Source organism: Mobula birostris, chromosome 2, assembly GCF_030028105.1.
Source record: "Mobula birostris isolate sMobBir1 chromosome 2, sMobBir1.hap1, whole genome shotgun sequence".
NCBI classification, from domain to species: domain Eukaryota; kingdom Metazoa; phylum Chordata; class Chondrichthyes; order Myliobatiformes; family Myliobatidae; genus Mobula; species Mobula birostris.
Window position 1 is genome coordinate 170,651,516 of NC_092371.1, and position 101,456 is coordinate 170,752,971.

Below are 101,456 nucleotides of genomic sequence, written 5' to 3' on the forward strand. Positions count from 1 at the left end.
AAGACTCCCGGAAGGTTAATTTACAGGTTGAGTCTGTGGTAAAGAAGGCAAATGCAATGTTGGTATTTATTTCAAAGGGAATAGGATATAAAAGCAAGGAGATAATGCCGAGGCTTTATAAGACACTAGTCAGGCCACACTTGGAGTATCGTCAACAGTTTTGGCCCCTATATCTCAGAAAGAACCGAGGGGCCTCTGCCCCTTCCCCCTACAGTCCTGACGAAGGGTTCCGGCCCGAAACGTCGACACATCGTTTCCACGGATGCTGCCCGACCTGCTGAGTTCCTCCAGCGTGTTGTGAATGTTGCTTTGACCCCAGCATCTGCAGGTTATTTTGTGTTTTTGTGAGGCCAGTGATGTTGTGGGGATGGAACTGGACTCTCTCACAGTGGTGTCTGAAAAGAGGATGCTGTATAAGTTGCATGCCATCTTGGTCAATGACTCCCATCCACTACATAATGTACTGGGTGGGCACAGGAGTACATTCAGTCAGAGACTCATTCCACTGAGATGCAGCACAGAGCGTCATAGGAAGTCATTCCTGCCTGTAGCCATCAAACTTTACAACTCCTCCCTTGGAGGGTCAGACACCCTGAGCCAATAGGCTGGTCCTGGACTTATTTCATAATTTACTGGCGTAACTTACATATTACTATTTAACTATTTATGGTTCTATTACTATTTATTATTTGTGGTGCAACTGTAACGAAAACCAGTTTCCCCTGGGATCAATAAAGTATGACTATGACTATGACTATGACTACTATGCTTCCCGTTCGATGATCCTTTCCCTTCTCCAGCTCTTAGATCCACCCCTCCCCTCCTGTCTTCTCCTATCATTTCGGATCTTCCCCTCCCCCTCCCACTTTCAAATCTCTTACTATCTCTTCTTTCAGTTAGTCCTGACGAAGGGTCCCGGCCCGAAACGTCCACTGTATCTCTTCCTATAGATACTGCTTGACATGCTGCGTTCACCAGCATTTTTTGTGTGTGTGGCCTACAATTTCCTTCCTTTTGCCTTCCTCCCTTCTGAAGGAGTGGAGGGACACTGCAATCTTCCAGTCATCCGGGACTATGCCAGAATCAAGTGATTCTGAAAGATCATGACCAATGCACCCAATATCTCTTTAGCAACCTATCTCAGGACTCTGGGATGTAGTCCATCTGGTCCAGGTGACTTATCCACCTCAAGACCTTTGAGTTTGCATAGCATTTTTTCCCTTGGTAATAGCAATTGCACTCACTCCCGCTCCCTGACACTCACGGACCTCTGGCACACTGCTAGTGACTTTCACATTGAAGACTGAAGCAAAGTACTTATCAAGTTCATTTGCCATTTTTTTATCCCCCATTACTACCTCACCAGTATCATTTTCCAGTGGTCCAACATCAACTCTCTCCTTCCCATTACTCTATATAACTGAAAAAACAAACTCATATATACAGTAAGATGCTTTATATTATTGGCTAGTTTGCCCTCATATTTCATCTTTTCCCTTCTTATAACTTTTTTAGTTGCCTTTTGTTGGATTTTAGAAACTTCCCACTCACTTTTGCTTCCTTATATGTCCTTCCCTTGGCTTTTATGTAGTCTTTAACTTCCCTTGTCAGCCACGGTTGCCTACCCCTGCCATTTGAGAACATCTTCAGTGGGATATATCTATCCTGCGCCTTGTGAACTATTTCCAGAAATTTCAGCCACCTCTAATCTGCCGTCATCCCACCAGTATCCTCTTCCAGTCCACCTGGTGAGGCTCCTTTCTAATGCCTCTATAATTCCCTTTATTCCATTGTGATACTGATACATCTGACTTATGCTTTTCCCTCTCAAATTCAATCACTGCCTTCTAAGGTTCATTTACATTAGACTCCTTAATACGATCTGGGTTATTACACAACCCCCAGTCTAAGATAGCCTTTCCCTGAGTAGGCTGAAGCACAAGCTGCTCTAAAAAGCCATCTCATAGGCATTCAACAAATTCCCTCTCTTGCGATTGGACACCAACCTGATTTTCCCAATCCCATTGCATGTTGAGGTTCCGCATTACAATTGTGACATCACCCTTATTACATGCCTTTTCCTGCTCCCTTTGCAAACTCAACCGCACATCTTGGCTACTATTTGGAGGCCTATATGTGATACCCATAATACTTTTTTTACCCTTGCAGTTTCTTAACTCCACCCACAAAGATTCGACTTTCTCTGACTGTGTGTCACCTCTTTTTAATTATGTAATTCCATCTCTTACCAATAGACCCACACCACCATCTATGCCTTCCTGCCTGTCCTTTCAATACAAAGAATATCTTTTGATATTAAGCTCCCGGCTGTGGACTTCTTCCAGCCACAACTCAATCATGCCCACAATGTCATACTGACCAATCTCTAAATGCACCATGAGTTTGTCCATCTTATTCCGAATGCTATGCTCATTTAAATACAGCATCTTCAGTCCTGCATTCTTTGCCCTTTTGAATTTTGCCTCTGTGGTACAATTTAACTCTTTGCTCTGTCTGCATTTGTACCCAATCATTTGTTTGTCATTATTTACATTCATGTTTCATCCATCATCTACTTTTAAACCTGCTGGCTCATTCTCAGCACTATCATACGGTTCCCATTGCCCTGCCATACTAGTTTAAACCACTTCCAACAGTTCTAGTAAACCTGCCTGCAAGAATATTGGTCCTCCTCAGATTCAAGTGCAACCCATCCCTTTTGTACAGGTCCCACCTGCCCCAAAAGAAGTCTGAATGATCCCGAAATCTGAATCCCTACTCCTACTTCAATTCTTAAAGCCATGCATTTATCTGATACCTCATTCTATTCCTATCCCCACTGTTGCATGGCACAAGCAGCAATCCTGGGATTACTACCCTTGAGGTCCTGCCTCTCAGCTTCCTTCCTAACTCCCTGTATTATGTTTTTGGCACCTCCTCCCTTTTTCTGCCTGTGCCTTTGGTACCAATATGTACCACAACTTCTGCTAAGTCACCCTCCTTGACTTTGACTTCTCTTGTCAGTCATGGTTGCATTATCCCGCCTCTAGAATACTTCTTCCTTGGGATGTACATATCTTGCACCATCTGAATTGCTCCTAGAAATTCCAGCCATTGCTAAAATTTCTAGATAGTGACCTTTTCCAATCAGCATTGGCCATTTCCTCTCTCATGCCTCTGTAATTCCCTTTATTCCACTGTAACATGCATACATCTGAATTTAACTTTTCTCTCTCAAATTTCAGGGTGAATTTTATCATATTATGATCACTACTCCCTAAGGGTCCCTTTATCTTAAGCCAGGGGTTCCCAAACCTTTGTTGTACCATGGACCAATACTATTAAGTTAGGGGTGTGGGAACCCCTACCTTAAGCTCTCTAATCAATTCTGGTTCATTGCACAACACCCAATCCAGAATAGCTGACTCCCTAGTGGGCCGAACCACGAGCTGCTCTAAAATGCCAGCTTGTAGGCATTCTATAATCTCTCCCCTAGGGGTCCACAATCAACCTGAACCTCCCAGTCTACCTGTGTATTGAAATCTCTCATGACTGTCATGATCTTGCCCTTGTGACATGCCTTTTCTATCTCTTGTTGTAATTTGTAGCCCACATACTTGGCTACTGTTTGGTCATCTGTATTAACTCCCATCTGGGTCTTTTTACCCTTGCAGTTTCTTAGTTCTATGCACAAGGATACTATATCTTCCAATCCAATGTCACCTCTTTCTAAGGATTTGATTTCTTTTTTTAACCAATAGAGCTTCCTCATCCACTCCACCTACCCGCCCTATCCTTTTGATACAATGTGTATCCTTGGATGTTAAACAGCCGGCTATAATTTTCTTTCAGCTACAACTCATTGATGTCCAAAACATAATACCTGGCAATCTCTAACTGTGCTGCAAGATCATCCACCTTATTCCATATACTGTATGCATTCAAGTATAATACCTTCAGTCCTGTATTCAGCGCCCTTTTTGATTTTGTCTATAGGTTCTGGGACTAGCTCAGAGTTGAGATGAGTGAAGCTATCGACACTGGTTCAGGAGTCTGATGGCTGAAAATTCATAACTGTTTCTGAACCCGGTGACATCGGACCCAAGGCTCCTGCACCTCCTGTCCGATGGTAGTAGCAAGAAGAGAGCATGGCCTAGATGGTAGGGGTTCTTAATGAAGAACACTGCTTTCTTGTGGTTGCACTCGTTATAATTGTTTATTTATTTAGCGATTCCAGCACAGAGTAGGTCTTTATAGCAACACCACTCTCAATGGCGAGGAGGGCTTTGCCTTTGATGGACTGGACTGCATTGCATCCACCACTATTTCTCATGAGTGCAACCTCGTGGTCACCATGGAAACCATGAAAGCAACCTCATGGCTCACTTTTCCAATTAACCTAGTTCCTTCAAAGAATTTAGTGGATTACACTCCATTGAACATATCGCACTCCATCTTTTCACTCATGCCCATAATTTGGTTTGTCACCTTCAGTGCAGCCGATACAGACTCCTTTTGCATGATACTAACAACAGTCTGTCAATCTGATGATGAACCTTTTATTCCCATTCTTTATTACGTACTGCTCCTCACCCCATCAACCCCTATGTTATATAAAAATGTTTTTTTCTGGAATCTTAGAAAATGATCATTGAAAATCCAGGCACACAGTATGCACCGTGTTTTCCTCATTACCCACCCTGCTGCTTACAACCATAAACTTTTATATTTGTCAGTCATGATTTCCCTTCTTAAACTAAAATTGCCTCCAGCTAATATTACAATTTTCTAAGTACATTGTTAACACTTTTTGATGACAAAGTTGTCAAGCTGTGATCTGTAATTCTGTGATCTCTTCTTAAATTGCAGTGGAGAATAGAAATGAGAGAAGGGATTACTTTTTAAATTGCAGTACTTCTTGCCAGTCTATTGATACTGTTCTTGAATTCATGGAATTTTGTGAGATTGTTACTAATGCAGGAAAGCAGCATCCATCATCAAGGACACCCAACACCCAGGCCATGCTCTCTTCTTGCTACTGCCATTGGGAAGGAGATACAGGAGCCTCAGGTCCTACAACACCAGGTTCAGGAACAATTATTATCCCTCAACCACCAGGCTCTTGAACCAGAAAGGATAACTTCATTCATTGCCAACACTGAACTGATTTCACAATCTATGGACTCATTGTTAAGGATTATAAAACTCATACTCATGATATTTTTTGTTTATTTATTTACAGTATTACTTTTTTTCTCTTTTTTTGAATTTGAAGTTTGTTGTCTTTTACACATTGGTTGTTAGTCCATATTTATTGTGCGTGTTTTCATTGATTCTATTGTGCTTCTTTGTATTTACTGTGAATGCCTGCAAGAAAATAAATCTCAGGTTAATATATAGTGATATATACTTACTTTGATAACAAATTTTATTTTGAACTTTGAACTGACTTTTAGAAACCAGTGATCCAGGCTCTCGGGGTCCAGGAGAATTGGCTGTTTTGGTCCTATAAATTTCTCCAGTACTCACTTTCTCTGTAGTCATATTTGTTGGTTGATGATCCTTACCTACATCAGACCCTTGGCTCCCCTTCAGTTTCAAGACTCAAAATTGTTTAATGTCATTTCCACTACACTTAAAAATAATTGTTACTCTAGATTTGATGCAGCATAAAAAAGAACCATAGATATGACAATAAGATAGAGAACACAATAATAAAAACACAACAAATATAAATACATAAGATAGTTTATATACATAGATTGACTGTATGTCCATAAAGTGACTCCTAGGCACAGGAGTGTCTGTACACAAGGTGACTGCCACGAAATGATAAAGTAGTGGCGTGGGGGGGGCGTGGAGCATGGAGGGGTGGGTTAGTGGTTGGAGGTGTTGATCAGCTTTACTGTTTGGAGAAAGGAACTGGTTTTGAATCTGGTGTCCTGGCGTGGATGCTACATAGCCTCCTCCTTGAAGGCAGTGGGACGAGAAGTCCATGAACAGGGAGGGATCCCTCATGATGTTAATGTCACTTTTCCAGCACCTTTCTGTAGGTTTGTCCTTGGTATCAGGTAGACTGGAGCTGATGATGCGTTGGGTAGTTTTGACTACCCATTGTAGACCCTTCCTGTTCACTGCAGTGCAGTTTCTGTACCGTGCAGTGATGCAGCTTGTTAGGATGCTCTCCATTGCGCATCTGAAGAAAGTTTGAGTATCGATGTGCATAGCACAGCTCTATTCAGCCTCCTCAGAAAGTAGAGGCGTGCCATTATCTGCAGTAGACGCAAATGCAAAATATTTGATGACCTTCTTAGCCTTCTTTACACTGCACTGTAATTTCCCTAATCATTGTCCCTTTTGTTCTACATCCTTTTACATTTTGTTACCTTTTCGTAGAAAGATTACATCCTTTGCCTTTATTGATAAATACCTTAGACTGTGCTAAGGGATTACAGGAAATGTATCACTGTTGACTATGTGCGTCTCTTTCGAGTAAGAAATCTTTGAGGGGTCTCTGCAAATGATCTGGTGAAATGTATCAATTGTGTTAACAACCAACACACTGGAGGATGTGCTGAGGGATGCCCGCAGATGTCACCACACATTCTGGCAGCAACATTATATGCCTACAATTCTCAGCAGACAACACAGAACGTACCAAGGGACAAAGCAACAACAGCAAAATAAGCCCCCTTCCTAGACACACGGGCACATACACAGTCCTCTAGCCCCAACACAGGCTGTCTTCAGCCTCCAAACTCAAACGGACTGTGGATTCACAGAAAATGGGCCTTTAACTTCTCTAGCAGATGTGCAGAGACTCACAGACATGAGGCTTTGGCCAATGGACCTTGACTTCTGGACTTCCGATCAGTCTTTGGGTTTGTTGGGTGCATCACTGAATTTTCTTAGGATATCAGCATTCCAGGGATGTGTCAGCATTTATCAGCTCTTTGGTTATCATCATTGGCTAGAGCGAGGCATGTAATGTTAACCAGGTTCATGGGTCCAGCAAGTGAGGCAGGAAATGCACTGTTATATTAACTATTTGTTTACAAACAATAAAAATTCGACCAAACATTTGTATTTCCAAGTCACAGACACCACAAATCTGAATAATCAATAAACATACCTAGTTAAAAGTGTGCACGGAGCATACCTTCCCAATTGTCGTGCCTTAAACAAAGGAGGAAGAGAGCAAGTTCCTTCCACGTGCTATTTTATACCCAGGATACTGTATTTGAAACTGGACATCAGGCAGCTAACCAACGGGAAAAGCAGCTGCAGTTTCTAAGCTAACTAATCACAACTGAAGCAACTTTCGACAATCAGAAAAGGCGCGCCCCACAGGATAGGGTACTGGCACTGTGCCAATACTTATGTTGTGGTAGGTGGCAATATTTTATAAAAATTGTAGTGTGTGTGTCTGCTTGTAAGGAGATTACAAGAAATATAAAAATATTGAATGTATTAGCATTTTCAGAAATCTCTGGAGAAACTTCTGGGAGTATTCTATTACTCATTGGTGCATTCGGGAGTATTTTACCATGGTTACCTGGGTGGAGGTAATTTCTGACAGGAAATACCAGGCAGGCCCAGACTGGAAATCTGGTAGTTCTGGTAATTGTCAGAGGGCTAAATCACTCAACAGCTAGTCCTTGTGGGGGAAATAAAGTTAATTAAGATGCTAATGGTAATGAAACCCCACATATACACATCAGCTACTCCTCCACAAAGCCCTTCAGCACTCTTCTTACCCCATGCACTGATAACTTTATAGTTACATTCCATACCTCATTCCTACACTACAGTCATTCTCTTACTGTGTTTTCATATGCCCTGCTGCTACGAGAAGAGTTCCTCTTGCTAAGAGACACTTTAGCATTTCCTGTCAGTCACTCTATGTCAGATACTCCTGTACCTAGTGGCACTTTATGCACACACGACCCGTTTATGTATATACAGCCACACTCAAACAGTTGCTTGAATGTAGTGTTTTATAGATTCCTTTTGTATTTATAGTGTATTTTTGTTTGTTTTTTTTATTGTGCTCTTTATGATTACTGCATCTGGAGTAACAATGATGTACTGAACTTACCCATTTACATCAGCCCATCACCTTTACTGAGGCATAGGCTGCCAACAGCAGTTCGCCAAAGTCTTCTGCCCTGGGCTGGTCTGACAGTTATCCCCAGGTGTAGCCCATCTTCAAAGATGCTCTCTCTCCCAGGGATGAGGTCTTTGGCGCTTCTGTAGCACTGGGCTTTTCCGGGATGGAGTTACTAGCCCATGCTCAACCCTCCTCCTTCTACAGCTGGGCTTGGGAACATCCAGTGGTGGAGTTCGAATACTGAAGAATGCTGCTGAATCTTGATCATTACGAGCTCTCTATCTGCTCTACGTTTTTACTTTCATTTGCCTTAATTGTTGTGTTTTATTTACCAAATCCATGTCTTTCAAGGAGACTTCTTCTGTGATTTCCCCTAAATACCTTAAAATTATTTCTTGGAAAAGTTAGTTAAACTAGTGTCGAAGAAGCAAATCTTATGTCTATAGGATGGAAGAATGACACAGGAGTGGGTTGGGTCCTGGATCAAGGTGTAAGGTTGTCAATCCCTTTATACCTCCAGTGGAGATTAGGATGGTCAGGGGTAACTCTGACCATCACCCCTACTGGGGCATTGGCCGCTGACAGCAGCTCTGCCACAGTCCTTTATTCTGGGCCAAAGTTTAAAGTTGTCTCTAGGTGCAGCCCATATTTGAAAAGCCTTCCTCTCCTAGTGATGAGGTCTTTGGAGCTTCTGTCAGTGTTACTGTGGCACTGGGCTTTTATGAGCTGGGATTGCTAGCCCCATGTACAAATCTCCTCTTTCACAGCTGGGCTTGTGACCATCTATGTTGAAAGGCCTGTACTGTGCTGTAATTTTCTACAATAAGTTCATACAGATGCCCTCAAACTTGTATTGTAATTTTTGTATAATTTTGAATGATCTAATTATAACTTCACATTCACTTTCTGTGTTAACCCTTTATCCCTTTGCTTGTTAAGAAATTATCAACCTATCTCTCCCTTTAAAGACCAGTACTCCCACAGACATTTTAGAGAGAGATTTGCAAAGACACACTGCCCTTTGAAAAGTAGAAGGCTAGCTCCATACTCAGAGTTCTTCCTTTCACACCAGGCTAGGGACCATCCATGCCAGAGTACGGTCAGAGGTGCCCCCCAGATTTACCTGGTGTAAAGATGCATTTCCATGCATTTTTGATACTGGCTCACTTGCTTTCTCTCGCTGGGAAGTGGAGGATGCTGTTAACCTGTTTTCCTGCTCTGATTTCATAACTCCCACAGTACATTGTTTGTGTTATTTTGTCCATTTGTTCACTTTCATTTATTTCCATTCACCAATTTAGCAGGTAAACATAAGACCAGACACAGGAGCAGAACTAGGGTCATCGCTCCATTGAATCTGCTCCACCAATCCCTCTGAACTCCATTCTTCTGCCTTATCCCTGTTACCTTTACCAACCTGACTAATCACAAACCTATAACTTTCCTATTTAAGTATACCCAATATGGTCTCCACAGCCATCTGTGGCAATGAATTCCACAGATTCACTACCATCTGGCTAAAGACATTCCTCATTGTCTGTGTCCTAAATGGATCTCTGCAGCGGCATGGTAGTATAGTAGTTAGCACAACACTTTACAGTACCAGCGACCTGTCGAAAGACGTGCTGGTTGATAGGTTAATTGGTTATTGCAAGTTATCCCATAATTAGACTAGGATTAAATCATGTGATTGCTTGGCTCTCAGATACCCCCAAAAGCCCTACAGATGGTTAATAATGAAAGTCAATAATGTGAATTAAATTAAAGTCACTTCCACAACTTAGCAAAGTTTTAAAATGAAAACTAATCAACCTCCAAAAACAGTAGTGAAGCCTGCATTTGATTTCTTTCAAACTTACATGCTTTATATTGTTATAGAATGTGTTCAACTGTTTCATAATGACAACAAAACCTACACACCCCAGAGTGATGTTTTCCAACAAGGAATAATAATATGTTCCCTCTTGTTTTACCCCTTCTCCCATCAACCCAGAGGTTTTATGTGTTCTGTAAATGTGTCCCCGCATGTGCATTATCCCACAGGTCTTGTCCCACCAAACCCTCAGCTTCTGATTTGCTAAGTGGAAGGTCTATATCCATTTTTAACAGCGTTTTTGGCCAAACAATCATCCTGCTCATTTCCCTCGACTCCTCTACGTGCAGGGACCCATAAAGAGCAATCATGTAAACCACTACTTTGAATATGAAGTAAACTATGAAGAGCTTCCAGCACTCAACCTGATCTATTGTTTTAAGACCAGTCAAAACGGAGAAAGAATCTGAACAAACTACAACTTTGCAAGGACAAATTTCCTCCACCAACTGTAAGCCCAAAATAATGGCAACCATTTCTGCTGTATATACTGATAAATGGTAAGGAAGACACTTCTTTATTGTTACCTGCAATTCAGGCACAAAAACAGCCACACCAACATTGCCAGTTAAATTATCTTTTGATCCATCAGTAAAAAATGGTTAACATATCACAATACCTTTCCTTAATGTACTGATGAACCAACAGGCTCTCAGGCATATCAGGACCTTGAACTTCATAAAATTATGTAACCTAAAATCAATTAAAGTGATTGGAAAAAACCATGGTGAGGTTACCAAGACAAATTACGTAATCCAGCAAACCCATGTCCTAGCGTGATAAGCACCCAGCCACTCAAAACTAAAAACATTCTTCTTGCAATGTTACCAACAGTCTTCCAGCACATCTTTAACAGGAAGATCATTTCTTTGCCCCCTCAGATTAATCCTGTATGTTAACATCAACCTCATCCTCCACAACTGTAAGGGTAATTGTCCCATTTCAACCAGTAAAGCTGAAACAGCAGATGGCCTTACTGCAGCCCAACACAGTCTTTAAACTTGTGCTTAAATCACATACAAACATTTTTCAATTTGAAGATGAAGCTGATCCATAAGCCACACGACCATAATCAAGAACAGATCTAATTAAACAAATATAAATGGTTAACAGAGATTTTCATGTAGCACCCCAAGAATACCCACATAGATACCTGAGGATATTTAATGCTCCTTTACATTTATCAATTATTTTACTGATACAGTGCTTCCATATCAGCTTATTATCCAGTTACATGCCAAGAATTCTGATACTTCAAGAGTTTGACCACATAATTTCATATCAAGTGCAGGTCTATTGATCCCCTTGGTAAAACACACAATGAGTTTTAGCTACTGAAAGCTTAAAACCCCATCTATATGCGCCCACTGTTCGACCTTATTAATCATTAATTGCATCCTATATACAATTAAATTTAAACTTCTACCTCTAGTCCATGAAGCTCCATCATCTGCAAAAAGTGATTTACCCACCCCAGTACCTATCTCAGAGAAAATAGCTTTAATCATAAAGGGCTACAAATACTGCCTTGTGAGGTCCCATTCTCTATCTCATAGAAGCCTAAATACACCTTACCTGCCCTTACCTGCAAGACCGTCCAAATAAGAATCTAAGAAAAAAATTATATGGCCTTCATCTCACTCCTAATTACCCTGCCTTAATCAAAAGACCTTCCCTCCATAACATATCATATTTTTTAATATAAAAATACTGCTTTTACAGCTTCTTTATTTAGCTATGCTTTCCTAATATCATATTCTAAATTTAAAACATGAATCCAAAGTCATTCTACCCTTCTGAAATCCGCTCTGATAAAACACTATATCATCTCTCTTTTCCAAAATATAATTCAACCACTCTGTTACCAGACGTTCCACAAGTTTTCACAAATGGTACGTTGATGATATTGGTCGATAACCAGAAGGAACCGACGGGGGTTTCCCAGGTACCTGCTAGGTATTTCCAGTAAGTTTTGATCTTATTCTTACGTGAGAAAGCCCGGGGGGGGGCGGTGGCGGCGGAGTTTACAGCATGAAATGGGCGGGTCGGGTATTGTTAAGCGCAGGAAGCTCACAAACGACACTTTGCATTTGAGGCAGCGGGGATAATGTTTGGGCTCGGGTCTTGGAGCTGGGGATGAGCAAGCCGGTGGCCCTGATAGTATGGCGCCGGTAAGGGGAGCACGGACACCCGCAGACCCACTGCTGATGGGGACATTATTCCCAGGAAGATTGCTCGTGGCACAGAAGACTTGCCTGTCCCAGGCACGTGTCGGCAGCGACGGATCTGGGGGCTGAGCAAACTGCTGAAGACTGTGCTCGAGTATCTGCGGATTAGATCGGATGAGCGATCTCAAGCATCGAGAATGGTGAACGGGGTGATGGATAATTTATTGCCTTACATTGGAAGCGGTTTCAACATCGGGTCCATTAATGAGTTGCGAAGTGGTAGTTAGTAAGTGTGACTGGCCGTCTGAGAGATGGAAGTCACGTTTTTAGTGTGTTTTTCATGCTGGATAGCTTTAATTTTCCCGCCCTCGGGTTGGTTTACAGTAATTGGTACGTTGGAGAATGAGGGGAGATTTGATAAAGGTCTACAAAATTGAGGGATATAAATAGGGTGTAGGCACGTATGCTTTTTCCGCTGAGGGGTGAAAGATAAGATATTTAGGGTGCAGTATTTAAGGGGAAACTTAAACGTTTAAGGGGTGTCAGCTTTGCTTGCTCACACTACTCAGCAAAACAACTTTGAGCAACAGAAACGAAACAATAGCCAAACAAGCCTCTTTCCTACCCTTCTTCCCCCCTTCATTTTTAGCCCTGGTGAAGGTTCTGGGCCCAAACCGTTGACTGTTCGTTTCCATCCACAGATGCTGCCTGACTCGCTGAGTTTGCCCCAGTGTTTTGTGTGTCTCATTTTAAAAACAGCAAGTATGAATCCTGTAAGGGGATTTCTTCTGGGGAGTTTTGGAAAATTAAATTAAAAATTTTGGTAGTACAGAAGTAATTCATTTCAATAGCGGTAAGCAGGAAACTAATCAAATAGACATCAAAAGCTATCTGGTTCACCACTGACTTTTCAGGAGAGAAGTTGGGAGTCAGTTTCACCTCGTCTGGCCTACTGGTGGGCCTTTGGCTCTTAATAATTTTCATAGTTTGATGTTATTGATTAGAAATAGGTGTTGGCTTTCCCTGCGATATCCACATGCCCAAAATGAATAAATAAAAAAGTATAGAAGTAGAAAAGCCAATGGCAGGATAGATCTTAAGCGTGATTTATACTTGTACGTACGGGCTATGCCGTAGGCCTGATTTATACTTTTGCGTACCCCTACGCCATAGCGAGCATGCGTAGTTCTGCGTCGCTCTCTGCAATTCACTGCCAAAACGCTAGTTGGTGGTGGGATTGCTATGTGTTGAGTTTCTTTGTGAGAGACATGGACGAGGAAATGCATTTCAAATATTTTCGGATGTTGGCAGGTAGATTTGATGATTTGGTTCATCGTCTCCAACCATTTATTTTGCATCAGTGTACAGACCTGGCGGAGAAAAGCAACCGGAAATGTGTAGGAGGAAATGCGATGCTACCAAGCAGACCAATCACAATTGTTGCGGTCCGCGTCGCCACGACATGTGAGTACTTTTTTGGGGAGGTGCACGTCACTGTACGGCGTAGGGTACGTGGTGCCTACGGCGTACATTTGACGCAGAAGTATAAATTGGGCTTTAGCTTGTCCAACATGTCGTTCAGTTACTTGTTGCAAGCTGCACCATTGTACTGTGTAATAGGGAGGGTTGCTCCCACTTCAAGCCAATTAAAAACTCGGTGGGGCTTAGATGCATGATGACGAAAAGATAATAAGACATAAGAGAATTAGGCCATTCGGCCCATCAAGTCTTCTCCAGCATTCATTCATGGCTGTTTTATTATTCCTCTCAACCTCTTTTTCCTGCCTTCTTACTACAACCTTTGATGCCTTTACTAATCAAGAAACTATCAACCTTCGTTTTAAATATACACAATGACTTGGCCTCCACAGCTGTCTGTGGCAATGATTCCCATACATTCACCACCCTCTGGCTAAAGAATTTCCTTCTCAGCTCTGTTCTAAATGGACATCTTTCTATTCTGAGGCTGTGCCTTCTGGTCCTAGACTCCTCCACTATAGGAAACATTCACTACCTAGACCTTTCAATATTCAATAGGTTTCAGAGATCCCCCTTCATTCTTCTAAACTCCAGCAGGCACAGGTCCAGAGCCATCAAACGCTCCTCATACATTAACCCTTTCATTCCCAGGATCATTCTCGTGAACCTCCTCTGGACCCTTTCCAAAGCCAGCACAACCTTTTTCAGATAAGGGGCCCGAAACTGCTCAGAATAGTCCAAGTGCAGGCCTTAAATAGCCTCAGCATTACATCATTACTATTTTACTCATCTCAAAATGAATACTAACATTGCATTGGCCTTCCTCACTACTGAGTCAACCTGTAAATTAATCTTTAGGGAATCCTGCATGAGGACTCCCAAGTCCCTTTGCACCTCTGAATTTTGAATTTTCTCTCCATTTAAAAGATAGTCTACACATTTATTCCTTCTATCAAAGTGAATGTCAGTACACCTCCCTACACTATGTTCCATCTGCCAATTGTTTGCCCATTCTCCTAATCTGTTTGAGGCCTCTGGCAGCCCCCCTGCTTCCTCAGTGTTATCTTCCCCTGCACCTATCTTCATGTCTGAAAATTTGGCCACAAAACCATCAGTTCTGTCACCTCAGTCATTGACATATAACATGAGAAGAAGTAGTCCATTATGGAAACCACTAGTCACTGGCAGGCAACCAGAAAAGGCCCCTTTATTTACATTCATTGCCTCTTGACAGTCTATACATGCTAGTACCTTTCCTGTAATACCATGGGTTCTTATCTTGATTAGCAACCTCTTGTGTGGCACCTTGTCAAAGGCCTTCCGACAATCCTAGTTAAGACCATAAGACATAGGAGCAGAATTAGGCCATTTGGCCCATTGAGACTGCTCTACCATTCGATCATGGCTGATCCTTTTTTCCCTACTCATCAATCTCCACCTTAAATACAACCAACAACCTAGCCTCCACATCTGCCCGTGGTAACAAATTTCATAAATTCATCAATCTCTAGCTAAAGAAATTTCACTGCATCTCTGTTTTAAACTCTTGTCCTTGAGTTCCCCACCATAAGAAATATCCTTTTCACACCTAGTCTGTCTAGGCCTTTCAACATTCGAAAGGTTTCAATGAGATTCCCACACCCCCATTCTTCTAAATTCCAGTGAGTACAGGCCCAGAGCCATCAAACATTCCTCATATGATAACCATTTCATTCCTGGAATCATCTGTGTGAATCTTCGCTGAACCCTCTCTAATACCAGCACATCTTTTCTTAGATGAGGAGACCAAAACTGTTCACAATACTCATGGTGAGATCTCACCAGTGCCTTACAAAGCCTCACATCCCTGCCCTGCAATTCTCGACCTCTTGAAATGAATTCTAACATTGCATTTGCCTTCCTCACCACCAACTCAACCTGCAAGTCAACCTTTAGGGTGATCTGCACAAGGACTCCCAAATCCCTTTGCATCTCAGATTTTTGGATTTTCTCCCCATTTAGAAAATAGTCTGAACATTTATTTCTACTACTAACGTGCATGACCATGCATTTTCCAACATTGTATTTCATCTGCTACTTTCTTGCCCATTCTCCTAATCAGTCTAAGTCCTTCTGCAGCTTTCCTGTTTCACCAAGACTACCTGCTCTTCCACCAATCTTTGTATCATCTGCAAACTTGGCAACAAAGCCATCCATTCCATCATCTAAATCATTTATGTACAGCATAAAAAGAAGTGGTCCCAACACCTACCATTGCGGAACACCACTAGTCACTGGCAGCTAACCAGAAGAGGATCCTTTTATTCCCACTCGCTGCCTCCTACCAATCAGCCAATGCTCTAACCATGCTAGTAACTTTCCTGTAATACCATGAGCTCTTAACTTGGTAAGCAGCCTCATGTGTGACAAACGGGAAAATCTGGAGATGCTGGAAATCCGAGCAATACACACAAAATGGTGGAGGAACTCAGCAGGCCAGGCAGCATCTATGGAAAAAAGTACAGTCAACATTACTCGAAGTGTTATATCTCAATGCACAGAGTATCAGAAATAAGTTGGGTGATCTTGTTGCCCTTTTACAGATTGTTGGGTATGATGTTGTGGCCATCACTGAATTGTGGCTGAAGGATGGTTGTAGTTGGGAGCTAAATGTCCAAGGTTACACGTTGTATCAGAGGGATAGGAAGGTCGGCAAAGACGGTGGTGTGGCTCTGCTGCCTGGCCTGCTGAGTTCCTCCAGCATTCTGTGTGTGTTACTCAAGTGTGGCACCTTGTCAAAGGCCTTCTGAAAATCCAAATATACAACATCCAATACATCCCCTTTATCTATCCTACTTGTAATCTCTTCAAAGAATTCCAAGAGGTTTGTCAGGCAAGATTTTTCCTTAAGGAAACCATACTGACTTTGTCCTACCTTGTCCTGTGTCACCAAGTTCTCCTTAACCTCATCCTTAACAATTGAATCCAACATCTTCCTAATCACTGAGGTCAGGCTAACTGGTCTATAATTTCTTTTCTGCTGCCTCCCTCCCCTCCTTTCTTAAAGAGTGGAAATTATATATCTGCCAACTAACCTTTAAAAGATTTTGCTGTCTGTTTTATGAATTTCTCGAGATCTTTTTTAATGAGGTCCCTGAGATGAAGCATTTTTTCAGCTGAAAGTACTCCATTGTTAAAAACAAATGAATCAAGAGGACTGGAACTTATTGGTCCCTGAAATGCAACTTGGTAGAAAGCACCTTTGGAATCTGCCTGTGTACAGCTGATTCCTTCAACAGGGACTGTGATCATTATATCAAATTCATTTGGTACCGAAATCTACAGAGGTCAGAAATTTAAAGTTAAAATGAAGCTCATCTTACAAGTCAATTTTCACCCTGAAAAACTTCCTTCTCACAAGCTGTTGCCTTCAACAAATCATCCAGTTCCTTCAACCCCTATCTGATCTTAGCAAACACATCTACCACTCTCCTTAGCATTTTCTGAAGGTCAAGTTCCCTCTTCAAACCAATGGTCCATTGTTCCCTTTTTCCTCAAAAGAGAATGAAAATCAAAGTAAATTTATTATCAAACTACATAAATGTGACCATATATTACCTTGAGATTCATTTTATTGCAGGCATTTACAGGAAAATTTTAAAAAACAGAATTTATGAAAAACTATGCATATGCAACTGGCTGCATCATCTCTGGTATTGGAAAGGGGCTACTGCACAGGATCAAAAGTTGCAGAAGTTGCGAACTCAGTCAGCTCTATCAGAAGCACTAGCTATCTATATATACTATCTATTCCTATATCTAGTATATTGTCCACTGATAGCTCTGTTGGCAGAAGGGTAGAAGCTGTTTCTAAAATGTTGAGTAAGTGTCTTCAGGCTCCTGTACGTCCTCTCTGATGGGAGCAAGGAGAACAGGGCATGTTTTGTGTGACTGAGGTCCTTAATGATGGCTGCCACCTTTTTGAGGCATTGCCTTTTGAAGATGACCTCAAAGCGGAGGGCAGTAGCAATAAGGGATTCCATAGTTAGAGGAACAGACAGGAGATTCTATAGACGTGAGACACCCGGATGGTGTGTTGCCTCCCAGGTGCCAGGGTCAGGAATGTCTTGGATCAGGCCCAAAGGGAGAGGGTGTACAACTGAAGTCATGGTATGTATTGGTACCGATGACATAGGTAAGAAAAGGAATGAGGTCCTGAAGAGAGCATATAGGGAGTTAGGTAGAAAGCTGAAAAGCAGAACCTCAAGGGTAATAACCTCTGGATTGCTGCCTGTGCCATGCACCAGGGAGGGCAAGAATAGGATGATTTGGCAGATGAATTGGTTCAGGGGACAGAGTTTCAGATTTCTGGATCATTGGGATCTTTTCAGGGAAGGTATGACCTCTACCAAAAGGACAGATTACACCTGAACTCCAGGGTAACCAATATCCTTGTGGGCAAATTTGCTAGAGCTGTTTGGGAGGCTTTAAACTCATTTGGCAGGGGAATGAGAACCGAATGGATGGGGCTGCAGATGGGGCAGTTGGTATGCAAGTAGATACAATGTATAGTGAAACTGTGAGGAAGGGTAGTCAGATGATAGGGCAAAATTGCAGTCAGGGGGATGAGTTGAAATTTAATATGGGGTAAAATCTAAAAGGGTGATGAATACAGGACTGAAGGTGCTATATTTGAATGCAAACAATATATGAAAAAGGTAGATGATCTTGCAGCGCAGTTAAAAATTGGCAGGTATAATGTGTGGCATCATTGAGTCATGGCTGAAAGAAGATCATATTTGGGAGCTTAATATCCAAGGAAACATATATATATCAAAAGATCATCAAGGGCATGAAGTGGCTTTGTTGGTAAAAAAAAAAATCAAATCCTTTGAAAGAAATAAGATACACAAGTTCAGAGCATCTATGTCCATAGAGCAAAGAAACCACAAGGGTAAAAAAAACCTTCATGGGAGTTACTGTATATACAGTCATTCAAACTATAGCCAGGATGTGGGATATAAATTACAACAGGAGATAGAAAAGTCATGTATAAAGGGCAATGCTATGAATGTCATGGGGAAATTCCATTGTGCAGATGGACTGGGACCCATCATCAGGTTGGTGTTGAATCCCAGGGAAGGAATTTGTAGAATGCCTATGATATGGTTTCTTAGAGAAGCTTGTGGTTGATCCCAGTAGGGGAAAGGCAATTCAGGATTGGGTGTTATCTAATGTACCATATTTGATTCGGGTGTTTACAGTAAAGGAACCTTTATGAAACAGTGGTCATAATATGATATAACTTACCCTACAGCTTGAGAGGAAGAAGCTAAAATCATATGTATCAGTTTTCCAGTGGAGAAAAGGAAATTACAGAGGCATGAGGGAGGAGCTGGCCAAAGTTGATTGGAAGGGGACACTAGCAGGGATGACAGCAGAACAGCAATGGCTAGTGTTTCTGGGAGCAATTCAGAAGGCACAGGATATATTTATCGTAAAGAAGGAGGAAGGGAAGGAACAAGGGAAGTCAGGGACAGTATAAAAACCACAGAGAGGTAATATAATACAGCAAATACTGGAGAGAAGTGAAAGAATAGGGAAGCTTTTACAAACAAACAAGAGGCAACAAAAAAGCCATAGGCAAAAATCACATGAAATATGAAAGTAAGCTCACCAATAATATAAAAGAGGATACCAAAAGTTGTTTTTTTTCCCAGATATACAGTCCTGTGCAAAAGTTTTAGGCACATATATATAGCTAGTGAGTAGAAAGTGAGTTTGTAAATCTGGTGGGAACAAAAGATTTACAAACAATAGTGAGGACAGAGTGCTGCAGGAGGAGTGTGGGACAAATGACAGGAGTGCAGACACATCCAGCTCTGAGACACCTCTGTGCCAGGGTTAAGGATGTCTTGGATCACAGCCACAGCATTTTGGAGGGGGACGGAGAGCAGCCAGACATCCTGGGAAATATTGGTACCAATGACATAGGCAGGAAAAGCATGAGGTCCTGAAGAGAAAATTTAGAGATCTCAGTGGAAAGCTGAGAAGCAGAACGTCCAGGGTAGTAATTCCTGGATTGCTATCTGTGCCACACGTAAGTGAGGGTAGAAAAAGGATGTTTTGGCAGATAAATGTGTGGCTGAGAAGTTGGTGCAAGGGGCAGGGATTCAGGTCTTGGATCACTGGGATCTCACCTGGGGGAGGAATGACCTGTTTGAAAGGGACAGGTTGCACCTGAACCCGAGGGAGACCAATATTCTCATGGGCAGGTTTGTTAGAGCTGTCAGAGAGGGTTTTAATTAATTTGGCAGGGGGATGTGAACCAGAGTGAAGGAACTCAGGATAGGACAGATGATAGAACAAAATTACAGCCAGCAGGGTGAGTATCAATGCATTAGGGATGCAAAATCAAAAAAGGGTAGCAAATCCAGTACTCAAAGTGTTATATCAATTCACGGAGTAAAAGAAATAAGGTGGATGATCTTGTTGCACTTTTACAGATTGTTGGGTATGAGATTGTGGCCATCACTATATCATGGCTGAAGGATGGTTGTAGTTGAGAGCTGAATGGCCAAGATTACACATTGTATCAGAGGGATAAGAAAATTGGCAGAGGGTGTGGCTCTGCTGGTAAAGAATGGCATCAAATCAGTAGAAAGATGTGACATAGGATCAGAAATTGAATCCTTGTGGGTTGAGTTAAGAAACTGCAAGGGTTAAAGGACCCTAATGGCAGTAGCTGGGATGTGAACCATAGATTACAACAGGAAATAGAAAAGGCATGTCAAAATGGCAACGTTATGATAGTCATGGGAGATTTCAACATGCAGGTCGATTGGGAAAATCAGGTTGGCAATGGATTCCAAGAGAGTGAGTTTGTTGAATGCCTATGAGATAACTTTTTAGAGCAGCTTGTCATTGAGCTTACTAGGGATCAACTTTACTGGATTGGGTATTATGTAATGAACAAGAGGCAATTAGGGAGCTTAAGGTAAAGGAACCCTGAGGAGGCAGTGATCTCAATATGATTGAGTTCGACATGAAATGTGATAGGGAGAAAGTAAAGTCTGATGTAGCAGTATTTTAGTGGTGCAAAGGAAATTACAATGGTATGAGAGAGAAGTTGGCCAAAGTAAATTGGAAGAAGATGCTGGCAGGGATGACAACAAGGCAGCAATAGCTTGAGTCTCTGGGAAAAATGAGGAAGGCACAGGATAGATGTACTCCAAAAACAAAAATACTCAAATGGCAAAATAGTACAACCTCAAGGGTTATATAGCAAGACAACTTCTATATGGTAGAGTGCATCATTTTGTTTCTGGATCATGGTTTGTTCTGATGGTTTCCTGTAAAGACTGGCTCCTGGGACTTTATCCAAGAGTTTATAAGTTTCATGTTAAAGGTTTGTGACATTTCTTCGTCCGTACCTGGAGGGAGCTATGGAATTCTTGGTTGGTGGTTAAAAAATCTGAGACTCAATTCGAATGGTCTTGTTTACTTGAGATTGTGGAGGAAAAGTGGGTTAATGGTCTAGGCTCGAAATGTCGACTGTTTATTCATTTCCATAGGTGCTGCCTGTTGAGTTCCTCCAGCATTTTGTGTGTGTTGCTTTGACCATAAGATATAGGAGCAGAATTATGCCATTCAGCCCATTGAGTCTGCTCCACCGTTCCATCAGTGGCTGATCCTGGATCCCACTCAACCACATACACCTGCCTTCTCACCATATCCTTTGATGCCCTGACCAATCAGGAAACTATCAATTTCCGCCTTAAATATACCCACGGACTTGGTCTTCACCTCAGTCTGTGACAGAGTATTCCACAGATTGACTATCCTCTGGCTAAAAAAAATCCTCCTTACCTCTGTTCTGAAAGGTAGTCACTCAGTTTTGAGGCTGTGCCCTCTAGTTCTGGATATCCCCACCAGAGGAAATATCCTCTCCACATCCACCCTGTCTAGTCCTTTCAACATCCGGTAGGTTTCAATGAGATCCCCCTGCATTCTTGTATATTCCAATGGGTACAGACCCAAAGCTGCTAAACGCTTCTCATATGTTAACCCCTTCATTCCTGGAATAATCCTTGTGAACCTCCTCTGGATTCTCTCCAATGACAACACATTGTTTCTGAGATATGGGGCACCAAAACTGTCGACAATACTCCAAGTGTGGTCTGACTAGTGTCTTATAAAGGCTCAGCATTACTTCCTTGCTTTTATATTCTATTCCCTTTGAAATGAATGCCAACATTGCACTTGCCTGCTTTACCACAGACTTGACCTGTAAATTAACCATCTGAATGTCTTGCACGAGGACTCCTAAATTCCTCTGCACCTCTGATGTTTGAACCGTCTCCCCATTTAGAAAGTAGTCTGCACTATTGTGCCTCTTACCAAAATACATTATCATATATTTCCCAACACTGTATTCTATCTGCCACTTTTTTGCCCATTTTTCCAATTTGTCTAAGTCCTTCTGCAATCATATTGGTTCCTCAGCACTACCTACCTCTCCACCTATCTTCGTATCATCTGCAAATTTTGCCACAAAACCATCATTTCTATTATCCAAATCATTGACAAACAACATGAAAAGTAGTGGTCTCAATACTGACCCCTGAGGAAAACCACTAGTCACTGCCAGCCAACCAGAAAAAGCCCTCTTTATTCCCACTCGCTGCCTCCTGCCTGTCAGTCATTCCTCTAACCATGCCAGTATCTTTCCTAGAAAGAACACTACAGGATTTTATCCTGTTAAGTAGCCTCGTGTGGCACCTTATCAAATGCCTTCTGATAATCCAAGTAAATGACATCCATTGCCTCTTCTTTGTCCACTCTGCTTGCTACTTCCTTGAAGACCTCTAACAAATTTGTCAGGCAAGATTTCCCTTTACAGAAACCATGCTGGCTTTGACTTATTTTGTCATTAGTCTCCAAGTACCCCAAAACCTCACCCTTAATAGTAGACTCCAACAATTTCCCAACCACTGAGGTTAGGCTAACTGGCCTATAATTTCCTTTCTTTTGCCTTCTTCCCTTTTTAAGGAGTGGAGTGACATTTGCAATCTACCAGTCCTCCAGGACCATGCCAGAATCAAGTGATTCTTGTAAGATGATGACCAATGCATCTGTTCTGTCTCAGGACTCTAGGAAGTAGTTCATCTGGTCCAGGTGACTTATCCATCTTAAGACCTTTGAGTTTGCCTAGCATCTTTTCCTTTGTAATAGCAATGGCACTTCTATTCCCTGACACTCACAGACCTCTGGCACACTGCTAGTCTCTTCCACAGTGAAGACTGATGCGTACTACCCATTAAGTTCATCTGCCATTTCTTTGTCCCCCATTACTACCTCACTGGCATCATTTTCCAGTGGTCAACTCTCACCTCCCTTTTACTCTTTATATAACTGAACAAACTTAGTATCCAGCTTTATATTATTGACTAGTTTGCCCTCACATTTCATCTTTTCCATTCTTGTAACTTTTTTAGTTGCCCTTTGTTGGATCTTAAAAGCTTCCCTTTCCTTGGCTTTTATGCAGTCCTCAACTTTCCTTATCAGCCTTGGTTGCCTACCCCTGCCATTTAAGAAAACTTCTTCTTTGGGACATATCTATCCTGCGCCTTGTGAACTATTCCCAGAAATTTCAGCCATCTCTGCTCTGTTGTCATCCCTGCCAGTATCCTCCTCCAATCCATCTGGGCAAGCTCCTCTCTCATGCCTCTGTAATTCACTTTATTCCATTGTGATATTGATACATCTGGCTTGTGCTTCTCCCTCTCAAACTGCTGTATGAATTCAATTGTATTATGATCACTGCATCCTAAAGTTTCCTTTATGTTTAACTCCCTAATAAGATCTAGGCTCAAGCATAAACTGCTCTAAACAAAGCCATCTCGTAGGCACTCAACAAATTCCCTCTCTAGCGATCTGACACCTACTTGATTTCCCAATCCCTTTGCCTATTGAAGTCCCCCATTACAATTGTGACATTATCATTATTACGTGCCTTTTCTAGCTCCCTTTGCAATCTCAACCCCATATCTTGGCTACTATTTGGAGGCCTGTATATGATTCACATTATGGTTTTTTTTTTACCTTTGCAGGTTCTTAACTCCACTCACAAAGATTCAACTGTTTCTGACCTTATGTCACCTCTTTCTAAAGATGTAATTCTATCTCTTACCAACAGAGCCACACCACTGCCTATGCCTTCCTGCCTGTCCTTTTGATACAAAGTGTATCCTCTGATGTTAAGCTCTCAAGTACGGCCTTCTCTCTGCCACAACTCAGTGATCCCACAACGTCATACTGATAATCTTTAATTGCACCACAAGTTTGTCCACCTTTGGATTTCCTGCATCTGTAGACTTTCTCATATTTATTGAGAATTAAGTAACTGTGGTCCTGTAGATAGTGAAGGGACACTGGAGATGAATTACCCCATCCTAGTCTATTATGGACCCATAGAGAGGAACATGCCATTTGGCCCATCTTGCCTGCATTGACCATTGCCATTGTTTAGACTAACCGTAGGCTAATCCCATTTTAGACTTCTCACATTCCCATGAACTCCCAATCCACCTGTCCCATGTAAGATTTTACCACTCACTTACATAATGAGGGTAAGTTATGATAGTCTTTTCATCCGCACTTTCTCTCAAGTGTTGGTAGAAACCCACTTCATTAGTATGTGCAAACTTGACACAGATCACAACTGAAGTCAGGATTGAACCCAAGTCTCTGCTGCAGTGAAGGAGGAGCTGTGCTCACTGCACCATCATGCTGCCCTACCCCCAGGGTCTGGTGACAAGGATCTGACCACTGGTCACTTCACCATGCCTTCGCTTCTTCCAAGTGTCCTCAGTAGCAGAATCCTAAAACTGAGTAAAGTCATTTCATGTCTGGATCCCCTCTTCCTGGGTCATGTTGTAGTAATCAAAGCTTAGAGAAGTTTACTCATTTCAGTGTCGTTGTTCACAGTATTCAATATAAAAAATGTAAAGGGAGAAAATGGGAAGCCCAGCTGTGACAGTCGACATTGAGGGAAATGATCAGCTGATCTCGCTGGCATAGTATTAGCTCTGGAAGTGAAGTCACAGAGCTGGCCACAAAACACCAATGACGGTCTGAAAATTGAAAACTGGTTGGGAAACAAGGTCAGGAGTGAATTCAGATGGGAGCCATTTTATCTGGTGCTGAAACAACAGCCACTTGTGAATGTGGAAGGAGTCCAAACTGAAAAGCAAATGTGCCATATCCGCAGTGGGATGTATGTTCCTGTTCTAGAGTAGTAAATTGATGTATCATAGTCAGCAATGCCACTGTTGGCTTTTGATGCTTTGTTCCAAGTCTCTTTCGGAAGTCAAGAATAAGGCATAAAATTTGTTGTTTCACAATCATTTTATTAAGTGCTAATAGAACAAAGATTTGGAAATGGACAGTACGTGAAGGGAAGGAAGTAGTAAAGAAAGACTAAAGGTGGAAGGCTGACGTGTTCAGCTCTTCTTGCCATAGATAAGAGACATTCCATTCAAATTTGTAAATAAGAATTAACCAATCAATAGTCCCAATTTAAATAATGCTACACCAGAGAAGCTTCCAGAATAATACTTAGAGCTGTAACCATTAGGGGACCTACTGAACAATTGAATATACCTACTGTGACCACTAGGCAACATACTGAAAAATTACATGTGTATATAGGTAGGTATATAAATACAAGCAGGTATGAATTGTTAAACTGTAAAGAAAATAACAATTATATAGTCTTAATTCAACACCACACTTTGTGGTTGTGACAATGGTAACTACCTTGTCTTTCAATAGTATCTGTGATTTCTGAAATAGTTTATCTACTCCATTCCTTCATGACCATCCATGTCATTACAGTATCCAGTCATAGATTCTTTTTTAAGTTTTTCATCCCTGCTGGGCCATAAGCCACCGATTGCGGCTCTCCAGTTGGGCCAGTCTCCCGTTATCCCCAGGTGTAGCCCATCTTCAAAGATCCTTTCTCTCCCATCGATAAGGTCCTTGGAGCATCTATTGACGTTTCTGTAGTTCTGGGTTTTTCTTATGGGATGGGGTTGCTAGCCTCACGCACAAATCTCACAGCCAGGTTTGGGACCGTCCTAGGCAGAGTTCAGACATAGCTAGAGAATCCATAATACAAAACCAGAATTCAGTGGATGCTCATTTAGGGGAAGGAAAACTCTGATCCCAAACCTCCATTGCCTCGTGTCTATACCCACTCATAGGGAAGGCTTCCAGAGTAAACCTCGAGGGGAAAAATCTGGAGCTGGTGTCCCGAAGGCAGTCCTACGTTGAGTTCAACACTGACTGGAAACTTCTACAATGTCGCTGCTGCCAAGGTGTATTAGTCTCTGTTATTCCTTTGGATTCATCAGCTGCATGGAGAGGGGGCACCTGCTGCATGGGTAACAGCTAGCTCTCCATAGGGTACTGCCTTGGCTTGCATATGACAGCTAGGACGCAGCACCTACGGGTGCCCCCAACTAACAGAGGCCACCTTACTTCCAGCAGACATTGTTAATACTGTAACTACTATTACAAATAATTTAAGCTACTATCAATTCACAGGTCTCAAGCTAAGCATAAATGATTGTTCATGTGCCTTGCATTGTGCACTGCAGTAGACATGTTACCAGCTCCTGATTGGTGACCATGTTCCAGTTCTGTGGTCTTCTGATTGCTTATATATTGTGCCTACCTTCTGTTTTCATTGTCAAGTTCTGGATTGTTAGCTCCCTGGAAAGACCTGTCTACAATAACTTCTTGAAGCCTCAATTTGTTATGCAAGAGCATATGGCAACAAAACTGTAATCTTCATAGCGTAAGACATAGGAGCCGAATGAGGCAATTTGGCCCATTGACCGTTCAATTGTGGCTGAATTAGTTTCCGTCTCAACCCCACTAGTCTGCCTTCTGCCCATAACCTTTGATGCTCTGAGTAACCAAGAGCCTATCAACTTCCACTTTAAATAGACCCAATCACTTGGCCTCCACAGCTATCTATGGCAATGACTTCCACAGATTCATCTCCCTCTGGCCAAAGAAATTCCTCCTCATCTCGTCTTTCTATTCTGAGGCTGTGCCCTCTCATCCTAGACCCTCCCATTATTGGAAACATACTCTGCCTGTCCACACTATCTAGTCCTTTCAATATTTGATAGTTCAATTTTTTTTACAATACTGCATATGGAAGGTTAGAGTATTGCATTTAGAAAGGCACATGTCTTCATGAGGATGATCTCCAACTCTGGAGATCTCCCATCCACTGCTACCAAACACGTGGTTCCCTTACTCCGCACTGTTAACTTCTACTTCCTACCCAAGATCCACAAACCTGACTGTCTGGACAGGCCCTTTGTGTCTGCCTGCTCCGCTGATCTCACGTCCGCAGATCTCGACTTCATTTTATCCCCCTTGGTCCGGTCCCTCCCCACGCACATCCAAGACATTTCACATGCTCTTGGTCTCTTCAACAGCTTCTAGTTCACTGGTCCAAATTGCCTCATTTTCACCGTGGATATCCAGTCTCTATACGTTTCTATCTTTCATCAGAAAGGCCTTAAATCTCCCCACTTATTTCACAAAAATAGGCCCAACAAGTTTCCCTCCACCATCTGGTGGAACTGGTCCTCGCACTCAACAACTTCTCTTGCGGCTCCTCCCACTTTCTGCAAACTCAAGTTGTAGCCAGCTATGTCTGCCTTTTCGATGGCTATGTGGAACATAATTCCGCATACTTGAAAAGGTTGTACTGAGTCTCAGACCAATGAGTTTGTTTGGAATTATGATATTGAAAGCAAAGCTGTAGTCAATAAATAGGAATCTTTAGTAGGTGTCTTTTATTCAAATCCTCCAGAGATGAAAGTAGGACCAGGGAGATGGCATCCACCATGGACCTGTTTCGGTGGTATTGCAAAGTTTGTTAGATTACACTTCTATGAAAATGCTTTAGGACAGTTAGCTGTATTAAAGTAACTTCAAATAGAATTTCTTGTTGTTATACACAATGGGCAAACCATCCTCCCCCCCCCCCCCCCCACCATCTACAGATTGAAATGTTCTCCATGTTCATGTGCACAAAATTTTATTTGAGTTTTGTGGGCATGGGGCAGTGGAATTGCTGGTGGAATTTCTTCAGTTCTTCTGTTTTCTCCTATAATGTCAGCAGAAAGCCAGGCGTGCTTGAAAAAGTAGATTCTGTTGCATCTTTGCAAACGTTACGACAGCATGAAAAGAAAGCCCAGTGGAAGGTAGCCACACAGATATCTTCCTTTGAAACACAGGATCTATTGATTGGTCAGGGCATGAAGGGATACAGGGAGAAGGCAGGAGATTGGCACTGGGAGTAAAATCGGATTAGTCACGATGAAATGGCAGAGCAGACTTGATGGGCCAAATGGCCCAATGCTGCTCCTATATTTTATGGTCTTACGTTGATTTAACAATGGCTTTTATGGGAATAGTATGCATGTGGGTCTGTTCATCTAATAGTCATTACACAGTCTTGTACCCGAATCCAAAGTGGAGTGGTTGGTGGTGCAGGGGGGGCTGCCAAACAGTATGGTTAATAACATTTGTTGGGATTTCAACTTTTGTTTTAATCCTTGCAGAAATGTGGCTAATATCATTCTTGCACATTGAGAAGAAGATGCTGAAGAACCATAGCAGCTAGGAGATTTGCTGTGGGGAAAACTCACTCAAATGTTGTAGGTTTGCTGCATTGCTTTTACTACAGTACGTAATGCTGTGTTTGCTCCCATTTCCATAATTTTCTTCCTGTCTACCAAGAAGTACAAGATAGTGATATTGTTCTGCACCTCTGCATGTTACTCCCCTGTCCTCTGTTTATGGTGGCTGGAGGAAGTGACTGATCAAAACCCATGAGGTGTGAATCCAGAAGCTTCCGTTATGCCTCTCATGAGGTAGGGAGACATATGGTCACACGGAGACTGAAGAGTTACTACGTGACCATTCACTGTGTGCAAGTTGCAGCAAGGAAAAGGTTAAAATAGTGTGGTAATAGAGCATAGGCACTTTGTACAGCCTTTTCTATGTGTTCAGTAAGACAAAAGCAGGATGATTAGCTGACAGAGACAGTGTTTAGACATAATGAAGTCACCCAGGCTGACCACGGCCTGTGAAAGGCCAACTCTTGTACAGCTTTTCTGTTTGAGCCTTGGAACCAGGGTCACCGAACAGACCAAGTAAAGATGCAGATGGAGGATTCTAGGGCGATACTGGCTACTGGACAGTTATTTGACTAATACTCAAGTATTATTGCCCTTTAACACATAGATTTAATTGGTTATTAACACCTGAAATATGTATTATGCTCGGTACTTAACTATGCAAATAATGGGATTCACAAGTGTACAAGACAGAATCAGGTTTAATATCACTGGCACATGATGTGAAATATGTTGTTATGCAGCAGCAGTACATTGCAATACATAATGAAAACTGAATTACAGTAAGAATATATATATATATATATATTAGTTTTAAAAAAGATCCAGTGCTTTCCCACTGTATGTGATGAATAAATTCTTCTCGGGCTTCCAGTCGAGTACAGGTATCAATTATAACTGATTTTTTTACTCCAAAAATATACTTTAGTCATAAATATTACAAAATAAAATTATTTACAAAAACCATTCATTGACTCTGAGTCCTTATTCAAAAAATAAACTTATTTACAATAAATCATTTGTTGACTCTCAATCCTTAGTCAAGAATAAAAAAATATAACTGATGTTACAATGCCAAACTCCGCCATCTTCATCAGGGATGATGCCTGGGCATGTCTAGTCCAGTGGTATTCATACCCTGTGGTCCGTCCCTCCTGATTGGCTAGTACTCATCCAATCAGGTTTCCACTCTCCCACCTTGTTTACAATCAAATTCCAGTGCTGAGAATGAATCCTTTGTGTTTGTTTTCTTGGTTGGTTCTTGATCCTCCAAAATATTCCACATGGAATTTAAACTGGAGGTGGCGGAGGGTGGGCTTAAGGTGGAGATTTTTGAAGAAGAAAAGCTGCCTTAAATTTAATTGGGTTTGGTTGTGTGACTGTGGTAGGATGAAGATTATTCCATGCTTTAATTGTGTGGGGGAAAAATAAATTGCTGTATACATCTGACTTGGTAGTTAGTATTTCAAATTGAGTTGAGTGCCCTCGTCTGCTCCTAACAGGCTTGGGTTTGATGTGGGATTGGTAGACTATGTCGAGCTGACCATTTAACATTTTGTAAAAACAGGTCAGGCGGTGTGCTTCATGTCTATCTTTAAATTTACTTCAATGAATTTAAAAGTTGAGTAACACTTGTTTCTCTCTCATAGGTATTTGTGACAAATCCGGCTGCCTGTCTTTGGACTCGCTCGATGGAAGTAGTGTTTTTGTTTGTGTATGGGTCCCATGCAGCAACTGCATATTCCAAATGTGGCCTAACAATGGTAAGGTACAATTTCTTCTTAACTGAAGCTGAACAATGATGAAAATTGCGTCTCAAAAAATTTAGGACTCCTGTTGCATGATGCGTCTGACTATTTCAGCGTAGATCATTCTGGATTTTAATACCAAGATACTTGATATGTTTGGTTTCTTCAAGGGGGACACCTAGAATTTTATATGATGTTTTACCTGGTTTTCTCTTCCTGGTGACACGCATGGTTTCACATTTGGAAGGATTGAATTGCATGCCCCGTTGTTGAGACCACTCAACCATACTATCAAGATCGTTTTGGAGAGCATCTTCATCATCAGTTGACTTAATTGGCTGGTATATCAAACAACCATCAGCTAAAAGTCTGATGGTGCTTGTGACTTTTTTGTGGATGTCATTAATGTAAAGTAAAAACAAATGTGGGCCCAGCACTGTACCCTGGGGTGTACCACTTAACACTGGACGCCATTTAGAACTTTTTCCATTCACACACACATGTTGAAGACGTTTTGCCAAGAAACTAGAAATCTACCTTTCAGTATCGGAGCGAACACCGTAGAAGTCGAGCTTCCTAAGTAATCTTTGGTGGGGAATAACATCAAATGCTTTGGAGAAGTCGAGCACTTCTAAATCATTGATGACATTGTTATCAAAATTCTTGGCCAGGTCATTTATTGTCAGGATAAGCTGAGACTCGCATGATGTATGCTTCCTAAAAGCATGCTGGTTGTCAGCAAGAATATTGCGTCTGCCAAGGTACCTCATCAGATTGCTGTCAATTATATGCTCCAAGAGTTTACAGCAAGTGCTTGTTAAAGAAATAGGACGATAATTTGCTGGGTTGGTGGTTGGACCCTTCTTAAAGAGAGGAGTGATGTTTGCCTTTCTTCAATCCAGGGGAAGATCACCTGAGTCAAGCGACTGCTGGAAAATAAAATGCAGGACAGGAGCTAGTTCTTCAGCTGCGATCTTAAGGGCTTGATTCTGAATCTGGTCTGGCCCAATAGCTTTTGTCGTATTGATGTTGAGCAGTAACTTTTTGACACCTTCAACCTCAATTTCGATTGAAGGCATATCAGTATACAGGCTGGGCGGTAGATCAGGAAAAGATGAAGGTTCCGCATCTTCCCAGGTAAAAACATTTTGGAATTGGTTTTCAAGAGCTTCTGCTTTCTCCTGGTCCTCAGTGATCACAGTTGTTCACCTTTAGTATCTGGGCACCAGTGTTGTCTGTCCGTCTGGATTTCACATATCTCCAAAAATCCTTAGGATGCTCTCCCTCAAGAATTGAGGAAACATGTTGTTTATGAGCACTCCTAATGATACAGTCAACTTGCTTCCGCACTCTGGTGAACTTGTCCCAGTCCAGTCTTGTACCACTTTTTTTGGCACGGATGTAAAGTTTCTCTTTCTTACTACAAAGATAATTTCGCTGAAAACCAAGGAGAACGCATACGGCCCTTAATAAATTTACCAGGAACATGATTCATAACAATATCATTTAGTGAGTCTCTCAGCCACACCCAGTTGTCTTCAACAGATCTTTTGTCTTGCTGTAAGTTAAAGAAGTCTCTCCCAAGTTGTTTTGCTAAGTCCTTGAATTCCTCACTGTTCACCTTTCTCCAAAGCGGAATTTTACGAGGTGGTTTAGCGGGAACTTTAATCTTCGTGTGCAGTTTTGCTTGGATAATAAAATGACCACTGATTCCAGCACTGGGTGAAACCTCCGAAATTAAATCTGGATGTGAAGTCAGCAATAAATCTAAGGTGTTTTTGGCACCACATGTATCATCATGTCTGGTAGGAAAAGTACCTTTCTGAGACAGATGATTTTTCAGAAACAAGTCAGCCAGAGCTTCCTGAAGAGCACCTTTTGGTTCACTGTGTGTGCCGTCAGTCCAATCTACACCTGGACACTAAAATTACCCCCCAGGATAATAAACGGAGAGCGCGACGAGGCATTTATTTTGGAAATGCTTGATTCAAGATCTAAAAGAGGCCCGGACGTAGCATCAGGTGGAGGGTAAAAACTCCCGATCTGCACCATTTGTCCCTGAAGTGTAGCTTGACACCAAATTTGCTCAGAGTCTCTGCCTAAGTCAGTTCTTTCAAAGCAAGGAACAGTATTGTACACACTGATAAAAACACCACCTCCTTGAGAGGTTCTGTCCTTTCTAAAAATTTGAAAATGAGAAGGGAATATCTCAGATTTAATTAAAGGATCAAGCCAAGATTCAGTCCCAATTAAAATGTCAGTATTTTCGGTTTCAATAAATGAATTAATCACAGACGATTTTCCTTTTATACTGCGGCAATTAATGATAGCAATTTTAATCCCATTATTTTTACTAATATCTTTGCGAGCACTGTCTCTTTTAGTATTTTGAGTTTTATTGCAAGCATTGCGTGCATTTCTTTGTCCGTCAACATATTTACAGTTAGTGCTAGCGGAAGGGGAGGGCTGGGGATTGTCATCAATGGGGGTGTTGCTGTTACCATCTTTCCCAACAATGGTCCAGCCATCTTTTGTCTTCACACATTTCAGTGGAGGAGGGTTTGGGTGTCATTACACGAGTCCACCCAGAAGCAGTTTTTTTCAGGATTATTTTGGGTAAATGACCAGCACAATTTGGGCTGGATGATCTTAAAATTGCATGGTTCCATTCATCACAATCAGAGTTTTCTTTCAAGGATGCAAGGCTTTCAAAGCAGTTACTCAAGTTGAGCATACTTGCAAGGTCGTTTGGTGAATCAAAAATGAACTTGCGAAGTTAATGACATCACACACTGGGCATAGCCAAATGGCACTTAAGTTTTTGAAGTGAAAATTAACAGTATCATTGGACACATTAGAACAATGAAAATGAAACCAATTTGTACACATCGAGCACTGAATGCCATAATCTTTAACAGCATACGAGCACAAACCACACAGGTATTTTGGTTTACGTCCATGGTGCTGAGATTTTGGGCCTGGGTTAAGGTTAATGTCTCCTTCCTTCTTTCTCCTCTCTCACTCTCTAGTTTCTTGGTCCTTTCTCCCTCACTTTCTTGTTCACAAATTTTCTTGATTCTTTGCTGCTTCACAATTCCTCACAAATATATGATGAGCTGAACACACTTTGCCTTTTTCTTGTTGGATGCTTAGTACCAACCCTTCATAGCTTTTTTCCTCTCAGACCACATGTCAGTTTTTTTTCCTCTCTGTTGGACTGCTTGTCCCTTTATTTTTTTTTCAGGATCTGGTGTGTTTGTGTTTTTAAACTAAGGAACTATTTTATTTTTCCCTTTTCATCAAAAGCAAGCTATTTTAGGGTTTTCTTCGGCCCTTTCCAAAATGAAATGTTTTTTTTCCATTTTCAAGATGAGACTTCGTGAAACTGCACCCTAAAAATTGTTCAAATCAGATGAGAGAGACAAAGATTAGTTTCTAAAATGCAAAATGCTAACATTAACGGTTATTGCCAAGCAGTGGCTTGATGTGAACAAAAACTGATTTGCATTTACCAGTTAAAATTCTTTTCCTCTAGTTTTATTTCAATAGCTTCCTTTATCAGGCAGTCCCAAAAGACAGGATCCTGAAGAAATACCAGATTGTTAAGGTACAAGTCCACAAGTGGGTTTCCGATAGACGCTTTTTATTATAGTAAATTAAATAAGTAGTGCAAAAAAATAGCGAGGTAGTGGACATGGTTCTTGGTTCTTGATCCTCCAAAATATTCCACATGGAATTTAAACAGGAGGTGGTGGAGGGTGGGCTTAAGAAGGAGATTTTTGAAGAAGAAAAGCTGCCTTAAATTTAATTGGTTTGGTTGAATGACTGTGGTAGGATGAAGATTATTCCATGCTTTAATTGTCTGGGGGAAAAATGAATTGCTATAATGGGTTCAATGTCCATTCAGAAATTTGATGGCAGAGGGGAAGAAGCTGTTCCTGAATCATTGAGTGTGTGCTTTCGGGCTCTTGTACCTCCTTCCTGATTGTGGCGATGACATCAGGGCATGTCCTGGGTGAGGGGAGTCCTTAATGATGGATGCTGCCTTTTTGAGGCATCGCTCCTTGAAAATGGCCTGGTGGCTATGGAGGCTAGTACCCATGATGGAGCTGCCTGAGCTCACAACTTTCTGCAACTTCTTTCAATCTTGTGCAGTAGCCCCCCGCCACCCACCAGACAGTGATGCAGTCAGTTGGAATACTCTCCATGATAAGTCTGTAGAAATTTGCAAGTGTCTGGTGTCATACCAAATCTCCTCAAATTCCTGATGAAATCTACCGCTGTCATCCCTTCTTTGTCACTGTGTTGATCTGTTGGGCCCAGGATAGATCCTCAGAGATGTTGACACCCAGGAACTTGAAATGGATCACTCTTCCCACCTCTGATCCCTCTGTGAAGACTGGTGTGTGTTCCCTCAGCCTACCCTTTTTGAAGTCCTCAATCAATTCTTTGGTCATACTGATATTGAGTGCAAGATTGTTTATGCGACACCACTCAACTAGCTGGTATATCTTGCTCCTGTATGCCCTCTCATCACCATCTAAAATTCTGCCAAGAATAATTGTGTCATTCACAAATTTATTGATGGCATTTCAGCTGTGCCTAACCACACAGTCATGGGTGTGGAAAGAGCAGAGCAGTGGGCTAAGCACATATCCTTGTAGTGTGCCGGTGTTGATTGTCAGAGAGATGGAGATGTTATTTCCAGTCCACCCAGACTGTGGTCTTCTGGTGAGGAAGTAGAGGATCCAGTTGCAGAAAGAGTTACAGGGGGCTAGGTTCTGGATCTTTTCAGTCAGGACTGTATGAATGATTGTGTTAAATGCTGAGTTGTAGTCAATAAACTGCACCCAATGTAAGTATTTGTATTGTCCAGGTGATCCAAAGCCACGTGAAGAGCCAATGGGATCGCATCTGCTGTAGACCTATTATGGCAATATGTAAATTGAAGTGGGCCCAGCTTCTTACTGAAACAGGAGTTGATTCTAGCCATAACCAACTTGGCCTTTTCTCCTTGGAGCGACGGAGGATGAGAGATGACCTGATAGAGGTGTACAAGATAATGAGAGGCATTGATTGTGCGGATAGTCAGAGGCTTTTTCCCAGGGCTGAAATAGCTAGCATGAGAGGGCACAGTTTTAAGGTGCTTGGAAGTAGGTACAGAGGAGATGTCAGGGGTAAGTTTTTTATGCAAAGCGGTGAGTGCATGGAATGGGCTGCCGACGACGATGGTGGAGGCGGACACGATAAGGTCTTTTAAGAGACTCCTGGACAGGTACATGGAGCTCAGAAAAACAGAGGGCTATGGGAAACCCTAGGTAATTCCTAAGGTAAAGACTTGTTTGGCACAGCTTTGTGGGCCGAAGGGCCTGTATTGTGCTGTAGGTTTTCTATGTAACTTCTCAAAGCACTTAAACAGTCGACTTTTCAGGCTAAGAGTTCTTCAGGAACTAATAACATGTCTTGATGAAGGGTCTCAGCCTGAAACATCAACTGTTTATAAAATGGTACTTTTACCGCTGTACCATTGAGAGCATACTGAGTAATTTTTAATATTTACTAATTTTAACTTTTTAATATTTAATATTTGTAATCCAGGGAGTGTAAAGCGCAGAATCAAATATCACTGTGATGATTGTACATTCTAGTACCAATTGTTTGGCGACAATAAAGTAAAAAGTATAAAGTAAAGTATACTCACCAACTGCATCTCAGTGTGGTATGGCAATTGTCCTGTATCGGACTGCAAAGCACTCCAGCATGTGGTGAAAACTGCCCAGCGGATTATCGGCACCCAATTGCCCACCATTGAGAACATCTACCATAAACACTGCCTGGGCAGGGCGAAAAGCATTATCAGGGATGCATCTCACCCTAACCATGGACTTTTTACTCTCCTCCCATCCAGTAGACGCTACAGGAGCCTCCGCTCCTGCACCAGCAGGCACAGGAACAGCTTCTTCCCTGAGGCTGTGACCCTGCTGAACCTCACATCACAGCGCTAAGCAGTATTGCACCCATATTGTACCGTCTCAGTACTTTTATATCTGTGTGCTGTAGCACTTTTTTTATTCGCGGTTATTTTGTAAATAACACTATTCTTTGCATTTCTGGTCAGATGCTAAATGCATTTCATTGGCTTTGTATCTGTACTTGGCACAATGACAATAAAGTTGAATCTAATCTAATCTAATCTTCTGTATAGATGCTGCTTCACCTGATGAGTCCCTCCAGCATTTTCTGTGTGGTGCTCAGTATTTCCAGCTTCTGTAGAGTCTCTGGTGTTTGTGATCTGTGACAGAGTGTTAAACAAGGGTATTATGATAAGCAACACTCACAACACGCTGGAGGAACTCAGCAGGTCGGGCAGCATCTGTGGAAAAGATCGGTTGACGTTTCGGGCGGGAACCCTTCATCAGGACTGTAGGGGGAAGGGGCAGAGGCCCTATAAAGAAGGTGGGGGGGAGGGTGGGAAGTAGAAGGCTGGTAGGCTCCAGGTGAAAAACCAGTAAGGGGAAAGATAAAGGGGTGGGGGAGGGGAAGCAGGGAGGGGATAGGCAGGAAAGGTGAAGAAAGAATAGGAGAAAACACAATGGGTAGTAGAAGGAGGTGGAACCATGAGGGAGGTGATAGGCAGCTGGGGGAGGGGGCAGAGTGACATAGGGTAGGGGAAGGGAGGGGGAGGGAATTACTGGAAGGTGGAGAATTCTATGTTCATACCAAGGGGCTGGAGACTACCTAGATGGTATATGAGGTGTCGCTCCTCCAACCTGAGTTTAGCCTCATCATGGCAGTAGAGGAGGCCATGTATGGACATACCTGAATGGGAGTGGGAAGCAGAGTTGAAGTGGGTGGCTACTGGGAGATCCTGTCTGTTTTGGCGGACGGAGCAGAGGTGCTCGACGAAGTAGTTCCCCAATCTGCGTCGGGGTTCACCGATGTAGAAGAGGCTGCACCAGGAGCACCGGATGCAATAGATGACCCCAACAGACTCACAAATGAAGTGTTGCCTCACTTGGAAGTACTGTTTGGGGCCCTGAATGGTGGCAAGAGGTATTATGATAATAATTATCTTTACAACTGGCAGTTGGACACAAGAGTGAAAGAAACACATTGAAACAGAGGTACAGACACATCAACTGAGAAGAGTAAAGGTGGTTATGGAAGCAGTTCTTGAGTAAAGCTTTTACAAGCTTTTAAATATTTTGCCTGATGGAAGGGGGTCAGATGAGAGAATGACTTGGGTGGGAGACCTGTACTGTGGTGCAGGTTTACTGCATTCTGTGGAGGCACACAGGTGCACTAAAACTGCACCACAGTACAAGCCAATGAGGGAGACTTTGGCTGATCAGGTCTAATCTCAGCCCCTTTAACTGCAAACTCTTTGCACAGAAGTTGTGATTTATAAACAAAATGGGAGCTCAGTGGTATTCCTCCCCCAGGGTTACGTGCCTGCTGTGATCAACAGGTGTAGGCTAGCCTGTGAGACACACTGGCAAACTGAACATGGTCTCTCTGCTAGCTAAAATAGCAAGTCTCATGAACCAACAGCTGCCATTCCGGATTTTTGATTTCTCTGAATTAGTTGATGGTTGTCAGGCTACTCAAACTGGGTTCTGTGCCTTGTGCTGTTGTAGAATAAAGGGGCCTGGAATGCCATCTTGAGTTGTGTTATATTCCTGCTGTCAGGTCATGATGTGGACTTTGTGTGATGTACCTTTGACCCTTTCTACAACTGGGTGGTCAATTGTAGGCAGGGTCAATACTTGCTCCATAGGTTGATTTTTTAAAAGTAATATTTGTTGAATGATTGAACAAAAGGTTGCAATTTCTTCCAGTTTATGATCTGAGAAAAACAGACAAAAAAAAATTTGGAACATTGTACTGAAACTGTTTTCATATTGTAGAAAACCCTGTTTGAAGCTTTTGAAAAACCTCATCCAGGCACTGAAGAAAAAGTACTCTTCTGACTGGGCCCATGTCTGCTCAAACCACACAAAGACAACTCTGCTTCATGCATGTGCCAAGAGGCCCAATGATGACATGTGCCGTCTTGAATACCTTGCTGTCTGCTTTCTGAAGCTGTTAGACGATTTCACTGAACATCTGAAAAGTGCAAACCTTCCTCACTTCCTCATCCCCACCTACAATATCTATAGCCCTCAAAGATTTGATTCAAAATGTAGAATTTGCCTGCTAGAATTCATTGAGAAAGAAAGAACAGAAAACTTACCCATCTTTATGAAAAATCGGCAGTCACAGTAATTTGGCTTGGGATTTTAATGAGTGGCAATACAAGTTGCTAAAAATCAGTATCCAAACTCATGAGAATTATTAGAATAGGAGTACAGAGCAGTGTTGTGGACCCTTTTTAAAAATCCTGGTGAGGTGTTGAAATATCATATTGAATTTCAGGAGGCAAGTCATGGGCTATTAATCTTAAGCTGCTTGATGCAAATTTATTCCAAACACATGCTATCTTTCATCAGTTGCGTTTTCTGGTCTCTCTAACTCTCAATTTAATTTTATGTTGTTTCTGAATACTGCTTCTTCTGAAATGAATGATTTGCACAAGTGTGTACCAAGGGAACATTAAAGTTAAACCAATATTCCTTAAACATTAATTGCTGTTAGTATTTTATAATGGTAGTGTAGTGGTTAGCACAGCACTATTACAGCTTGGGGTGTTGGGAGTACAGAGTTCAATTCTAATGGCCTCAATAAGAAATTTGTACATTGCTCCCTGAGAATGTGTGGGTTTCCTCTGGGTGCTCTGGTTTCCTCCCACAGTCCAAAGACATACAGGTTGGTAGGTTAATTGGTCATAGTAAGATTTTCCTGTGATTAGGGTAGGGTTGAGTAGTTGTGTTGCTGGGTGGTGCAGCTCATTGAGCCAGAAGGATCTGTTCCATGCCGTATCTCTAAATAAATATATAAATATGTACAAAGATAATTGAGAAACTTAGAATAAGATGCGATGAAATGCAATAATGCTTCAAGAACATCATAGTTTAAATTACTTTCTTATTTGGGTTTTGGAATGTGATTCCTCACTGTGTATAAAAGATGCATTAAGGGAAGAGACCATTAGTGATTCTTCCCAGTGCCAATTATATAAGCGCTAATAAAGTTCTATATACTCTTGAAACACCTTGGTTTCCTTGGCTGCATAAGTCTAGGGAAGACATTCTCGAGTCCCGCCAAACTTGTGAGATTGAGACGGCTTGTCCCACCCCAAACCCCGGTTTGTGTAGATGCCGTGTAATTTGCTACCCTGTTACAAATTAGTGCCACGAAATGACAGATAGTACACTGCATACAATTAAAGGAATTATATTTATGAATCGTAACTTAAAGGGTTAGTAAAGAATAACAAAAAGAAAAGGTCCCATTCTAATTAAACAGTCAAATGTGTACAAATTGGAGCTCATCTTGAACTTCTCTGTCACTCACGTGCTGGGCCCTCGGTCAGTGTGAACCCCTACACCACCTTCCGAACGTCACTCACAATCCATCTCGAACAAATGGGTTTCCCACCGGTTCTCCCCAACATCTTCTCTCTTCATGTCCCGACGAACAAAAGCCCAAGACCAACCTTATTGTCCCTCACCAAGTAAACCTCCTCCTATTTGGAAAGCACATACTCCACATTATCCCTTATCTTCAACAATAACCCAAACAGGGTGAAAGCAGAACAGACTGCTAAGTGAAATACCTACAGCATAACAGTACAGATGTGAACCAGGGCATTACACTCTCTTTGGTTGTCTTAGTAATTGTTCTCCCTTAACACTAGTAACTAGGTGATTCGAATTTGAGTTAACTGGCAAAAGTACCCCGGTGAAGCATACCTTGGTAGTCATGATAAAGGCTCATGGCCCGAAACATCAGCCATAAGATATAGGAGCAGAATTAGACCACTTGGCCCAATGAGTCTGCTCCGCTATTCCTTCATGGCTGATCCGTGTCCCTCTCAGCCCCAGTCTCCTGCTCTTCACCCCATATCCCTTCATGCCCTGACTAATCAAGAACCTATCAACTTCTGCCTTAAATATACCCAATGTCTTGGCCTCCACAGCCACCTGTAGCGACGAATTCCATAGATTCACCCCTCTCCGGCTAAAGAAATTCTTCTTCATCTCCATTCTAAAAGGACATCCATCTATTCTGAGCCTGCGTCCTCTGGTCTTAGACTCCACCACCATTCTCTCCACATCCACTCTATTGAGGTCTTTCAACATTTGATAGGTTTCAATTAGGTTGCCCCTCATTCTCCTGGATCCAGTGAGTAGAGGCCCAGAACCATCAAATGCTCCTCATATGACAAGCTGTTCAATACCGGAATCAATTTTTCTGCATGAGAACTCTCAAGTCCCTTTGCACCTTGGATTTTTGAATTTTCTCTCCATTTAAAGAATAGACTATGCTTTTATTTCGTCTACCAAAGTGCATGATCATACACTCCTGACACTATCTGCAATTTCTTTACCCATTTTCCTAATTTGTCTGAGTCCTGCAGTCTCTGCTTCCTCAAGACTACCTGCTCCTCCACCTACCTTTGTGTTGTCAGCAAATTTTGCAACGAAGTCATCAATTCCATTGCCTGAATCATTGACACACAACATAAAAAGAAGCAATTCCAACACAGATCCATGTAGAACACCACTAGTCACCGGCAGCCAACAAGAAAAGGCTCCCTTTATTCTCACTCTTTGCCTCCTGCCAATCAGCTAATTCTCTATCCACCCTAGTATCTTTCTTGTGATACAATGGGTTCTTGTTAAGCAGCCTCATGTGTGGCATCTTGTCAAAGGCTTTCTGAAAATCCATTTCTTCTTTGTCTAAGACGCACAATATGCTGGAGGAATTCAGCAAGCCAAGCAGCATCTAGGAAAAGAGTACAGTCGATATTTCGGGCCAAGACCCTTTGGCAGGACTGGAGAAAAAAGCTGAGGAATAGATTTAAAAGGTGGGCGGGGGTAGAGAAACACAGATGACAAGCTGGCGGCGAAGACATATTTCCAGAAAGGATACATGGCTATAGTAGTGGGTCTGGGTAAGCACGCAGAGAGCAGCAGGGATCACAGCGGGGGAGCAGCGAGAGAGGGTTTCACTGATCTCCCATCAAAGGGAAGATTTGAACTTCTTCAGGGTAGGCATCCCTGGAAGAGACTTCGCAGAGAAGTAATCCAATCACAAACAAGAGAAAATCTGCAGATGCTGGAAATCTGAGCAACACACACAAAATGCTGGAGGAACTTAGCAGGCCAGGCAGCATCTGGGAAAAGAGTATGTTGACATTACGGGCCAAAACCCTTTGGCAGGATTGGAGAAGTCTATCCTGTTTGTTATTTCTTCAAAGAATTCCAACAGATTTGTAAGGTAAGATTTTCCCTTAAGGAAACAATGCTGCCTCCAAGTACCCCAAAACCTCATCCTCAGCAATTGACTCCAACATCTTTCCAACCACTGAGGTTAGGCTAAATGGCCTATAATTTCTTTTGCCTTTTTTTCTCCCTCAAAGAGCAGAGCGACAATTGCAATTTTACAGTCCTCTAGAACAATACCAGAATCTGTTAACTCTTGAAAGATTAATAATAATGCCTCCACAATCCCTTCAGCCACCTCTTTCAGAACCATGAGGTGTAAACCACTGGTCCAGGTGACTTACTTACCTTTGGACCTTTCAGCTTCTCAAGCACCTTCTCCCTAGTAATGGTAACTTTACGGACCTCTGCCCTTGACACACTCAAACTTCTGGCATATTGCTAATGTCTTCCACAATGAAGACTGAATCAAAGTACATATTCAGTTCGTCCGTCATTTCCTTGTCCACCATTACTACCTCTCCAGCATTGTTTCAAGCGGTCTGATAATCTACTCTTGCCTCCCTTTTACACTTTATATATCTGAAGAAGTTCTTTCTAATGATTTGATTTCATTTTTTTTACCAACAGAACCACCCCTCCTGCTCTGTCTACTTGCCTGTCCTTTCAATACAAAATGTATCCTTGGAGGTTAAGCTCCAGCTATAATCTTTCAGCCACAATTCTGTGAAATTCACAATGTCATACAAGCCAAACTGTAACTTTGCTACAAGTTTATCTACCTTATTCCATATACTGTGCACATTTAAACATTAACACCTTCAGTCCTTTATTCACACTTTTTGATTTTGTCTGCCTGTTACATTGCAACTCATCTTTTTATTGGAATTTTGCCCTATCATCATCCTCTCTTTGCTAGCACTCTCACTACATTCTGCCTCTGTTTGTAAACCAACTACGTTATCCTCATCATGATCACTTGAGTATCCATCCCCCTGCAAAATTACTTTAAACCCTCCCAAACAGCTCTAGCAAACTTCCCTGCTAGGATATTGGTCCCCTTTGTGTTCAGGTGTAACCCATCCCTTTTGTACAGGTCGCACCTTCCCCCGAAGAGATCCCAATGATCCATAAATCTGAACCCCTGCCTCCTGCACCAGTTCCTCAGCCATGAATACTGTGTATCTGTCAATGATCCTATCATTATCTTCACTGGTGTATGGCACAGGCAGACCTCCAGAGATGTTTGTCCTGGAAGTCCTGTTCTTCAGCTTTCTACCAAGCTCCCTAAAATCTCTCTTCAGAATGTCCTTCATCACTTTTCCTACCTATGCCTTTGGTTCCAATATGTACCAAGACTTCTGGCTGCTCCTCTCCCTCCCTTAAAATGCTGTGAACCCAATCTGAGACATCGCTGACCCTGTAACCTGGCGGGAGGACAACATACCACCTGGGTGTCTCTATCATGCCCAAAGAATCTCGTCTCTGTGAAATCTCCTATTGCCACTCTTGACTGTTTATTCATTTCCATAGATGCTGCCTAGCCTGTGGAATTCCTCCAGCATTTTGTGTGCGATGCTCTGGTGAGGCATAGTTCTGTGTACAGGTGATAGGAGTTGAAATATACTGTCCAAAAGGATAGCGGGAACAGACTTCTGGGATCAAAATGTGAGCAAAGATTGAACAGCAACTTGTGCTTATTAAAGGCATCCGTTAGTCTTGCGAGACCATGGATCTGCGCCTGGAAAGTCTTCACTCTCCAGGGCGCAGGCCTGGGCAAGGTTGTATGGAAGACCAGCAGTTACCCATGCTGCAAGTCTCCCCTCTCCACAACAGCAATGTTGTCCAAGGGAAGGGCATTAGGACCCATACAGCTTGGCACCAGTGTTGTCACAGGGCAATGTGTGATTAAGTGCCTTGCTCAAGGACACAACACGTTGCGTCGGCTGGGGCTCGAACTCACGACCTTCAGGTCGCTAGTCCAATGCCTTAACCACTTGGCCACATGCCCACACACTTGTGCTTATATAGCATATTAAAAAAAACCTCTGTAACATCCTTGTAAAATATAATTCAAAGTGCATGTAATGCACAGCACAGATAAACAGTAAACAGTACAGCAAGCAGCTCTACTGTCCTAGTGACGCAACCTCAGTGATGGCAGGGTATTAATTAGTCTCACAGCTTGAGGGAAGAAGCTGTTACTCAGTCTGGAAGTCCTATTCCTGAGGCTTCTGTACCTCCTTCCTGAAAATAGTGGGTCAAAGAGATTGTGGGATGGGTGGTAGGGATCCTCAACAATGCTTCGGGACTTTTGTATGCAACATCCCCAGCAAAAATGTCACAAATAAGGGGGAAGGAGACCCCAGTGATCCTTTCAGCAGTTTTTATTATCCTCCATAGTGTCTTGTAGTCCAATACCTTGCAGTTTCTGTTACACAAGATTGATCTTAAAAAGGGCAGCAGAACATTATGGGCTGAAGGGCCTTTACTGGGTTGTACCATTCAACATTCTATGTTCTTATTAATTAATTGCAAACGATTCTCTGAAAGAGCTGGTACAGACACCATTCTTTGAAGTACCTTTGCTGCCCTGCCCTTCATTTTCAGTTGTACTCTTGTTAGATTCGGCAAAATGTATGTAACCCAAGTCTGGTGGCTACTGAGAGATGGATATTGACAAGCGCGACTTAAATCCTGAGATGAAGAGAAAACATTTCACATTCCCGACAGTGTCATCTGCATGGAGTTTGCACATTCTCCCCATGGATTTCTCTGGTGCTCTAGCATTCTCCTCCCCCTCCTTCCCGTTCTCCCACAGTCGACTCTCCTCTCCAAACAGGTTCTTCTACCTAACATCTCCCTGTTATTTTAATTCACCCTGCTTCAGATTTTGGGCGGACGTTTGACGAAAGCGAGTGTCAGAATGGTTCGATTTTGGGCGGGAATTTGACGGAAGGTAAAACAGTACTTACTGGGGACCGGATAATCTGGAGGGAGACTCTGCTCGGCGTCTTTTTTTTGCGCTGCAGTAAAATCGTTGCGCTGAAGCCGTCTCTGTGAAGGTGCTGGAGTTGAGTCAGTAGGAAGCAGACACCGAGGGAGGCCGGGTACTCGGGGGCTGGCACGGCTCCGGCCAAGCCCAAAGGCTACCGAGGGGGAGACCCGGAGCGGCGCCGGGACCTAGCGGCGTCGCCAGTGGTGAAGCCAACAACAATCCTGCAGATCCCGGCGCCAAGAACAGTGGCAGAGGTGGAAGAATCACCGACTCCTGCAAATCTGCTGCCGTAAAGGGAAAGGGCGGCAGCAGAGCCGCGAGTGACCGGGGAGATGCCGAGGACGGGATCCGATAGTTAGGAGGGCTCAGCGCACTGTCGCCAGCGGAAGGAGCCGGAGACCTGAGCAAACTGCCGAAAATGGTGTTCTGGGATCTGCGGATTAGATCGGATGAGCGAGGTGGTGGACCATCGGGAACGATCCCAAATTTGCATCAATTAAGACATTGACAATTGGGAGTTATTAAACATAAAGGTGAGCTTTCATCTGAGCGAAAGAAATAACTTTTCAGCGCTTTTATCCTGTCCTTCCGCTGAGTGTTTTTTTATGTGAATTCCCTGGCGTAAGGGCAGATCCACATCCACCTAGCTATCCAGCGTGGAACAGGAAACCCACCGATTTAAACCTAGCGTAATAACATGACAGTTTGCAGTAACCAATTAATCTACTAACCGGTACGTCTTTGGACTGTAGGAGGAAACCGGAGTACTCAGAGGAAACCCATGCGGCTCACGGGGGAGAACCTACGAATTCCTTGCAGATGGCACCTGCATTGAACTCCGGAAGCGCCCGAGCTGTACTGAAGTCGCGCTAACATCTACGCTACCGTGGCGCCCATTTAGTTTAATATTTAGGCTTTCCGTCAGATAAGGGAATATTTTGTCACATATTTCCTCTAAGTGAAACCTTTGGGTTTTGGTTGACCCCCATCCAAACGGTTGAGGGGTATTTACCAACTATTTTATACCAATCCTCTCTGCTTGCTTCCGAACACCTGTTACCACCTAGTACACACAATGACGGCGCCAGTAGCAGTATACATTGTATGTTTAAGTACTGTATACGCTGTATATGCAATTTATGTCACCTTATATAACTACAGACTATTTTAATATTATTATGTTAATATTATTTTATATGATGTATGTGATATATGTTTTGTATGTTTTGCACCGTAATCCAAAAGAACATTGATTTGTTTAGTTGTATACATGTGTACGGTTGAATAACCATAAACTTGAGCTTTTAATTATCTTTTAGATAACTTTACCATAATATCAGCTCAAAAATACAAGTCAAGCTTGTTAGTCTTTTAATTAACAAATTATGGCACTACATGAAAATTATAACTGCACCTTCCTTGCTTTCACTGATGCAAATTGGTCTATGATGTGATCAAAGTCAGTTTTTTCAGTTTCTTCTCTACACTCAGCAGAACAAGATCACAGAGTCTGCCTTGACCCATGGAGGCTCTCAAATACAAAAGTATTAAGTATTGCTGAATGATCTCTCATAGCTGGCGATGGAAACTGCAACGATTAGCATTATCTGAATAGCACCGTGAAGATTGGGGAAGACACTGTCATCTCCATAGTGAACAATAAATCCAAGAAGCTCTTCAGGCCTTGATATTTTCATGTTGACCCACCTTGATAACAACATTCTGCAATCCAAAATTTCTTCATATAGCTGCTGTCCATCAACATCAGAGCTGTACAATTCGCCCAAATTTTCACACTTCTTCTTTAGGCGCCATAACACAGTCCCTCGACATCGAGGAGGAACCCAAACTTGGCATCAGTGTTGTGCAAACAAGCGAACCTTTCATCCATTTCTCTGTGAAGATGGTTGAGTGTTCCCTTCATGACTCTTTCCATTTCCTCCTTAGCTGTTAACCCAGCATCTCTCGAGTTCTCATCAGCCATTCATTTCTTTAGTCTCTGATGTCTTTCAACTTCAATATTCCATTCTTGACAGAGACCGACTCCTTCTTCGAGTGACTCACTGACCAACACTTCTTTTTCATCATAAAAATGATCTTGGAGGGCTTTCAAATCCAGGGCAGCATCATGGAAGTTCATGCTAAGATCCTGCAGCCTCTTTTGAATACGGTCAATGCGAATGAGTACTTTGTTCCAAAATCCTAGCAAAATCAGAAAATCGTAACTCAACATGCGGTTGTACAGCTGCCTTGCGTCACTTCTTGTTTCACTGGTCTCGTTTTCATTGTCTATCACATCCTGGAGAACTTGAAGTATCTCCTCAGGGTACTTGTTGACAGGCTTCACTGCTTCTGTCCTGCACTCCACCTGGTTTTGGACTCCGACTTAACGACCACAGGCACGGTGTTTTTGAGTTTTTCCCAGTGCTGTTTTGAATGAGAGAAAAATACGTAGAGGTTCCAAAAAATGTGACCATCATTGTATCATGCTTGGCTGCACGTACACCCACCAAGTTGAGTGAGTGATTGTCGCAATTCACAAACACTGCCAGGTTGTTTTTCTCACTAATTCTTTGATGAACACCACTTCTGTGTCCAGCCATCACAGCAGCGTTATCATAGCTCTGTGACCGACAATCTTGTAGCTCTATTTTGTCCTTCTCTAGCTGTTTTAAGATGTCGTCAACCAAGCTCTCAGCATCCTTCTGGCTTATCTGGATAAAACCAAGGAAGGGCTCTCTAACATGGACTGTTTTCCTCTCAAAATCAACTTCCACATACCTCACTACTTCTGACATCTGCTCACGGTGTGCCTGATCAGGAGTCGAGACGAACAGGAGACCATAGTACTTAGCTTTACGAATTCTTCTCAGTAAACTCTGGTGAACAGTGAATGCCATCATGTGGATGAATTCGTTCTGGACACCTGGTGAAAGGTAAGACGTGGATCCAGGATGACTTTCCAAATGAGTGAGGCCTTCTTGTATGACAGGGTCAAAGATGGCCAGTAGTTTCAGTAAGCCAAGGAAATTTCCCACATTGGAGTCATCGTCTAGCTGAAGTGACTCCCTGTGTCCTCGCAAAGTCAGGTTCTGAGTCGCAAGGAAGTTTATGCAGTGAAGGATTCTCATCAAGATATCACACCACTTCTGCTTTTCCTTCTCAACCTGTGTCAGTAACCCCTCTGTTTCCAGCTAAATTTCTTTCCATTTCTTTCCACTGTGTGAAGCAATCCCAATGATTCTTGGCATTTTCATGAACGCTAATCCTTTCAGGTGCTGCTCCAATGAGGATTGATGGTCTGACCGAGAATAGAGAAGACAACAGATACAAAATGCAGACTTTTTAGAAGGGGAATAGACCAGCCATGAGTGAGTCTCTTCCTCACCACGACCATTTCCCAATTTCCTTTTGAACCAAGTTTTGTTCATTGAGTGGTTATTTGTTGGTAGGAAAGGCCCCTCACTGTTCTGGAAATACTTCGAACCCAGCTTTATTATTTCTGTTCTCAATGCATCAGGTCAGGCAGAATTGCTTTTCCAGTATCCTTGTCGAACTTCAGAAGTCCAATGTCATGCTGTTCAATCACTTCTCGTATGACATTTCGAGGCTCTTTGACACCATCCAGTTCACTCGGTTTAGTGTCATCAGGTTCAACCTCGTCAGGTAACATCTCGTCAATAAACTCAACATCACCACCACCACCACCATCGTCTTCCCCTCCTGTCATGTCCACGTTCTCAGTGGCAGCCTCACTCTTAATCTCATCATACTTGGATTTATCTGACTTGACTTCCTCCTTGGCTTGTGATGCATTTGTACTTGATCCACCTTCGGATTCTAACATACTTGTAGCAGGTGCAGGCGACTCGATGGAATGTGTCGAACCACTTGTTCCGGGCTTTTCAAAGAAGAGCTTGAAAAACTTGCTTGACTTCTTGGCTTCCTCAGCCTCCAACTTTTGTCTCTTCCGTCCTTCAGCTCCACTTACCTTCTCCTTCGTGAAGAAACGTTTCATGGTCTTCTTACACAATGCTCTGAAATAAGGCCATCCTAGTGCAACTTACAGTGGCCAATTAGACTTTAAGCCTGCTGTCTTTAGAATGTGAGAAGCCCACATCACAGGGAGAACATGCAAGCTCCCCACGGACAGCACCTGAGGTCAGGAATGAACCAGGATCTTTGGTGCTGTTAGGAAGTGGCCCTACTCACTGCACCACTGTGCTGCCCTATTCCCAGATCTCCCAAAAGATCTGACCAGGGCGGTTAATGGTTGATTCACCATGACTTTGCTTCTTCCCGGTGACCACCGTAGAGAAATCTTGGAACTGAGTAAGGCTATTTCATGTCTAGATCCTTTCTTCTTAGATCACATTATTGTTGCAGTTAATGCCGTATTCAAAGGTTAGAGAAATCTACTATTTTCAGTGTCATTTTTTTTGACAGGACCCCATATAAAAATAAAAACGAAGAAGCCAGCAAGCTCAGCTGTGACACTCATGACTGAGGGAGAATATGGGCTGGTCTCGCTGGACATTGTGTTAGCTTCGGAAGTGAAGCCACAGAGCTGGTCACAAAGCACCACCAACGGATTGAAGATTGAAAATTGGTTGGGACGGAAGGTGAGGAGTGCATTCAGACGGGAGCCATTTTTACCTGGTGCTGAAACAAAAGCCACTTGCGAATGCACAAGGAGCCCAAACCGAATCACAGAAAGGTATGTTACAGCATTCATGTTTAAAAAAATCATTAGCCATAAATATGCCATGTCCACAATAAATAAATATTGTTGTGAGCATACACTCAGATCAAGTTCAAGTTTATTGTCATTCAACCATGCACATGTACACAATTAAGCAACACATCATGCCTCCGGGACCAAGGTGCAATACATAGAAGATATAGTCACACACAGCATATATAGTTTCAATTCAGCACATAATGCCTATAAAAAAGTATTCACCCCCTTGGAAGTTTTCATGTTTTATTGTTTTACAACATTGAATCACGGTAGGTTTAATTTGGCTTTTTTGACACTGACCAACAGAAAAAGAGTTTTTCATATCAAAGTGAAAACAGATCTCTACAAAGTGATCTAAATTAACTACAAATATAAAACACAAAATAACTAATTGCACAAGTATTTACCCCCTTCAAGTCAGTATTTAGCAGATACACCTTTGGCAGCAATTACAGCCTTGAGTCTGTGTGGGTAGGTCTCTATCAGCTTTGCACATCTGGACACTGCAATTTTTCCCCATTCCTTACAAAACTGCTCAAGCTCTGTCAGATTGCATGGGAATTATGAGTAAACAGCCCTTTTCAAGTCCAGCCACAAATTTTCAATTGGATTGAGGTCTGGACTCTGACTTGGCCACTCCAGGACATTAACATTGTTGATTTTAAGCCATTTCTGTGTTGCTTTGGCTTTATGCTTGGGGTCATTGTCCTGCTGCAAAACATATCTTCTCCCAAGACAGAGTTCTCTTGCAGACTGCATCAGGTCTCCCTCTAGGATTTCCCCGTATATACTGCATTCATTTTACCATCGATCTTCACAAAGTCTTCCAGGGCGTGAAGCCGAGAAGCATCCCTATAGCATGATGCAACCACCACCATGCTTCACAGTAGGGATAGTCCATTTTTCATGATGTGCATAGCATTTAGTCTGATGGCCAAAAAGCTCAATTTTGGTTTCATCAAACCATAGAGTCATCTTCCAGCTGACTCAGAGTCTCTCAAACGCTTCAGGCAAATTCTAGCTGAGAATTCATGTGAGTTTTTTTTCAATAGTGCTGTTCTCTTTGCCATTCTCCCATAAAGCTGCGATTGGTGAAGCACCCAGGCAACAGTTGTGGTATGCGTAGTCTCTCATATCTCAGCCACTGAAGCTTGTAACTCCTCCAGAGTTGTCATAGGTCTCTTGGTACCTCCCTCACTAGTCCCCTCTTGCATGGTCACTCAGTTTTTGAGGACGGCCTGCTCTAGGCAGATTTACAGCTGTGCCATATGCTTTACATTTCTTACTGATTGACTTAACTATACTCCAAGGGATATTCAGTGACTTGGAAATTTTCTTGTATTTACCTCCTGACTTGTGCTTTCAATAACCTTTTTGCAGAGTTGCTTGGTGTAGTTTTTGCCAGGATACTGACTCACCAGCAGTTGAACCTTCAGATATAGGTGTACTTTTGCTGCAATCCATTGAAACACCTTGACAGGTCTCCAAAAACAGACCTCCATTTAACTAATTATATTGACTTCTAAAACCAACTGGCTGCACAGTGATGATTTTGTGTGTCATATTAAAGGGACAATCAATTATTTTGTGTTTTATATTTGTAATTACTTTAGATCACTTTGTAGAGATCTGTTTTCACATTGACACGAAAGAGTCTTTTTCTGTTGATGAATGCTCAGTAGTTAATTGAAACACCTCCTCTATCTATTACAGTGGTAGTTTTTCTCAATGTCTCTTATTAGATTAGCAAAATGTGATGGAGCAACATTTGCCCATTCCTCCTTACAAAATTGCTCAAGCTGTCCCAGGTTAGTTGGGGAGTGGCAGTTGACAGTACTCTTGAGATCTTGCCAGACTTGTTGGATCAGGTTGATAGAATGAGGTGGCAGATAAATGCATAGCTGAAGAATTGGAAGGGGGGGGACAGGGATTCAGATTTTTTGATAATTAAGACCTCTACTGGGGTGGGTGGGACCTGTACAATAGGGACGAGTTGCACCTGAATCCAAGGGGGAACAATATTCTCATGGGCAGGTTTACCAGAGCTGTTGGGAGTGGTTTAAACTAATATGGTAGGGGGATGGAAACCACTATGACAGAGCTGAGGATAAGCTAGCAGGCTTACAAGTAGATGATGTAACATCCAATGATTGGGTCCAAATGCAGACAGAGCAAAGAATTAAGATGTACCACAGAAGCAAAATTCAAAAGGGTGAAGAATGCAGGACTAAAGGTGCTGTATTTAAATGTGTGTACCATTTGGACAAACTCATTGCCCAAAGCTGCCAAACAGTCCTCATATATTAACCCCTTCATTCCCGGAATCATCCTCGTGAGCTCCCTGAACTCTCCCCAATGACAACACATCCTTTCTGAGGTATGGGATCCAAACCTGTTGACAATACTCCAAGCGCAGCCTGACTAGTGTCTTGTAAAGGCTCAGCATTATCTCCTTGTGCTTATATTCCATTCCCCTCGAAATAAATGGAAACATTACATTTGCCTTCTTTACCACAGACTCAACCTATAAGTTTACCTTCTGAGAATTTTGCATGGGGACTCCCAAGTCCCTTTTCACCTCTGATGTTTGAACCTGCTCCCCATTAAGATAACAGTCTGCACTATTGTTGCTTTTACCTAAAATCCATTATCATACATTTCCCAACAGTATTCCATCTGCCACTTTTTGCCCATTCTTCCAATTTGTCTAAGTCCTGCGGCAATTGCATTGCTTCCTCAGCACTACCTACCCCTCCACCTATCTTTGTATCACCTGCAGACTTTGCTTCAAAGACATCAATTCCATGATCCAAATCTTTGAGAAACAATGTGAAAAGTAGCGGTCCCAATACTGACCCCTGAGGAACATCACTAGTCACTGGCAGCCAACCACAAAAGGCCCTCTTTATTCCCACCCACTGCTTCCTGCCTGCTAGCTATTTGTCTATCCATGCCAGTATCTTTCCTGTAACACCATAGGATTTTATCTTCTAAGCAGTCTCATGTGTGGCTGCTTTCAAATGCTTTCCAAAAATCCAAGTAAATGACATCTACTGCCTCTCCTTTGTCCACCCTGCTTGTTACTTGCTCGAAGAACTCTTAACAGATTTGTCAGGCAAGATTTCCCTTTATAGAAACCTTGCTGACTTTGACTTATTTTGTCATTAGTCTACGTGTACCCCACGGCCTGAAACGTTGACTGTACTTTTTTCCATAGGTGCTGCCTGGCCTGCTGAGTTGCTCCAGCATTTTGTGTGTGTAGCTCGGATTTCCAACATCTGCAGAATTTCTCTTATTTATGACTGTCTACTAAGGGTTCCCTTACATTAAGCTCCCTAAAAATACCTGGGTTATTACACATCACCCAATCTAAGATAGCCTTTCCCTGAGAAGGCGCAAGCACAAGCTGCTCTCAAAATCCATCTCGTAGGCATTCAACAAATTCCCTCTCTTGCAATCCGACACCAACCTGATTTTCCCAATCCTCTTTCATATTGAAGTTCCCCTTCACAATTGTGTCATTACTCTTATCGCATGCCTTTTACAGCTCCCTTTACAATCTCAACCCCATATCTTGGCTACTATTTGGAGGCCTATATATGACTCCCATAATAGTTTTTCTACCCTTGCAGTTTCTTAACTCCACCCACAAAGATTCAACATTCTCTGATCCTATGTCACCTCTTTCTAAAGATGTAATTCCATCTCTTACCAACAGACCCACACCACCATCTATGCCTTTTTGATACAAAGTATATCAACTATGGTATAACATAGCTCCCAACTATGGCCTTCTTTCTGCCATGACTCAGTGATGCCCACAATGTCGCACGATGAGTTTGTCCACCTTGTTCCAAATGCTACGTGCATTTAAATACAGTACCTTCAGTCCTGCATTCTTCACCCTTTTGAAGGTATAATTTAACTCTTTGCTCTGTCTGCCTTTGTACCCAATCATTGGCTTGTCCTTCCTTACATTCATGTTACATCCAGCTGGCTCATCCTTAGCTCTATCATAGTGGTTCCCATCCCCCTGCCATATCAGCTTTGACCGCTCCCAACAGCTCCAGTAAACCTGTCCACAAAAACATTGTTCCCCTTCAGATTCAAGTGCAACTTACCCCTTTTGTACAGGTCCCACCTTCCCCAGAAGAGGTCCCAGTTATCCAGAAGTCTTAATCCCTGCCCCCAATCCAATTTTTCAGCCACACGTTTATCAGTCATTCTATTCCTATCCTCACTGTCACATGGCACAGAAAACAATCACAAGATTACTACCTTTGGACTAGGACAAGGGAGATTTTGTTGGCCTCTACCCGGAAGGCTGAAATGAAAGAGAAGACAGGGACCAGCTTTGCAGCCTGGGTAACAGGTCTAGCTGGCTAATCAGGATTTGCCTCTCTGGGTGGAGTCTAGGAAATTGGTGCCCAAGTTCACTGGACTCTTCAAGGATCTCAAGCAAGTAAATCCAGTGGCCTAACCCCCTCCCCCCCCCCCCCCCCGCCGCCGCAGCTCCCCAGGACCCTCAAGATCAATCCCACTTTCCACATTTCCAAATTAAAACCTGTAAGCACCAGTTCTTTAGCCCCACCACCACATAGATTTGTCGATGAGAACATGTCTTCACCATAAAAAGAATTCTGGTTTCATGAACTGTTTGGGGTGTTCGACAGTTCCTCATGGACTGTGAAGGATTCGGACCCAAGAAATGGTGCTGGGTTCCTGAAAGAGACATCTTGGATCTGGCTACCATCATCGACTCTCTGAGCAACCAGGGCCATCAGAAGTCAGCCATGGGGGAAGGGGTCCCAGTACGATATGCATCCGTCAGCTTCTGGAGTTGAGGTGCTCTGACTCTCTGGAACATGGAGAGCAGGTGAGGCCCTTTAAGGATTCAGGCCTGCCTTGCTAATTGGCAGCCATGTCTTGGTGCCAGCAATTTAATATTTGAAGAACATCTGAACTGAGGTTCAGTGCTTAATTGTTAGCTCTCCTTCGGATTCTTGCCTAGCCTTTCCCTTAGAACTCTCTCCTCTTTTCGACTCGTATTGTGTCTCATTTCTAGTCTCAGATAGTCCAACACTTGTGCCCTAACCCATCCTTGTCACAGTCACCTTCACTATGTTTTACACTGGGGATGATGTTACCTGGCTGATGCGCAGTATCAGATTTAGGCCACACATAACACCTATTGTTGAGGCCAAAAAGTTTGACTTTAGTCTCATCCAACCTCAAGACCTTCTTCCACATCTTTACAATATTTCTAACTGATGCTTTGCAAGGTCTTGAGGGCATATGCTCTTCTTTTTTAGCCGAGGCTTTTTTTCTACCCACTCTTCATTAAATACTCTTTTGTGCAAGGCCTTAGAGATTCTGGAGCCATCAACTTCATCTTGCAGCCACTGACCACAGTATGGTGTACATACTTTGATAACAAATTTACTCTGTAATGAATTGCTTAGTATTAATGGTACACAAGACAAGTTTTTCACTGTAAGTGTGACAATAATATTTTTTTACCAATTTAGATGAGGTGCAGGGGCCGTGACAAGATGGAGTGGAGGTTCAATTGTTTGTTCTTGTTGTAGAAGAGCTCTGTTCTAGAGTAATATAACAGTGGGATAGAAGCTGTTCTTGAGCTTGCTGGTATGTTGTTTTCAACCTTTTTTTAATCTGTGATGGAAGGGGGAGAAAAGAGACTATCCAGGGCGGGAGACTTGTAGTGTGGTACTGTTTCAGTATATCCTGTAAGGACACGTGGAAGGAGAATCAGTGAGGGAGTCTTTAAATGGTCAGGTCTGATCCTCCGTTTAACCGCAAACTCTGTGCACGGAGATCGTGACGAGAAGTGGTAAGTCAGGGTGATTTTATTTCTCAAGGGTCCCACGCCTGCTGAGAGGCACTAACTGGGAGCAGGTCTGCCTGTGAGACACAGTGCACACTGAAAATCGTCACAATGCCAGCGAAAGTACCAAGTTGCATGGACTGACAGGTGCTACTCTGGGTTTTTGATTTCTCAGAATGGATGGTTACTGGGCTACACAAGCAGACTTTGTGCCTGGTGCTGTTGTAGAGTAAAGGAGCTAGGAATGCCTCCTTGGGTTATAATCCCATACTCCTGCCTCTGTGTTATCATGATGTGTGCATTGTGGGTATGTTTTTGTCCCTTCCCACTGTAGGATAGCTTGTTGATACTGTTCACATTGATTCTTGATATTTAAAAACGTGCAGTGTGACTTCTGAGGTTGTGATTTCAATGGCTTACAATTCGGGGAAGATGGGCAAAAATTGGCATGTTGCACTGAAACTGCTTCCCCTTTTATAGGAGATCTTGTTTGAAGCTTTTGAAAAACCTCATTGAGAAACTGAAGGAGAAGCATCCTCATATATTGGCACACGTCTGCTCATACCACGCAAAGACAACTCTGCTCCACGCATGCGTCAAAAGACCCAGCGACGACATGTGGCGTCTTGAAGACCTTGCTGACTGCTTCCTGCAGCTGTTAGATGACTTCACTGAACATCTGAAAAGTGCAAACCTTCCTCACTTCTTCATCCCCACATGCAATCTCTACGGCCCTCAGAAATTTAATTCAAAAAGTAGAATTCGCCCACTAGAATTCATTGAGAAAGAACAAATAACTTTCCTATCTTCAGGGTAAGTCAGGGTGATTCGGACTGAGATTTTAATAAGTGGCAACATAAGTTGCTTAAATATCAGTATCAAATCTCATATCTCATGAGTATTATTAGAATAGGAGTACCCAACAATGATGGGAACCTGGATAAACTTCAGGTGAGGTACAAAGTACAAAGTAAATTCATTACCTAACTACATGTATGTCAGCAGACACCACCTTCAGAGTAATTTTCTTTCAAGTATTCAGATTAGACCAAAGAAATACAATAGAATCAATGAAAAACTATACCTGTATACAAAGACTGACAAACAGATAATGTGCAAAATAAAATAAATTGGTAAAATACAAAAACAGATCAAAAAATAATACATTAAGAATATGAGTTGTAGAGTCCTTGAGTAGGGGCATTGGTGTCTCGATATCAGGCCGTGATGTAGCCAGTCAGGATACTCTCCACATTGTTCCTCTGGTTTATGGTTGGAAATGAAGCAAAGTGCAGCTCTCCAGTTAGTAACTGAAATACTACATTGATCTACCAATGAATACACTGGTTCACCAGTATGTGTTTGTTGTTTTATGTTGTAAAAAAGCAATGTGGTAGCCAGAGACCGCATATAAGACCCAGTGCAAAGGGCCTATCACGCAGCAACTCCCTCACCAACCCCCTCCCCCCAAACACCACTCCGACATCCAATACATATAACAGGTTTCTACTTATCGATTACTTATCAGTTTTCAATACCATCATCCCTTAAGTGCTTATCAACAAGCTTCAAAACCTGGGCCTCTGTACCTCCTTCTGCAACTGTATCCTTGACTACCTTATCAGGAGACAACAATCAAAGCAGATTACCAAGAACAACTATCTACACAGGCACACATCAGGGAAGAGTGCTTAGTCCACTACTCTACCCTCTCTACATTCATGACAGTATGGCTAGGCACTGTTCAAATGCCACCGATAAGTTTGACACAACCTTGTTGGTAGAATGTCAGATGGTGACGAGGTGAACAGTGCTGGATAGATCAGCTGGTTGAATAGTGTTGCAATAGTGACCTCAAATTCAACATCAGCAAGACCAAGGAATTGATTGTGGACAGTAGGAAGAGGAAATCAAGAGAACACACACCAAATCTTATTGAAAGAAAGGGTGAACAACTTCAAGTTCCTGGGCATTAACATCTCAGAGAATGTATCCTGGGCCCAACATACTGATGTAATTATGATGAAAGTATGCCAGCATTTATACTTTATCAGGAGTTTGAGGAGATTTGGTATACTATCCAAGCCTTATCAAGTTTCTACAGATATGCAGAGGGCAGTATTCTGACTCGTTGCATCACAGTGTGGTATGGAATCTCCAATGTGCAGGATCAAAACAGGCTGCAGAGAGTTGAAAACTCACACAGCACCACCTTGGGTACAACCTTCCCCACCGTCTAGGACAGTGTCAAAAGGCAGTGTCTCAAACCATCTGGACCCTTGCCATCTGGTCCAGCCTTCTTCTCATTGATACTTGGGGAGGAATTACAGCAGCCCGAAAACCCACACTCAAATTTCAGGAACAGCTTCCACCCCTCTGCCAACAGATTTCTGAATGGTCCATGAATCCATCAACATTACTTCCTTATTCCACATTGATTTATTGTAACTTCAATGTCTTGCCATAAAGTAAACAGAAATTTTACAAAAAAGGTCAGGAACTGATTCTGACTGTTCAAAGAATATATCGGATTTTGTTCATTTTTGTCAAATGTATTGAGATACAGTGAGATGCTTTTGTTTGTTTGTCAATACAACTGTGGCATAGAGTTGTTCATGATAAAATAATGCAGTGTATAGTACTGCAGTCAGAGAGAGAGTGCAGGGGCCAAAATGAGTAGGACTGACAGATCAGAGTTCTAGAGTTCATCTTTTAACATGTGAAAGGTTCATTCAAAAGTCGAATTACAGCAGGATAGAATCTGTTTTTGAATCTGGTATTATGTACTTTCATGACTGAGAGGAAGAGTCAAGAGAGAATGACAAGGGTGGAGAGCGGTCTTTGATTATGTTGTCTGCTTTCCCGAGGCAGCAGGGAGTGTACATGGAGTCAGTGGTGGGGAGACTGGTTTAAGCGATGCACTATGCTGCATTTATAATTTCTTGCAGTCTTGCACAGAGCAGTTGTCATACCCAGGTGTGATGCCTCTGCATAGGATTCCTTTGGTGTAAAAATTGGGATCATGTCAGGGAGAAACCAGATATTTGAAACTTCTAGATCCCGTATCCAACAACTGCCCTGATGGTCATGAACTGACAGGTAGCCCAAGGTGTGGCGTTGGTGAGCAAGGGTCTTTAATCATGTAACACCAGGGTACATTCCTCACTGCAACAATGAAATAGATTACAGAATAACAAGTGTATCACCATGTAACATGGTTAGAATAACAATCAGTACAAATTTCTTGTTAACTTTAAAAAGTGATAGTACTGACACTGATAATTTGAATTACCTTCACTACCCCAATCTTCATCCTTTACTCTTGTTAGAGATGGCAAAGAGTATGTAACCAAAGTCCGGTGGCTATTGAGGGGTATGGAGATATGGAGGAATGTGACTTTAATTCTGAAAGTAAGAAAGAAAATATCACAATCCTGACCTCGGTGCTGCCTGAACGATGTTTGCAATTCTCCCTGTGGGTTTCTCTGGTTTCTCTGGCTTCCCCCGTGCCAAAGATGTGCAAAATTTAGATTGGGTAATCACTCTGCAACACCTACATTCAGGACACAGCAGTAACTCAAAACCTCCCCCTCGACCTGGTCTCACCCGTCACCTGCCAGCTCATACTCTTCCTCCTGCCCCCTCCCCAACCTTTTCTAGCATCTGCCCCCTTCCTTTCCAGTCTTGATGAAGATTCTTGACCTGAAACATCAACTGTTTATTTCCCTTCATAGATGCTGCCTGGTCTGCCAAGTTTCTCCAGCATGTTTTGTGTTTCCCATTGCCTGGCACATTAATACTTTAGCAGTGTTTACAAAATGCTGAAGGAACTCAGCAGGTCAGGCAGCATCAGTGGAGGGAAAGGTACAGTTGACATTTTGGACTGAGATGATGCAGGGTCTTGGAGATGGCCTGGAGAAAATGGATCCTTCAGTCCTGATGAAGGGTCTTAGCTTGAAATGTCGACTGTTCATTTCTCTCCACAGATGCTGCATGACCTGTTGAGTTCCTTCAGCATTTTGTGTGTGTTACTTAAAATTTCCAGCATCTGCAGAAGCCCTTGTGATTTCAATTCATCATCTGACTCCCGCTCTGACCATCTCATCCTTGGCCCTCAGCAGTGTTACAATGAAGTTCTACAGGAGCTTGGGGAATACTCTGTCTGGGCATGTACCAGCATTCTGGACTAAATATTGAAATCTACAAATTCAGTTAACTCAATTCCTGTCTATGTCTGCCATCCATCTATGATATTGGCTCAGCAATTTTTGCTGTTTTTGCTGGAATGGGACCACCTGCTTAGCCCTGATCTGTTGTGCACGTCTGATTACTGTTCTGCATTTCCAAACTCACGGTATATTGTTTATGTGCTCACTTTGATTTATTCCCATTTATTCCCTTAAATCTATGTCCACTTGTGGCAACCATTTCAGCCCTGGGAAAAAGCCTCTGAATGAGCAGAGCACCCCTGTGGCCATTCCCACCAATAATAAGTACATCGTTTTGGATACTGTTGATGGGGACGACCTGTCAGGGACAAGTTGCAGTGGTTGTGTCTCTGGCACCGAGACTGAACCCTCAGCTCAGAGGGGAAGGAGGGAAAAGAGAAGAGCAGTAGTGATAGGGGATTCGATAGTTAGGGGGACAGATAAGAGGTTCTGTGGAAGAGATCGAGAATCTTGGATGGTCTGTTGCTTCCCTGATGCCAAGGTCCGTGATATCTCGATCAAGTTCTCAGTATTCTCAAGAGGGAGGGTGAGCCGTCGAATGTCGTGATCCATGTGGGGACCAATGACGTGGGTAGAAGAGTGAGGAGGTCCTGAAAGGTGAGTTTAGGGAGTTAGGCGCCAAGTTAAAGGATAGGACCTCCAGGATAGCAATCTCAGGTTTGCTACCAGTGCCACGTGCAGGCGGGTTTAGAAATAGTAAGATAGAGCAGATCAACACATGGCTGAAGACATGGTGCAGGAGGGAGGGCTTCAGACTCATAGATAATTGGACAGTTTTCCAGGGAAGGTGGGAACTGTTCCCTATCTAAAATCCTCATAATTTTGCATACCTCTCGCAAATTGATCCTCATTTTTCTACGATCCAAGGAGTTTAGTCCTAACCTATTCATTCTTTCCTTACAAGTCTGGTTCTTCAGTCCCAGCAACATCCTTGTACCTTTTCAACCTTATTTACGTCTTTCCTGTTGTAAGTGAGCAAAACTGCAAACATCACTCCAAATTAGGCATTGCCAACGTCTTATGCAATTTCAACATAGCATTCCATCTCCTGTACTCATACTTTGATTTATGAAGGCAAATGGTACCACTCTGTCTACCTGTGATGCCTCTTTCAATGAATTATGGACCTGTATTCCCAGTTACCTTTGTTTTACCACACTCCTCAGTGCCCTACCATTCACTGTGTAAGACCTATCCTGGTTGGTCCGATCAAAGTGCAAACATTTGCACTTGTCTGCATTGCATTACATTCCATCTGCCATTTTTTCAGCCCATTTTTTCCAGCTGGTCTAGATCCCACTGCAAGCTCTGTTAATCTTCCTCGCCATCCACTACACCCCCAATCTTGGTTTCATCTGAAAATTTGCTTATCCAGTTAAACACATTATCATCCAGATCCAGAACGTTAGTATAGATGGCAAACAACAAAGGGCCCAGCACTGATCCTTGTGGCACTCCACTAGTCACAGGCCTCCGGTCAGAGAGGCAACTATCTACGATCACTCTCTGGCTTCTCCCACAAGGCCAGTGTCTAATCCAATTTACCACCTCATCTTGAATGTCAAGTAACTGTGCCTTCCTGACCAACCTCCCATGCGAGACCTTGTCAAATGCCTTGCTAAAGTCAATGTAGACAACATCCACTGCCTTGCCTTCATCAACTTTCCTGGTAATATCCTCAAAAAATGTTATAAATTGGTTAGACATGAGTCATGCTGACTGTCCTTGATCAGTAACCATCTATCCAAATAATCATGTATCCAGTACTTTAGAATACCTTCCCTCACCTGCAGGTAAGGATGATGTAAATATATTGCTGCTGGGGCTCCTGCACTTGCCTCCTACAGGGTCCAAGAGAACACCTTGTCAGGCCCTGGGAATTAATCCACCCTAATTTGCCTCAAGACAGTGAACACCATCTCCTCCGTAATCTGTATAGGGTCCATCAACTTGTTGCTACTTTGCCTCACTTCTATAGACTCTGTGACCATCTCCTGAGTAAATACAGGTGCAAAATATCTACTTCAGGTCTCCCCCCATTTCTTTTGGCAACATGCTAGAATGATCTTCCAGAGCACCAATTTTTGCTCTTGACGTATCTGTAGAATCCCTCAGGATTCCTCTTCACCTTGTCTGCTAGGGCAACCTCTTTCCTTCAATTAGCCTCCCTGATTTCTGACCTAAGTGTTCTCTTGCTTTTTTATACTCTCCACAAGCACCTCATTTGTCCCTACCTGCTTATATCTGCTATGCTCTTTTTTTCCTTAACCAGGGTCTCAGTATCTCTTGAAACCCAAGGTTCCCTAAATCTGTTATCTTTACCTTTTATTCTGCCAGGCACATACAAGTTTTGTACTCTGAAAATTTCACTTTTGAAGGCCTTCCACTGACTAAGTATACATTTGCCAGAACCAGCTCATCCAAATCCACACTTGCCAAATCCTTTTCCCACACCATCAAAAATGGTCTTTTTCCAATTTAGAATCTCAACCCACAGACCAGACCTGTCTTTTTGCATACTTACTTTGAAACTGATGGCATTTCTGATCACTAGATGCAAAGTGTTCCCCTATACAAGTCTGTCACCTACCCTGTCCTCTTTTTTTCTTATAAAGTTAAATAGCGATGGGCAGATCAACATAAAGTACAACACCGACAAATTTGGCGTCTCTCATAGATGCGGCTTTCGAAGAGAGGTGTGGCTTGCGTGAGGACGTTGACGGGGATTTGGCTTGGGACGGTAGAAGGATGGAGGCGGGGTTTGTCGACTGGGGGTTCCTGGAATGGGAGACTGACGGCAGGATTTGTGTTGAGATGGGGATTGGGTGAGGATTGACGGGGTCGGAGCTTGGGATAGGAAACCTGATGAAGATCCTCGGCCCGAAACGTCAACTCTTCATTACTCTCCAAAGATGCTCGCTTACCTGCAGAGGTTGACAGGACGGGTTCCACAGAAAATGTACTGGCAGGGGCGGGGCTTGGGACCGGAAACTGACGTGGGGCGGGGCCCGAGACCGTGAGAGTCGGGGTGGGGAGGGTGGTTCAGAACGCGCAGTCTGCGAGAAGAAAACAGCGGTCGAGCAGCGTCTGTGAGGGGAGTGAATTGTCGAGGCCCCGCATTAGGAGCCCGTTACACTGGAGCCGCCTTGTTGAAGGAGCTGGAGATGAGCCAGAATAAGGCACCGAGAGGAGCCGGTCACTTAGAGATCGGCACCGCTCCGGATAAGCCCGCCAGATGTGGCAAGGCTACCGGCACCAAGCCCAAGGGCCACCGAGGAGAAAACCCAGAGAGGCGGCCGGGCCACAGCAAAGGTGCTGGCGCTGAAAACAACAGCCCCGCAGATCTCGGTGGCAAGAAGAGAGTCGGAAGTGAAAAGTATGCCGGCAACGGCAGATCTGTTGCTGACAATGGTGTCACCACCATTCCCAGCAAGGCTTCTGGAGGCAATAGAAATATTCCCGGCAGGGCTGCTGTTCAGAAGGAAAAAAATCCTAGTAGGGATGCTGGTGACAAGGGAATAATTCCCGGCAGGGCTACTGTTCAGAAGGAAAAAAATCCGAGTACGGTTGCTGGTGACAAGGGAATAATCCCTGGCAGGACTGCTGGACACAAGAAAAACATTCCTGTCAAAGTTGCAGATGACAAGGGAATAATTCCCGACAGGGTTGCTGCTTCCGGCAGGACTGCTGTTGACAAGGGAAACATTGCTGACAGGGCTGGGAGAGCCGAAGTCATCAGGACTCCGCGCACTGTCGGCAGCGACGGATCTGGGGACCTGAGCAAGCTGCTGAAGACTGTGCTCGAATATCTGCGGATTAGATCGGATGAGCGATCCAAAGCAGCGAGAATGGTGAACGAGGTGGTGGACCATTTGTTGCGTTCCATTAAAAAATATCCTGGATTTGCGTCCATCGCTAAATTGCCAAGTGGTAGTTACTATGAAAAAGTGAAGGTAAGTGTGGCTGGCCTTCTGAGCCAGTGGTGAACCATTTGTCTTCCCAAGGGGCCATCCCGATTTCCGTACGGGCCACAAGTAAAAATAAACACAAGAAACTGGGGAATTTCTGAATGAGCCATATGTTTACAGTTTTAATGAAATATTACTAAAATATATAAAGAAAGAAAAGTAAACGAACATATGTGATTTGATTGGAATCCTCAATGAAATGAATGGGAAAATGTGCCTGATGCAAATGAGGCAATATAGCCTGTGTGTGTCAGTGCGGGGGTGGCGGCATGTCAACCGTTATCATGTTTCCTGCTTGGCCATGCAGGAATCATTTCAAATCCTGCAGGGCGGCCCGCGGAGCCCCGCTCCACATCCACGCTCAAATCACCAAATGCAGATTTGGCGGGACTGCCTGCAACAAGCCAATCAGCGATTCTGTTTGCCTTGCACTGACTTCTCTAATGACGCAAAGGCAGCAGTTACAGCTGTAGTGTTTGCTGGAAACGGCCCAACTGCGGAAGGGAGAACATGCGAAGCCAACAACTGCATCACTATCTAGCACTTCAACTTCCATTAAATCCATGATACTTATCATAATCTGAAAGGAAGCTTAATTTGCTTTTCTTGAAAGTATTATAACATTTCTAGGTGATGAGGACCTTGGCACCAGATTGTCACTTCTATGACACATATTTTACCTGCCAAATATATGAAAAACTGAATTTATTAAACAAATCGTTACTAGGGAAAAAAAACTGCAATCTCTTATCATGCAAAGAGGCTATTACCTCTTTACTTGGAAAACTCAAACTTTTCAGCAACAATATTGGACGCTGAGTTTATGCAATTTCCTTCACTTTCCACTCTTAATATAGAATTGCAAGATGCTGATCTGATTGTATAGAATAAGAATCAGGTTTATTATCACTGGCTTGTGATATGAAATTTGTTAACTTGGCAGCCGCAGTTCAATGCAATGCATAATAAAGAAGAGAAAAAAATAAATAAAATAATAATAAGTAAATCAATTACAGTATACGTATATTGAATAGAATTAAAAAAGTGAAAAACAAACAGAAATACTGTATATTGAAAAAAAGGGTGAAGTAGTGTCCAAGGGTTCAATGTCCATTTAGGGATCGGTTGACAGAGAGGAAGAAGCTGTTCCTGAATTGCTAAGTGTGTGCCTTCAGGCTTCTGTACCTCCTACCTGATGGTAGCAGTGAGAAAAGGGCACACCCTGGGTGCTGGAGGTCCTTAATAATGGATGCTGCCTTTCTGAGACACCACTCCCTGAAGATGTCCTGGGTATTTTGTAGGCTAGTACCCAGGATGGAGCTGACTAGATTTACAACCTTCTTCAGCTTCTTTCGGTCCTGTGCAGTATCCCCTCCATACCAGACAGTGATGCAGCCTGTCAGAATGCTCTCCATGGTACAACTATAGAGGTTTTTGAGTGTATTTGTTGACATGCCAAATCTCCTCAAACTCCTAATGAAGTGTAGCTGCTGTCTTGCCTTCTTTATAACTACATCGATATGTTGGAACCAGATTAGATCCTCAGAGATCTTGACACCCAGGAACTTGAAACTGCTCACTCTCTCCACTTGTGATCCCTCTATGAGGATTGGTATGTGTTCCTTTGTCTTACCCTTCCTGAAGTCCACAATTAGCTCTTTCATCTTACTGACATTGACTGCCAGGTTGATGCTGCAGCACCATTCCACGAGATGGCATATCTCACTCCTGTACGCCCTCTCATCACCACGTGAGATTCTACCAGCAATGGCTGTATCATCAGCAAATTTATAGATGGTATTTGAGCCATGCCTAGCCACACAGTCATGTGTATCTAGAGAGTAAAGCAGTGGGGTAAGCACGCACCCCTGAGGTGCGTCAGTGTTGTTCGTCAGCAAGGTGGACATGTTATCACCAATCTGCACAGATTGTGGTCTCCTGGCTAGGAAGTTGAGGATCCAATTGCAGAGGGAGGCACAGAGACCCAGGTTCAGCAACTTTTCAATCAAGATTGTGGGAATAATGGTATTAAATGCTGAGCTATAGTCGATGAACGACATCCCGACACAGGTGTATAACTGCACATTGATAAGGAATTTTGGTTCAGAGTCTGCCTGGAGATGCATATTCCAGATTGGGTGGTGGATCCATTTGGGGTGAATGTGAATGATGTTGACACCACATTGCAAGAATGTCTTTCTGACCTGCAGAATAGCTCAAACAAAATTCAAAGACAGCCGTCGGCGGGAAGATGGCGGCGCGATGCAGCTCACAGCGGCCACTCCGGTGGTGATGTCTGTTATTTATCAAGTAGGGTGCCGTGCACAATCCTGATTTGATGGAGACAGACGTGAGAGCACGGAGGAACATCTGGTGAAACTTCTGAAATGCCTGCTTCACTGCTGCTGCTACTGTGTGATCCAGAATCTCCGGAGGGGAAGGCCCCGAGTCCTCGGCTTTGCTTGTTGCTTGGCGGCTGTGGCGGGGTCAACGTGCTCCGCAGAGGATGGTGCTCGGAGAGGCTGTGTCAGAGGGGCTGGTTGGAGGCTCGAAGTTTTCGGACGGACTCAGAGTCCGCTGCAGTCGGATGCTTCCAGTGGTGCTGCATCGGTGGGTTGGCGACACTTGGAGGTTCATGGCAGGGAGAGTTCCTCCCTTCTGCCGCCTGCATGGGATGATGAGTCTATCAGGACTTTGACACTTTTTTTTACCGTGCCCATGGTCTGCTCTTTATCAAATTGTGATATCGCTTTGCACTGTTGTAACTATATGTTATAATTATGTGGTTTTGTCAGTTTTCGTCTTGGTTTGTCCTGTGTTTTCTTGTGTAATCATTCTGGAGGAACGTTGTATCATTTTTTTTAATGCATGCATTTCTAAATGACAATAAACGAAAACTGAAATACAATTTCTGGATAACTAGTGATATTCAAAAATAAGTTTACTCAGCTCCGGGAGAAAGCAAAGTTGTTTGTAATTGGATTTACCACCACTTATCTAGTTAAATGTGGTTTTAGTTGAGCTTTTCACCTGCTTTCAAAAGCTCTAAACAGTCCTGATATTGTGAAAAAAAGGTGATCTTCAATTATCTTTAACCAAGTTGAAACTGGATATTCAAAAACTTAAACACGAGGAAATCTGCAGATGCTGGAATTTCAAGCAACACACGTAAAAGTTGCTGGTGAATGCAGCAGGCCAGGCAGCATCTCTAGGAAGAGGTACAGTCAATGTTTCGGGCCGAGACCCTTCGTCAGGGCTAACTGAAGGAAGACCTAGTAAGAGATTTGAATGTGGGAGGGGGAGGGGGAGATCCAAAATGATAGGAGAAGACAGGAGGGGGAGGGATGGAGCCAAGAGCTGGACAGTTGATTGGCAAAAGGGATATGAGAGGGTCATCGGACAGGAGACCTAGGAAGAAAGAAAAGTGGGGGGGGAACTAGAGGATGGGCAAGGGGTATAGTGAGGGGGACAGAAGGAGAAGAAGGAGAGAGAGAAAAAGAATGTGTGTGTATAAATAAATAACGGATGGGGCACGAGGGGGAAGGTGGGGCATTAGCGGAAGTTTGAGAAGTCAACATTCATGCAATCAGGTTGGAGGCTACCCAGACAGAATACAAGGTGTTGTTCCTCCAACCTGAGTGTGGCTTCATCTTTACAGTAGAGGAGGCCGTGGATAGACATATCAGAATGGGAATGGGACGTGGAATTAAAATGTGTGGCCACTGGGAGATCCTGCTTTCTCTGGCGGGCAGAATGTAGGTGTTCAGCGAAATGATCTCCCAGTCAGGTCTCGCCAATATATAGAAAGTCACATTGGGAGCACCGGACGCAGTATATCACCCCAGCCGACTCACAGGTGAAGTGTCGCCTCACCTGGAAGGACTGTCCGGGGCCCTGAATGGTAGTGACGGAGGAAGTGTAAGGGCATGTGTGGCACTTGTTCCGCTTACAAGGATAAGTGCCAGGAGGGAGATCAGTCGGGGGGACGAATGGACAAGGGAGTTGCGTAGGGAGCGTTCCCTGCGGAAAGCGGGGGGGGGGGGGCGGGAGGGAAAGATGTGCTTAGTGGTGGGATCCCATTGGAGGTGGTGGAAGTTACGGAGAATTATATGTTGGACCCGGAGGCTGGTGGGGTGGTAGGTGAGGACAAAGGGAACCGTATTCCTAGTGGGGTGGCAGGAGGATGGAGTGAGAGCAGATGTGCGTGAAATGGGGGAGATGCGTTTGAGAGCAGAGTTGATGGTGGAGGAAGGAAAGCCCCTTTCTTTAAAAAAGGGGGACATCTCCTTCGTCCTGGAATGAAAAGCCTCATCCTGAGAGCAGATGTGATGGAGACGGAGGAATTGCGAGAAGGGGATGGCATTTTTGCAAGAGACAGGGTGAGAAGAGGAATAGTTCAGATAGCTGTGAGAGTCAGTAGGCTTATAGTAGACATCAGTAGATAAGCTGCCTCCAGAGATAGAGACAGAATGATCTAGAAAGGGGAGGGAGGTGTCAGAAATGGACCAGGTAAACTTGAGGGCAAGGTGAAAGTTGGAGGCAAAGTTAATGAAGTCAACAAGTTCAGCATGCGTGCAGGAAGCCGTGCCAATGTTCAAAGCTCTCTGCTTCTTTCTGGATTCCAGACCTAACCAGTTCCCTTCTACCACCACTCTGCTCCGTCTAGCGGAATTATTCCTTACTCTTAATAATTTCTCCTTTGGCTCCTCCCACTTCCTCCAAACTAGAGATGTAGCCATGGGCACCCGTATGGGTCCTAGCTATGCCTGCCTTTTTGTTGGCTTTGTAGAACAATCTATGTTCCAAACCTATTCTGGTAGCTGTCCCCCACTTTTCCTTCGCTACATTGACAACTGCATTGGCGCTGCTTCCTGCACGCATGCTGAACTTGTTGACTTCATTAACTTTGCCTCCAACTTTCACCCTGCCCTCAAGTTTACCTGGTCCATTTCTGACACCTCCCTCCCCTTTCTGGATCTTTCTGTCTCTATCTCTGGAGACAGCTTATCTACTGATGTCTACTATAAGCCTACCGACTCTCACAGCTTTCTGGACTATTCTTCCTCTCACCCTGTCTCTTGCAAAAATGCCATCCCATTCTCGCAATTCCTCCATCTCCTCCGCATCTGCTCTCAGGATGAGGCTTTTCATTCCAGGACGAAGGAGATGTCATCCTTTTTTAAAGAAAGGGGCTTTCCTTCCTCCACCATCAACTCTGCTCTCAAACGCATCTCCCCCATTTCACGCACATCTGCTCTCACTCCATCCTCCTGCCACCCCACTAGGAATACGGTTCCCTTTGTCCTCACCTACCACCCCACCAGCCTCCGGGTCCAACATATAATTCTCCGTAACTTCCACCACCTCCAATGGGATCCCACCACTAAGCACATCTTTCCCTCCCCACCTCTCTGCTTTCCGCAGGGAATGCTCCCTACGCAACTCCCTTGTCCATTCGTCCCCCCCACTGATTTCCCTCCTGGCACTTATCCTTGTAAGCGGAACAAGTGCTACACATGCCCTTACACTTCCTCCCTCACTACCATTCAGGGCCCCAGACAGTCCTTCCAGGTGAGGCGACACTTCACCTGTGAGTCAGCTGGGGTGATATACTGCGTCCAGTGCTCCCGATGTGGCCTTCTATATATTGGCGAGACCCGATGCAGACTGGGAGATCGTTTCGCTGAACACCTATGCTCTGTCCACCAGAGAAAGCAGGACTCCCAGTGGCCACACATTTTAATTCCACATCCCATTCCCATTCTGATATGTCTTTCCACGGCCTCCTCTACTGTAAAGATGAAGCCACACTCAGGTTGGAGAAACAACACCTTATATTCCGTCTGGGTAGCCTCCAACCTGACGGCATGAACATCGACTTCTCTAACTTCCGCTAATGCCTCACCTCCCCCTCGTACCCCATCCATTATTTATTTATATACACACATTCTTTTTCTCTCTCTCCTTTTTCTCCCTCTGTCCCTCTCACTATACTCCTTGCCCATCCTCTGGGTTTCCCCCCTCCCCCTTTTCTTTCTCCCTGGGCCTCCTGTCCCATGATCCTCTCATAACCCTTTTGCCAATCAACTGTCCAGCTCTTGGCTTCATCCCTCCCCCTCCTGTCTTCTCCTATCATTTTGGATCTGCCCCTCCCCCTCCCACTTTCAAATCTCTTACTAGCTCTTCTTTCAGTTAGTCCTGACGAAGGGTCTCGGCCCAAAACGTTGACCGTACCTCTTCCTAGAGATGCTGCCTGGCCTGCTGCGTTCACCAGTAACTTTTATGTGTGTTATTCAAAAACTTGCTGGTTTGCATCAGTCACAAGGATGTCATTTAATACCCAAAGTAATGATATGAAGTGCTTTTTGTTGTTGCTGGTTGAAAAATATTATATATATTATCAATAGTGTATCGTATTCAGAGCTTTGAAGTAGTTTTATTTTTCATATACACCTGTAAGAATATATTTAACATTTAATAGTACTTGTAAGCTGAAACATAAATATTGAATATATTAGAATAACTAGTACAATTGACTGAATAAAACTTTAACAACTACTGGAGGCTGGGGCCACAGAAGTAAATAAAAGTGACAAGTGAGCCATGAGCAGAAAAAGATTGAGAACCACTGGTGTGAGTGACAGAGATCAGCTTTTTAAAAGTGTGTTTGTGTTTTCCTTCCACTGGTGCCTTTATGGGTTTATTTTCCAGCAGTTTACATTAGCCATCCTAATGAAGGGTCTCGGCTGGAAACATTTACTTCCCTTCATAGATGCTGCCTGACCTGCTGAGTTCCTCCAGCATTTAGTGTGTGTTGCTCTGAATTTCCAGCATCTGCAGAATCTCGTGTGTTAACATTGACTGTTCAGCCTCTCCGTCAGGTGAAGGATCGTTTGCGTTTCAGACTTTTGAAATTGTAAAGTTTGGGCTTTGCATTGACTTCCATGCAATGATCCCGTCCAGGCAGTGTGATGGTATTGTGTTTGCTGTCTGTGAAGGCAGGAGGAGGGAGAGGGGAGAAATTCCCAGAAGTCAGAATGTTCATGCTATCAGGTTGGAGCTATCCAGACAGAATATGAAGTGTTGTTCTTTGAACCCAAGTATGGCCTCATCGTGGCCATAGAGGAGGCCATAGACTGACATGTCAGAATGGGAATGGGGAAACCAAACTGAAATAGGTGGCCACTGGGAAACGCTGCCTTTTGTGGTGGATGATGCAAAGGTGCTCAATGCGAAATAGTCTCTCAGTCTATGTCGTGTCTCACCGATATTGAGGAGGCCACACTGTACAGCATTCTTGTACAGTAGATTCATGCAGTATTTTGCTGCATGCTACATCATTGTACTGTGTAATGCTGGGAGAGAAAAAGTCCAGGTGGGAGAAGTCACACTTCATGTCAGTCAAAGGCTGGGGGCCATTTGATGCTTGATAAAGTATGATTAACTGCACAGTTTATCTCACACTAAGGTATTGGGGAAAGTGGGCATTAGAGGCAAATGAACAATGGATTGGAGTTTTGCAGATGGAAATTGCCCTTCATAAAGTACTGAGGAAGGTTTTTGGGATGAAAGTTGACTTGAAAGATGAGCTTAATTTTAATTCTAAATCTCTGACCTCTACAGATTTCAGAACCAAACGAATTTGATGTAATGATCACAGTCCCCGTTGAAAGAATCGAGTATGAAGAGATAGATTCTGAAGGTGCTTTCTACCAAGTTGCATTTAAGAGATGTGCTCATAGGAACCCTCTCGCTTCATTTGTTTCTGATGACGGAATGCTTTCAGCTGAAAAGATGCTTTCTTGCCTCAGGAAACTCATAATGGACGCAGTAAAGTCATTGACAGGTTAGTTGGCAGATGCATAATTTACACCTTACTACACTGTCAGACAACTTGCATATGGTACAGTGGATTCTGGATTGTGCTTTGCTGCAAGGACATCTGGTGATGACTGTCCTCCTCGGGACTTCATCCAAGAGCTTAGAAGTTGTAGAGAAACACACACAAAATTTCTGAAGAACTCAGCAGGTCAGGCAGCACCTATAGGGTAGAATAAATGTCAATTCTTTATTTGTACTCCAGAGATGCTGCCTGATTTGCTGAATTCTGCAGCAGTTTGTGTGTGTTACTCTGGATTTCCAGCATCTGCAGAATCTCTTGGGGTTTAACAGTTGCATGTTGAAGGGTTGGTGGCAATTGTGCCAATGCGATCCACAACTGGAAGGGGTTCGGTGAGCTGTGGTATTGATTTATGTTTGACGGTCAATTCAGATGGTCATATCCGAGATTGTGGAGGAAGAGCAGGCTAACATAGTTGAGGACTAAATCAGCTGTGGCCATGTAGGTAGTGAAGGGACACTAGAGATGAATTACTTCTTCCTGGTCTAATAGAGACCCATAGAAAGATATAGCACAGGAGCAGGCCATTTGGCCCATCTTGTTTGTCCTGAACATCACCGCCCATTAACACGAATCCAGACATCCCACCCTACAAAAACTCATTTCAGGGAGGTCGCACCATCAATCTGCGGGAGACTCCGGAACTTCCGGGAAAGTTGGGATGTCTGCAATAGAGTAGCTTCTTAGCAGCTAGCCAGCTAGTTTATATAATGTTAGCTATGCTAATAGTCATAGTCATAGTCATACTTTATTGATCCTGGGGGAAGTTGGTTAATGAATGAATGACAACTGTTAAACTCACCTCAACATGTCTTTCACAGTCTTAACCCACCATGGGCAATAGAAAAGTCACCGTTGCAAACAGTGCAGCAAGCAACACTGTCATTATTGTTGACCCCTATTAGGCAGGGGTACACTTTAGGGTAGTCTGGGGTGACGTACGTTTTATATTTTCTTTTTTTGGAACACTGCCATGGCGCACTCTCGCGCTTTCTCTCTCTCTCTCGCACTCGCTCTCTCTCTCTCTCTCTCACGCGTGCGCTCGCTCTCTCTCATGCACTCTCTCGCTCACTTTCTCTTTCAAAAAAATTGATTTCCGGGACATTTTATATAACTTGCGGGCATCAGGGAGCCACTATTAATATGCGGGAGACTCCCGGAACTTCTGGGAGAGGTGGGATGTCTGCTAATCCTACATAAATTCTGTTCTCCTTATGTTCCCACTAACCCTCCCCCCTCCCCACAAGCTTCTACTTATCACATTGCACTCAAGGCTGATTTATACTTCTGCGTCAACGCGTCGCCGTAAGGTCTGCATTGCCGCAAAGCCGACGTGGAGCCCTACGCGAGAGCTTGCGTTGCTGCAACGCGCACCTCTCTCAAAATGTAACTGCGCATCGCGGCAACGCAAAACACAACAACTGTGATTGGTCTGCTTGGTAGCATAGCATGTCGTCCTACGCTGCAGTAGCTTCCCATTGGGCGACTGAAAGTCAGGGAAGGAACTCTGGCTACAATGTTTTCCATAAAGCTTTACAGACCTCCCAAATTATGGAGGACACATTTCGCACAAGAAAAGACGCTCGCGTCTTGTTACCCCGAGACTACCATGACCATGAAGCCTTGTGCGGGCAGGTGAGTGCGCATGCGTGACTTGCGCGAATTGCCGTGTGATGCAGACACACCAACGCACAGGTATAAATGCTCCCAACGCGCGTAGGCTACTTGCGTAGGTTACGGCGTCCAGTTACGCAGAAGTATAAATCAGGCTTTACAGCAATTTGCAGTGGCTGATTAGCCTGACAACCTGCCCATGTTTGGAATGTGGTAAGAAACAATAGTTACAGGGAGAACCTGCAAATCCCACACATTCAGTGACTGAGGCTACGTCGACACTACGCCGGATAATTTTGAAATCGCCGGTTTCGAGTAAAAACAATAGGCGTCCACACTAAGTTTTTTTCAAAATATTTCTGTCCATATTAGACGGATATTTGGACGAATCTCCTCCTACTAGGCATGCGCAGGACACACAGAAAACAAGCAAAGAGGGAATGATATACTTGGTGCGCGTTTGTCCAGTTACAGAATAGAAAAACTTAAAAGGAATTGCCATTGGCTCTCGTGCAGGAGGACTTAAAACTAAAAAAAAACAAATACTGGAGCGTATGGAGGCAACCGACAGGGAGTTCACGGACAGTATGACCCGGCTGACGACAAACATTGAAAAACTGACTAACTCTGTTGCATTAATAAAGCACCTTGTTAAATGTATAAAACGTCTGCGTCAGTGTTATCCTGTATTTCCATACAATGTTACATTAGGCTGTTACACATCTATTGTCAGAGAAGAACTTGCATAAATAGGTAAACCACCTTCATACAAGCAAGGACAGAAAACAGGGCAAAGTGAGTATACTTATTTATTCAGTAAGCTATGGGTCAAAGTATTTGGTGAGTACATTTCTAACCCTTCTGGCTTCAGTCTCATTGCCGTCTGTTCTGAAATTGTTAGGTTCTGCGAAGCGCAGAATCAAATATCGCTGTGATGATTGTACACTCTAGTATCAATTGTTTGGCGATAATAAAGTAGTAATAATAATAATAAGAAGAAAACAATGAAATGCCGCACTGCCGCCATCTGTTGTGGTACGTCATGACAGCGGTTTTAAAAAGCTCTGGTTACCCCGTACACACTGCAACGGATATTAGGCGTTTTCAGATTTATTCACTCTGGAGACCGTTTCTGAAAATCTCCATTTTCGGGGGCTGAAAACGCCGTTTCAGTGTGGACGGAAGGTCAAAACGAAGAGAAAAGGCTTTGTTTTCAAAATTATCCGGCGTAGTGTGGACGTAGCCTGAGGTCTTTGGTGCTGCCCAATCTCCAGGATCTTCCAAACAGGATAAGGATCAGACCACTGGTCACTTCAGCATGGCTTTGCTTCTTCTCAGTGACTACAGTAGAGGAATCTCTAGTGAGTTAAGTTATTTAATGTCATAGAGCACCACAGCACAGAAACAGGCCCTTTGGTCCATCCAATACTTGCTGAACTATTATTCTGCCTAGTTCTATTGACCCATAGTCCTCCATGCACTCCCCAGCCATGTACTTATCCAAACTTCTCTACACCCTCAGGTTCCCCTGAAATATTTCACCTTTCACCCTTAACCAAACAGTTCTAGTTCTAGTCTTGCCCAAGTTCAGTGGAAAAAGCCTGCTTGCAATTACCCTATCTATACACCTCAAAATTTTGTATACCTCTATCAAATATCCCTTTATTCTTCTAACTTATTTAATCTTTCCCTGTAACTCAAGTCCTGGCAACATTCTGTAAATTTTCTTTGTACTCTTTCAATCTTATTGATACTTTTGCTGTCGGTAGGTGACCAGAGCTGCACACAATGTTCCAAATTAGGTCTTATAACATCCCATCTCCTGTATACAGTACTTTGGTTTATGAAGGCCAATGTGTCAAAAACTCTCTTTATGACCCTATCTACATGTTGACACCACTTTCAAGGAATTATGGATCTGTATTGCCAGATACCCCTGTTGTACTGCGCTCCTCATACCCCAGCTTTTATTGTGTAAGTTCTACCCTAGATCGTCCTCCCAAAGTGCAACACTTCATACTTGTTTACATTGAGTTCCATCTACCATGTCTGGATATTTTGTTCATGGATCATGTTGTAGTTACCTATTGTAATCAAAGCTAGTTAGCCCATCACCTCTACTGGGGTATAGGCCAACAACAGCTCGCAACAACAGAGTCCTCTGTCCTTGGCCAGTCTTTCAAGATGTCTCCAGGTATAGCCCATCATATGTCTTCCAGGCAAAGGCCCATTCTGACCCAGGGAGGAGGCCTTTGGAGCTATTCTGTAGTTCTGGGTTTCTATGGGATGAGGTCGCTAGCCCAATGTCCCTTTTGCAGCCAGGCTTGGGGCCATCCATGCCAGAGTTCTACTGTAATCAAAGCTCAAGAGAGGTTTACTCATTTCTGTGTCACTGTTTACAGGATACAATATAAAGATGGAAAGGAAGAAATCGGGAAGCCCAGCTGTGACACTCGCGATTGAGGGAGACAGCGGATGGATCTCGCTGGACATGGTGTTAGCTCTGGAAGTGACGTCACAGAGCTGGCCACAAAGCACGACTGAAGGTCTGAAAATTGAAAACTGGTTGGGAAACAAGGTCAGGAGTGAATTCAGACGAAAGCCATTTTATCTGGTGCCAAAACAACAGCCACTTGAGAATACAGAAGGAGTCCAAATTGAATCACAGAAAGGTGTGCTACCACAGACGTTTCTAAAAAATTGCATTAGCAGAAAATGAAGGCAAATATGTCATGACCATAGTGTTTCAATTATCTTAGTAAATATACATTCAGTGGGTACTTTGTTAAGTACACTGTACACTTGCTTGTTAATACAAATATCTAATCAGCCTGTCATGTGACAGCAACTCAATGCATAAAAGAATGCAGACGTGGTCAAGAGGTTCAGTTGTTGTTCAGACCAAACATCCGAATGGGGAAGAAATGTGATCTAAGTGACTTTGACTGTGGAATGAATGTTGGTGCCAGGCGGGGTGAACATGGAACATAGAAATCTACAGCACATAACAGGCCCTTTGGCCCACAGTGTTGTGCCAACCATGAAATCTACTCTAGAAACTGCCTAGAATTTCCCTATTGCATAGCCTTCTATTTTTCTAAGCTCTGTATACCTATCTAAGAGTCTCTTAAAAAATTCTATTGTATCTGCCTCCACCTCTATCGCTGGCAGTGCATTCCATGCACCCACTACTCCCTGTGTGAAAATTTGATCCCTGACATCCCCTCTGTACCTACTTCCAAGCACCTTAAAACTGTGCCCCCTCATGTTGGCTATTTCAACCCTGGGGAAAAGCCTCCGGCTTTCCACTCGCTCAATGCCTCTCACCATCTATTACACCTCTATCAGGTCACCTCTCATCCTCCGTCACTCCAAGAAGAAAAGGCCAAGTTCACTCAACCTATTCTCATAAGGCACCCTCTCTAAGCTAAGGGGTGGTTTGAGTATCTCAGAGACTGCTGATCTCCTGGGATTTTCATGCACAACAGTGTCCAGAGTTTACAGAGAATGGCGTGAAAAACAAAATAAAATCTAGTAGGGAGCAGTTCTTGGGCGAAAACGCCTCATCAGTGGAGAATGGCACAAGTAACTAGGCTCCTGTGCACCCTCTCCATTGCCAGCACATCTTTTCTTAGATAAGGGACCCAAAACTGCTCACAATACTCCACGTGTCATCTGATCTATATCTTATAAAGTCTCAGCATGACACCCTTGCTTTTCTAGTCCCTGAAATGAATGCTAACATTGCAATGGCTACCAAATCAACTGGCAAGTTAACCTTTAGGGAATGCTGCATGAGGATTCCCAAAACCTTTGCACCTCCGATTTCTGAATTTTCCCATGATTTAGAATATAGTCTACACCTTTGTTCAACCTATCAAAGTACATGACGGTACACTTCCCTACACTACATTCCATCTGCCACTTCTTTACCCATTCTTCTAACTAAATCTGTCTGCAGACTCCCTGCTTCCTCAGCACCATGAACCCTCCACCTATCTTCATATCATCCCCAAACTTTGAGACAGATCCATCAATCCTATCATCCAAATCATTGATATATAATGTGAAAAGAAGCGGTCCCAACACTGACCCCTGTGAAACACTTCTAGTCACTGGCAGCCAACCAGAAAAGAAATCCTTCTTTGCCTCCTGTCTGTCAGCCAAACTTCTATCCATTTTGCTGTATTCAAAGCACTTTAAATATAATTTATTGTTATACATAATGAGCAAGCCACCTGCCCCCACCTACAGAATGAGATGATGTTTTCCATGTTCACTTGTACAAAAGAATTTGCTTGAGTATTGTGGGATGGTGAAATTACTGTTGGAATGTCTTCAGTTCTTATGTTTGCTCTATAATATCAGCAGAATAGCCGGCGTACCTGTAAGTGTAGTTTCTGTTTGCAAACCTTATGGCAGCATGAAGAGAAAGCCCTGTGGAATGTTCCCTTGAAATTTGAGATCTATTTGTTTTATTAATGGCTTTTACAGGAATAGGAATGCATATGGGTCAGTCTAACCCAGTCACAACACAAAGCCTTGTACCAGAGTCCACAGTCAAAGGGGTGGTGTCACAGGGACAGCTGCCAAATAGCACGGTTAACAGCATTCGTCAGGATTTCAACTCTGTTTTAATTGTTGCAGAAATGTGGCGAATCTCGTTCTCGCACATTGAGAAGAAGATGATCATGAACCACGGCAGCGCAAAAATTTGCTGTGAGAATAAATCGCCCAAGTGTTGCAGGTTTGTTTTGTTGTGTTTGTTCCCATTTCCTATATTTTTTTCTCTCTACTCACTATCAAAGACGTATATCCAGAACAGTGCTAGCAAAGGGCCAGAAGCATCATGAAAGGTCCCAGTCCCAGCCATCCTGCTCATGGACTGTTTGCCCCACTCTGGGCAAGGAGACTGTGTAGCATCTGTGCCAGGACCGCTCAAGAACAGTTACTTTCCCCAAGCAATTAGGCTTATGAACTCCTGCACCCACTAACTCACTCCACCACCACTGCTTTATCATTTCCAGTCAATCACCTTGTGCATAGAAACTCCTGTGACTAATGTCACTTTATGGACATGCAATCAATGTTGAAAGTAAGTGTATTGTTAATGTGCATATACGTCACCATATACAACATGAAATTCATTTTCTTGCAGGCAATCTCAGTAAATACAGGAAACGCAATAAAATCAGTGGAAGACCAAACCCAACAGGACAATTTTATGTATTGCACTGTGCTGCCGCTGCAGCAAAAAAAAATTTCATAACCTGCCTCTGATATGGGTCTCTATTGTGGACTGAGAGTAGTAAGGGGGCAGGGAGAGGGGAATCATGGTTGAAGAGAGAGAGAGGAGGGAGCAGGAAGCACCCGAGACGTTCTAGTTCTTTAGTGCTGGGTGTGGAGGTCTCAGGAAAAGAGTAAACAGTTGCCGTTTTGGGCTGAAACCCTTCATCAAAACTGGAAAGTAGTAGGAAAAGCTAGAGTAAGAATGTGGGGGAGGGGAGGAAGAAATAATTGGTAATAGGTGAAACCTGGTGAGGGGCTGAAGTAAAGATCCGGGAAGTTGACTGGTGACAGATAAAGGGCTGGAGGAGTGGGGATCTGATAGGAGAGGGGCAGTAGCACCAGAGGGAGGTGATGGGCAGGTAAGGAGATAAGATGATAGAGGGAGAGAGGATTGGCGAAAGGTGAAGGGGAGGAGGATTTACTGGAAGTTCGATCAATTGACGTTCATTCCATCAGATTGGAGGCTACCCAGACAGAATATGTTGCTCCTCCAATCTGAGTGCGGCCACATCATAGCAGAAGAGAAAGCCATGGACTGACAAGTTGGAATGGGAATGGGATGTAGAATTGAAGTAGGTGGCTATTGGGAGATCCTGCTTTTTCTGGCAGACAGGGTGTAGGTGCTCGGTGAAGCTGACTTCCAATCTACGTCATGCCTCTGTTGTTGTGTGAATGAAGTCACCACAGAGAAGTAGTGGTGGATATGAAGCAGCCTCTTTAGTCAACAAAACAGACACAGCAGGCACCATATTGAGGCCCTTTTCATTGGAAGAAGGTCTGCTTGGCCCAGCCCTACACAACATTTTATGTGCTAAAGATCAAAGAAAAATTCAGGACAATTCAAACAAATCCAGATTTACAATACTTCCTTTGAATTATACACCCCTTTCTGTCCTTCATACCCACACTACAGACACCCAAGTACACACAAATAACAAATTTAAATCAGTGTTGCCTACCCATTGTTCATTGTTGCATTTTAGATTTAATCTTCAATGCATATTCAGATCTGAAGGTTGGTCTCTGAAGTCAACATTCAATTTATGTCCTAACCCCAAAAATGACCTAACAGTCCCTGCTTTTAAGCTTCCTGGATAAAATAAATTTGTACCAGGAAAGGCCAACCTTGAGGAGGATCTACTCGAATAGGAGAGCAGAAATTCCCTACTTTGGAACCATCCCGATTACTCTATGTGTAACTACATCTACTAATGGCTACCTATAAAATGCCAAGCAGAGAGGTTATTCTAGAAATATGAACAACAGTCTTCAGAAATGCAGCTTCACTCATATACTTGTTGGCTCTTTCCCTGTTGGCCAATTGCAGCTTAATTACATTCCTTGTCTTCACCCCTTCATTATCTGGTGGCTAAAACTCTCTTTCCAAGGGCACCAGCAAGGTAAGTGTATCAGGCTCACAGACCCTCTCATCGATGTACAAGAAGAAGTTGGGGTGGTCTGTTATTTGAATGACTGCAAGCATCTTTCCCTAGTGGCACCCCCTTCCAAACTGGCCCGACTGCTGAAAGGGCCCAGCTCATCTGTATTCACTCCCCATTTGGTCTGGGGGTGACTGCCTTCAAATGCAGTGTGCAATTGTTCTCAGTCTGCCATGCCATCAAAGTTGTGGAACCTGATATCTCTGCTTTAACTTAAATCCCTCCCCAGCTATTTTCCCCAGTATATTTTCTATTCTATGTTATTCAACTAATGGTCTACCTTCAACAACCAGCCTTCATTACTGAGTGCCGTTACCATTAAATTTTAGCATGCTATTCACGGGTTTCTGTCACATGCTTGGCGTCTTCTGTCTTCGAGTTTGCTGTGGGTGTGTTTCTATCAACTGTTGTTAGGTCTGGTGTGGCCAGCTGGTGTTCATCTCTTAGATTCTCTGTAATTACATGGTCCCTCTCTCTGTCTGTTGAGGCCACAAGAAGGTGAATTGTACGGTTTAACCTGGGGTCAGAGTTTCCATTGGCTGCCTTGCCGAGTCTGCACACAGACACAAGTGTCTCTTGTTAAAAGCACCATCTGTAGACCTATCCATCTGGGAGCAATCCCTGCCCTTTCAGGCAGCTTCATCACCTTGACTTGGTCACCTGGCTGTGGGAGAACTATCTCCTTTCCTTCTGGCTCTCTTTAATTAACAGTGTGCTACTGATGTTTTGCTTAGTCCTTCAACACTTTAAGTTGGGTAGAAAGGTCCTTCACATACTGTGTTATTCTATCCCTGCAAGTCCCAGGCTCACTGCAACCCGTAATTACCCCAAAAGGGAATCACATTGTTTGCCCCATCGATAATTCTTAGGGGCTGAGACCCAACATGCGGTTTGGGGTTGCTCGCAATCTCATCAGGATTCCTGGTAATACATCAACCCACGCCTTTCCCATCTCGGTTATAACTTTGGCAAAGGCATTCTTGATTCTTTGGTTTATCCTTTCTACCATTCCTGAACTCTGAGGGTGGTAGGATATCTCATTTCCCTGTAAAATGTGCTCCTTGATATGAGTCCACCTGGACTGGGTTTCCCCACCTTGGGAGGAGAACCCATGCACAGTGCTGGCAGTGCAGTCCCTTGTTTGGAAAGCCTCTACCCACTGGGTGAAGTGATCCATAATTATTAGACATTAGCTTTTCTTCCTGCCTTTTAGAAGGCCATCTGGATGTTTTCCCAGGGTCCCCTTGGCCATGGCTGGTTCGCCAGCTGTAGCTTTATGCCTTTACCAGGGTTCTGCTGAACAGAAATGGTGAAATGGCGGCAGAATTTCTCAACATTCCCGCCCATCCCTGGCCACCACCAGTCCTGCAGGAGAGTCAAAATCATGCTTTGCCTTCTCTGGTACATCACCACATGATATAACTTCAGTAGCATCTGCCTAATTCATGGTGGGGCCACTACAACTCCTTCTTCACCATGGGTCCAGCTCCCCGCTGGTCCCTCCTTTCTCCTTTCCTGCCACCGCCTCTTCATATAACTTTATTAAACTGGCTTCAGTTGTTTCTTCCTGCACACTTGCAATTTCAATTGCCTCGTTCCTCTGCTGCCTTCTTTGCATTGATGTCTGTCCACTCACTTCCTTTCTGCTCCTTTACTCATTGCTTTCTGGTGAGATTTTACTTTACCTACTGCCACCTCTACTGGCAGACTCACTGCTCCCAGCAGTTGTATTAGGTGCCTGAAATGAATACCTGCACTTGTTGTCATGCCCATGCTATCAGATAATCATGTACAACCTGAAGGCATACTGGCTGTCAGTATATATACTTGCTTGTCGACCTTTACCGTAGCACAGTTCTTCTATCAGGGCCACCAGTTCCGCCACCTGATCTGAGCAAACCCTTGGCATTGATCGTGAAACTAATTCTTCACTTGGTTCCTTCACCACAGCCCACCCAGTCCATGGCTGCTCATCTACATAGCTCCGAGACCCAGTTACAAAAATTTCCTCTGTTTCCTCTTCCAGGGGTGTTTCCTTCACACCGATATCTTCTTCCTGCTCTGTTTCCATAGAAACATAGAAAACGTACAGCACATTACAGGCCCTTCGGCCCATAATGCTGTGCCAAACGTACTTACTTTAGAAATTACCTAGGGTTACCCATCGCCCTCTATTTTCTAAGCTCCATGTACCTATCCAAGAGTCTCTTAAAAGACCCTATCTTATCCTCCTCCACTACCATTGCCAGCAGCCCATTCCACGCACTCACCACTCTCTACGTAAAAATAAAACTTACCCCTGACATCTCCTCTGTACCTACTTCCAAGCACCTTAAAACTGTGCCCTCTTACGTTAGCCATTTCAGCCCTGGGAAAAAACCTCTGACTATCCACACGATCAATGCCTCTCATCATCTTATACACCTCTATCAGGTCACCTCTCATCCTCCGTTGCTCCAAGGAGAAAAGACCAATTTCAGTCAACCCATTCTCATAAGGCATGCTCCCCAAGCCAGGCAACATCCTGGTGAATCCCCTCTGCACCCTTTCCACATCCTTCCTATAGTGAGGGGACCAGAACTGAGCACAGTACTCCAAGTGGGTTCTGACCAGGGTCCTATATAGCTGTAACATTACCTGTTGGCTCTTGAACTCAATCCCCCGGTTGATGAAGGCCAATACACCATATGCCTTCTTAACCACACAGTCAACCTGTGCAACACACATAAAAGTTGCTGGTGAACACAGCAGGCCAGGCAGCATCTCTAGGAAGAGGTGCAGTCGACGTTTCAGGCCGAGACCCTTCGTCAGGACTCAACCTGTGCAGCAGCTTTGAGTGTCCTATGGACTCGGACCCCAAGATCCATCTGATCCTCCACATTTCCAAGATTCTTACCATTAATACTATAATCTGCCATCATATTTGACCTACCAAAATTACCCACCTCTCACTTATCTGGGTTGAAGTCCATCTGCCACTTCTCAGCCCAGTCTTGCATCCTATCGATGTCCCACTGTAACCTCTGACAGCCCTCCACACTATCCACAACACCTCCAACCTCTGTGTCATCAGCAAATTTACTAACCCATCCCTCCACTTCCTCATCCAGGTCATTTATAAAAATCACGAAGAGAAGGGGTCCCAGAACAGATCCCTGAGGCATATCACTGGTCACTGACCTCCATGCAGAATATGACCCGTCTACAACCACTCTTTGCCTTCTGTGGGCAAGCCAGTTCTGGATCCACAAAGCAAGGTCCTCTTGGATCCCATGCCTCTTTACTTTCTCAATAAGCCTTGCACAGGGTACCTTATCAAATGCCTTGCTGAAATCCATATATACTACATCTACACTCTACCTTCATCAATGTGTTTAGACACATCCTCAGAAAATTCAATCAGGCTTGTAAGGCACAACCTGCCTTTAACAAAGCCATACTGACTATTCTTAATCATATTATGCCTCTCCAAATGTTCGTAAATCCTGCCTCTCAGGATCTTCCCCATCAACTTACCAACCACTGAAGTGAGACTCACTGGTCTATAATTTCCTGGGCTATCCCTACTCACTTTCTTGAATAAGGGAACAATATCTGCAACCCTCCAATCCTCCGGAACCTCCCCCATCCGCATTGATGACACAAAAGTCATTGCCAGAGGCTCAGCAATCTCCTCCCTCGCCTCGCACAATAGCCTGGTGTATATCTCGTCTGGTCCTAGTGAGTTATCCAGCTGGATACTTTCCAAAAGCTCCAGCACATCCTCCTTCTTAATGTCTATATGCTCAAGCTTTTCAGTCCACTGTAAGTCATCTCTATAATCACCAAGGTCCTTTTCCATGGTGAATATTGAAGCAGTTTTCATAAAGTATCTCCACTACTTTCAATTTCCATTTGACACTTGTGTGCCTCCCCTCTGTTTTAACTGGGTTTATCTTTACTCGACCATAATCTTGCTTGGGTCTACCCCAGACTGCTGCAGACTGAAAGTAACCCATGGACACCAACCTGGCTCCAGTCTCTGATGATCAAAGCAGCTATGGCTATGCAGGCTACGTTGTGTATTCTGTAGGTTGTATGTGTTCGCTGCCCCTCGCTTGTCCATGTTATTTCTCCCTTTCCTGAATTTATAACAGCCCCTGCTTTCCTTAGGATGTCTATTCCAAGGATTATTTGGACAGACTCAGAAATCCACTGGAAGCTGCACCCTGCTGATTTTGAGTATCTGCAACTTGCTTCTTTTAGCTTTCACCGTTTCACCTCCTACACCTGTAATATAAATAGCCTGTCTGGTTGTTGGCGAGAGTAGATCAGTTATCCAAATTGATGCCCCTGTGTCATCTAATATATCGCATTGTTGATCCCCTAACAATGCTGTTGTGTGCATCTGCGGGCCACAAGAGTGCTGTCTGGGAGGGCCTCCGCCACCTCTTTTTCTGACCTAGAAACCATCTTCACTCGCTCTATGATCTGATTGGCAGGTAGTTTGGTCAGACTGGGCAGTGATTGGGTGAGAGATTGCATGTCTGCCAGAGTTACAAAATACACGTGGACTAAGATGTTAACTGTCCTGTGCTATCACCAGTGGGATCATCAGTTGATCTGCCACCTGTCTTCAGGAGTTTCAGCCCGCTTATGATCAAGACTCCCTCGAGGTGGTGGGTCAGCAGTGCTAAAGCACCACCTCCCACTGGTGAGCTTAAAAACTTGGCATCTGCCTCTATCAGAGTTGTTGGTCACTTCCATCCAACAGATAGTCTGCTCTTCAGGTGTCTATGCAACTACTGAAGGGGTTTGCAAGATATGTGTACACTGTCTGACTATCTGCCCCTCTGGACATACTTGGTCCATACCCATGCTGATCCTGTCTCTGCTGCCTCAGCTACAGCCCTGCTGGTTGATTTGATCTCTCTTCTAGTGAAGCCAAGGTCATGCAGCCACTTCTGGAGAGTGAATGCAATAAACCCACGGCAGCCTACTTCGAATGGATAGCATGAGACCTTCCACCCTCTGTCTCTGCACTCTGATCTTCATTCTGCATACTTAGTTAACTCTGCTTTTCTTTCCTCATTTTTTAGACACTGCCACCAATTATGTCCTGATGGACCACGGCTGTAGCATATTAACTCCTTTACTGTTTTATGAGATCCGGCAGTCCTTTAGGTGTCCTAGTTGCTGGCACACAAAGCAAACCCTCTGTGATGTCACAACAGCTGCATCCACTATAGCCACTTTACAATTGCTCTTGCACTATCTTTGGTCTTTCTTACTGGTCCATGAAACTAATGCAGAATAGGTTGACCCCACTGCTATCCCTAAATCTAAAACTTCTTGCTGGGCTGAGCTCAGGCCTTCCTTCATAATTTTCAGGAGGACTGGGTCATCCCGCCCTGGATTATGCAACCCTGAAAACTCCCTCATATGCTTCATGTTTATGTTCTGCATAATCCACGGCCGGCTCATCGGCTCTCTGAACCACTGATATTATGTTCCCCAGTTACTCTCACCTCACCCCCCTGCCCCCGACACTGCCTCATTTCCCCTTTAAAATTGCAATATCTTTCTTCATTGCTGGTGTTCCCGGTAGTTGCTTCTAGACCATCCTGCACCCCTTGGCCATACTGCCCCACATTATTCTCTTTTACCAAACACATGTATATCTTTAGGGTGCATCTTGTGAATTTTAACCACTTCCTTCAGCTTGCACCAGATTTCCAAATTCCTACATGGAATTTTAAGTGAAAGCAACCCCGACAAAATGCTTTGTTTCTTCCCGGGGGCAAAGGGCTTATGAATGGTCATTATCAGGATCAAGGGCTGGCTTGGATCATCAGGGCTCTTAACCTGATGTTGGTTGACCTCAATAGGTGCCATCCTGGTAGACACATCTGGGTAAGACCTCTCCCTGAAATATCTCCACAACAATTCCCATACAATGTAAACATAAATGATGGGTACAGGTTAAACAGTACACACTTAAACCGGCAGAGTATGTACTCTGTAATCTACCTCTTACGTGAGTCTAAACTCAGGATGCCTGCTGTATTCCTTTACATCTAATTGTTACACCAAGGTGCATGTGCATGCACACACACGCAAAATGCATATGCTAAAATGCAGCTCCTGGAGTGAATGTACATGCCCCCACTGGCATCCCAAACCTTCAATAACCACCCATTACACCAGGTGACTCCATCTCATCAAATTAACATCACAAAGTTTTGTCTCTTACATAAACGCACATGCACATACACCTTTTATATCTACCAATTCAGCGCTCCACGTTCCTGATACCTCACATTCCTTTGTACCACTAACCCAAACTGTTCCAAGTGTGAATGCTAATTTTAAAAACAACTCACCCACTTAGCCTGCTAAGATCACTCGTCACACAATGGGTTGCAAGACGGTATCCCACTTCTGACAGCAGGAGTTGCGTGAATGAAGTTACTGGAGAGAAGTAGTGGTAGATATGAAGCAGCCTATTTATTGGACAAAGTAAGGTACAGCAGGCACCATATTGAAACCCTTTTCGTTGGAAGAAGGTCTGCTTGGCCCAACCCTACACAACATCTAACGATCAAAGAAAAATTCAGGACAATTCAAACAAATCCAGATTTACAATCCTTCCTTTGAACTACATGCCCCTTTCTTACCTCCCTCCTTTGCACCCATACTACAACACCCAAATACACACAGATAACAAATTTAAATCAGCGTTGTCTACCTATTGTTCCGAGGTGCATTTTAGATTTAATCTTCAATGCATATTCAGATCTGAATGTTGGTCACTGAAGCAAATATTCACTTCATGTCCGAACCCTGAACATGCCCTAACAGTCTCCCCGATATACAGAAGGCTACACCAGGAGTACTGGAAATAGTAGATGATCCCAACAGACTTGCGGGTGAAATGTTGCCTCACCTGGAAGTATTGCTTTGTAATATGACAATATTAATAATATTTTTATTAATTTTAATTTTACAATTTTTACAATTAAAAAAATTACAATTTATTAATAATAATTATTAATAATAAATCCAAGTGGTGAAGAAAATGTGGTTTGCTGGCCTTTTTAATCAGAGCATTGAGTATAGGAGTTGGGAAGTAAAGTTGAATTTGTATAAGGCATCGGTAAGGCCAAATCTGGAGTATTGTGTACAGTTCTGGTCATCGAATTATAGGAAAGATGTCAATAAAATTGAGAGAGTACAGAGGAGGTTTACTAGAATGTTGACAACAGGAATTCTGCAGACGCTGGAAATTCAAGCAACACACATCAAAGTTGCTGGTGAACGCAGCAGGCCAGGCAGCATCTCTAGGAAGAGGTACAGTTGACGTTTCAGGCCAAGTCCTGTCGAAGGGTCTCGGCCTGAAACGTCAACTGTACCTCTTCCTAGAGATGCTGCCTGGCCTGCTGAGTTCACCAGCAACTTTGATGTGTGTTACTAGAATGTTGCCTGGGTTTCATTTCCTAAGTTACAGAGAAAGGTTGAACAAGTTAGGTCTTTATTCTTTGGAGCGTAGAAGGTTGAGGGGGGACTTGATAGAGGTGTTTAAAATTATGAGGGGGGTAGATAGAGTTGACGTGGTTAGACTTTTTCCATTGAGAGTGGGGAAGATTCAAACAAGAGGACATGGCTTGAGAATTAGAGGACAAAAGTTTAGGGGTAAGATGAGGGGGAACTTCTTTACTCAGAGAGTGGTAGCTGTGTGGAATGAGCTTCCAGCAGAAGTGGTTGAGGCAGGTTCTATGTTGTCATTTAAAGTTAAATTGGATAGATATATGGACAGGAAAGGAATGGAGGGTTATGGGCTGAGTGCAGGTCGGTGGGACTAGGATAGGGTAAGAGTTCAGCATGGACTAGAAGGGCCGAGATGGCCTGTTTCCATGCTGTAATTGTTATATGGTTATACGGTTATATGGAAGTACTGTTTGGGAACCTGAATAGTAGTGAGTGAGGAGGTATAGGAGCAGATGTGGCACTTGTTCTGCTTGCAAGGATAAATACCTGGAAGGAGATCAGTGGGGAGTGATGAGTGGACTAGGGAACGATCCTTGTGGAAAGTGCAAAGTGGGAAGGAGGGAAATATGTGCTTGGTGGTGGGATCTCAATGGAAATTGTGGAAGTTACGGAGAGTTATGTGCTGAACAGAGAGGCTAGTGGGGTGTAGGTGAGGACAAGAGGAACCCTATCCTTGGGGTGGCAACGGGAGGATGGAGTGAGGATGGCATTGATGGTGGAGGAAGGGAAGCCCCTTTCTTTGAAGGAGAGGACATTTCATTGGTTCTGGAATGAAAAGCCTCATCCTGAGAGCAGATGTGGCTTAGACAGAGGAACTGAGAGAGGGAGATGGCATTTTTACAAGAGACAAGGAGGGAAGAGGTATAGTTCAGGAAGCTGTGAGAGTCAGTAGGTTTATACAAGAAATCGGTCTCCAGAGGTGGAAACAGAGAGATCAAGAAAGGGGAGGGAGGAGTGTTGGAAATAGACCAAGTAAATTTAAGGGTAGGGTGTAAGTTGGAGGCAAAGTTGAAGAAGTCAAAGAGCTCAGCATAGATGCAAGAAACACCATCAATGTAGTTGTTAATATAGTGTAAGAAGAGTTGGGGAGCATTGCTGGTGTAAGCTGGGAACATGAATTGTTCCACGTTGCTGACAAAAAGGTAGGCATAGCTAGGACCGAAGTGAGTGCCCATGGCTACACCTTTGGTTTAAAAGAAATGGGAAGAGCTTAACGAGAAATTATGGAGGGTGAGGATTAGTTCCACCAGATGTTTTGTATCGTGTTTGTAAGTGCTCTTTATTTCTGTTTCCCAACCACCTCTTAGGTATTCTAGATATATAAATGTGCCTAAAACTTTTGCACAGCACTATATATATCTATCAGTCCTCTGTTGTCAGTCTACCTATCTATCACATTTATATTTATTGTGTTCTTTATCTTATTGTGTTATTTTTGGTGGGTTTTTTTGGAGCTGCATCAGATCTGGAGTAACAATTACTTTGTTCTCCTTTACACTTGTGTACTGGAAGTAACATTAAACAATCCTGAATCTTGAATCTTAAAATAACAAGTTGCACGAATTACAGGTGGCACTGTGGATTTTTGCTTTGTCAGAATTAGTTGATGGTTGCCAGGCTACTCAAAGCAGGCCCTGTACCTTGTGTTGTTGTAGAGTAAACACAGAACATAGAACATAGAATAGTACAGCACAGTACAGGCCCTTCGGCCCACAATGTTGTGCCGACCCTCAAACCCTGCCTCCCATATAAACCCCCACCTTAAATTCATCCATATACCTGTCTCTTAAACTTCACTAGTGTATCTGCCTCCACCACTGACTCAGGCGGTGCATTCCACACACCAACAACTCTCTGAGTAAAAAACCTTCCTCTAATATCCCCCTTGAACTTCCCACCCCTTACCTTAAAGCCATGTCCTCTTGTATTGAGCAGTGGTGCCCTGGGGAAGAGGTGCTGGCTATCCACTCTATCTATTCCTCTTATTATCTTGTACACCTCTATCATGTCTCCTCCCATCTTCCTTCTCTCCAAAGAGTAAAGCCCTAGCTCCCTTAATCAATGATCATAATCCATACTCTCTAAACCAGGCAGCATCCTGGTAAATCTGCTCTGTACCCTTTCCAGTGCTTCCACATCCTTCCTATAGTGAGGTGACCAGAACTGAACACAGTACTCCAGGTGTGGCCTAACCAGAGTTTCATAGAGCTGCATCATTACATCGCAACTCTTAAACTCTACCCCTCAGCTTATGAAAGCTAACACTCCATAAGCTTTATTACTACCCTATCCACCTGTGAGGCAACTTTCAGGGATCTGTGGACATGTACCCCCAGATCCCTCTGCTCCTCCACACTACCAAGTATCCTGCCATTTACTTTGCACTCTGCCTTGGAGTTTGTCCTTCCAAAGTGTACCACCTCACACTTCTCCGGCTTGAACTCCATCTGCCACTTCTCAGCCCACTTCTGCATCCTTTCAATGTCTCTCTGCAATCTTTGACAATCCTCTACACTATCTACAACCCCACCAACCTTTGTGTCATCTGCAAACTTGCCAACCCACCCTTCTACCCCCACATCCAGGTCGTTAATAAAAATCACGAAAAGTAGAGGTCCCAGAATAGATCCTTGTGAGACACCACTAGTCACAATCCTCCAATCTGAATGTACTCCCTCCACCACGACAAGCTAATTCTGAATCCACCTGGCCAAACTTCCCTGGATCCCATGCCTTTTGACTTTCTGAATAAACCTACTGTGTGGAACCTTGTCAAATGCCTTACTAAAATCCATATAGATCACATCCACTGCACTACCCTCATCTACATGCTTAGTCACCTCCGCAAAGAACTCTATCAGGCTTGTTAGACACGATCTGCCCTTCACAAAGCCATGCTGACTGTCCCTGATCGGACCATGATTCTTTAAATGCCCATAGATTCTATCTCTAAGAATCTTTTCCAACAGCTTTCCCACCACGGACGTAAGGCTTACTGGTCTATAATTACCCGGACTATCCCTACTGCCTTTTTTGAACAAGGGGACAACGTTCGCCTCCCTCCAATCCTCTGGTACCATTCCCGTGGACAACGAGGACATAAAGATCCTAGCCAGAGGCTCAGCGATCTCTTCCCTCGCCTCGTGGAGCAGCCTAGGGAATATTCTGTCAGGCCCCGGGGACTTATCTGTCCTAATGTATTTTAACAACTCCAACACCTCCTCTCCCTTAATATCAACATGCTCCAGAACACCAACCTCACTCATATTGTCTTCACCATCATCAAGTTCCCTCTCATTGGTGAATACCGAAGAGAAGTATTCATTGAGGGCCTCGCTCACTTCCACAGCCTCCAGGCACATCTTCCCACCTTTATCTCTAATCGGTCCTACCTTCACTCCTGTCATCCTTTTTTCCTTCACATAATTGAAGAATGCCTTGGGGTTTTCCTTTACCCTACTCACTAAGGCCTTCTCATGCCCCTTTCTTGCTCTTCTCAGCCCCTTCTTAAGCTCCTTTCTTGCTTCCCTATATTCCTCAATAGACCCATCTGATCTTTGCTTCCTAAACCACATGTATGCTGCCTTCTTCCACCTGACTAGATTTTCCACCTCACTTGTCACCCATGGTTCCTTCACCCTACCATTCTTTATCTTCCTCACTCCCTAACATCCTGCAAGAAATCTCTAAACATCAACCACATGTCCATAGTACATTTCCCTGCAAAAACATCATCCCAATTCACACCCGCAAGTTCTAGCCTTAAGGCCTCATAATTTGCCCTTCCCCAATTAAAAATTTTCCTGTCCTCTCTGATTCTATCCTTTTCCATGATTATGCTAAAGGCCAGAGAGCGGTGGTCACTGTCCCCCAGATGCTCACCCACTGAGAGATCTGTGACCTGACCCAGTTCATTATCTAGTACTAGATCTAGTGCATTCCCCCTGGTTGGCCTGTCCACATACTGTGACAGGAATCTGTCCTGGACACACTTAACAAACCTCTGCCCCATCTAAACCCTTGGAGCTAATCAGGTGCCAATCAATATTAGGGAAGTTAAAGTCACCCATGATAACAACCCTGTTATTTTTGCACCTTTCCAAAATCTGCCTCCCAATCTGTTCCTCTGTATCTCTGCTGCTACCAGGGGGCCTATAGAATACCCCTAATATAGTAACTGCTCCCTTCCTGTTCCTGACTTCCACCCATACTGACTCAAAAGAGGATCCTGCTACATTACCCACCCTTTCTGTAGATGTAATAGTATCCCTGACCAGTAATGCCACCCCTCCTCCCCTTTTTCTGCCCTCTCTATCCCTTTTAAAGCACTGAAATCCAGGAATATTGAGAATCCATTCCTGTCCTGGTGCCAGCCGAGTCTCTGTAATGGCCACTACATCATAATTCCATGTATGTATCCAAGCTCTCAGTTCATCACCTTTGTTCCTGATGCTTCTTGCATTGAGGTACACACACTTCAACCCTTCTACCTTACTACCTTTACACCATTTATTCTGCTTCTCTTTCCTCAAAGCCTCTCTATATGTTAGATCTGGCTTTACTCCATGCACTTCTTTCACTGCTCTATCGCTCTGGGTCCCATCCCCCTTGCAAATTAGTTTAAACCCTCCCGAACCATGCTAGCAAACCTACCTGCAAGGATATTGCTCCCCCTCGAGTTCAGGTGCAACCCATTCAATCTGTACAGGTCCCACCTTCCCCAGAAGAGATCCCAATGATCCAAAAATCTAAAACCCTGCTCCCTGCACCAACTCCTCAGCCACGCATTCAACTGCCATCTTCTCCAATTCTTACCATCTCTGTCACGTAGCACTGGCAGCAATCCTGAGAACGCCACCCTCGAGGTCCTGTTCTTCAGCCTTCTGCCTAGTTCCTGAAACTCACACTTCAGGACCTCATCCCTCTTCCTGCCTATGGTTGGTATCAACATACATGTTGGTATCAACATATATCACGACTTCTGGTGCTTTTCCTTTCGTACCAGGATGTTGTGCACCCGGCCAGAGACATCCCGAACCCTGGCACCCGGGAGGCAACAAATCATGTGGGTGTCCTTCTCATGTCCACAAAATCTCTTGTCTGCTCCCCTGACTATAGAGTCTCCAATGACAACAGCTCTCCTCTTCTCCATCCCACGCTTCTGCATCACCGGGTCAGACTCAGTGCCGGAGGCCCTGCCACCATGGTTCACACCTGGTCGGTCATCCCCGCCAACAGTATCCAGGATGGTAAACTTATTATTCAGGGGAATGGCTACAGGGATGCTCTGCACTACCTGTCTGCTCACCTTCGCTTTCCCCCCTCTGACTGTCACCCAACGACCTGCTTCCGACAGCCTAGGTGTGACTACCTCCCTGTAGCTCTCATCAATGACTGCCTCATTCTCCCTTATGAGTCAAAGGTCATCCAGCTGCTGCTCCAGATTCCTTACATGGCCTTCCAGATGGCCCAGGAGCTAGGAATGCCATCTTGGGTTATAATCACACATTCCTGTTGTCATGTCATTATGTGGACATCGTAGGGTGTGCCTTTGGCATTTTCTACAGTTAAGTGCTGTTATAAACACAAGAGAATCTGCAGATGCTGGAAATCCAGAGCAACATACACAAAATGCTAGAGGAACGTAGTATGCTGTTTAGCATCAATGGAGAGGTGTAAATAGTCAACGTTTTGGGCTGAGATCCTTCACTGGGACTGGGTAGTCTTCAACCTGATGGCATGAATAGAAATTTCTCTATCTTCTTGTAATTTCTCTTCTCCCCTCCCCATTTCTGTTTTTCAATTTCTTATTCTGGCTCCCCTCTTACCCCTTCTGTTTGGGAGGGGGATGGGAACTGGAGTGATGGGGTTGTTGTGTAGTGAAACTGCTAACAAGGAGAGGCTAATGATAGGGAAAAGCTGTAGTCAACAGGATGAGTTGCAACGTAAAATGGGGACAAAATCAAAAAGGGTGATGAATGCAGGATTGAAGGTGTTTTTGAATGCATACAATATATGGAATCAAGGTAGATGAACTTGTAGCACAGTTACAGATTGACATTTACGATGTGGGCATCACTGAACTGTGGCTGAAACAGCCAGAATCTTAACATCCAAGGACTCACATTGTATTGAAAGACAGGTACGTAGGCAGAGGTCTGTTGATTAAAATTGAAATCAAATGATGAGAAAGAGGTAACATAGGATCAGAAGGTGTAGAATTGTTGTGAATAGAGGTAAGAAACTGCAAGGATAAAAAGACTCTAATGGGAGTTGTATACAGACCTCTGAACAGTAGCAAAGATGTTGTTTACAAATTACAATTGGAGATCAAAAGTATTCAAAGTTCAAAGTAAATTTTATTATCAGATTTTATATATATATATATATATATATACACACACACATGTAGTGTATATGGATTTCAGCAAGGCATTTGATAAGGTACCCCATGCCAGGCTTATTGAGAAAGTAAGGAGGCATGTCATCCAAGGGAATATTGCTTTGTGGATCCAGAAATGGCTTGCACACAGAAGGCAAAGAGTGGTTGTAGACGGGTCATATTCTGCATGGAGGTTGGTGACCAGTGGTGTGCCTCAGGGATCTGTTCTGGGACCCCTTCTCTTCATGATTTTTATAAATGACCTGGATGAGGAAGTGATGATGGGTGATGGGTTAGTAAATTTGCTAATGTCACAAAGGTTGGAGGTGTTGTGGATAGTGTGGAGAGCTGTCAGAGGTTACAGTGGGGCATCGATAGGATGCAAAACTGGGCTGAGAAGTGGCAGATGGATTTCAACCCAGTTAAGTGTGAGGTGGTTCATTTTGGTAAGTCAAATATGATAGCAGGATATTCGTATTAATGGTAAGACTCTTGGCAGTGTGGAGGATCAGAGGAATCTTGGGGTCTGAGTCCATAGGACTCTCAAAGCTGCTGCACAGGTTGACTGTGTGGTTAAGAAGGGATATGGTGTATTGGCCTTCATCAGCTGTGGGATTGAGTTTAAGAGCTGAGAGGTTATGTTACAGCTATATAGGACCTTGATCAGACACATTGGGGTACTGTGCTCAATTCTGGTCACCTCACTACAGGAAGGATGTGGAAAGTATAGAAAGGGTGCAGAGGAGATTTACAAAGATGTTGCCTGTATTGGGGAGCATGCCTTATGAGAATAGGTTGAGTGAACTCGGCCATTTTTCCTTGAAGCAATGGAGGATGAGTGGTGACCTGATAGAGGTGTGTAAGATGATGAGAGGCATTGATCATGTGGATAGTCAGAGGTTTTTTCCCAGGGCTGAAATGGCTAGCACGAGAGGGCACAGTTTTAAGGTGCTTGGAAGTAGGAACAGAAGAAATATCAGGGGTAAGTTTTTTTTTTACCGGCAACGGTGGTGGAGTCGGTTACGGTAGGGTCTTTTAAGAGACTCCTGGACAGGTATATTGTACTCATAAAAATAGAGGGCTATGAGTAACTCTAGGTAATTTCTCAGGTAAGGACATGTTCGACACAGCTTTGTGGACCGAAGGGCCTATATTGTGCTGTAGGTTTTCTATGTTTCTATACTCCATTTGCATTCTTGATAGCCTGCTGCACCTGCAAACCAACCTTTTGTGATTCAAGCACAAGCATTCCCAAGTCCTTCTGCACAGCAACATGCTGCAATCTTTTACCATTTAAACAATAATCTGATCTTCTATTTTTTTCTTCCAAAGTGGATGACCTTGCATTACCATCTTTTCTGTAGCACCTTATCGAACACCTGGAAATCCAACTAAATTTCATCCATCTGTTCCCCTCTGTCCCACACATTTGTAAAATCCTCAAGGATATCCAGTAAATTTGTCAAGCAATTCCTGCCTTTACTGAATCCATGCTGCATCTGCCTGATGGATCCATTTCTTTCCAGATGCCTCACTATTCTTTAATGATAGCTTCAAGTAATTTCCCAACTACAGATGTTAAACTAGTTGGCCTATAATTACCTGCCTTTTGCCTACATCCTTTTTTGAACAGTGGTTTCATAATCGCCGCCTTCCAATCAGCCAGGACCTGCCCAGAGTCGAGTGAATTTTGGTAAATTATCACCAAAGCCTCAACTATAACCTCTGCCATTTCTTTCAGTACCCTGGGATGCATTCCATCGGGACCAGGGGACTTATCTACCTTCAGACCTTTCAGTTTCTCAAGCATTTTCTCCCTAGAAATGGTAGTTTTATATACTTCTGCCGCCTGACACTCTCAAATTTCCAACATACTGTTAGTCTCTTCCACAGTGAAGACTGATGTAAAATATTTATTCAGTTCATCTTCTATTTCCTTGTCCCCCATTACAACCTCTCCAACATCATTTTCCAGCGGTCCGATATCTATTCTTGCTTCTCTTTTACACTTCATAAGAGAGTTAAAGGGCAAAAGTTTAGGGATAACATGAGGGGGAACTTCTTTACTCAGAGAGTGGTAGCTGTGTGGAACGAGCTTCCAGCAGAAGTGGTTGAGGCAGGTTCAATGTTGTCGTTTAAAATTAAATTGGACAGCTATATGGACAGGAAAGGAATGGAGGGTTATGGGCTGAGTGCAGGTCGGTGGGAGTAGGTGAGAGTAAGAGTTCGGCACGGGCTAGGAGGGCCGAGATGGCCTGTTTCCGTGCTGTAATTGTTATATGGTTATATCTGAAGAAACATTTGGTATCCTTTTCAATATTGTTGGCTAGCTTACCTTTGTACTAAGTTTTCCTTCTTTATGGCTGTTTTAGATGTCTTCTGTTGGTTTTTAAAAGCTTCCCAATCTTCTAACACTCCCCCCACCCACCAATTTTTGCTCTATTATATGTCCTCTCTTTGGCTTTTATGTTAGCTTTAACTTCACGTCAGACATGTGTCATCTTCCTCTTTGGGATGTATATATCCTTCTGAATTGCACCCAGAAATTCCAGCTATTGCTGCTCTGTCATCATCCCTGCTAGTGTTACTTTCCAATCAATTTTGGCCAGCTGTTCTCTCACGCCTCTGTAATTCCCTTTACTCCAATGTAACACTGAAGTAATATCTGACTTTAGCCTCCTTCTCAAATTGCATGCTGAATTCTATCACATTACAATCACTTTCCCCTAAGGGTTCCTTTAATTTATACTCTCTAATCAATTACACTTCATTCACAACACCTAATCCAGAATAGCTGATCCCCTGAAGGCTTAACCATGAGCTGTTTTAAAATGCTATCTCAAAGGCATTCTACAAACTCCTCCTCTTGGAATCCAGCCCCAACCTGATCTTCCCAATCTAACTGCATACTGAAATCCCCCATGACTAACGTAAGATTGCCTTTTGACATGCCGTATCAAAGGTGGTGATTAATCAGCATACAAGAGGGAGATTGAAAATTTGGCAAAATGGTGTCATAACAACAACCTCTCACTCAATGTCAGCAAGACCAAGGAACTGATTGTAGACTTCAGGAAAGAGAAAGCAGAGGTCCATGAGCCAGTCATCATTGGAGGGTCAGGTGGAGAGGGTTAACAGCTTTAAATTCCTGGGTGTTACTATTTCAGAGGCCCTGTCCTGGACCTGGCAAGTAAATGCAGTTGCGAAGTAAGCACGGCAGCACCTCTACTTCCTTAGCAGTCTGCAGAGACTTGGCATGACATCAAAACTCTGACAAACTTCTATAGATGCGTGGTGGGGAGCATACTGACTGGCTGCATCACAGCCCGGTATGGGGAACACCAATGCCTTTGAATGGAAAATCCAAAAAAAGGTAGTGGATTCAGCTGGTACATCACAGGTAAAGCCCTCCCAACTATTGAGCACATCTACATGAAATGCTGTCATAGGAAAGCAGCATCCATCATCAGAGATCCCCACCACCCAAACCATGCTCTTTTTGCTCTATTGCCATCAGATAGAAGATACAGGAGCCTCAAGACTCCCACCACCAGATTCAAGAACAGTTACTACCCTTAACCATCAGGTTCTTGAACAAAAGGAAATAACTACACTCACTTGTCCATCTACTGAGATGGTCCCACAACCAATGATCTCACATTAAGGACTCTTTATCTTGCTAATTCATGTTCTCATTTTTTTATTGCTATTTATTTATATTTGCATTTGCACAGTTTGTCATTTTCTGCACTCTAACTGATCTTTCCTTGATCCTTTTATAGATAGAACATAGAACACAGAATACAGGCCCTTTGGCCCACAATGCTGTGCCGAATGTGTACTTACTTTAGAAGTTACCTTGGGTTACCCATAGCCCTCTATTTTTCTAAGCTCCATGTACCAGGAGTCTCTGAAAAGACTTTATTGTATCTGCTTCCACCACTGTTGCCGGCAGCCCATTCCACGCACTCACCACTCTGCGTAAAAAACATACTCCAAGTGGGGTCTGACCAGGGTCCTATATAGCTGTAATATTACCTCTCAGCTCCTAAACTCAATCCCACAATTGATGAAGGCCATTGCACCATATGCTTTCTTAACCACAGAGTCAACCTACCTTGAGTGTCCTATGGACTCGGATCCCTAGATCCCTCTGATCCTCCACGCTGCCAAGAGTCTTACAATTAATACTATATTCTGTCATCATATTTGACCTACCTGAATGAACCACCTCATACTTATCTGGGTTGAACTCCATCTGCCACTTTTCAGCACATTTTTGCATTCTATCAATGTCCTGCTGTAACCTCTGACAGCCCTCCACACTATCCACAATACTTCCAACCTTTGTGTCATCAGTAAATTTACTAACCCATCCCTCCACTTCTTCATCCAGGTCATTTATAAAAATCATGAAGAGTAGGGTGCCAGAACAGTTCCTTGAGACACACCACAGGTGACTGACCTCCATGCAGAATATGACCCGTCTACAACCTTTGCCTTGTGTGGGCAAGCCAGTTCTAGATCTACAAAGCAATTTCCCCTTGGATCCTATGCCTCCTTACTTTCTCAATAAGCCTAGCATGGGGTACCTTGTCAAATGCCTTGCTGAAATCCATATATACTACATCTACTGCTCTACCTTCATCAATGTGTTTAGTCACATCCTCAAAAAGTTCAATCAGGCTCGTAAGGCATGACCTGCCTTTCACAAAGCTATGCTGACTATTCCTAATCACAGTATGCCTGTTGGCTTTCATTGTTAGACGGACTGAATTTAAGAGCAGGGAGGCTATGCTGCAACTGCATAGGGTACTGGTGAGGCTGCATCTGGAGTACTGCGTGTAGTTCTGGTCTCCTTACTAGAGGAAGGATATACTTGGCTTTGGAGGTGGTGCAAAGGAGATTCACCAGGTTGATTCCAGACTGAGGGGGTTAGACTATGAGCAGGGATCGAGTCACTGGAATTCAGAAGAAAGAAATTTTATACAAACATATAAAATTATGAAAGGTATTTGTACTTATAGGTGAGACTAGAACTAGGGGACATAGCCTCAAGAATCAGGGAAGTAAATTTAGGACTGAGATGAACAGGAACCGCTTTTCCCAAAGACTGATGAATCTGTGGAATTCTCTGCCCAATGAAGCAGTGGAGGCTACCTCAGTAAATATATTTAAGACAAAGTTGGATAGATTTTTGCATAGTTGGGGAATTAAGGGTTATGGGGAAAAGGCAAGTAGATGGAGATGAGTCTAGGGTCAGATCAGCCATGATCTTATTAAATGGCGGTGTATGCTCGATGGGCTGGATGGCCTACTCCTGCTCCTATTTCTCTCCCACACCCATCTGGTGTCACCTATTATATGCCAGTTTATACTCATTCTCTTCTGCCCTACCTTCTTATTCTGGTTTCTTCTCACTTTCTTTCCATATCTAATGAAGAGTCAAAGTGTGAAATGTTGACTGTTTATATAGTTCTGTAGATGCTGCCTGACCTGCCAAGTTCGTCCACAATTTTGTGTGCTGATATTCATTGCTTTTGTTGACCCCCATTATATTAAAAATGTGTGAGAGCTTGTGGTTTCATCAGGCTTGAGATTTATGAGAGATGGACAAAAATTGGCACATTATACTGAAACTGTTTTCACTTTTATAGGAAATCTTGTTTGAAGCTTTTGAAAAACCTTATTGAGAAACTGAAGCAGCAGCATCCTCGTATATTGGCACACGTCTGCTCATACCACGCAAAGACAACTCTGCTCCACGCATGCGTCAAAAGACCCAGTGACGACATGTGGCGTCTTGAAGACCTTGCTGACTGCTTCCTGCAGCTGTTAGACGACTTCACTGAACATCTGAAAAGTGCAAACCTTCCTCACTTCTTCATCCCCACCTGCAATCTCTATGGCCCTCAGAAATTTGATTCCAGAAGTAGAAAGCGCCTTCTAGATTTCATTGAGAAAGAGAGAGCAAAAAACTTTCCTATCTTCGGGGTAAATCTGCAGTCACAGTGATTTGGCTTGTGATTTTAATAAGCAGCAGTACAAGTTGGGAAGGCTGTTTAAAAACCAGTGTCTAATGTCATTAGCCTTACTAGGATTGCACAAAAGTGACATGAATCTTTAGAAAAGCCTCTCCTGTCTGACACTGCTGAGGTTTACCTTAATGATAGGGGAGAAGGAAACTTACCACCAGGGCAGCACAATAGCATAGTGGTAGTAATCACCAATCAGGGTTCAATTCTCGCCACTGTCTGTAAGGAGCTTGTACGTTCTCTCCGTAACCATGTGGGGTTCCTCCCACATTTTAAAGATGTACAGTATATTTAGGTTTGTTAGCGTTGGAATTTGTGGTGACACTTACAGGCTGGCCCCAGAGCTGTCCTCAGATTGTATTGGACAATGACATAAAAGGTGCATTTCACTTTATGATGCTTCGATGTATATATGGAAAATAAAGCTGATCTTTAAGATGGACTTGTAACCAAATGACTTCTTTTGAGGTACAGGTGTCTCCTGCTTTCCGAACGTTCGCTTTACAATATTTCGATTTTACAAAAAAAGACGCCTGCTTTAAACTTGTGTTTACCCTGAGAAAGACTACCATGACCATGAAGCCTTGTGCGGGCAGGTGTCTGTGCATGCGTAGCGTACATATACATGACATGCGCATGCGTGTACGTGCTGATTTTTTCCTACAAATCGGTTTTGACTCAATCTTCCCGATTCTGATAAGTGAAACTACACTGTACATACATTATTTCTACTTTATATAGGCTGTGTATTTATCATATCATTCCTGCTTTTACTCTATGTTAGTGTTATTTTAGGTTTTATGTGCTATTTGGTATGATTTGGTAGGTTATTTTTTGGGTCTGGGAACGTTCAAGAATTTTTCCCATATAAATTAATGGTAATTGCTTCTTCGCTTTATTCCATTTCAGCTTACGAGCGGTTTTATAGGAACGCTCTACCTTCGGATAGCGGGGGAAACCTGTACAGGCAAAGATATCCTAGGAGAAACAGTTGCGTGACTTTTGTGTTTAAATATGATAGGATCTGAAAAACACTGGTCAGAGGATGGTGGTAACAAATTCAATATCACATTCAAAAGAGAATGGATAGTTACTTGAAGAGCGGAGATTCGCAGGATGATAGAGAAAATGAGGAAAGGAAGTATGACTGCATGACTTGGTGAGTTGGCCTAAAAGAATGTGAAAATGGCATTCTTCTGTACTAGAAAATTTTGACTGAACAAAGAAAGCAGATACATTTTAAACAAATTTGCATCAAACACTAAATTTAAGTTCCTATACAGCCAAATCAAAGATGCAAAGAAAAGAATGGTATCCAAGTGGAGCAAACATTAGAAGGCAGCATGGTAGCTTTACAGTTACTGTAACGGTGTTACAGCACTAGCGACCCATTCATGCTGCTGTCTGTAAGGAGCCCGTTTGTTCTAACCATGACCATGTGAGTTTCCTCCCACAGTCAGGTTAGAAGGTTAATTGGTCGCATGCCTGTAATCTGATGGTGTGGGCTCGATGGGCTGGAAGGGCCTGTTATCGTACTGCAAATAAACAAGTTATGTTTTTATAGAAAGAAAAAGAAACCCAAGGTCCTTCACAGAAATATTATCAAACGGAATTTTGCCTTTAATGGAAGAATTGCGATAAGTAACCAGAAGTCTACTGAAACAAGTTTATAAATGGAGTTCAAGGGAGGAGCGGTTCAGAGTTTTTGGGAAGGGAATTCTAGAGATGAGGGTCATGGACATAAAACATAGGAGCAGAATTAAGTCATTCAGCCTATTGAGTCTGCGCCACTATTTGATCATAGCTGATTTATTTTCCTTCTCAATCCCATTCTCCATTAGATGGCAACAGAAGACACTGCCATCAACAGAGGAGGGGTTGAAATTAGAAACAAGAGATTCTGCAAATGCTGAAAATTTTGACCAGTATACACAAATCGGTGGAGAAACTCTGCATGTCTACCCCTTCTGCTGAGTTCCTCCAGCATTTCTGGCATACTGGTTAAAATTAGAGTTGATTAAGATTCTAGAATTGGAGAACATGGATAAGTCTTCTGTAATTATAGAACTGGTGACC

At 43.4% G+C, this 101,456-nt stretch overlaps 2 protein-coding genes across 2 annotated transcripts; both read left to right on the plus strand.

Moving 5' to 3' along the window:
- Positions 1-12,094: 12,094 nt before the first annotated feature.
- Positions 12,095-55,814, plus strand: LOC140211023 (cyclic GMP-AMP synthase-like). The gene is made up of 5 exons (XM_072280378.1): positions 12,095-12,351; positions 13,513-13,615; positions 29,988-30,101; positions 48,858-49,128; positions 55,478-55,814. The coding sequence occupies exons 1-5, from the start codon at positions 12,349-12,351 to the stop codon at positions 55,812-55,814; spliced, it is 828 nt and encodes a 275-aa protein (XP_072136479.1). The 5' UTR covers positions 12,095-12,348.
- Positions 55,815-62,286: 6,472 nt separating this feature from the next.
- Positions 62,287-99,814, plus strand: LOC140209764 (cyclic GMP-AMP synthase-like). The gene is made up of 5 exons (XM_072278208.1): positions 62,287-63,179; positions 70,818-71,040; positions 75,111-75,380; positions 77,356-77,455; positions 99,003-99,814. Exons 1-5 carry the CDS (start codon positions 62,391-62,393, stop codon positions 99,358-99,360), a joined length of 1,740 nt encoding a protein of 579 aa, XP_072134309.1. The 5' UTR covers positions 62,287-62,390; the 3' UTR covers positions 99,361-99,814.
- Positions 99,815-101,456: the final 1,642 nt, after the last annotated feature.

What these genes read in the sequence shown, in the direction of transcription:
- LOC140211023 (XM_072280378.1), top strand. An exon ending in CCAAATGTGGCCTAACAATG is followed by an intron (nt 30,102 to 48,857) that starts GTAAGGTACAAT and finishes TTTTTTTGACAG; the next exon opens with GACCCCATATAAAAATAAAA. An exon ending in CCAAACCGAATCACAGAAAG is followed by an intron (nt 49,129 to 55,477) that starts GTATGTTACAGC and finishes CCCCTTTTATAG; the next exon opens with GAGATCTTGTTTGAAGCTTT.
- LOC140209764 (XM_072278208.1), top strand. Translation starts at nt 62,391, where the DNA reads ATGAGCCAGAATAAGGCACCGAGAGGAGCCGGTCACTTAGAGATCGGC. An exon ending in CGCAGTAAAGTCATTGACAG is followed by an intron (nt 71,041 to 75,110) that starts GTTAGTTGGCAG and finishes CACTGTTTACAG; the next exon opens with GATACAATATAAAGATGGAA. An exon ending in CCAAATTGAATCACAGAAAG is followed by an intron (nt 75,381 to 77,355) that starts GTGTGCTACCAC and finishes TAATTGTTGCAG; the next exon opens with AAATGTGGCGAATCTCGTTC.